Source organism: Sciurus vulgaris, assembly GCF_902686455.1.
Source record: "Sciurus vulgaris genome assembly, chromosome: 17".
Classification (NCBI taxonomy): domain Eukaryota; kingdom Metazoa; phylum Chordata; class Mammalia; order Rodentia; family Sciuridae; genus Sciurus; species Sciurus vulgaris.
This window is the reverse complement of record NC_136478.1, coordinates 34,556,738-34,700,916: the sequence shown is the minus strand read 5'-3', so window position 1 is coordinate 34,700,916 and position 144,179 is coordinate 34,556,738. Positions and strand designations below refer to the sequence as shown.

The 144,179-nt window shown below is 43.3% G+C and overlaps 1 protein-coding gene and 1 long non-coding RNA gene across 4 annotated transcripts; one reads left to right on the top strand and one right to left on the bottom strand.

Moving 5' to 3' along the window:
* Positions 1-73,709: 73,709 nt before the first annotated feature.
* Positions 73,710-76,940, bottom strand: CBLN1 (cerebellin 1 precursor). Its single transcript, XM_079119327.1, has 3 exons — positions 76,288-76,940; positions 76,006-76,125; positions 73,710-74,775 (listed from the first exon to the last, which is right to left on the bottom strand). The coding sequence occupies exons 1-3, from the start codon at positions 76,549-76,551 to the stop codon at positions 74,578-74,580; spliced, it is 582 nt and encodes a 193-aa protein (XP_078975453.1). The 5' UTR covers positions 76,552-76,940; the 3' UTR covers positions 73,710-74,577.
* Positions 76,941-77,012: 72 nt separating this feature from the next.
* Positions 77,013-128,722, top strand: LOC306648607. Of its 3 annotated transcripts, none has more exons than XR_013760394.1 (3): positions 77,013-77,313; positions 123,621-123,886; positions 126,880-128,722. It is a non-coding gene; the product is annotated as an uncharacterized lncRNA (long non-coding RNA). The 3 variants fall into 3 exon arrangements; XR_013760395.1 differs by lacking the exon at positions 77,013-77,313 and adding an exon at positions 118,071-118,275; XR_013760396.1 differs by lacking the exon at positions 77,013-77,313 and adding an exon at positions 118,368-119,571.
* Positions 128,723-144,179: the final 15,457 nt, after the last annotated feature.

The window sequence follows — 144,179 nt, the reverse complement described above, 5'->3', positions numbered from 1 at the left end:
TCTTCTTCAAGAAAAAGGAAAGAAAGATTTATTGCTTTGCTAGCAAAGGAGAAACACAGGGGGACTCCTGCCCCAGAGGCTGAGTCTATTCTGCCCATCAGCAGGAACAGGGGGCTTTTAAAGAGGTGGCTCAAAGCCTGCATCCCTCGTATTCTTCGTCACTTGTTAATTTGGGAGACAGTCCTTTCTGAACTCTTCTGGTACCATCCCCAAAGTCTGGATTACTTGGTTCCTATGGTGGGTGTGTGCTCAGGGACAGATAACTCTGTCTAGGATGGGGAAGAAAGGTAATCCTGTTTCCCCTGAGATTAGGGAGGGGGAGAGATTAAGAAGGAGTAGGGAGAGAGGACTAGAAAGAAACATGCCCATTTTAAAAATAAGATGCAGTGGCAGAGCAGCAAGGGTTATATTCAAATCATGAAGTGGACCACTGTTACATTCTAACTGTCAATTTCTACATTCCATTTCTATGGAAAAATGGGCAATGACATCTCCAAACTACTTCCTGTTGAAAGAGGGCAAAGTTGGGGAAAATAACCCAAAGTCTTAGTCATGGGACTCACTTGAACTTCAGACCTCTGGCCTGGTGAAATAGCTTGACTCTCAAGTGGTGAGTGGATTTTGTGCCAAGCTAAGGCATTTAGATTCTATCCTACAGGCATCAAGTATCCACTGACAGTTTTAAAATAAGTGAATGTCATGACTAGTTCTTATCCATCTTTATATTTTCTCCAGCAATTAGCACAATGGCTTGCACAAAGCAGGTGTTAAGTCATTATTGGATGAATTAATTAAAGAAGGAATAAATCTTAAAAATTAATGAGTAGCAACCATTTTGGAAAACTTTTTGGCAATCTGCATCAAAGCTGAATAAACACTGATCCAAGACCCAGTAATTCCACTCCTAGGAATATATACAGCAGAAATGTATATGTCTGCTTGCTAGAATACATGGACTAGAATGTTCATGGCTGCCAAAAATAAGGGGAGAAAAACCCAAATGTTCATCAAAAGCAGAATGGATAGACAAATGGTCTAGTCCAATGGGGGAATACAAGTAGGCAGCAATGAGAACAGATGATGTATAACCACATTGGAAAACGTGAATGAATCTTGTGTGCATAGCACTGAATGGAAGAAGTTAAAGAAGGCCTACTCTTTGATTCCCTCTGTAGAAGGCACAAAAACGTGGAAAACTCTTGCGTCCCATTACAAGTTCCAGTAATGGTGACTCTTAGGGAGGTCTTCGTGGCCAGAAGGGAGCCTCCGGGAGATTCTGGAATGCTGTCCTGCTCCGATTCTTGATCTGCGTGCTGATGAACAGACATGTTCAGTTTGTGACACTTTATTGGGTCACACCCTCAGACACACGCACTCTGCCCCATGCAAAACAAACATACGGGCCCCTTGCTGAAGCCTTACCACCTCCAGAAGAGTCAGGCTTGATTCCAGCCAAATCTGTTTTCTTCTCATAAACAAGTCTAATAGCCTGGTAAACATATCTTTTATTAAACTGATTAATCTGCAAAGGCAGAAGACACCTGGGTGGCGTGGGGACCTGGGGAACAGCCAATCTGGAAGTGAGCAGCAACGTTAGACCCAGAAATGAGTGGGAGACCTTAAGGCTCCTATGGTTAGTGGGCCCTGGACAGGACCACCAGACCTAATTAAAACACTTGGTGAGAATTAATGCTCTTCCAGAATATTAGCAAAGTCTGGGAACTCAATTAGACATCACACACTGTGTGAGGAAAAAGAAATTAGTCTGCTGCCAGTGCAGACTGAGCTCTACTCGATAGAACTCCACTGAGTACTTGTTAAGAGCAAAGAGGGCTGGCTTCCGGGGAGAGGGCAGGAAGGGGAGGCCTGGCCTGGATGCTGACGGTACAGTGGGAGAGAAGGACAGCAGGTTGCTCCAGAGAGCCATTCTGAAGTGCGTGGAACACTGTAAGAGACAAAGGACAAGCAAAAAGGGCTGTGAATGGTACTTGGTCTTTAACCTACAGATGCTTCTTGAAGGTGGAGATGGGGGTGGGGATGAGGGAATGACTGTAAGGATTTTGAAGAAATGAGGAGCACACAATCCAATCTGTAGTTTGAGAAACCTCAGTTGGGTCATCCTAGGGTAAAGGATAACCCTGAATAGGGATTACAAATTCAAATGCCCACAGAGTTGGGCATTCAACAAGAGAAGAAGGTCAGGGGATATTGTCAGCACCAAAATAAGTGGAGCTGCTAATCTACCAATACAGTAGGGATTGTACTCTACCAATACAGTAGGAGACAATAGGGAGTGGTGGAGACTGAGGTAAACTGGTGGTGTTTCTAATGGGGCAATCAATATTCAACATCAACTGATTGGTGTCATCTGGAGACATGGACCCAGCAGCCTAGCTTTGCTCTGTAGTCCACTTCTTCTAGAGAGGCTAGAAATTTGGGTGTTTATATGCACAAAGACAATCTAGTCTGAATTTTTTATTGTGGTTTTGTTTTGTTTGGGGTTTTTTGGTTTTGTTTTGTTTTGTTTGTTAGCATTACCCTAATTATATCTGAAGGTAGAAGATTAGGCCAGCAGTTTGTGACCTCTGAAAAATAAAAATCCACATAACTTAGTCTATTCCACTGTCACGTCTTAGGGAGTTTGGTAAAACACTGGAGGGAAAAAATATGTCAAGACACACAAATACTTTTTTGCAACAGTGGAAAAGACCTGGAGCAGCTGTGATGGTCCTGTTTGGGAGGTGTCTGGGGTATATGTGGAACAACATTGATCATCACCACGGTGCTTTGTGTTTCTAAGTCTCATTCATTTGTTATCTGCACTGCTGGGGTTTTTTTGCCATCAATATTTTGGGTGAAGAGAGACATCTCCCTCTAATGACACCCTAATCGTTACTAATTTCCTCTGCATGGATTGTGAGCCATCAGGTATAATGAGCACATTTGCTTTTAATGTTCCTGCTACAGAGAGTTCCTGGGAAATGGTTTAAAGGCACGTGCACAAGACGACGGGAAGGGGGGCTCTGGAGCAGAGCCACCTGGGAGTGACAAGGAGGTCAGCAGGTGGCAGGAGGGCCCTCCAGCCAGGGGTGGGACTCCAGCCAGCTGGGCCTAAGCCCCTCCTGGCCCCCGCGGCTTTCACTCACATTAATAATCTCAGCTCCCTGATTTGCAATTAACCCAAAAGCTCCGTAATGATAATGGGATACGTGCATAATTTGGCGCCAGAAGACAATAGGTCGGCAGGGCTGGGATCTTTATTAATCTTTCTGTCTTGTCGCTCTGAGTGAGGTGTCATCTTCTCCCAGTCGCACTGCACAGGGGACTGCTGGCCTCCAGGTATCCCAGCCTGGGATGACCCAGTGCAAGCAGCAGCTGAATTCTCCACGGCCGTGCCAAAGAGGGGTCATGACCCGCCTCTCCCTCAGAGCTGAGGGCTGCCACGGTCATGTTTAGTGTGGCCTCGGTGATGTTCTGGGGAAAATGTGAACTCTTCATGAACAGGTACAAAGTAGGGGAGTTCTTACAAACATCTGGATTTCTGGTTTCATTAGGAAAATGGGAGTATCTGGTGATCCTGGGCTTCCATCCATAAGGCACGATTGCAATAATGCATGTGCCCAACCCAGCATGTCACCTGCAACCAGAGAGGTGCAGGCAGTCCCCTTGTTGATCTCTTAGAAACATCGAGTGCAAATAGCCCCCAGGGAGGCCTCTCCCACGTTGCCCAGGTCTTCCCTGTCTCCCAGTCCCTGCCCACAGCCCCACTGGAGCACCAACCACACCCTAACAGATGCCCCACGCCTGGCTCTCAGGAAGCAGCCCCCACACAGCCCCAGCACAGCCCAGGAGATTGCAAAATATTCCCAAGTGCCCAGGAGATAGTCATCGCAGCAACGCTCCCTCGGGTACCGCAGCTCTGCCTCGTCAGCACCCACGGCTCTCCGGCCTCCACTCCCGCCTCATTCTTCGCACAGTGCAGCCCACGGGACATGCTAAAGCTCTAGCAGTCAGAGTCCTCTCGCTGCCCTCCAGTGGCCCCTGTGCACTGACCTGCCCACCTCTCCACCCTGGTCTCCCACCATCGCTCACTCGGCCTGGAACATTCTAGAACGGTCCTCTCAGGGCAGATTCTTGCAGATTCCTCTCAGAAGGCATCTCCGATGCGCCTAGGCAGCTCCCGGATCCAGCCACTCATCACTGCTGTCTGCCCTGTTCCTTCAAACACTTTCTACCAATCTGATTCAGCTTTTTTTCTGTAAGATCCCTGTTTCCTTCCTGACTTCTGTACTCCTCCGCAAGCCCCACGGAGCAGGGACCTTGTCTACCTTAGAAACAACACAGAACAGCACCTGGGCAGAGAAGATGCCAATAAATGGGAAAAGCGTGAATATACCACCCACTAAAACCTCTTTGCCGCATGCCCTCCCTCCAAGACCTGGCTCCAGCTCTGGGGATCATTACCTATGAGAATTCTCCAGGATCTGCCTGCAGTTCCGGGGTGAAGCCTCTCAATGGAAATTAGGGTTGTGATGGCACCTGCTTCACCCCCCATGAAAGCTCTCCCCATTTCCCTTCCTGGAGCTGTGCCCGAGAGTGAGGCCAAGGTGCAGGCAGGGCAGGGCACAGTGGGGAGTGGACCCGGCTCTGGGCTGCTGGGGGCCTGCTCTATGCCAAGAGCGGAAAGCCTTCAACTCATCTGGGTCATGAAGCAGGACGAAGAGCCGGGTTTCAGCTTTTGACTGCTGATGCCCAGGGAGCCCTGCTTCCACCCAAGCAAGGGAACAATGCATCATTTGCAGCAAGGGGCCATAATGTGTCACAGCTCAGCAGACAAGATTAGTTCTTTGCTGACTCTGAAGCAGCAGGAGACAGAACAATGTGTTGCCTAGACTTCTTTTTACCTATAAGAGCTTCCAGGTTAGACTCATCCTTAACCTCAGTGAAAGGTAAAAAATTCCATCATAGCTAAAGAGAACCTGGAGCTAGACTTTGTGGGTTCAAACCACAGCCCTACTACCTATTAGCTGTGCATTCTTGGGCAAGTAACTTAACCTCTCTGTGCCTCAGGTTCATCACAAGTAAAATGTGTACAATCAGAATAACAATAACTACATTCACAAGATTTCCACAAGGATTTAGTTAATTAATATGTACAATACATATAGAATAACATCTGTCCACAGTAAATCTACATGTTTAGAGGATACGAGTGGCAGAGGAAACTGCTCACCTGATGGCAGCCAACAGGCAAAGACAGAGTGAGAAAAAAGGGACCAAGGTCCCAAATCCCCTATAAGGGTATTTGCCCAGAAACCTAACTAGTCCCCTTAAAGATTCCACCACCTCCCAAAAGCACCAAGCTTGGACCAACACTTTAACACATGGGCCTTCAGGGGACATTGTGAATCCAGCCTCTTTCCCACTCTTCCTCTGGTCCACTTTTGCTCATGATCCAACTCTCCGCCCATACCTCCCCTCCTGGAGGTCCTTGTCCCAGCTCAGTTGCTGGTTTACATGCTCATTGACTGAATTCTGTCCTCACAAAGTTCATCTGTGGAAGCCCCAAGCCCCAGTACTTCAGAACGTGACTGTACTGGGGGACAGAGCCTTAAAGAGGTGATTGAGTTAAAAGGCAGGTATCAGGGGGACCCTAATCCAATATGGCTGGTGTCCTCGTGAGAAGGGGAAATTTGGACATGCAGAGACATCAGGGATGTGCTCCCCCATTTGAGGACACAGAAAGAAAATGCCCATCTGCAAGCCAAGGAGAGAGAGAGCTCACCAGCAAACAAACCTGCTACAGCCTTGACCTTGAACTCCCAACCTCCAGAACTATGAGAAAATGCACATCTGTTGTTTAAGCACCCAGTCTATGGTATTTTGTTATGGCAGACCTAGAAAACTGACACTCTGTCAAAGACGTCAGTTCTTTTTCTTTATACACATCCTGATTCGTGAAATCACCTTTGTGGTGGATACGACTGCTGCTCTGTCTCAGGACCTGGAAGGACTGGACTTCCCAGCTTCTAGTGGTCAGCAGAGTCTGTGTGACTTGCTTTCGCTAAGGAAACATGAATGGAGGGGACGCACATCACTTTCAAGAGACAGTATTTAAGAGACAGCTCTCTATCCCCTCTGGGTCAGTCTTGGGGTACCTGTTGATATGGAGATGTCACAATAGCAGAGTGAGTGCTAGCAAAGCTAGACAACACATAAAGGACAGGGGCCTCCAAAGCCACCTGGACCTGCAGTAAACTTTGAGCAAAAAAGTAGTAGTGCTAAGTCACTGAGATTTTCGGTTGTTATTGAGACACAACTAGCCCATCTCGCCTGGTGTAATATTTATTTGTATTTTCTTTACTTCTCTCTGTCTTTACCTATAGACTGTAAGTTCTGTGAAGATAAAGAGCTGGCTTTTGTGTCCCCCTCTGAATCATCAACGTGTTATACACCAACTGGCACAGAGTGAGTGCTTGGCAGCATTTCGTACGCTGGGTGAAGCTGGGATCCTCCAACCTCCAGAGGCTTGATGCCGCACTTGCTGGGTGCTCTTGAACTCAGCACGACGGGTGGAGCGGACTCTCTACCCAGGAATGCCCGTTCCCTCCTGCTCCAGACCCCAGCCCTCCCTCCTCCCCAGAGTGAGTTGTCACCTGCCTCAGAGCTGCCACTACAGCTCTGGGCGTCACACCCCTCCATTTGTTATCTCAGGATTAACCGTCTAGCAGGTTCTGCTGAAGCAGCGCTTGCACTGCGCTGGGTGAGGACAATGTCCCCACAAACAAGATCGACAAGGCTCTTCCCTGAATGCGAACGTGATCACTCCCAGGCAGCGGCGTTTCTGAGCGCCCACCCAGTAATGGAATGGGGCAGCAGCCAGGAACCTGCCAGGCCGACTTGTGTCTCTGCTGCCTCTTATCCTGGCCTGAAGTTGGCCCCGGAGACACAGTGTCCATGTGAGCAAGCGGGGACACTGTTCTGGACACTTTAACAAGATCAGAACACGTGCTGCGGGGGCCACTCCCTTGGCCCAGCTGTGGGAGTTCAGAGATGGCCGAAAGGCTGCCTCTCACATGTCGACTCTACTAATTAACACTGGCTTTCGGGAGGGTCTGAGGCCGATTCCTGTCAGAAAAATTGTTATCAGGGTGTGATAGCCACCCCCGACCCAGGGCTATGGGGTGGTGATGGAGGGATAGGAGAAGCATGTGTGCCACCTTTCCATCGTTTCCATGACAAATAACCAAGAAATGTTGACGGAAGTCGATAGGACATGATCATTCACCTTTCCCCCTAAAGAACCAAATACTTGAAAACAAGAAGCCCTAGACAGGTCAGGAAGCAGAGATTGAGCAGGAACTCTCTACCCAGCTCTCTGCCAGGAAAGATAAGGGGCCTGGTCCCTGCCCTCCACCGGTATGCATGTTGCTCAGGACACACACACACACACACACACAAGATCCAGAGTAGTTGGGGGCTCACTCTTCTTTTGCAACCATGAAAGGTTGGAAGGCTGTGTTTGGAAGGAGGATGAACAGACCAACCCTGAGAGGAGGCACTGAGGTCCATACATATGTCTGAGGTCCACTGCCTCCTGCAGAAGGCACTGCTGAGTCCAGGGGAGATGGCATGAAGAGGGAGAGTCGCTGAACCCCTGGTGCTTAGCCCTGGAAAAGCCACTTGTACAGTTTTGGCCATAATGCTGTACCATTTCTTTTATTAGGTACTCAATAATTTTTGTCAGTCAACTAACTTAGCCTTAAATATATCCATCCATAAAAACAGACTGTATATTATTCCTATCAAGAAAAAGTCATATCATTTGCCATGGAGTTTGTCAAATAATTATATAACTGTTGATATCTATCTCAGTGCCTCCTGAAATCACCTGCATGACATTTTGGGGACTGCTGCTCCAGCTACATTTAAATGCAGAAGAGCTGGTGTGAGTCCTAGTGTGGCCTCTAGAAGTCATGGCCGTTTATTGAGAGCTGGCTGCAGGTCAGCCACTTACATGGATGGGTCTCACCTCATCCTTATCATACACCAGGCCAGGTGTTAGAATATCCATTTCTTGAATAAGAAAACTGAGCCTCAAAGAGTTGAAGTAACTTGCCCCAAATCACACAGTTAAAAAACATCAGAAATAGAATTTATACTCAGGTCTGGCTGACCCAGGCTCTGCGTGTTCTAGAACACCACTCTGACCTTGCCAACCTGATGGGCTTCTGTGTGGGCATCTGTAGACGGAGGGATGGGTACCCGACCAGATGTCTTCTAAGATTCTTGGAGGACAGAGGCAACAGAGACCACCCCTAGGATGCATTCCCATTGCCGGTCCCAAGGGGTCTGAACTAAATGAAGCACTTCGTGCAGAGAGACCCAAGAAGGTCTGAGCAGATGAGAAAGTTTCTAGAATGTCCTGATTAATACAGGGCATTGGAATGATCGACTATATGCCTAAAAGAAAATGCAGACCTCTACCTGATGCTATTTACAAGAAACTCCAGGTAGACTGACAATTCAATTATAAAAAGGACAAAAACTGGAGCACTAAGTTACAGTTATTTCTATTGTCCACAATGTATTAAATGGGGGTGGGGCAAGCTTCAAAGAAACTTGTATAGTAAAATCCCATTTGGGGGCTGGGGAGACAAAGTAACAGGCCACAGAAAAACACAAATATAGTTATCTCCTACTAGACAAAAGTGCCAAAAACATATATTGGAGAAAAAATAACCTCTTCAACAAATGGTGCTGGGAAAATTGGAAATCCACATGTAACAAAATGAAATTAGACCCTGCACCAAAACTCAACTCAAAGAGGACCAAAGACCTATGAATTAGACCAGAGACCCTGCACCTAATAGAAGAAAAAGTAGGCCCAAATCTTCATCATGTCAGCTTAGGACCTGACTTCCTTAACACAACTCTTAAAGCACTAGAAGTAAAATCAAGAATCAATAAATGGGATGAATTCAAAATAAAAATTTCTTCTCAGTAAAGGAAACAATAATATGAAGACAGAGCCTACAGAATGGGAGAAAATCTTTACCACATGCACATCAGATAGAGTACTATTCTCCAGGGGATATAGAGAACTCAAAAAACTTCAAGAAAAAACCCAATCAACAAATGGGTTAAGGAACTAAACACTTAAGAGAAGAAATACAATCAATCTATATATATATATATATATAAATAAATGTGTTTAACATCTTTAGCAATTAGAGAAATGCAAGTTAAAACTAAGATTTCATTCCAGTCAAAATGGCAATTATCAAGAATACAAGCAATAAGTGGTGTTGACAAGGATGTGGGGAAAAGGTACACTCATACATTGGTGGTAGGAATGTCAATTGGTGCAACCACTCTGGAAAGCAGTGTGGAGATTCCTCAGAAAGCCTGGAATGGAACCACCATTTGACCCACTCCTCAGTTTATATAACCAAAGACTTAAAATCAGCATATTACAATGATGCATCCCCATCAATGTTTATAGCAGCTCAATCCACAATAGCTAAACTATGGAACCAACCTAGATGCTCTTCAACAGATGAATGGATAAAGAAAATGTGATATAGATAGATAGATAGATAAATAGATAGATAGATAGATAATGGAATAAAACTCAACCTTTAAAAAAGAATGAAATTATGACTTTTGCAGGTAAATGGATGAAGCTAGAGAAGATCATGCTGAGTGAAATAAGCCAATTCCCAAAAACCAAAGGCCAAATGTTTCCTCTGATATGCAGATACTGATTCATATCAGGGGCTCTAAGGAAGAATGAAGGATCTTTAGATTGTGCAGGGGCCGGGGAGGAGGAGTGGGAAGGATGGTGGAATGAGATGAGCATTATTACCCTATGTACATGTATGATTGCAGGAACAGTGTGATTTGGCATGGGGCACAGTCAGAGAAGAGAGAAGTTGAGCTCCATTTGTGTACAATGAGTTGGAAAAGCATTCTGCTGTCATGTATAACTAATTAGAACAAATTTTAAAAAAATTTTTAAATGCATATGTATGTAAATGTCTGTCCAGGTTTGGAGAAAGACTTGGAAATATCATCACCAACACTGAGCGTCTCGCTCTGAGCAGGAAGTCTGGGGTGGGGGAAGGGAGAGGAATTGGGGAGACAAAAGAAAAAAAAAATTTTAAAAAGGTTCATTGCAAAACAGAAGAAAAAATAACATAAGTAAAAATACAAGATCTATAAATACTATCTACAACATGGCAGCAAATATTTGCAAAGTAAGTAACCGTGGAGGTGAAGGTTATAATTGAATAAACTCAAATAAAAACAATCTGATTAGATAATAGAACTGTACCCAGTTTTTAATCTTCCTTTTTCTTTGTAATATTGTAACATACACAAAAAAAATGTGTTGCAGTATGCTTCACATCCTTAAAGGTATATTTTCCTCAATTTTCTGGATATGTTCAGAAAAAAAAAAATTATTTCAAGTCCAGCACACAGAGTATTGACAGTACCAGGCAAGGCAAGCAGAGGCTGCTCCGAAAGATTAGGCTGACTCTTTGCTTCTGCCTAAATTTCTATGGGATTCTCCAAATTAAAGAAAAGGCCCCTCGTGAGCTAGGGTTTCATTTGTAAAGCTTTTCATGTTAGCCATCTAATTTGGATTCAAATGAGCTTGGAGGAGCTGATGTCAAAAATTCCTGAGTAACAAAGCCCAGGTTCACCAGGTTGGAAACATCATCATTGATTGACTTTCTGATCGTGTCTTCTCCGTGGCACCCCCAAGTCTGTGCCAATCACATGAGATTGATCTCAGACCTCCTCAGCCACAGAAATGAAGGTTTTCATCTTTTATTGAACACTGGAAATGGACAAAAGTGCTTCCTCTGAGAGGCAAGGTTTAAAGAAACAAACTCATATATTTTACTAATTAAACCATTAAAAACCTCATTTAGGTGTAATGTACAGCATGGGGTGTGAGCTTGGCTCCAGGGCTAAGCGCCCAGGTTCTGACCCCAGGAAAGGGATTAAAAATAGAACTCTCACCAAAGCATTTTCTAGCCCTTACTGAAATAGGAGCTGGTCCCCCAAAGGAGGCATCTAACATGCACTTCTGCACCTAACACGGAACACAGACCACAGTGAAGAAAGGGAAATCCTTCCACCCTCCTGGCTGCTCAGGATCCTAAGGAAAGGCTGGTTTAGGACCCAGCTGGGGCTGGAAGTATCCCTAGACAATCTTAGGAACAGCTTGGGAAACCTAAAAGCTTAGCAAGTCTGAAATTGTCAGAGGTGGGGGTAGATTCTGAGGCAACCCCTTGCTATGTGTAAGGGTTTAGATGACTCTTTGGTTCACTCCATTGACCAACTAGGACTGGAAAGAATCAAACCCTCTTTGCAGATCTAATGAGAATTCAATGGGATCAGGTATAGGAAATCCCTAAGGCAGGGCTTAGCTTAGTATATGTGCCCAATAAATATTTTTGTTTTTCAAAAATTAAAAATACAGTAAAAAAACTCTTGGAAATGATGCACTAAAAATTTCAGCATTCTCCAGGGGCTTTTGGTTTTTCAATTATTATTTATTTATATTTTCAATTGTGTATAGTAAGTTTATGTTGTAAAACTTTCATAAATACTCAAAAGACTTTAACAGGTATCTACTTTGAGACAAAGATTTACTTCTTACTCTGTACCCTTTCATGTCTATTCTTAAACCATGTACATGTATTCATTTTTGCAAAAATCAATGAAGGGATAAATGAATTAATTAATCAAAAAATGATGATGCTATTATTTATAAATGAGGATCCAGGAGACAAAATGGACTGTGAGGCTGGTCAGTGAGGTCTCCGTCTTCCAGCCTGTGTTCTTTCTCCTCGGCATGACTTCACTGCATGTGGTTCTCTTCAGAACTATTTATTAGAAAAAGAAATTGTTCTTGCTTTTTGAAAGATGTGACTCTTAAGCAATAAGGTATGAATGGTAAAGCAGAATAAAAGGCAGGCTTTAGGTACACCCACAGGTGAGTGTGTAAATAGTTGGGTTAACTGCCAACACACCCGGACTGTAAAGAACAGGACCAGAGGTTAGGGAGTGCAGGACACCCAAAATCAGGACTCCTGTTAGTTGTCAAATTCATTCATTCAAAAATTTGTACTGTGTGCTTTACATGTGCTGAGGACACAGAGATGAATGGAACAGTCTTTTAGTGAGCTAGAAATCTAGTTGGGGAAGCAGCAAGTAAACAATTAATGTATCTTTCCCTATGTAGCGGTAGATACCTGTAATTCCAGCTACCCAGGAGACTGAGGCAGGAGGATTGCAAATTTGAGGCCAGCCTGGGCAACTTAGCCAGACCCTGTCTCCAAATTAAAAAAAAAAGAAAGAAAGAAAGACTTGGAATGTATCTCAGGGGTACCGCACCCGTGGGTTCAATTCCCAGTACTAAAAAAATAATAATAATAAATTTTAAAACACATCTTACATATGGTGGTTCAACTTGCCAGGTGACCTGGTTGGTGGATCAGAGAAGTTTCTCTCTAAAGAAATGACAAACTGAGATCTAATGGATGCGTAAGGATCAGCCAGGTTACAAGTGGAGAAAAGACCATGCCAGGAGGAAACTGTAAATGTGAAAACCCTGAGACAAGACAGAGCTTCAAGTGGCCAAGGTAGCTGAAGCATAGTGAACTTGGAGGCTGGTTGTGGGGAGTCAGACATAGGGCAGCGTAAGACAGGGGCAGGGATTTGAAGAGTCTTCTAAATGTCATGGGAAGCTATCAAAGTTTTAAACAGAGAATGACATTAAGTTTTAAGCATGGGAGAGATAATCACATAGATTATCTGAGTGCATCTGTCTCCTCTACCCATCAGTATGTCCCTTAAAAGCATAAAGAAAGTTTAATTTTTGCTCATCTTTAGTGCCTACTGCAGAGGCAGCCCCATGTCAGGCCCTTGAAGAATGGGGGGAAAAAAAGAAGGAAAAAGAATAAATAAGTGATTAAATGAGTAAACAGGTAAACGAATGACTGAGTTCCTTCGTGGCAGCAAGTGTCTCGGATATGATTAGTGGTCCTGGCACCCGGGCCATGCTCCCTCGAGGCCTCCCCGGTCAATCAGGCAGAACCAACTCTGGCCAGAGCAATATTAGACAGGCTTTCCCAGAGTCGCTGACTTTGCCTCTCTAGCAAAGTCAGGACCTTTTATTCTTCCGTTCATTGAGGACAGCAATGAGCCAGCCACAGTGCCAGAGGATGATTGCTCTGGTCAGCGCCCTCTGAATCCATGATATTGAACAATTCCATCATTTCTGGCTGTTAAGTGATTCTAGTCCAGTGACTCATGATGGAGAAATGAAGGAAAGTGCTGGATGAAACCTCCCATTAGCTTCCCTGCTCCTAACCAGACATGAACCAAAGCAGGATTGAGGACATCAAAGCAGGTAGGCTCCTCAGAGTGATCTCATCCAGGACCAAGAACCCTCCAGTGGGGGATGCTACTGGTAACAAGTTGTGCATTCTTGCCCTTAAACACAAAATCCCGACAGCTTTGCCCACTTACCTACTGTTCTTTGTAGCACTGGAGAGGGGGACACGCACCAGGAACATGGCAAATGAAGCCCAATCAGCGTGAGAAGACTGATGGAGTCAGAAACCAAACCTAAGGCCAGCACATTGGGAACCTTTCTGAGGAGGTAGGATTTGGATGGTATGTGACAGAAGAAAGTGGAAGGAAGAAGAAGAAGGGAGACGGGAGGGGAGTTTCAGGCTTGGCCTGGTGCTATATGATCCGTCTAGTTTTGCTGAAATGATCAGAGAGATTATTGTGACCACTCTCTGCTTTGCTGTTAGAACCACGAGGAAGCCAGCCAGCGCCCAGGGGAGAAGGGAAATGTTCCAGAAGTCCAGCAGGTTGGGCAGTGTATAACACCTTCGGAGCATGCGATTGTGTCTGCCTTTAGGACCGAGAAAGAATGGCTCTGGCTGGCTCCCTTTCGGAGGCTGTTTTGATGTCTGACTGACACAGAATGCTCCACCAAGCTCTGCATCTCGCTAGCCCAAGCTGAGCTGCAGTCTTTCAAGAGCCAGTCCCTCATCACATAATAATCAAACCAAGGTGGATGGAGGAAGAATACAAACAGCACCCCACTGACGTGGCTTAGAATCAGGGGGTCTTCCCTAGTGAGAGAGACAGAGGAAGGAAGAGGCTTCCGCAATCCCCCCCTTTCCCCGGAGGAGTGAAACGAGTGTTTGTGTTTCTATTGGATGTTTTCAGGGAGAGAAGGCTGGGAGGCAGGGAGTTACAACCTTAGGCCTTCTCATCTTGAATTTCACTTATGCTCTCTGGTTTCAGGGCCTCAAACAAATTGTTAACCTTTCTAGATCTTTATTTTCCCATCAGCAAAATAAGATGAACAATACCTAGTGATCTGGGAGGTCTTCTCTGAGGAGATGATATTCGAACTGATAACTAATTTTGAAGAGAAAAAAAAGTAAATTTTGGGAGACAAGACCTGCCAGGGAGAAGAAACAGAAAATGCAAGCTTTCTCCTCAGGCAGGAGAAAGCTTGCCTTGTTTGAAGAATAATCATGACCACAACAAAAGCGGGTGTGGCCGGAGCAGGTGAATGCTGCACAGGAAGACAGTAGGTAATGTCAAAGACGTAGAGAGGAGTCTGGTGTGAATGATCTTGGAGAGGTGGTTTATACAGGTATGATGAGATGACATCAAAGTATTTTAGGCAGAAATGTGATATATGATTTACCTTAGTAAGAAAGATTATTTTGGCTACTATGTACAGAATGGATTAGGGTGGGTGGGAGACAAGGTGCTAAGTATGGAAAAGATTTATGAGGCCGCTAAAGTCACCCTAGCAAGAGATGATGGTAGCTTGGGGAATTGATAGTAATTTGAACTAGAGAGATACCATGGAGATGGGGAGGTGGACAGATTGGGGACTTTAGAGTCAGCAAGATGTGTTTGTGCCTGGCTTGCCACAGCCTCCTTCACCTCATCCCATCTCTGTCCCCTTTGGGCCAAGGAGGCAGCATTTCTGCTGAGATGGTTGGTAAAGTCTCACATCTAATCAATGGGCAAATGGCCATCCAGCCACGCCCTTGGGTGTTCTCTCTAGAACATTCTTCCTTTTTTCTTTCTTTCTTTCTTTTTTTTTTTTTTTTATTTCATTTAGGCTGAGAATTTTCCAAATCTTCAAGTTCTAGTTCCTTTTTATTTGACAATTTGTTTTTCAAATTATTTCTTTCTTCTCAAATTTTACTACAAGCAACAGGGAGAAATGACCACACTTTCACTGCTTCGCTTACAAGACTCAAGACTCCTCAGTTAAATATCTAAGATCATCACATGAGAGTTCTGCTTTTCACAAAACAATAAAACACAGTTCGAGTTATCTCCCACTTTGTAACAAAGATCATCCTTTCTCCAGTTTCCAACAACATGCTTCTCATTTCAGTCTGACACCTCACCAGAAGCAACTTCAGAATTCACCTTACCAGTGACAGTGTCTTCAAACTATTTAAACATTTTCTGTCACGCACCTCAAAACTCTCCCTGCCTCTGTTCATTACCCAATTCCAAAGCCATGTCCACATTTTTAGGTATTTCTTATACCAAGTTAGTGCATGAAGTTGGCAAGAAGATGGGAAATAAAGAGATCTTGGATGATGTCCAGATTTATCTGGCTGGATTAACTCAGTGGATAATAGCACCACTTACTAGTGTGAGAAGACAGGAGAAGTTAAGTTCAGGGAGTGGCTTGTAGACATTCACATGGAAATGTCAATCACATGTTCAGAAATACAAACTTGAATTCATGGGAGAACCCTAGGTTTGAGAAAGATGTTTTGGAGTCATAAGCACATAGAGCAACTAGGAAGATACACTTAGGTAAAGCACATAGCCAAAGACTGAGCCCTGGTAGCTTCCAAACTTTATGCGTTACAAGGAGCAGAAAGTACCAGCCAAGGACATAGGAGCCAGCAAGTGAGGCTGGTGAAAGACAAGGAGTCCAGGTCTTAAGGAGGCTGAGGGGTCAGTTGTATCAAGTCAGTCCAAGAAGTTGGGTTAAATGAGAATGAAGAGGAGGCCACTGGCTTTGGAAACATGAACTTACTTGGTGACCTTGACAATAGTGGTTTCAGAGGAATAGTGAGGGGTAGAATCTTGAACTTCTGTGGGTTGAAGAGAAAATAGGAGGTGAGAAAGTGACAGCAGCAGTCACGGATAACTGATCTGAAAAAACCTTGTGCAATGGGACGAGAACATTCGCAGAGTATCTGGAAGGAAGTGTGGAGGAAGAAAAGGTTTTCAAAATTGAGATCAGAAAGTAAATCCAAGAGACTTGGATAGAAATGGAAACACCAGAACAGATAACTGGGATCCTCACAGAGAGGGGTCGAGGCAGGAAATGGCTCTAGGTACTGGCACAATGAATTGCCATGGAGGTCCTGGACTTCCCCATGGGGAGGGGGGAGCCCTGCAGGGCACCAGGTGAGGGCAGACACCTGCCTTAGTAGTCTCTGTCCTGTCCTTACCCAGGAACCTGAAGAGAGGAGGGGGAAAGGCTGAGGGAAGTAGAGATGAAAGAGCCAGGAAGACAGCGATTTAAAAGGAGGAAGAAGAAAGGCAAGGACAGCATGAGCTCTGATCCCGTCAGAAGCCAACCTGGGAGGGGAAATCATATAGATATTGGTTGTCTAGAATCAGGTAGGTTTACCTAGTCAGTAAGTTTAGTTTTCCTTGGAGAATTTTAGCTTATTAAAAGTTTTTGACAATTTTTATTTTAAGCAAATTTCTACAATTGAATAGCCCTTCTCTCTCTCTCTCCTCTCTCTCCCTTTCTCTCTCTCTCTCTCTCTTCTCTCTCTCTTCTCTCTCTCTCTCTCTCTCTCTCTCCCCCCCCTCTCTCCCTCTCTCCCTCTATCACATATACATACACTACGCACCACATGTGGTATAAGAACTGACAAATGGAAATAAAGCCAGCACCACCCTTGAATTCCTAAGATTCATGAATAAGTGAATGTTCCTTCCCCATCCCTTCAAGTCAATGAGTTGGTTTTCTGTCACTTGCAACCAAAGACTCCTCACTAATGGAACCACCCGATGTATGTAACATAGACATGAACACTAAGACAGCAAAGTCAAGCAAGGCAACCTCAGCGTCACAGAAGCAGTCAAGGACAAAGGAGCCTAACCTGAATTAGGCTTAAATGAATGTGAATAAAGTTCAGAGAAAAAGGAGACTCCAAGACTAGTTAGACAGCCTCAGCATTTCACAATGTACTAGGTAATTTTTATATCCACTATCTCATTTGATTCCACAGCAACCTTGTGAGCAGTGAGGGATCCATACACTGTTTTATGAATTAAAAAACAGACAAAAAACATTTTCTCAAAAAGACAGTAGGACTCACCCTGGTGGAGCCAAGAGCCTAGATCCCAACCCGAGTTTTCTGACTCTAAAAGGTCCTCTGAGAGGACCACTAGTTACTCACATAGAGGCTGTGTGCCAATTAACAAACCATGCTCTGTCCAGGCATTCAAAGCCTCCTGGGACATGGGCTGACTGTTCTTTCTCTAATTCACAGAGATGTACTGCCCTCCCCCATCCCAGTGCCTCTGTGCAAAGCCAACCTGCACAATGTGCCCTGAGGCTGGACCTTGTTCCAAACATCACATTTCCACTCTGCTGTCTTCTTTATTTACCTTCTGTGTCCCTGCATTAGTCCCTTTTTTTTTTTTTTTTTTTTTTTTTTTGTCTTTTGCTATAACAAAATACCTATTATTTCACTCACTAATTTGGAGGTTCAAGGTCATCAGCTGAGATCTGGTGAGGACAGTATAGTGATGATATCACAATGACAGAAATGTGAGAGGGAGAGATGACAAGGCAAGTTAGGAAAATGGAGAACAGGGAGGGGCCAGGTTTGCTCTTTTGTAACTCTCTTACCAAGGTCCTAAGGGAACTGCATTAATCTCTTCTGAGGGCCGCACCCCCAATGACCTAAACACCTCCCACTTGACCCCGCCTCTTAAAGGGTCCATACAGACTCTCAACACTGAGGACCAAGCTTCCAACACATGGACCCCTGGGGGAGGTACTCAAACCATATCTAGGCCATAGCAGTCCCCTTCCTATCTCTAAGTCTCAATGAGTCCGTACCCAAAGCACAGTTGTGCTATAGAATGAATCTCCAAGAATCTTTCATATTGTAAAATTCTGTTTCTAAGCCTCAGCTGAGGAGGGAGCCACCCACAGTATATGATGGTAGCATCCCAACAGTATCCCCAAAATTGCCTTTACTGTGGTCACAATTTCATCTTCCATTCCATCCCTTTGGATTAAATCACTGAAGATAATTATTACAATATGGAACTAGGGGTATAAAATGGCTGACTACTGTGTATTTAATATATATCATTCTATTTCCTTTGCAGTACACCTTATTATTTCCATTTCAGTCATGAAACTGCCAAGGTTAGAGAAGTAGAACATCTTACCTAAGGCCAGAAGACAAACCTAGTTCTCTCTGATCCTAAAACCAGAATCTATGCACCAGATCTCCCAATCATTACCTCTTAGTGCTTGATCCCACTTTATCAGGTTTCAGCTAGGACTCTCTAGAGACTCAGGACAGCTGATCTTTTGTAGGAAAAGAGTGGAAATAATACCCTAGGCAAAGCTACCATCTCTTGGCAAAAAATGAAAGGAAGTGCGGAAGCTCTGGTAGCATACCACTGGCTTTAATTCAGTTACTGCCAAACCTCCCCCTCCCCACAACATGCTGAGAGACTGCAAGCACGTCCCATCGCCTCTGTGGATCCCAGGTTCCTCATCTGCAGGAGGGGCTCTCAAGCCATTTTTCTTCTTACCAAACAGTGCTGTCACAAAGGCACGGAGAGGTGATATTGAGACCCAATGCCATGCGGGTGAAGCGTCCTTAGCCTTCCTAGGTCAACATTGTCTGTGGCTACTGACAGCTTCTCTGCATACATGGCCTCAAGTCCACTTTTTAAATTGAGGGCCTGCATCATGAAGCTACACAAATCAACCAAGGAATGCAGTCATCCTTTAAGAAAAAAAGTCTCCTAAAAACCCCTCACAAGGGTAAAACCATATTTGCCCTTGTCTTTGTTTGGAACTGAAGTCACATACTCAATTATTCTGGCCTCCCCATATCCCTTTGTAGGTGCTGAGTGAGGTTAGACTGGGGTTATTGATGCACTGTTCTTATTTTAAATGCAAAACGAAAGAGACACGGTTTGTCTTGAATGCAAAATAAAGTCCCAGTGCATTTTTCAAGCTGGTGAGGCACAATTGGTCTAATATTCATTTCTGTAGCAAACACAGAACAAGCAAAACCTAGAAGGTTTGAGGTGTTTGTTTCCCTGTGAATATAATCAAACTCTAAGGAGGCATTTTCTAATTTGCTTTTGCATGTAATCTTTAAATTTATATAAATAGTGCTGGAAATGAAACCCTTGTGTTTTCATAATATTCCATCTGATTTCGAGAAATGAAACTTCCCCAGAATCTGAAATTTTACCAGTAACTTAACATCAAATGCATAATATCTAAAATGTGGCTCATTGTTTTTGTAGCTGCTGAGATAGCAGTGATCTTTCAAATAGTCTGTCCACTGAAGCTGTGCATTTGCAGGGATCAAATCATAAATCCATACTAGAGAGCTGAAGACTTAAAGGACCTGTACTAGCCTTCCAATATCTGCAGCTGATTTCCTTTTCATAATAGGGTTGCCTTTCTTTCATTTAGAAAAAAATAGAAAGTGACATTACTGACTCGTTAGAATAATTGGTACCCCATAAGTAGATGATTAGATTAATTCTATAGGAAAAAAGACGATTTTCCAGGAAGCTCTGTTATCTTATTTCTTACTCAAAGAAATGATCACCTTCTTTGCCTCCCCACTCTCCTTACTGCACACAAACACTTCCTTTTAAAGAGCAGGTGTTCTACCTCTGTATTGGGGAGTTGTGATTCTTACAGCTTCTTTTCAATAGATAGCTGCTCATTGGTGATGCTGGTGAGAAAGGGGAGGTGCATGTCCCTCAGTAGAATTCCAATCATTGTCCTCATGGCCCATAGGCCAGGTACCCAGATGGGTGGCAAACAAATGTACTGCTTTCATTCAGTTTCATAAATATTTACTAAGAAAGACACCAGATAGTCAATGTTAGACCCAGAATTGCAGGTAAGACAAATATGAGTGTGGACTCACATATGCCGAACTGTTATGGGTCGGGCTCAATACAAACTCAAGGTGCCACCTGGGTATTGACCTAAGAGGTGGTAGAAGAGAAAAGGGGCCAAAAACCAGGTAGAACTGGGTTTCAGTTTTGACTCCACTTTTTAATTGCTCTGGGATCTCAGCAAGTGCATCAACATCTCTAAACTTCCTTTTCTGAAAAAAAAAATGTGAAAAGTATTAGTTCTTCCATCAAAGATGAGGTAATGTTAAAGAAATGACTATTTAGCATATAGTACATGGCATCCATGAGTTGTTCAGTTAATAGCATCAAGTCCAGCTGGATCAGAGACTAAGGAAACACTGTATCTCATTGAGATGAGCCCTTCCTTCTTAGAACAGGTAGGAATGACTGGGTTTTGACCCCTTTTAGTGTACAAGTAACTAGACCAAAAGCACAAACTATCCAGGGAATGACCCATAGAAAACACAGTGAAAAGAGTGGTCAGGTAACCATCCTGAGTCTTCCTATCACCAAGAACCCCAATTTCATCAATTTGGTCACTCAAGGAGTACTGTATTGGTTCTTACCATTTATCTATTTGAGTTGATGAGAAAGGCAAGATTGCAACAAACAAAAGATCCAGAGCTTTCCAATTTGGGGGTCTACAAGCTGATTCAAATTAGCATGTAGCCTATAATAATAGCTGCTCAAGAAGTCCTTGTTTGTAAATGGCACAGCTTTCTCCATTATAGACCACACTGCAAAAGGAGACTGGTTCTCAAAAGATGGTCATAATTGGAGTACTTTACAAATAAAGTATAGCATCCGTTCACCACATTATCCAAGATGCTAGTATTTTTGTTCCCTGCATTCATTTTTGACAGAAAGATGCAGATGATGCAGATGATGCAAAAAAGAACAGAGCATTGGCATTTAGTCTTTTGAGAATCAGTCTCCTTCTGCAGATTACCAATCTTCTTTCTCACTGATGGAAAAACTGAGACCTGGAAAGAAAGAAAAACTATTCAAAGTCAAACAGCTAGCAAAAGAAGTTAGGACTCAAATCCAGTATGCCTGACCCCTTCAGGCCTCATCTGAGCTAGAAGGATCATTAGTAGTAAAAATTGAAGCCAACCCAATAAATCAAAGCTAAATAGATTAGATTTGATTGATTGATTGATTGATATGGAGACATGTAGACAAAGTAGAATTTCCATTCCTTATGCATTTGGATAAAGTCTAACCACATAGAAACTACCCACTGATTGAAGTGGGGGATTTTATCTTTGCTGTGTCCCCACGTAAGTACCTCAAGTCTTCTTTCTCTTCATAACAATCTATTCCTAATTTTGAATCAGTTTATATATGTGTCACAGTTTACAAAACACAATTTCATTATCTCAGCCATAAGCAAGCTCTTTCATCCTAAACCAGAGATGGATGCTGTTACTAGATGATGCACCTTGGTAAATCCTGAGACCCTGTGAGACTGTTAGTGCTCTTTGAGCAAGAAGCTTGCCTCTCTTCCTTTTATATTCTCTATAGCAGATGTTCCAGAACAGTTTATGGACTAGCTACCTTAGAATTGCCTGGGGAGCTTTTTCACAATGTCTATTCCTAGCCTCCATTCCTGGAAACCCTGGCTTAAAAGGTTTGATGTGTCACCAATAATCTGCATTTCTACAAAGCTCCCCATGTGACTCTAAGAATTAACCAAGTTTTGCAGCACCACGCACAGGGCTAATATCCCATGAGGCCCCGATTGAACATCTGCTAAATGACCTATGAAAGAGAGATTCAAGCCCTTTCCATAAAGCCAACAATTTTCCAGATATATGAGAGGTTTGGGTACAACCGTTAGATTCTAAATACTGCAGGGCATTCTCTTGTCATCTTCTTATTCAAAATCATAAAGGAATTAATCTCTTTTGGGGGATAATTTGTTACAGACTGTGCAGGCAGATGACTAGAAGATATTTAATCATTTATAATCCAGGAGAACTTAGCTTCACTGTGATGTAAAGGTATTAAAAATTACCTTTGGATCGTTTGACAAATAATGTCAGAGAAAGAGGGAGGAAGAAGATGAAAGCCTAGGGAAGGGGGACATTCCTTTGCCAAGACCAAAATAAATTGCACCTACTCTATTATGACAACTGCTTTGCCTGAGAGAGGTTGAAAGGAAGATCATAAATAAAGATGCCCATGGCCAGAGGCCCAGGATCTGCCTGGAAGCCAATGGCCAATACCTAGCTACACCTTTCTTGGTAAAGCCAAAGCTTCAAACACATTACCAATAACTTGAGCCATCAAGGTGACCCAGAGCAAAGGTTGATCTGTACAGATGTTGGGTGCTGTCATTGATTTTAATAATTTTTACTAGGAATAAACAGATGGCTTGAAGTACAGATGACAGTTAAAGAATTCTCGCCACTGTGAACTTGGAATGAGGGGAAGCTCTGAAGAAGGACCCCCAATTCTAAGTTCTCAACCTTAAACATGTGCAGATATTTGAGATAGGGTGATAAAAGGGTTGTTGGTCTACATCTGTGAAAGAACCCATTTATTGTGACCAAAGGAGACCATGGAGGTCGAACCAAGAAACAGGTTGATACTACATCATGCATATGGATAAGAACTGTCACAGCCTGACTGATAACAGAGATGACTTCTGAGATACATGTTTTTAAAAACCTGCTGGCCTTTTCTTGTCTCTAAAATAATAATATCACAAGAAGAGATGAGCCAACTGGCAAACATCCATTTGCAAGTGGTCCCAGTGAGAACGGCTCATGCTCTGCCCCCCCGGACAATGTGACACTGCTCCCCAAACTGCCTGTTCAGCAAAACTTGTGCAACAGCTGCATGTCAGCACCTTGATACAGCAAAGTCATCCTCAGAGCAGAGAAAAGCTCAAGGAGTTTGGACGAAATGGATCTGAGAACCTAAAGATGGGGAACTCAGAGGAGTCACATCATTTTGTTTGTGTGCCCTTTCATGCACAATCAGGAATAAATGAAGTAAGCAAAGAGCAATTTTTGCCATATTTATCCAGTTTAAGACGCATGTTAGATAACTCAGAGAAGGAGTCTCAATTTTTCTTAGATCCTTAAAATCAGATATATAAGAGGAGGGACATAATTTTAGGCATCTCACAGAGCCGTTCTATCAGTTAACTAATAGGAAAACTGAGACTAAGGAAGTCAAAGGCCTAGGTAAGTAACTAGAGACAAAGTTTATTTGGGAATCTCATTTCCTAAAATGTTCAGTGCTGTTTCACATATACCATGAAAGAGAAAGACATAATGGGTGGATGGATGGATGGATGGATGGATGGATGGATGGATGGATGGATGGATGGGAGAAATGAGACACCTACAGAAATGTAAAATCAACACGAGAGCTTAGATCAGGAGTCTCTTCTTTCATTCACACCCTTGTCTCCTTCAACTGTCTAATTCCCTGCAATTAAGGCAATGGAATTCCAAAGTCAGAGGATGCTGGGCCTAGTTTTCAAGTTATTCTTTTTAATATGCATATGCATCCTCATTCTTCACTGAGTTCCTCTAGTCTCATGATCATGCATTGTTATCTAGATGTTGACATCTCCCAAATTTGCATCTCCAGCCTGGACTTCTAAACATCAGGCATGTATCTCATTTCCTATCTTCCCTTGATTATATAACAGGTATCTTAAATAGAACATGCCTTAGAATCTCTGGTCCCCCACTCCTGGTCCCACTACTATCTCCCTCATATCAGCTAACAGCAACTCTGTTCTGGTGATGTTAAACTTGGAATCATCAATTAATTCCATTATTTCTGTTACAATCTATATCCACCCCTCAGCATATCTTGTTGGTTCTATTTCAACAAAGAAACCAGTTCTTAAAACTTCTCGCTTCTTACACTGATTCAGATCCTGGTCCAAGCTGCCACGATCCATCAGTTGGAGTCCGACCATACCTAACTCTTCTCCCTGATTCTCTCTTGCTTCCTTTCAGGATATTTTCAACACAGATCAGAAGGATCTTGTGACTATGTTAGGTAGCTCATGTCACTCTTCTCAACCCTCTGAGAGCTTCCCATCTCATACAGAGTAGAAAGCTAAATTCCTTATAAAGAGCCACAAAGTCCAAGATCCAAATGCCCTTGTCTCTGACCTCAACCTCGACTCATTCCCGATGTGCCAGCCACACTGAGCTCCACACTCCCTGATGTGTCAAGTCCCCTCCAACCTCTGTGGCCTCATCCTTTACACTCCTGAAATCCCCGTCCCCACATTTCCACCTGGCTCCCTTCATCTCCTGCCTGTCTTTGCTCCAATGTCACCTTCTCAGGGAAGGCTTTTTAGGCCATAATAGTTGCAATGAGACTCCCCACATTCAAAAATTTCTTATCTCCTTCTCTTTATTTTTCTTCCACACCCCATGGTTTTACAAGCAGTTCATATTCTACCAAGAAGTACAAGAAAGTTAAATTGTCTCTAAAAGTAGCCTTTTTGTCGTCCTTGGTCTTTTGCTTCCTTTTCACGGAAACTGTGCAAAGTTATGAAGCTTGACTCTTCCTGCGTTCCCCTGGAAATCGGGCACTAAATCCAGAGCAACAGGCCAAAATTAAAGATATTGATTTGCTTAAATGAAGCCCATTTTCCGACACCTAGCTTAAAGGAGAAAAATCTCTCTGGATGCTGTCAAGACACTCTCTATTTTGCTGCCTTGAAATAAATGCCAGGAGAATGTCATTCTTCTTTTGACTTTTTTTTCCCTCTATAATATTTTATTGTATTTTAATTTATCCTTTTTTATTTAAAAGCAGCAGAGAATTTTCAAATAAAAATACTACAATGGCTTGAGTTAAGGAGAGAGAACTTTCTCTCTCTCTTGCATGCACACGTGTGCGCACGCACACACACACACACACACACACACACACACACACACTTCTTACATAACCTTCTCCACAGGTTTATTTATCTCCTCTTTCTGACTCAGAAACAACAACAACGGAGTTTGGGAAGTGTGTTGGTGCAGGCTGAGATGATGCAGGGTAGTGCCCAATCTAAGGACAAGATTCTGACCACAGTGCTGCTTTCCAGCCTCATCCAGTCAAGGCCCCTGTGGTCACTGGTCACACTGCCACAGTTGACGGGCCACCTCCTTTTGTGCTCATCATCCAGGCTCCTCCCTTTTCCGTTCCCACACTCACTACGTTTCCATTCATGAAGGAACTTTGCAAGGATCAAGGAATACTTGACTCTCAAAATTCTCACCTCCCATTTCACATAACTGGCCAGAACAGTTTCCCCCTGCTACCTATAAATTTAACTGTGTATCTCCTCAGGCACTAACTCCTTTCGAGGATGGCAATAATTATTATAATCCACTGTGTTTGCTGAGACATCCCTCTGTCCTATGGTGGGAGCCTCCCTGTTTCTAAACTCACCTCCTTTAATCAACCAAAAAACTGACCTTTTTAATTTATCTTTTTAAAGAACAATCTTATTTTATCTTTGCATTTTTTTATTACCCTTTAAAAATTTTTTTTAAATTTTTTATTTTTTCTAATTAGTTATTCCTGACAGAAGAATACATTTTGGTAGATCACACATAAATGGAGTACAATCTCTCATTTTTCTGATTATACGTATTGTAGGATCACATCAGTCATGCAGTCATACATGTACCTGAGGTAATAATGTCTGTTTCACTCTACTATCCTTCTTACCCCCAGGCCCCTTCCCCTCCCTTTCCTCCCCTCTACCTAACATAAAGTGACTCTATTCTTCCCTAGCAGCCCCCCCCCCCCCACGCAAACCTTTACCCTTTGAAAAAGTAAAATGGAGGTTGTCATTTTCCTCTTGGGAATCCTGGAGTGGATTCCTATTGAGATTAGGACAGGGTCCTCATTCTGTAGGGTCCTGCGTGACATTGTTTGTTGCCCTCCCCCCTGTGTCTCACTGTCTTTGCCCCTCAGGCTGCTGTAACAGAATACTATAGATGGGTAGCCTTTAAATGACAGAACTTTACTTCTTACAGTTGTAGAGGCTGGGAAATCCTAGGGCATCAGCAGGTTTGGTGTCTGATGAGGTCCATTCCTCATAAATGGTACCTTCTATGTGTCCTCTCATGGTGGAAGGGGGCTGGCAGGCTCCCTTGGGCCTCTTTAATAAGGACACTAATCCCACTTATGGGGACTCCATTCTTAAGACCTAAGCACCTTCTAGAATTCCCATCACCTAACACCATCTCATTGGGATGGGGTTCAGCATAAGAATCATGTAGACACATGCTTTTAGACCCTAGAACCTCTTCTTTCCTCTCATTTATTATGCATGTCATGCTGACTGTCTTGTTCTTTGGGACAAGCTTACTCCTTCCTTAAGATCTTTGCATTATTTGTTTGTATTTTTTTCCTAAAATCTCTTCTCCCAGATGCCTGCCTTGTTGACTCCTGAAAATAATCCAGGCCTTAGACCTTCTACTTCAGGCCTTGCCTGACCACCCACACTGCCATCACACCCAGGAGTTGTACCCTGTGCTATATAGTGTTTATCACAAGCAAGGATTCTCTTATTTAGTGATTTGTTCACTTGTTTTCTTTATTTGTAATAGGGGGAAATAATAGCACATGATTTGTTGGATTTTATGAGGCATAAGAAAACCTATTTAAAGTACTTAGTCCAAGTATCTATCTGCATAATAAGTGAGCAAAACCAGGAAGTTATGGCTATCACCACCACCACACCACCATCACCATCATCATCCCCATCAAGAAATATAAAAATTGTGTAGGGATGAGAAAGAATAAGGAAGGAATCTCTCTGTCAACCAAGTCTTAGCTCTGAGATTCTAGAATCTTCCATGCCAGCCTCCTCTTGGGGTTGATACAACATCCATTCAAGTCTTCTCTGTCTGCCATCCACAAGCCCACCTTTCTGAGATCAGAGCCAGCCACCTGCCCCCAAAACCTGACACTTTACCTCAGAAACACAGACATGGACACACACTGTCACAGGCTCACACCTGCACTTGGAATCCTGCTTAGCTTTCAAAGGAAGGAAAGAAAAATTTTGTGGTGCTGATATTGATGTTGCTCTTTATCAAATTGTGGTGGTTTATGGCATAGTTCCCGCACACTCCCCCAGGTGCCTGCAGAAAAGACACTCAGTTTTATTTTTTCTTCCTCGCGACCAATTGGACAGACTTTGAGGACCCCTTTAAGACATTCGGGGGTATTGTTTCCTAGCCTACGTGGGCAGCGTTACTACTTCCGCCCCCTCAGGACTACTTAACAACATCAGCAAAGCAATTAAGCCCAGTTTTCAGGAAGATGCCAGCGGCTCAGCAGTGTCTGGATGGGAGTCTCAGCCCAATTATTTCCAGCTAGTTGTGAACTGCGGAAAAGTGGACTTTACTTCATTAGAACTTCAGCTCCCACTGATTAAAAGTCGGCTGTGTTGGAGACAGTAAGGAAAAATGAAACAATTAAACTTGTCATCAATAAAATTGCTGCATATTCCTCAACACAGGGTTTTACTTCTCTCCAGAGGAGTGATTAAAATGAACTGATTGAACTATAATTTGATTGACTGGAAAGCCTCCATCCATTGCATTGAAACTGAACTTCCACTTATTGCTCCTCATAGCTTGGGACATAAAACTCTCCTGCAGGTCTGCCAGAGCCCAGTGACAGATGCTCTGAATTCATCAGGTGCTGGTCTTGACCAGAGAGGAACTGAGATGGGCAGGATAATGCTTCCATGCAAGGATGCCCGGGCCCTGGTCCTGGAATGTGCACTTATGGTACCTCACATGAAAAAGGGAACTTTGCAGATGTGGTTCATGTGAAAGACTTTGAAAAGGGTATGGTCCCTGTACCATCCAGGTGGACCCAATTTAGTCACATGCATCCTTAGAAGCAGAGAAACTTTCCTGGTTGGATCAGAAGGTGATGTGGACTGCAGAAGAACCAGAGATGCAAGCTTGCTAGTTTTGGAGAATGGAGGATAGGGCCAGGAGGTAAGGAAAGGGAGTGGCCTTCAGAAGCTGGAAAAGACCAGGAAATGGATTTTTTAACAGTCTTCAGAAAGGAACACAGTCCTCATGACACCTTCATTTGCCCAGTGAGACCAGGGCCAGACTTTCACTAACCAGTGAAACCGAGAGGTGATAACACTGGGTGAGTTAGGCTCCTAAGTTTTTGGTAAGTTGTTACAGCAGCAAGAGGGAAAAACGCAGGGATCCAGGCAAGCCTGGGCACGAGAGCAGGTGCTGGAACAGCCACACTGCAGAGCTGGGCGTCAGAACCAGAGACTGGGGAGGGAGTGACCTGGTGCATATCTGGTATTAGGACTTGGAGGAGACAGAAGGGCAGGACATACCTCAGGCCCTGAACACACTACAGACAAACCCCAGTCATCAGACCTGCAGTTTATGAAACAGATTGCTTTTCACTGGTTTAGCTTAGATCCTACACAGAAGGCATTCAATAAAAGCTGAGTGATTTGAGGATGAATTAAATAATACGTGAAAACAATGAATGAAAAAATGTGAGCTGAATGAGTGTTGAATGAGTAAATTTGCCATACCCAAGTTTACTGTGGTCAATGTGACATTAGGTCAGGAAACTACATGTGTTTTACAATGTAGAAACACATGGAAACCAAGGAAAAGAACAGGCCCACTTCCTAATTTCCTTCATGCCTCTGGGTGCTTTGTGTCCATCTCTAGGGTTTCTCTGAGATTTGTACTTACATTCCTAAATTTCAACAGGGTAAAATGAATACAAGTTGCAACTTCCATGTCTTAGCTTGGGCTTCCATAACAAAATACCATAGACCAGGTGGCTTTAACTACAGAGATTATTTCTCACAGTTCTGAATGCTGAGTCCAGGATCAAGGTACTGGCCAGTTCAGTTCCTGGTCAAGGCTCTCTTCCTGGCATGCAGATCTCCAGCTTCCTGCCATGTCTGCACATGGCCTTTCCTAAGTACATAGGCACCCATCTCTCTATCTAGCCATCTGTCTATCACTATCTGTCTCTTCCTCTTCTTAAAGGCCACTGATCCCATCAAGAGGCCCACATCCCTATGACCTAATCTAACCCTGATTACCTCTGAAGGTCCCATCTCCAAATATCATTACACTGGGGGTTAAGTGTTCAACATAGGAATCTGGGGAGGGTGCAAGCATTTAGTGCTAACACCACAGAATTAAGTCACATAGCCTTAGAACCACCATCAACTCATCTGAAAGGCGGGGTTGGCACACAAGTAACAGACAGCATTTACTACTAAGTGTCTGTCACATCCTAGGCTCTGTGCTAAACGCTCCCTGGGCATTATCCATCTGACCATTTTCAATAACTCTGCACAGACTGATAGTAAGTTAGCATCTCCATTTCATATATAAGGAAATGGCTTAGAAAAATAAAGTGATTTGTCCAAGTTTACAGTGGCAGAGCCAAAATTTGGACTCGAGTCTATTAGTGTCCAGAGCAGGAGTCCTTAATCCAGTATAAGGCAGTATTCTTGTTGAGGCTGATGTCATGATTGCTTGAAAATGCTTTGGTGGTAGGAACATTTTAGGGAGCTAGGCAAAAGCAGTTGAAGCCATGTGAATCTTCTCTTAATAAGAATGCAAAGGAAGCTCTAAAATATCTACCAATGAATAACCAGAGCATGTGTGTCCCCATGTACATTTGCAGACATTGTACAGGAACTGTCACTGTGCGATGGAAATGTTACACACGGAACAAAGCACCACACAAGGCCTGCCACTCACACGGTGTCCCCTAACAATTGATGCCTGCTGCCATTTTCCACTGGATGAGAAATGTGATTTCTGTATGTCAGGCGACAGTCTTTAAAAGGCCTCCGATGATTCATATTTCAATGTGCATTTGATCCGCCCTGGCAAGCTGCTGTGTGGGGCCTCTCCACTGCCTTCTTCCTAGCAACCAAGGCCTTTTGTGCTCACAGCATCAAATGGGTTTGTAGTCGCTTTGCAAGTGGGACTTGGCTTCCTGACCTCAGTGTCCACCTCTCCTCTCCAGCTCACTGCATTGAAGGAAGATGAATCCACCTGGCCTCTATCTTGAGAATGAGTTCAATGTCAGAGGGTCATTTCCATCCTGTTTGTGACAGTCGTCCAGCACAACCTGGTCCATCACGTTTCTCAGAAATAAGGACCTTGGAAGAGACTGACCTGGTGCCAGGGTTGAGCATAAATGGCTGCTCTTCTGTTTTGGGACTGGGTCCTTCGTTCCAGCCTTTGCACAAACCTCCCAGGGGCCCATTGCCTAGTTCCCGTGAAGGAAGGAAAAGGAGGCAAAGAGAAGGGGGAGGGGAACAGGTACTTGCCGATCTCCACCTCACTCTGCAGATAGATGTCTCCTCTTTGCAGATCACTTCCGTTCCCAGGCTTTCAAACACCATGTCTATGCCAGTGACCTTCAAGTTCAGTCTCCAGCCAACATGGCTTCCCTGAACTGTAGACTCAAATAGCTAATCTCTAATTGCCATTTCCACCTGCAACAATTCAACATGTCCACCTGTTCAATCTCCCACATGCATACGAAGATGTCCTTATCTTAATCTCACCCATCTCAGAAAACGGCACCTCTCTTCCCAGGGAGTCATCCCTGCCTACCATTCCCACTAAAGGTTTCAGTGCAAAAGGGGAACCAGAGGTAGAATTTGAGTCATCCAACAGGAAGAGATGCAGAAAGATTCAGTGTACCCTCCAGAGCAGCTTTCCAGTCTTCCTATGTTTTAAATTGTTCCACCTAGGACACATACTCTGCCTCTGTGGTTGGCATTGGGAAAGATAACCTTTCCAACCATCTGTGTCCCCAGAGACTAAACCCTGAGTGGGTGAGACCATAAAGACTTCCAGACACTCTTTGGTCTGTTGCAAATCCTTTATGGGTCCCCTGCCATATGCCTTAGGACCAACTAATTTCCATACAGCTGTGGGGGCAGGTCTGAGCACCAAACAATATCCCACCTAGAGTGTGTTTCATTATCTCTTTGCTTCTTTCTATCCCAAGATGTTATCCAGAGCCATCGGTCTTTCAGCCACCAGCAGGTATAACCTGATGCTAGACAATACTTCCAAAGAGCAGCCTCAAAGTATAAGGGACAGGAGTCGCAGATAAATGCTCTAGCTTCTACAGTTTCTCAGAGGAACTCTAGCTGTCCACTGTGGTAGCCCACTCAATGACACATTTTTTACTGGCTTTTTTTCTTTCTCACTCCTTCTGTCCCTCACTCTGCTTACTCGGATCATCCACAATTAAACTACTTACACCCAACTCTGTGTCTCAGGCTCTTCTTTAAAGAGAAGCTAAATTAAGAAAGGCTCAACCTCGCTATGCTTAGTCACCACGCGGGAAACCAGTGCTTGTTGACAACTCAAGCTGAAGAGGGGGTGGGGAAAGCCAAGTATTGGCTCTCAATAGAGCCCCAAAATGAAGAAAATTGGACTTGCAGATCACTGCAGTGGAAGAAACCCTCCCAACCAAGTTGGTCCTTGGCCCTGGACCTTCTGAGTTCTCACACTCTATTCTAAGCTTCCTTGTCCTCTTAGCCTTGCACTTAGACCTTTGGAACTCAGCTCCAACTTAACCCATAGCCTTACTGTTCTGTCCCACCACACCTGCCATCTTCAGATTGAACATCAGCGCCTCCCCGCCTCAGGGCCTTCCCTGCTCAGAGTCACATGGACAGGGCCAGTTTCATGGTCCTTCAACCTGCACGGTCACACTGGACTCCACACTTAGAAGGGTGCTGTGCTTGGTTTAATGTTCCACTGTGGCCATTTCTTAAAAGTACTTACTCATTTTTTGAACAAGGGGTGCTGCATTTCGTTTTAAGCTGGACCTTGCAAATGATGTAGCCAGTCCTGCTCTCACAGGTTTGAAGATGAGCTTTGACTTTAAATAATAATAATAACAACTTGGCATGTAGAATTGTCAAGGAATTATCCTTTCTCATATCAGGACAGAATCTCACTTTTTCAACACATTTTTTTAAGTAAAAATTGGATTATTTGAGAGGAGAACAGTGACTTTCTGCCTATTTCCTTAGGAAATTTGGAACCAAGGGCAGAGTTCATCCCTGGGAGAGTCACATATTCCCAGATACCCAGGAAATAGTGTCTAAAAGCAGAGGTATTCCTGTGAGTTACAGAGAGGGGAATGGAAAGAGTGTTTTTCCATACCTCTTTTGTTGAGTCTCAACATCTTATTTTAGTATTTTGCAGGTCTTTAAATACCCATGGTTTATTTATGAACTGAGGGTTATTAACTGTTTGAAACTTCATTAAGTCCTTCCCTGGGGATAGTCTCGGCTGAGGTCCTTTTAGATGATCCCTCCCCAAATATCTGTCTAATTTAGATTTAATAGAACAGTTTATTGTATGTTGATAAAATAATAATGAATTAATAAAGCCTTCACTGAGACTTAGGTAACAGATACATAATCTATCGTTGTTAAAGAGCCATGCAAATGTTTTTAATAATCAGCATTTAATATGCAGCAACCCAGACGTAAATCCAGCCTAAACACACATTTGGAAACTCATTTTAAGCAGCTGGTGAGTTTCTTGAAGATGGGAAAACCTTGAGACCAATGGTACAGTGGGCCATCTGGTGTTCTAGAGTCCCTTAAAACCTGGAAGGGATTCTGAGACCTTAACTTCGGTGATGCCCCTAACTTTCTCTCCCACAAGACTGGGGTCTGTGGATTCTTCTTCTGCCATGAGTTTAAGGTGTTCCACCCATAAAAGGAATTAAATCCATGTTAATTTAAAACACGACAAGGTCTGCTACTGAGAGGCCCACAGGTGGCTAGCAGAATGTGCCAGGGCTTGGTGTGTAGATGATAGCAGACTCTTACCTGCTATTTACTTTCTCCCTACCTCAGACTTGCCCTCCAGCTGGACAACTACAATAAAATACCATGAAAAAAGTTATCTTTAATGTCCTTTCCCTGTATCTTACCCCTAAAAGAATGTTGGTGCTTAGGTGCCTGACGCTTTGTTTGGGATTTGGATTTGTACAAGAGGTCACATCTCAGGTTGTAGTTTTTTGATCTTTAACAGGTTCCCAGAAGAGGTGCAGGCAAGTCGTCATGTTGAACCCATTCAGGAGAAGTCCTATGTCAACACTTCAAGAATATCATCTCAACTCAGAGATACACATATAACCAAACCATATCCATCAACTAGTCTCCCTATGCCTCAGATTCCCGCCTCCTCACATTTTTTTTTACATTAAATGTAAAACCAGAAGTTGGTGAAATGAGAGGTGTAGTGAGTTTGAAACCACAAGATCGTCCTATTCACTGCGTATCATGTCCCTTCCCTCTGTGAGTCTAGAGAGAGAAGGCTAGATTTCATGAACCTGAAGTGCCCCTTCAGCTCCTGCTTTCTGTCCTGGGGAACTGAGAAGTTTGATTTTATCAGGAAGTCATACACACCTTAGCACTGATTAGTTTGGTCAATATGGAACCACCCTGGGAAGCAGAGTGCAGGTCAATGACAGAGTAGACACCACCACAGGCAGTTTTGATGCTAAGTCAGCTGAGAGCTGAGGCGATGCTGAGATACAAGTGTTAACCACAATGGTGCCCCAGTGGGAAGCTCTAGGTGTTGATGGACATGTTGTGGACACCTTCAGAGCAAAGAAAAGTAAGAATGGAAGGTGAGACTGGCAAAGGATGTAACCTCTTGGTTTAGTCTTTTGGCAGGAATGACCTCTGGTGACTGGGAACAAGAAATTTGGGGGCATTGTGGCTCCATCCAGAAGATATTAGGGCATGAGGACATAGCATATGGAGTTACACTGCCCAATGGCCAACCCCAGAAAGTTGCTTGGACCCACTGTGTCTTCATATCTTCACCAGGAAATTGGGACTAATAATCCTCCTCAAGCTATTATGAGAATCGGACAAGTTCGTACATATGTAAAACTTAGCCCTGTGAGCGCGTGCTCTCACCAGAGTCTCCCCTTCACCCGCCAGTCTCCTGTTTCAGAGTTGGCAGGGAGAAGGAAGGGCAGGGTGAGAAAGTCTAGTTCTTCTGTCCTTTGGCTACAGTGCCTTTAGCACTTTTCAAACTTTCCTGAAGAGCCTGTCATCTCCCATACCAGCAGCCAAGGGGCAGTGCCTGGGACAATGGCCTTGGGCAACATAAAAGGGATTTAGAGCCCAGCTGGTAACTCAGGCAGCTGTCTCCTGTGGGGAATTTTATCCTTAGAGGCTCTGAATTTCCAAGGAAGAAATTATAGCATCTGCTCTCAGCCTGGCAACAAGTTCCTGCCTAACTCCTTAACATTTCCAGATGTGTGTGTACACAGATGCACCTGCACACACGGGTATGTATAGATGTACCTGTACACATGGGAACATATGTTCAGACAGAAGTACCTGCACATGCATGTGCAGGTCTTCACATATGCCTCCATGTACATATGCACACGTGTGTGCAAACACAGAGAGAAATGTACCTAAAGACTGATGTACACACACCTACAAAGAGGTGAATATGCACAGTATACACTAAGAAAATGTCACTTGGCACAATTATCCTGCCACAAACTCTACATCCATGAACTATAGCTCCTGTATCTCCTTCAAGAAGCAGAGAACTGGGCTGGGGATATAGCTCAGTTGGTAGAGTTCTTGTCTCTCATGCACAAGGCCCTGAGTTTAATCCCCAGCACCACACCCCCCAAAGAGAGAGAGAGAGAGAGAGAGAGAGAGAGAGAGAGAGAGAGAGAGAGACCCTAGGAAGCCATTCATTCCTCCAGACTTAGTTTTACCTCAAAGTCAACACTCAGTGGACCCAGCTTTGTGGCTGTGCTAATGGCCTAGGGAGAAGAGAGGCGCAGTACCCTGATACTGTTGCTAGGAAGGTTCCTCTGTCAGAGAAGTGGCAGCCCTGTGATCCCAGGAGGTAGACTCTGGGATCCAGTGGCTCTGTTGTCCACAGAAGGCTAGGCAGGAGCTCTTTGTCCTCACTTTCATACCAGCTATGAAAAGGAATTTCTGAGCAGTTCCTGGCTGACCAAGGACAGAAGCAGGCAAGACCATGGTAAACTTCATCCTAACTGAACTTACCAGAGGAAGAAAATGGAAACCAGATGGACTCCAGCCATAGTTCACCAGGAATGAGGACAGGGAGGACACAGCTGAGGAGGAGCACCCTGACCCTGGCATTCCCCAGTATAGCTTCTGATTTTTCTACAAGAAAGTTCTACCTGGAGAATTTCTGCCACATTTTCCCCTGATGATTTGTTGATTCTGAAACATCCATGGTTTCTTAGTCTTATACGCCTTCCTTCTGCCCCTCATGTAAAGATTACAGTTGAAGCATGAGCATCTTCACGTGGCACTCCTTGCCACTATCTCAAGATGACAACTTCTGCCTGCTCAGCGCAGAGCCACCAGCAAGAGAAAGAAGGCTCTCGGCAGTGAAGAAGACCACCAGGATTACTGGACCCACTGAAGATTCACCTGAAATCCCTATTGAATGCTGTCTGAAGGCTCCAATGAGATTCAAAGCCAACTTGCAAAGGGAACTCCGTGCACCTTGATTCACTAGGGTGACTAGGAGAGAATGTGAGCTCTTGGAAATTCTCCAAGTTATCTGCCATATTGTCTGCCACCATTAAAAAATATTTAGTAGGAGGTGTGCATTCTAGTGTACCTGGAGCAAGTAGTATATACACTATTAGGATCTGTTACCAAAATAAGAGCTTGTGGGACCAACAAACTCTGAAATATTGAGTACTTTTTGGGTCTCTTATTCAACTGGGCTCCCAAGACTGAGATAGATTATATTCCCCTCTTGCCAAACTCCAGATGAAGAGTAGAACAAACCCACCAGTTAGTTATAAAGAGCTTGTGGCAGGAATCATGCATTATGAAAGGATCAGTGATATCCTGACCAACTCTGGAAGTTTATGAATCTATGAAATAATGGAAGAGGCACAACACTTGGGAGTAGGATTTTGTTCAGGAACTTGTACTAGAGAGTTGGTATTTAAGATGCAAATCCTAGTGTCTAATCCAGAAAGAGGTTTCTGTTTGGAGAGGCTATAGGACCAGATGACCAGTTGACCCCTTCAAGTCTTCCCACGCGCTCTGAGGTCCTCACATCCCGCTCCTACTTCTTCTCCTGATTTCCATCCATATGCACGTGTGCTCCAGCGTGGAAAGACCGTCTCTGAGAACACACCTAGTGCTCCCCACTCCCACCGCTCTGCCCTTGCTGTTCCTAAAACAAGGACTCTCATTCTGTCCCCTACCTATCCTTCAAGCCTCAGTTTAAGAGACTTCCTCTCTTGAGTAGCCTTCTTTGATCCACCTTTCCTGGCTGTTAAACATCCTTTTCTGAATTCCCTGAATACATTGTGGGAATTTTTGCTTTTTCTTTCTTTCTTTTTTTTTTTTTTTTTTTTTTTGGTACAGGGATTGAACTCAGGGGTGCTGAGTTCAACTCATTGAGTCACATCCCCAGACCTATTTTGTATTTATTTAGAGACAGGGTCTCACTGAGTTGCTTAGCACCTTGCTTTTGCTGAGGCTGGCTTTGAACTCACAAAACTCCGAGCCACTGGCATTACAGGCATGTGCCACCACGCCTGGCTGTTTTCTTCTTAATTTTTCTACCAGACTACCCGAGTTTTTTAGGAAGAAAGCATTATCTTAATTGTCTTCATATCCTTAACAGAAGCATGGAACCTGGTATGTAGTCGTTGCTTAGTAAGTGTTAGGTGTGTGCCGCATGAACTGAGGCAGTTCCTATGGGAGAGTATAGGTTTGGAAGCAGACTACCAGGGATCATCTCCTGATTCTACCACTCATTAATAGCTGGACTTTGATAAATTCCCCTGTCCTTTCTAGGTACCTTAGCTTCTTGTCTATAAAAGTGGGATAATAATAGGGCCACTGTAAGAAGGAAGTAAGCTAAAACATGTAAAATGTTTAAATAGTGGCTAATTTATAGTAAGCATTGGATGTGTGTTAACCATTACTATGACATCAAATGAGTCCAAATCCACTTCGTTCTGAATACTGTCAGTGATTCTGAAGATTTCTCTATTAAATCAATATCACCAGAGAAGAAATAAGAAATGACTCTACTCTCCCTTTGGGTCTTGTAACAATCCCTCCTGGGGGCTCAAATACCCCCTATTTAAGGCTGAGTGGACTTTATTTACAAGGACCTAGTTAATCAAGTCCATCTGTAATGTAAATGTGCTTCTCATTATGCTAATGTAAGCACTAGACATGCAAATCCATAAGCATTTGCATGCCTAATGCAACAGTTCTTGTCCATCCTGTTCTGTTGCTATTTACTATCTAGTTTTTATGACTTATGGATTTCCAACCCTTTAAATTTATATCAGCGCCGTGACATATCTGCAAGCAGCGACAGTTTTATGAGCACTAAAAAAGCTGCAACACACCACCACTAAATACTAATGACATAAATGGTAGCTGTAATGGCCCCTATTTTTATTACAATACCAAACCTCAATATATTGCAATTACCTCCGCACTCAAACCAGACCAAGCCACACTGTACAGGAGCCATCCCAGCGGGGGAGAAGAGATGAGCAGCGGAGTTTCCGGTTGGAGCCAGCCTGTAGCGCTAGGGAGCTGAGATCAGCAATTGCAGCAGGAATTTCCTCTGAACATCCACTGGGTCTGCAAATCAGAGACCTCCATCCCGTACAGATTGTGCCTGAATGCTAAGGTGAGTCTCACGTCTCAAGAATCGCTTAAAGAGGTTCGCAGGTTACAGCTATCCACTCTCAGCCATCCCATCTACCCAGCCCCAAACCAACCCCCTGACCTGCTGCCTGACCCTGAGCAAGTGCCTTTGCTCTCTGGACTTCAGACCCCCCCATCAGGAGATGTAGGAATACACATCTCTAAGGGGGCTTCCGACTCTGACATTCTGGGATTGAGTCAATGGAAAATTCAAGCCCAAGATGTAGTCATTAATTTTCTCCAGAATGAAAATACATTCCACCAGGACATTTTTATGCCTGGTTTTATAAGTTCTGATTTTGCACCTTAAAATAATAACACCTTGAATTTATTTTATGACATTTTCCATCTAAAACACTTTTCTGTTTGTTACCAGCATTCATTCTCAGGGTCCCTGGAGGAGCCTCCTTTCTGTTGTGCAGGTGGAAAAACTGAGGCTGAAAGGGACGTGGGGGTTGCCCAAGGTTGCATCAGGGCCAACATGGACAATAAAGCCCAGGTCTTTATTGGTCCATCCAGCTGCCTCTACTTCTCCAGTGGCCATCCCTTCCTTCCAGGACCTGAGGGTAAGGATGACCTAGAAGGTTACAAGAGAAGAACAACAGAACACAGATCGGAACCAGCCCCTCCCCAAGGCCTCAAATGCTCCCTGTGGAGTTTTATCCATTTGGCCCCTGCACTATAGCCCTGGAAGGTACAGTTGCCCATCTCAGGGTGGACTAGTTACTGGATCACTTTTCCCAGGGATGGGTAGTGAAGGGCAAGTTTGGCTGGGCAGTTGTAGACCACATCGGTTAATTTTCCAGGTGGCAGGAGGCCTGGATGGGGAATAGTAGCTGGTCAGAGCACAAAAGAAGTAGAACAGACTTGAGAGGGAAGGAGAGGGTCAGTGAGAGCAGACTGCCCAAAGGCCACATCTGTTTTCATTTCCTATTCTCCTCCAGACTATGGGCTCTTCTAGGGACTGACGGAGCCCCATTGATGCGCCCAGCGGCTAGAGCAGCAGGGCCTACTCCATGTCTGCAGAGCAGCCTGGCGACACTAGACTTCTGATCATCCTGAGGTAGGATGGAGAAATAAAAAACTAGGTAGAAGGGAGACATAAAGAAAAGACAAGGAAATAAAAAAAAAAAAAAAAATCAGTACTGGGTGCTTTACCACTGAACTATATATTCCCAGTCCTTTTTATTTTTTATTTTGAGACTGGGTCTCGTTAAGTTACCTAGGCTGACCTTGAATTTGCCATCTTCCTGCTCAGCTTCCCAATTCACTGGGATTACAGACATGGGTCATCATGCCCAGCCAGGGAAATAAATTTTCAATTCAGAAGTTCTGCACAGTTTTCCAGGTCTGTCCCTCCCATACCAGTCTCCTTCCCAGATCTGTTACTCCTAAATTCCTGGGAAATCTGGAAATCCACTTGTATGCTTAATTAAATCCCCAATAAAAAGATTCAGCAAAGAAAGCTGTGACATTTTGAGAAACCTGCAATTTAGGGGACTTTCCAGTGCTGTCTATTGAGGACGTAATAAAGACCATGTCGGCCTGAGGACCTGAGATTTACCAGACCATCATAAATCATCTTAATATCATTCTTACATAGCTTCCCATATGCCCTTCACCAGTTTTCCTTTGGAAGAAGAGCTGGGAGACCCCAAAATGCTTCTCTCACTCTCAAGATGGCCTACATTCTCCCTTGAATGTCTATCTGCTTTTCTAAATAAACCTCTGTCTGTGCTCTGACTAGCATGTGCTGAAATACTTTTTGTCCTGTAAGCCAAGGATCCTGCTGATCCTGAGTGAAGGTCCTCCTTCTCTCCAGGACTTTCTCAGACCCTTCTACAGAGTTGTTTCTTGCAAACCCTACCGTGACCCTGATCACCATGATAATTCCATGGAGGCAATTAAAATCCATCCACAAAAGCAATATGGAGATTCCTCAGAAAACTTGAAATGGAACCACCATTTGACCCAATCATCCTAGTCCTTGGCATATACCCAAAATAGTTAACAACAGCATGCTATAGTGACATAGTGGCCACATCAATGTCTACAGATTCTCAATTCACAATAGCTAAACTTTGGAACCAACCTAGGTGCCCTTCAATAGATGAATGGATAAAGAAAATGTGGTACATATACACAATGGAATATTACTCAGCCATAAAGAAGAATGAAATTATGGCATTTACCGGGAAATGGACGGAACTAAAAACTATCATACAAAGTGAAATAAGCCAATCCCAAAAAACCAAAGGCTGAATGTTCTCTCTGATATGTGGATGCTAACATACAATAGGTAATGGTGGTGGGGAATGGAGGTTCACCATATTGGGTAAGGAGAAGTGGGGGAAGGGAAGAAGGATGGGGATGGGAACGACAGTGGAATGAATCAGACATAACCTTCCTGTGTTCATCTATGAATAGACGACCAGTGAAACTCCACATCCTGTACAACCACACGAATGGGGAGTCATACCCCATGTATGCATGATACATAGAATTACACGTTCTACTGTCATGTGAAACTAAAAAGAACAAATAAAGAACCGATGAAATAAAAATCCATCCACACTTCAGAGGAATTGCCAGGACTGGCTGAAAGATGGTGCTATGGACTGAATTGTATCCCCACTTCCCAAATTCGTGTTGAAGTCCTAAGTCCCAGTGTGACTGTATTTGGAGATCAGGACTTTGGGGAGCTAATCAATATTAAATGAGCTCAGAAGGATGGAAACCTTAAGCCAACGGATGTATGTCCTTATGAAGAGACACCAGGCATATGGTACCCAGAGGAAAGGACACATGGACACAATAAGAAGTTGACCATCTACAAGCCAAGGAGAGAGGCCTCAGAAGAAACCAAATCTGCAAGCCTGGTGTGGTGGTTCATGTCTGCAGTCCCAGCAGCTCCGGAGGCTGAGGAAGGAGGATCGCAGGATCAAAGTCAGACTCAGCAACTTAGCATGGCTGTAAGCAACCTAGTGAGAACCTGTCTCAAAATAAAAATTAAATAAATAAAATGGGCTGGGGATGTGACTCAGTGGTAAAATGCCCCTGGGTTCAATACCTGATACCAAAAAAAAAAAAAAAGAAAAAAGAAAAAAGAAACAATATCTGCAGACACTTTGATCTTGACCTTTATCTTCCAGAACTGTGAGAAATAAATTCCTGTTCTTTAAGGCACCTGGTCTGTTGTGTTTTTTTTTTTTTTTTTTTTAATGGCAGCCCAAGCAGACTAAGGCAGAGAGAAGAGACTTAAGGCCAGGTCCTGCTATGGGGCAGGGGAGCCAATGAATCTGCAGCCCAGAACACACTCAGGTAAGAATGGCAACAGTTGCCAAGCAGCAAGACCCCTCTGCAAGGGTGGCAGGTGTTGGGGTTAGCTCTGAGAGGCACTCAGATGTCCCTGTGCTCTGCACTGCAAGGACAGGTCAGATATTTATGGAGGAATTTCCTGGTGATGGCAGCGGAAGGCCTAGCAGGCATTTGTCCACAGCAGAGAAAAACCAGCAAGTCGGTGAACGTTGTCCCCGGACTACATTCCCAGTTCCACCACCGTCCATCTCTGTGCCCTCGTGCCAGGCTCCTTTTTTGTGCCTCCTTTTTCATCTCAAAAACAAATCACTGGGCTAAGTCAGTGTTCTCAAAAGTCAATCACTAACATACCTGGGTGCAGAATGGTTTCCGTATCCACATGCTGCTTGCACTGTTATGGATTGGATTCGCTTCCCAGGCCTGTTCTAGCAAACTACCACCGACTGGGTGGCTTAAATTAAAAAAGTAATGAGAACTTGTTCTCTCACAACTCTGGAGTCCAGAAGATTGAAGTCAAGGTGTCCACGGGGCCGCACCCCTGAAGGCGGTAGGGGAGGCGCCTCCAGTTCCTGGTAGCTCCAGCTATTCCTTCACTGGTGGCAGCAACCTGTGACTCTGCCTTCATCTCCGTGTGGTCTTCTGCCCCATGTCTCCTTCTCTTTTAAGGACACCTGTCAAGCTGGATAAAGAGCTCAACCTACTGTACATGGTGTACACTACGCATAGTTCAGAGTGTAGAATTTCCTCCCATTATCCACATAATTCCAATATCCAGAGAAGAGACTATATTCAAAACGTCTCAATCAGTAACTGGAACAAAATTTCCCCTGCTAGATATCTCTGTGCTCTTTTTTCTTCTTATAAGACTGTCAGGCACTGGATTAGAGCCCAGTGTGCTATCACCTCAAGATGTTTGGGACATCTTGACAAGTGATAAATAACTACTGCAAAGTCCACATTTCCAAATAAGGTCACATCATATCTCCTGGAAGGTAGGACTTTGACATATCTTTTTGGAGGACTCGTTTCCACCCGCTACATTTACTAAGTATTTTTATTAAATTGACCCTAAATCAATTCACTTTTTTGCTTGCCTTATAATATCCATAAAGTTATGGGTGTGATGAGTTCACTCGATTTCCCTTTAAATGTTTTTTTAATCATATTCCAAACATGCAGAAAAAATTGAAAGTAACATAATGAACACTTGTGTATCTACCTTTGGCTTTAACAAATCTTAGTCGTTTCAATATTTATTTTAAATCCTTTGTTCTTTCAAGATCTAAAATATCACAGGAATGAGTTAGGCCTCTTTTGTATGCTTTCAGATTTCATTCTTCTACCTAGAGGCAGCTACTACTTGAAACTGGTATGCATTCATGTTTTTATGCTTTTATGACATAAATTTGTCACATCTGTCACATGCAATCTCAGATTACATATTTTAATCATACATAAATGCTATCATTGTATTCTCTTTGTTTTTAAGTTCTACTATTTTTCATCTGCTTTCTCTAGGCTTAAATTGCACTTTTCTTTTTTAACTTGGTCTCCCAAGGTAGAAGCTTAGATTATTGATTTTAGACCTTACTTCTTTTCTAACATATGTGTTTCATATTATAAATTTCCCTCTATTGTTTTTGCTGTATGCCGCACGTTTTGTTGAGTTGTATTTTCCTTTTCATTTAGTTTTAAGTATTTTAAAATTTCTCTGGCAACTTCTTCTTTGACCCAAGTGTTATTTAGAAATGCACTTGTTTAATCTCCAAATATTTGGGGATTATTTTTTTTTTTTTTTGTTCTCTACTTTTATTGATTTCTAGATTTCTAGTTTAATGTCATGGTGGTCTAAGAATATATTTTATTTTATTCTGTTTTTTTAAATCTCGTTAAGGCCTATTCTATGGCTCAGAATAAATATAGTCTATCTTGAAGGGCGTTCCATGTGAATTCGAAAAGAATGTATATTCTGCTGTTGTTGTGTGGAGTAGTCTATAAAAGTCAATGGGGTCAACTTGCTTATTTGTTCTGTTCAGGTTGATTATACCCTTATTGAATTTCTAGATATTTGATCTATTAATTACTTAAAGAGCGCTGAAGTTTTCAACTCCGAGGGTGGGTTTGTCTATATCTTCCTGTAGCTCTATCGGTTTGTACCTGGTGTAATTCGATACTCTGTTATTGGGTATATACATGTTAAGGGCTATTGTGTTCTTTTATCTTTTTTTTTTTTTTTTGAAGAAATTTACCCCTTATGCTCCTTTTTATTATTCCCATAATTTTTCTTGTTCTGAAAGGTACATTGCCTGAAATCAATATGGATAATCCAACTTTCTTTCCAACACCTTTAAAATTATTTACATTTCCCCCAACTTTATTGAGATATAATTAACCATAAAAATCGTATATATTTAAGGTATCCCATGTGATATTCTGATAGGTATATACATTGTGAAATAATTACCACAACCAAAGAAACTAACATCCAATACCTCATATAATTATTATTTGTCTTTGTGTGTATGTGTGTGTGTCCGTGTGTGTGCGTATGTGTGTGTGTGTGTGTGTGTGTGTGTGTGTGTGTGTGTGTGTGTGTGTAATGAGGCACTTAGTACACTTTATCCCCATTTCCCCCACAAGCTGGTCCCTAGAGATCACCATTCTATTCTCTGCTCTGAGTTCAACGGTTTGGATTCCCACAATCAGGTGAGATCAACCAGCATTTGTTTGTTAGTGCCTGGCTTGTTTTGCTTAGCACAGTGTCCTCCAGGTGCAAACACGTTGCCACGAAAGATAGAATTACCTCCTTTTTAAAGACTGAACAGCATTTTTTATGTATAAATAACATATTTCAAAAGTTCACTCATCTTTCAATGGACACTTGGTTATTTCTCATATCTTGGCTATTGTGAATAATGCTACAATGAGCACGAAATTGTAGCGATCTCTTTAGTTAAGGATTTCATTTCCTTTGGGTATATACCCAGAAATGGGATAACTGGGTTATATGGTAGTTTTATTTTTAGATTTTTGAGGAAAATCCATACCATATTTCACAGTAGTTGTGCCAACTACTCTCTGCATCCTCTCCAACACCTGTTATCTTTCATATTTTTAATAAAATCCATTCTAACAGATGTGCAGTGTGGTTTTAATTTGCATTACTCTAATGATTAGTGATACTGAGAATTTTTTCATGTACTCTTGGATATTTATATGTCTTCTTTTGAGAGATGTCCAGTCAGGTGCTTTGCCCATTTTTTAATCTGATTACTTGTTTTCATCTTCTGGAGTTGAGTTCCTTATATATTTTTGATATTAATTGTTTATCAGGTACATGTATGATTACATGAATGGTGTGAATCTACATTGTGTACAACCATAGAAATGAAAGGTTGGACCCCATTTGTGTACAATGAATTAAAATGCAGTCTGTAAAAATAAAAATAAATAAAATTTAAAAAAATTTAAATTTAAATTTAAAAATATAGTTTTTTTTATCAGATGAACAATTGAATATACTTTCAAACTCACAATCTGTTGGTTGTCTTTTCACTTTTTTAATTGTTTCCTTTGCTGTGCAGAAGCTTTCCAGTTTGATATCATCCACGGGTCTATTTTTCCTTTTGCTGCTTGTGCTTTCAGGGTCATCTTAAAAATCATCAAATAAACCAATAGTGTAGAGCTTGCTCCCAATGTTTTCTTCTAGTAATTTTTCAGTGTCAGGTTTTATATAAATCTTTAATCTCTTGGTATTTGGTTTATTTTTGTAATGGTATGAAACATATCCAATTTCATTCTTTTGCATGTAGATATCCAGTTTTACAAGCATCATTTATTGAAAAGATTGCTCTTTGGCCACTGTGTTTTCTTGTCCCCAAAGTCAGTTGGCTATAAAAGCAAGGTGTTACTTCTATTCTGTTCCAACTTTGTTCTTTTTGCTGAAGATTGCTTTAGTTTTGGGGATCCTCTGTGGTTCAATATGAATTTTAGAACTGTTTTTTCTATTTCTGCAAAAATAACATTGGAAATTTTCAAAGATGTTTTTGGCACATAATTTTGTACATATTTTTGGGGTGTCAGTGGAATTTTGAATCTGCATATTGCTTTGGGTTGTATGGATATTTTAACAATGTTAATTCTTCTAATCCTTGAACAAGGGATATTATTCTAATTGTATCTTCCATTTCTTTCATCAACGTCTTATAGTTTTCACCTCTTTCACTTCTTGAGTTAAATTTATCTCTAAGTATTTTATTTTTGATGCTATGATAAATGAAATTTATTTATTTATTTTTCAAATATTTCACCATATATGAGGAAACACAACCAAGTTTTGTATATTGATTTTGTACCCTGAAATTTTTACTGAATTAATTTATTATGGTTTTTAGTGGTCTTTAGGGTATGTCTGTATAAAGGATTGTGTCATCTACAAACATGGACAAACTTTCTGATTTAGGTGCCTCTTATTTCTTTTTCTTGCCTAATTTCTCTGGCTAGCATTCCTAGTACTATGCTGAATACCAGCAATGAGAGTAAGCACCTTTGTCTTGTTCCTAATCTTAGTGGATAAGTTTTTGCTTCACCACTGAGTATGATATTAGTTGTGGGCTTGTCGTATATGGCCTTTACTATATTGAGGTACGTTCCTTCCTTTACCAATTTTTTTGCAAGATTTAATCATGAAAATATGTTGAATTTTGTCAAATGCTTTTTCAGTACAGGTTATTATATGATTTTTAACTTTCATTCTGTTAGTGTGGTATATCACATTTATTAATTTGCATGTTGAACCATTCTTACATGTCAGAGAGAAATCCCACCTAGTGGAATCATAGTGTATGACTATTTTAATGTGCTGCTGCATTAGATTTGCTAGTTTTGTGTTGAGAATTTTTGCATCTATATTCACCAGAAATATTGGCCTATAATTTTGTTTTCTTATGGTGTTTTTGTGTGGCTTTGGTATCAGTTAACTCATCAATTTTTTTTAAAATTTGACTTGGAAGCATTATTTTTGTTTTCAATTGGCAAAATTGCATATATTTATCATATACATGTACACATTGTGGAATGATCAAATCAGTCTAATTAGCATATCCACCACATCAAATACTTAGTATTTCTTTATTGTGAGACCATTTAAAATCCTTTTGTTTAGCTATTTTGAAATGTATAGTACATTATTGTTTTAAGTGGGCTATATATAAAGTGGATTTCTTTAGACAACATATAATTTGGTCTTTTTAAAAAATGTACTCTGACATTTATCTTTTAATTGGTATACATACACCATTCGTTTTAAAGTATTTATTGATATCTACCTTGTTAGCAACTATTTTTATTCATTACACTTTTTTGTTTTTTTTACAGACTACATTTTGATTCATTGTACACAAATGGGGTACATCATTTCATTTTTATGGTTGTACACTATGTAGATTCATACCATTCATGAAATCATACATGTACATAGGGTAATGATGTCACTCTCATTCCACCATTTTTCATACCCCCCTAATTTCCCTCTATGTAATCTAAAGTTCCTCCATTCTTCTCTCACCCTCCACACCTCCACCCCTATTATATATCATCATCCACTTATCAGGGATAACATTTTGCCTTTGATTTTTGGGATTGGTTTATTTCACTTAGCATGATATTCTCCAATTCCATCCATTTATCTGTAAATGCCATAATATTATTATTCTTTATGGCTGAATAATATTCCATTGTGTATATAGACCACAGTTTCTTTATCCATTCATCTGTTGAAGGGCATCTAGGTTGGTTCCACAATCCAACTATAACCATAATCTAGCTACTACAAACACTGATGTGACTGCGTTACTGCAGTACGCTGATTTCAAGTCCTTTGGGTATAAACTGAGGAGTGGGATTACTGGGTCAAAAGGTGAGTCCATCCCAAGTTTTCTAAGAATTCTCCACACTGCTTTCCAGAGTGTTTGCACCAATTTGCAGCTCCACCAGCAATTTTAAAGTGTGCCTTTTTCCTCACATCCTCGCCAACATCTATTATTGTTTGTGTTCTTGATAATAGCCATTCTAATTGGAGTAAGATGAAATCTTAGAGTTGTTTTAATTTGTATTTCTCTAATTACTATAGATGTTGAACACTTTTTCATATACTTATTAATCACCTTCTTCTATTAATCATCTTCTTCTATAAAGTGTCCAGTTCCTTGGCCCATTTATTGATTGGGTTCTTTGTATTTTTGTTGTAAAGTTTTGTAAGTTCTTTATAAATTTTGGAGATTAGTGCTCTATTTGCATGTGGAAAAGATTTTCTCCCACTCCGTAGGCTCCCTTTTCACATTCTCGATTGTATCCTTTGCTGAGAAAAAAGCTTTTTCATTTGAATCTATCCCATTTATTGATTCTTGCTTTGATTTCTTGTGCTTCAGGAGTCTTGTTACCTACCTCAACATTGTAAAGGCTATCTCTGCTAAGCCCATAGCCAACATCATTCTAAATGGAGAAAACTGAAAGCATTCCCTCTAAAAATTGGAATGAGACAGGGATGCCCTTTCACCACTTCTATTGAACATCATCCTTGAAACACTAGCCAGAGCAATTAGACAGACCAAAGAAATTAAAGGAATACAAATAGGAAAAGAACTCAAGCTGTCACTATTTGCCAGTGACATGATTCTATATTTAGAGGATTCAAAAAACTCCACTAGAAAACTTCTAGAACTAATAAATGAATTCAGCAAAGTAGCAGGATATAAAGTCAATACACATAAATCTAATGCATTTCTATTCATAAGTGATGAATTCTCTGAAAGAGAAATTAGGAAAACCACTCCATTCACAATAACCTCAAAAAATAAAATAAAATACTTGGGAATCAATCTAACAAAAGAGATGAAAGACCTCTACAATGAAAACTACAGAACACTAAGGAAGAAATTGAAGAAAACCTTAGAAGATGTAAATATCTCCTATCTTCTTGAACAAGCAGAATTAATATTGTCAAAATGACCATTCTACCAAAGGCACTATATGGATTCAATGCAATTCCAATTAAAATCCCAATGACATTCCTCATAGAAATATAGAAAGCAATCACAAACTTCATCTGGAGGAATAAGAGACCTTGAATAGCCAAAACAATCCTGAGCAGAAAGAGTGAAGCAGGAGGTATCACAATATCAGAGCTTAAACTCTACTACAGCGCAATAGTAATAAAAACAGCATGGTATTGGCACCAAAATAGACAGGCAGAACAAAGGTACAGAGTAGAAGACACAGAGATGAACTCACATAAATACAGTTACCTCACACTAGACAAAGGAGCCAAAAACATACAATGGAGAAAAGATAGCCTCTTCAACAAATGGTGCTGGGAAAACTGGAAATCCATATGCATTAAAACGAAATTAAACCTCTCTCTCTCACCCTGCACAAAACTCAACTCAAAATGGATCAAGGACTTAGGAATTAGATCAGAGACCCTGCACCAAATAGAAGACAAAGTAGGCCCGAATCTTCATCATTACACTGTTCTTCCCCCCACCCCTTTTTGATCCTTCTCTGGTTTTGATTGAGCATTATATGTTATTTCATTTTCTCTCCTCTTTTTGCATACCCATTATACATCTTTTAAAACAATTTTAGTAATTACCCTACAGTTTGAAATATACCTTTATAATAACTAATCCAAGTGTACTTTCAAATGACACTGTAATAAATCACAGGTAGCATAGGCACTGTATAACAGGATATTCTCAGTTCCTCCCACTCATCTGAACGAAAGGAAGGGAGGGAGATAGGAATAGGAAAGACAGCGGAATCAATCAGACACAACCTTTCTACGTAGCTATGTGAATACACCACAATGGTTCTCCACATCATGTCCAACCACAAGACAGGGATCCTAATTAGAATAAGATATACTCCATGTTTGTATCAATATATCAGAATATACTCTGCTGTCATGTATATCTAAAAAGAACAGATAAAATTTAAACAAAGTTGCTTTCATTAACTTCATGCATTATTAATCCAAAGTTACAACCACATGGTACCTTGTGACTATACAACTTTGAATAAACATTATTTATAAGATCAGTTAATAAGAAAAATAAAATATTTTATCTTTACCTTTTCTTTCTCTAATTCTTTGCCTTTTATCACATAAATCTGAGTTTTTGAACTATATAATTTCTCTTGTTCCTATAGAATTTTTTTTTTTAGCAGTGCTGGGGATTGAATCAGGGTATAAGGCAAGCACTCTACCAACTGAGCTATATCCCCAGCCCCTAGAATTTCTTTTTTATCAATTCTTACAGGGAAGATCTGCTGGCAATGAATTCCCTCACTTTTTGACTGAGAAAGTCTTCGTTTTCTCCTCACTCTTGGATAACAATTTTGCTAGGTACAGAATTTTGGTTTATTTGGTATTTTTTTTTTCTTTCAATACTTCGATCTTTTTCTTCACTTTCTTGTTGTTTGCATGGTTTCTAATGAGAAGCTTTCTCTAACTGTTATCCTTATTCCTCTCTAGGTACGTCATGCTTTTCTTTGACTTCTTTCACAATTTTGTCATTGTCTTTGGTTTTCTGAAGCTTGAGTGTGAATCCCAGGTGTAGAGTGTTGAATGTTTATCATGCTTGGTGCTCCTCTCAGCTTCCAAGATACACAGTTTGGTGCCTATCATTGACCTTGGAAAGTCCTTAGCTGTTATTACTTGAAGTATTTTTTCTGCCCCATTCGTTCTCTTTCTTTTTCTGATATTCAAATTAGGTGTGTATTAAACCTTTTGAAATAATCCCATGGCTCTTGAATATTTTATTCAGGATTTTTTTTTCCATTCTATTCTGGGAAATTTCTACTAAAATTTCTCCAAGCTTACTGACTCCTTCATCCACATCCAGTCTTCCAATAAGCCCATTAGAGGCAGTCTTCATTTCTGTTACAGTGCTTTTGGTTTCTAGTATCTCCTTTGAGTCTCTATTTACATTACTTGTCTGTCCTTGCTCGCCATCTACTTTTTCCATTGGAGCTAGTGACTTCAGATTCCTCTCATGTTCTTTTTGTCTCTCCCATTATCTATTAGTTTTCTTAAATTTTCCTTCCTAAATAGAATCTGAGTCTTACAGCTCTTCCAGTTATTACCCTCTGTTACAACACTGGAGCCCTCTTTTTGTGGGGAAGGGAAAGCTTTCCATAAGCCTATGATTCAATTTTAGTGTTTTAGTGCCTCTTCCTCCTGAGCTGTGCTCTTCACAAGGGTTTCTTACCTATCTTCATTCCACACTTAGGTGGGACAGTGAGGGTAAAGGGGGCTGACTCTGTAAGACTGATAAAGCCCTTTTCACTGGACTTTTATTATGGATAATGCATTGAGCATATTTTTGAAATGTTTTCTTCCTCTCTCTCTTTGCCAGAAACATGAGGGATTTTCTTGGCACTTTAAGAACTCAGTGGGTTTCCTGGAGGTAAAATACATGAAAGTGGGAGGATATCTCTAAAATTCTGCTGCCTACCCCCACCCTGATTTTTCTCTTTCTGAAGCTAGTTCACATTCAGTCTCCAACAACTCACCAAAAATTACCATTTAAGTGTGTTACTGTTATACTCCAGTGTTTTCTGCCCCAAGTTAATAGATAATGACTGTGTCTATGTATTCACCTGTCTCTTCAGATGTGGGGGTGGCAGTTTGCCCTTAAACCTCAATTCTCTCATGGATCCAAGAAAAGTTTGTTTGTTTTAAGCTTTTCCTTATTGTCAGGCTAGGAAAGACAGTTTACAAGCTCTTCACACGTCAGAACTGAAATCAGAAATCCAAGATGAAGCTTTTAAACTGGGTCCTGAAGGACTAGCATGACTTCTCCAATAGAAACAGCCACCTCCCCACACCTTGGTGCCTGTCATCGACATTGAAGCTGCTCAAGGTGATGGGGCTGAGAACCTATGGCAATTCCCTTTAGGTCTCTGGCTCTCAGACCTGCTTTCCAAACTTTTTAGGGTCTTCACCTCAGGGGGAGACCCAGAGCCCCCATCCAGACCAGTCTTCCTTGAGCAAGGACTCTTTCTCCCTGTACTCAGAACTTTACAGTCCTGAAAGTAACTGTTGAACACAGGTTGTGTTTGGACCACCCAGCCGTTCATTTGCTCTACCTTTTGTGGCAGCCCTTAGTTTTCCATTAGCGATGTACCTTTACCCTCACTGCCATCCATGTGCTTCAGGTGCAGTCAGGATCTTTGCATCCAAGCATGTGACTTGGGCCTGGCCATTCAGAACCTGCCTGGAACCTTTCTGGACACTGATTGGTTCCAGTATGTTCCCATGATTCCACTAGAGCCAATGGAATATAAAAGGAACTACGTTCTGGAGCTGCTACAGGAATTCCAACATCAGAAGGGAGGAGCTTGGTGGCACTCACATTAACCTGGGGGAAAATCATTTGAGCAGTATGGAGAAAAACCATGTCCTTGTGACAGTATTTCTGCTGCAGCTGCTTCTACTTTAAACTTGTAGAATCCTTTTGCTACCAGAGTGAGTTTACTTTAGCTGCCAGTTGAAAATGGTCCTAATTGAAACAAATCTGTGGTCAATAAACTCAATTATTCCAAAGAATAGTGCCCTTAACAAAGGAAATGGATTTTAATGGAAGAATTTCAGAACTCATTAGAGAAGATACAATTCACATCCTACCAAATTTATGCCCAAAGACTGTATGACTGCCCCAGTAGGGGTACTGCTTTGAACTTGTTCACTGGGGCTCTTTTTATTCTCTTATTGTCTTCTCTTTACCCAAAGTTTACTGGGCAGTTTTCCCAATACAAATGCTTAAGATGGGATCCATCTTGAGAAACCCAAAGTAAACTGAAAATATCACAAGTTGAAAATGTGGAAATACACCAAACCTACTGAACGACCTGGAGTGTGAATTGCTGCTTCTTCTGACTGTGTGGTGACTGGAAGCTGTGATTCCCTGCCACGGCCCAGCAGCTCAGGAGAATACTGGACAGTGTATTGCTAGCCCAAGAAAAGATCAACATTCGAAATTTGAAGTATGATTTCTATTGAACATGTATCATGCTTGTAGCATCGTAAAGTCAAAAAATTCTAAATCAAAACATCATGAATTGGGGGACTCTCTGTATCAGATTCTGGGTGGCTCATTCTTGTATGGGATTTTAAGATGTTTAGGATATTTTCTTTCAGGGTCTTTCCCTGAAATTTTACATCCATGGTGTCTTCAGATACACATACTCTCATTGGTGTGGAGTCAGCTAGAGCCATTATGCTCACAGACCTGCCAGGGCCCCTGAAGTAGGTGAGGCAGTGGAGTTGGGGGGCTCCTACCTCACCCATGAAGTCAGGGAGTGAGGGACTCAGCAAGGCACATAAACACTTCCAGAATTCCAACCAGAGACTTGGAGATCATTAAACCAAGGAGTTGGCAAACTTTGGACCAAATTGGTCTACCACCTGTATTTTGTAAGTGGTTTAAAAATATTAAAAGATGAATTTTATTTTCATAACAGTGAAAATTATATGAAAATCCAACATCAGTATTTATGAAGTTTTTTTGAAACATGGTCATACTCATTTGTTAACATATTGTCTATGGTTACTTTAGAAATAAATGAAATTGAAGACAAGAAAATGATGGAGCAAAATAAACCAAACAAAAACTAGTTCTTAGAAAATATCAATACAATTGATAAACCTCTAGTCAGGCTAACCAACAAAAAGGAGAACTAAGATACAAATTGCCAATATCAGAAATAAAAAGAATTTATCACTACTGATTCCATGGACGTTAAAAGTATAATAAAGGAATATGAAAAACCACAATTTCAAAACCTAGATGAAATGAACCATTTTTGAAAAACATAAGCTAACTCAAGGAAAAATTATCTGAATAGAACTATATCTACTAAAAAATAAATCAATAATTAATAACCTTCCAAAGAGAAAGTACCAGGTCCAGATGATTTTACTGTGAATTCTACCAAAAGCTTAAGGAACTTTCAGCAAACTGGGAGTAAGGGGAACTTTCCCAACTTGATAAAGAACATCTACAGAGATCCTACAGCTAACATCACAAGTAGTTTGAGAAACTAGATGCTTTTTTCCCCTAAGATTGGGAATAACACATTGATGTTCCCTCTCACCACCCCTATTCATCATCGTGCTGAAAATCCTAGCTAGTGCAATAAGAACAGAAACTAAAAGGTGCACAAGCTGAAAAGGAAAAAAAATTAAAGTCTTTTGTTTGCATATGACACAAGTTTCCATGTAGAAAAATCCAAAAATCAACACAAAAGCTCCTATAACTTATGATTATAGCAAGGTTGCAAGTTAGAAGGTTAATATTTATACTAACCTTTCCTTTATGCTGGTAATGAACAATTGAAATCTGGAAATAATAGAACATCATTTGCAATAGCACTAAAAATGCTAAATACTTAGATGTACATCTAGCAAATATGTGTATTATCCAAATGCAGAAAGACTACAAAACTGTGATGGAAGAACCATACATTATGCCAAAAAAAAAAAAAAAGTCTAGACATAGACCTTACACCCTTCCCCAAAATTAGCTCAAGTGGACTATAGTCCTAACTGTAAAGTGTAAACATAAAGCTTCCTAAAAGAAAGCAGGAGAAAATCTAAGTGACCATGAGTTTGATAATAAGTTTTTCAATTCAACACCCAAAGCACATGAAAGAAAATGTTAAATTGAACTTTATTAAAACTTAAAACTGCTGTACAAAAAATTAAAAAATTAAAAAACAGTAAACAAAATCAAAAGACAAATGACAGGATGAGAGAAAATATTTTTAAAAACACATATCTGGTGAAGGACTTGCATCCCCAATATACAAAGAACACTAACATTTAATGATAAGGCAGAATTAAATCAAGCTTTTTAAATGGGCACATGATCTGAACAGGTACCTCACTAAAGAAAATATGCCAACAAAAATTAAGCATATTAAAAGATATTAAACATCGTTTGCATTAGTGAATTGCAAATTAAAACAATGAAATACCACCATACAAAAATTAGAACAGCTAAAATCTAAAAAAATGAAAATATTAAATGCTGGTGAGGATGCGGAACAACAATATCTTTAATTCATTGTTGGTAGGGGTGCAAAATGTATTGATACATTGTAAGACAGTTTGGCAGTTTCTTAGAAGGTTAAAGATAATGTTTCATGACCCACCCATCAATTTTGGTTCCAGGTATTCATCAAACTAATCTGAAAACTTGCATCCACACAAAAGCCTGCATGTAAATGTGTATGCATCATTGTTCATAATGGCCCCAAACCATAAGAAACCAACACAACCTTCAATAGCTGGATGGGCTAATAAATTGGTACATTCATGCAATGGATATCAACAAAAATGAATGAGCTATACAGCAGCAAAAGATAGAGAACTTTGCATATTGCTAAGTAAAAGAAGCCTGTCCAAGAAAACTACATACTGTATGATTCCAACTATACATTCTAGAAAAAAACAAATATATAGAGACTGTTGAAAGATCAAGACAAGCATGCCTGTAATTCCAGCAATTGGAGAGGCTGAGGCAAGAGGATTGCATGTTTGAGGATGGCCTCAGCAACTTGGCAAGACTCTGTCTCTAAATAGAAAATAAAAAGTGCTGGAGATGTAGCTCAGTGGTAGAGTACCCCTGGGTTCAATTCCCAGCAATTTAAAAAAACAGAACAACAACAACAACAACAACAACAAAAAGCAGCTGTAGCCAGGAGTTGGGGGAAGTAATGAATAGATGAAGATTAGAAGATTTTAGAGCAATTAAATTATTTTGTATGATACTGTAATGGTAGATGCATGAGTGCATGCATTTTTGAGAAGTTTTCAACCCAGAGTAAACCTTAATATATGCAAATTTTCAACAATTAGAGGAGGAGGGGGTGATTCCCTGGAAGCAATATAGACTGTCACAATAGCATCTAAAGTGTGTGGCAAATGTCTGGGCCAACCTCAGTGAAGGGGTGGGGAGAAATCATGCTGACCTAAATAACTTTGGAATTGAGAGTCTGTAAGACTACAGGCAAAAGGAGTTTCACATAGGTACTGTACTCCCATTGATAAAGTTATTTCCTACATGGGTACAGGTTAACTATTCTTAATGTATACTAGACATGTAGATATTAAAATTAATTAAATGGCTAGTAGATAGTAGATGATGAGGTTTTTCTCATGGTTAGAGTGGGAATTTACAGATAAGTAAGAGATAGAAGCTAGAATGATTCATGTGATAATGGATTAGAGTTGGAGATATTGGTGTGAACTCATCTTTAGTTTAATACAGGTATAGGTGATCATGTATAGAAATATGTATTGCTATATGTATATTCACAGGTTAGTAGACACATATGTATATTGTTCTCTCAGCTAAGAGGTTTTCTAAAGCAACACAGATTTTGACTTTTCTATTAGTCAGCTTTTCATTACCATAACAAAAACAACTGACACAAGCTGCCTCACAAAGAGAAAAGGTTTATTTAGCTCAAAGTTTTGGCAGTTCAAGGGCAGAGCACCTTCAGTGGCTCAGATCTAGTAAGGACCCAGTTTGTGAATGGTAAGTAGATTGTGGACAGCAATAACTGGAGTACATGTTGAGATAAGTGGTCACATCTCAAGTTAGGAAGCAAAGAGAGAGGCTGGGGTCCCACAATCCCTTTTGAGGATATGCTGCCATTGACCTAAAGATCTCCCAGTAGGCCCCACCCCTTAAAGGCTCCACCTTCCAATACCATTACCCTGGTGACCAAGTCTCCACTCACAACGAACTCTGGAGGTCCACATCTAAGCCTTGGCAGTTTCTAATATCATTCTTCCATTTTAAAAAGCCAGGGCTCATTAGAGAACTGGCGGGTTCTAAGACTGGAGCAGGAACTGTTCAAGAATAGCCTGGAGCATCTTGATATGCCAAAGAGTGAGAAAGTTTCTAAAGGTATATACAGGGAAGGGAACATGTCAGCTGCCCACTCAAAGAGCACCTAAAGCCCAAAGCTAGAGCAATGGGAGCATCCAAATGATAATCCAGTCATAAAGCAAATATCCACGAGCCCATAGTGATGTAAATGAACGTCTGAGAGAATGAATAAGTAAATCAGACAGATCTCCCTTATACAGTAATTTGAAATAATTTATGCTCTCCGCACTCAAACAGGGAGGAATAACGCCTCACTTCTTAAACGTAGCGACTTCCGGCCAAACAAGGGAGTATGGAAAGGAGGGGAGTGGAGAGTCACATTACCAGGAGATTGGCTTTACCACGGAGAAACCTGCCAAACTCCATCCAGGTGACTGAGGTCAGTATCAACAGTGACAAACCATGTTGACAGGACGTGCCTTTGATAGAACATGAAAAAAAGAAAGAAAAAAAAAAAAGACATTTTACTTCTGTCCTCTTCTTCCCCCAAATTCGTGACTCTGGTCCACTTCCAAGAAAAACACCAGGCCAATCCCCATACAGGGGCAACCTACACAATGCTGGACGGTTCTCCTCAAAACTGTCAAGGTCATTAAAACCAAGGGAGCCTAAGGAGATAGGACATCTACATATAATGTGGTATGGGATCTTGGAAGAGAAAAAGACAGTAGGTAGACACGAAAGGAATAGAATAGAGCATGGACTTTGGTTAAGCATGAGGTGCTCACCTTGGCTTATTAATTGTGACCAATTCAGCATATGAAGGTGCTGATAATTGGAGAAGTCAGGCGAGGAGGGTATATGGGAACTCAGTGCTGTCTTTTCAATTTTTCTATAAATTAAAAACTTTTGAAACATAAAGGCTTTTCAGAACAAGTCACCTCGTCCCGGAAGCCCCCACCTCCACTCAGATCTCACGGGACCTTTGGACCCCCTCTCTACCATGGCACTGAGCACACTGGCCCATGTCTATCTCTACCCATTCCTCAGCCTCCCCAGAGCACCAACCCTGCTGTCATTTGAAAGAGAATTGTGTCTTCTGAGAATTGTTTTGGAGACAACAACCTGTGCTTGCAGGCAGATATTCTGGTCTATTCTGGAAACAGCCTGTCCTATTGCTCGGTACCATCTCTGCCTACCTAAGGGACACACCTGCCCCCTATGGATTGGCTCCCCCTTTTCAGGGAGAGCTTTGGCACATTTCAAGACAAAGTGCCAGCACCAGGATCCAGCTCAGCCCCCTTGCTCTGGCCCGGCTGCTGTTTATCTCTGGTCTGGGGCTCAGGGACCCTCTTGGCCTCACTGGGGATCAGTTGCTTAGAATCAGAAACGTCGGCTTTCGTCTGAATTGTTTTCCCCACCTGAAGCAGTTAAGCGGTTCTATTTTTAAAGCCCTTGGTTTCTCTCTGTCTGGCTCAGAAGGTGGCGGGTGCTCCAGGACTCTGTGCAGGATAAATGCTCCATCTTTTGCCCTTCCCTCTCTTCCTCAGCTTTTATGCCATCGCCAATACTGTCCTCCCCCTGGTGCTGTCAGGGGAAACTGAGCTCATAATTCTTCCAGGGAAGGCATTAGAAAGGAAGAAATTAAGTTCAATCAAAGTGTCAGGCTTGAATTGTTTGTGTGTTTGGGTGTAGGTGAGAGGAGCCTAATAAGACCCTGGGTCTCAGTATTCTCCTCTCCCCTCATCCCACCATGATGTAGCCCTTGGGGATCCTTACCCTCATTAGGTGACAGAGGAGCTGGTCAAATAAACAAGTCCCAATCTGAGACGAGGCCCACTCTCCCAGGGGCCAACACAGAAGCACCCTAAGCAGATAGATTTGGCTGTGGGAACATGTGTGTGCGCGTGCACACACACACACACACACACACACACACACACTCTCACACACACACACACTCACACACACAGCCATCATTCAAGTCTCTGTAACACATGGCGGCATTTACCAAGAGCTTCTCCCAAATGGTCATGGTGTTCCCCTTGGCTAGCTCATTTCTGCTCAGGGCTTCTTGACCCATCTTAACACTGACAAAGTTCCAGTTTATTCCTTCAGCTCAGACCTATCCCTCTGGCCACCAGACCCTGATATCTGGCTATTTGACCTCGACATGTGATATCTCAAAGGAACCTCAAATGCGATGTGTCCCCAGGGCACTGACCTCACAACCCTTACTCCCTGCAGATCTGGTTCTCCCCTACAGGGGTGGCAGCGCTGCTGTCCAAATTCATGGGGAAGTCAGAACTGCCCTCAAACACGTCTCCCCCTCAGCTCCATGTCACCATCCGTCACTAAATCCCAAGGAGTTAGCTGCCAGATCTCAGAGACTTGTTCTCCAACCTTGCTGTCACTCTGCTCGACCAGCTGCTTCTGTCCCTAAGTCTGATGGCGGTCACAGTCTCATCCTGGTCTGCATGCTCCCATTCCTGACCCCTTCCGGGCCTTTCTCTCCCTGGCAGTCAGTCTGGCAGCCAGCAAATGTGAAGACAGTTGTCTTTGGCTTTGAATCTTTCCATCTCTCATGGCTCTCAGCATGAAGACCGAAGCCCTCATCTGGGCCCCAGGCATGCAGAATCTGACTCTGCAACTCTCCAGCCTGCTTTTGACCTCCTTTCCTGCTCCTCTTGGGGACAACACTGTCCCTTCCTCAGTCCTTCCAGAGCTCCCACAGAAGATACTTTCCTCCCTGGGGGTTTTGCACACACCACTGCTTCTGCCTGGAATGCTCTCCCCACCCCAAGAGGCTAATTCCCAACTTCGTATCTCAGCTCCAAATCAGATCCCTCGTGGCTGAGTTCCTTACACAGGCATCTCCTTCGCAGCACCGAGACCTCCTGGTAACTGTGCGACTCTGTATGACCACGGGATTGGGTCTGTTAGCCTGAGGCGGGGACTGGACCTTGTCTGTCTAGTCCATGCTGCCATCTCAGAACCGGCAGCAGTGTCTGGCTCAGGGTAGGGCACAAGGCATAGTTTTGTAGATGAGTGAATGGCAGCTTCTAACAACCAAAAAGTGGATTTTTGTCCTGCTCCTTCCTATTAGCTAGAGGTCTTCTACCATGTATCCTGGCCACATGACTGTAGGCAGCACAATCAGAACTTGAAATAGGTCTAGTTGGTCCTGAAGCCCATGTTTTGCATCTCTCTATTCACAGGACCTACCAGCCAGGAAGGTCCTGAGGCTTTCTTCTTTCTGACCAGACACCACCCACATGGGGGGAGAGGACAAACCACAGGGACACCAGAGCTAGGGATTAGGGGAAGGCTACCCAAAAATCCGAGGGAAGAGTCCTTGCACTTTTGACACCCCACATCAACCCTCTCTCTCCCTAATAACTAATATGTATTGAGTACCTACTGTGTCATTGAATGAGCCTCACCACAATCCAGTGGGCATTATTATTATTCTCATTTTTCGGATGAGAAAACTGAGCCCCCCCCCACAAACACACACACACACACACACACACACACACACACACACACACACAAAGTAAATAACCTGCTGGAAATTACACAACTAACAAGAACAGAGCTAGGACACGGCCCCAGAGACCCTGGCCCCGCCACCACTTCCACCCGAGGAACCGGCTGGATTCCACGTCTCCCGCAGTCTGCAGCCCCAGCATGGCAGTCACCCTAGACGGAGGGTGAGCCTGTGATGCCGTCCTCTCTCCAAGGACGTGAAACACTGGGCCTACTGACTGGAGAACGAAAACTGCTGCCTCGCCTGCATCCGGAGGTGGGCTCCCTAAAGGCCTGTCACAATTTCCTGTTCCCTAGCCCTCCACCTCAGAGTCCCCTTCTTCATCCTCCACTCCAGCTTCTGCAGCTGCCCCAGGGCACATGAAGAAATTCCTTTGGTTATGTAAAATAGCCAATTTCTGTCCCTTGCAACCAAAGAGTCCTAAAAGAACTTGAGGACAAGACTCGAATCAGAAGGTCAGGGACAAGGACCCTTGATGTCCCGTGGCAGGTTTACTTACACTTGGAAATTAAGCTGACATTTTAACAAAAAGAGGGCAGCGGTGCCCGTCATGGTGACAACTCAAGGAGGTGGAGGTGGGCAACGGCTCCAAGACCATGCCCAGGGGGTCAGGGTCACACAGCCCAGGGAGGAGGGGTGAGGGGAAGGAGAAGCTCGGCGCTCACACTTAAGGGCAGAAGCAGGCCCACGAAGGGCAAAGGGCAGAAAGGGACCGCAGACAAGGTGGCTCTTGCAGCATGAAGTCGGGTGGGCAGGCTCCCCAGTGGGCACAGATGGTGCGAGGGCTCTTCCTGAGCCACCCTCATAATCCGTGCGGAAGCCGGACAGAAGCACTGTGCTGCGGTGTGCTGCCACCATGAAGGCGGAAAGAGAAGGATGCCGTCACCAACAGCCTCCCAGCATCCTATAGAGAGGTAAGCGTTAGCCACCATGGGCAGGGTCCCCCTTCCTCCTGCAAAGCCAGCAAGGCTAACGGCGCGGCTCAGGTGATCTCTTCAGCATGACACACGAGCATCACCCTTTGTACGATCAGATGTCATTATGGGGACTAGTTAGTCACCCTGCTGCTCTGCCACCTCCACCTCACCCCGAAAACCACACACAGACACAGACGGGCTGACTCAGCAGGGGTCACCACCACCTCCACGCTGCAGCCCAGGCCAGGCATCAGGAGCAACGACTGGCAAAACCGCCTGGACGTCAGAATCACGCGGAGGACTCGAGATGATGCAGAAGCTCCAGGCCCAGGGGCCAGAAGCAACCAGCGCACTTCACAGAGGCTCCCAGGGAGGGGCAGATGAGGGCAGAGGTGGAGCAGGGTGCAGGGCAGATCCCGAAGCGTCATGGTAAGCGGTTTATATTCAATTCTAAATGAGCAGAGAGCCCGTTTGGAGGTGTTAGCAAGGAACTCCCGGGATGGACTCACGTTTCATCAGGATGGCTCTGGAAGGTGAAGAGAGGCAGGGCAGCAAGAAGCCAAGCCAGGACCAGATAGCCGACCGCCTTGTCCAAGGGAGGGATGATGCTGGTCTGCATGGGTTGGCCTTTGGATTCATTTAGGAGGTGAGGTTCATAGGACTTTGCTGATGGATTGGGCAGTGACTACAAGAGAGAAAGAAGAGTCAGGCATGATGACCTCATGTCCTGTGGAGCTACTAGAAGAATGGGGTTGCCAATAACTGAAATGAAAAAGACTTTGACAGGAGCTGACTTGGGGAGAGAAGATCAGGGGCTCTGTGTTCAGCATGTCCACTAGATTACTCTAGAGACAACTGTTAGCCACGCAAGGCAACCTGTGGAGTGAAGAGTTAGGTATGAGTCTGGGGTTGGATGGAGGCTGGGTGGTCCTTGACTTACAGTGTTATCATTCAACTTTAGTTTGGAAATCCCCTCTTCCTCCTACACACACACACACACACACACCACGATTCTTCATGCTTAGATGAAGTGAACTACACTTTCTAACTTTTCCAGGAGAATATGACTTAGGCCAGATCAATCAGACACTTCTCTTAGTAATAGATTTAGAAAGTTGTATGAGATGACTTTGGAACCAACAAGATACCATGAGGATTTTGCAAAGACTTCTGAATTAGAACATTTGAAGCAGAAACAATGAAAGGGTTGGAGCTTCTGCAGCTACACTGTCACTGTGAGGAGTAAAGGTTGCTGAATGTGTATGCTCATGAAAGACAGAAATTGGATATTAGTGGTCAAGTGCTACCTGCAACGATTTTTGTCTCTCATGTTTTCTGTTATATGATCCCCATCAAGTTCTCTTCCAAAAAAGAAAAAGAAAAATTCCAGTTGATTCTGAAGCACCACTTCTGTGGATTGGTGTTTGGAACTTACTGTTCACACACACGTAGAGACATGTTTAAGTGACTCTAGGCCGGCGGCTGGCGTTGGGCCAAGAGGTGGCGCATAATTAGTGTTAACATGGCGTGAACTCTCAAGACCTTGTGCCTGATTGGTTGATGTTTCTTCAGCACTCATGGTCAATAGATGTTCCTCATTCTTGATTGGTACCATGGCGCGTGCTCCAATCGTGCTACTTAATCCTAAGCTGATTGGCTGCCTTAGTGTATATAAGACATTCTCTTCACCTGGGAGGAGGACTAAGAACGCACCTACAGGAAGCACCTCTGATAAGCAGCACCTCTGACGTAGGACGCACCTCTGGACGCACTTCTAAGAAGAAGCAGCAGACCTCTAAGAAGTAGCCTCTCTGAAAGTGTTAGGACCTCTAAAAGCAAGCAAGCTTCCCTTCTTCTATAAACTAGCAAACAAGCAAAAAAGCAACCCAGAAAAAGATAATAGAAGTAGTTCATTCCCAGTACGCCTCCAATAAATTCCCAGGGGATTGTTGCTGCGGGCACGCACGCACATATTCCTACGCTGTTACTACTTAAGCATGGTCTGCAAACTCAAAAGAGGCTTGTTAGAAATGGAAAATCTCAGCCCCAACCCATATTTAAGGAATGAGAATTGCCACCTTTAACAAAGTCTCCAAATGATCTTGTATCTACAAATAAGCATTCGGAGGTCAAAGGAGCTTACACTCCAGAGGAAAAAAAAAGACACTTTTGTGATATAATTAAATTACAATGTCAGGTTGTGTGGGTCTTGGCAAAAATTACCTGGGAGCAACATTAATAGCTACCATTTACTGTGCATATATTACATGAAGCCATCTGCCCAACTTGGGGCTAGCTGACGGCAGCAATGCATAGGCATACCATTGGGCCAAGAGTAGTGATTTGCTCCTATAACCCAGTGACTCAGGAGGCTGAGGCAGGAGGATTACAAGTCAAGGCCAGGTTTGTCAATTTAGTGAGACTTTGTTTCAAAATAAAAAATTAAAAGGCTGAGGATATAGCTCAGTGGTAGAGCATCCCTAGGTCCAGTGGGAGGGAGGGGAGGAGGGAAGAAAGGAGGGAAGGAAGGAAAAATCTGACTGAATGTGTTGGCTTTGCCACAGTTGGGATAAAGCTGTGAGCAGAAAAGAGCCTTCAGATAGTGATCCAAGAGGCACCTCCCAATTTTATAACAAAGATTAAGAGGATCTTTAAATTATTAGGTACACCATTCAGTAAAGTACAAAGTTTTGCTTTTGAACTTCTGTGGAAATTCTAGTTCCCATTTTAATGGGTATCACTAATCCTAATAGAATTAGATAGTGTTGCTTAATTCATCTTAAAAGATAAGGAAACTAATGCTCAGAGATGCTAAGCTCCTTGCCCAAAGTCACACAGCCAGAAAGTCACTAACCTCACATACTTTAGTAGCAGCTGTTCCCAGATAGGGCTACCTTTTCCTACTCCTGCCCCTCCCCCACACTGGCTCCATGCCTGGACAATTATCTCATCTTTTTTTTTCCCTCTAATGATAGAGATTTGTTCTGTAAATACGTAAGACTTAAAGCAGTTCAATAGTCAATATTCATTTTTGCTGGCACAGTGGGGAGAAAAAGTGCTCTTTTCCTCGTGGGAAAGCTAGGCAATAAGAGCATGAGCTCACGGTGGCTAGAGTCCAGTTCCTACACCTGAGGACCTAGAACTAAATCTGGATTTAAAAAGAGGCAGATTTCTGATGACCTGTTTAGGTTCCTGGATCTAGCTATACCTGAATTCAAAACCCTTTGGGCTTGGGGTTTCTAGGAGGCAGTAAATTGTTTTGGGAGGGTGGTGAACAGACAATGTGTTAACAAGGCTGCAGCCATTTATCCCTGATTCTGCCCCCCATCAACACACCATTTTAAAATCTAGATTGTTACCGACTGTGAACAATCAATTGAGATAACTCACTACCTTCCTAGATTGTTGGCCTGTGAACTTCCTCCTCAGTCATTGGTCAGATTGTTATTAACCCACGAACTTTCACCATTCTCCCCCCTCCCCCTCTCCCCCTCTCCCCCTCCCTCCCTGCCCCTCCCCCTCTCCCCCTCTCCCCCTCTCCCACTCTTCCCCTCTCCCCCTCCCTCCCTCTCCCCCTCCCTCCCTCTCTCCCTCTCTCTGTCTTTCGCCCTTAAGGGCAGACACTCTGCTCATCTGCTTAATAAAATCCCTTGTGTGGGTTCCCACGTCCGGAGTGGTTTTCTGGATGCTTTCAGGTGGTATTAAGGTCAGTTGGAGTCGAGTTTCTGTCAATTGAAACCACAAGAGTCCTGATGCGCACAGTGATAAAGCTAGCCTTCCAAACCAGCTTTACTTCAATGCCCAGTCTCTTCTTAATCAGGATCCTCTGATCTTCCACCCCAAAGAGTGAAATCCAAAAGTCGTAAAAATGGAGTTGGATCATGAGAGCTTAGAATGGGAGGGGAGGATTAATACAAGTAGCATAGACCCGTGCCCCAACCCTAGTTTCGAGTCCTTCTCTCTGTGCACCCTTCATCTGGACTGGAGAAGGCAGCCCCATGCCATGTTCTTCTGTAGGACCCAAGAAGCAAGGCCTGTGCTAAGCACGCATGTGGGGTTCATGAAATAAGAATTGTCAACTGAATATTTGACACCCCCAGGCCACCTGAATATTTCTGTGGTGGGTCATTGCTGGCTGAGGACACATCTTTTCAACAGCTCAAGGCTCACTTGGCTGCACTTACGGTCCCCATGGCTGCCTTATCCCATTTCAGGGCAAAACAAGAAGCTGCTGTTTTTCCTACGTGATTCTTCAGCCTTCATTCTCCTCCCTCAGCCCTCATCTCACCGCCCGCCTCTGTTCCAAGCTGAGTTCCAGTTCCAGCAACCACGTCCTGGCTGCTCACACCTCCGCCCCTGACCAAAGTCCCTTTTCTCCTTGTTCTCTTATGCACGCTCGTTTAGTGCAGGATAACTTCAGTAGGAAAAAATCTGTCATTCGCAGCTAACTTCAGTGTTCCTTAGCCCAACGGCATGGAGCATCAAGGTACTCAGAGGTAAAGACGGACATGATAGCAAGAAGGCCATTCCTTAGGCACGTGGCTGAAAGGCCAGCTCCCATCCTCATGGTTGCCAGCACACTTCCCCCGAGTGTGACTGTGGCTTCTGATGGGTGATATCTGATGGGTGATGTGGCTCCTTTAGGCCACAGCTCCTCCCAAGTTCCTGAGGAGACGATGGAGGAACACGATTGACTTGCTGTCTTGCCACTCAGTCACCCGTGCACTTATGATCAAGCCTCTATGACTTCAGGTTCTCTTCCAAACTCTGGGAATCAAGTGAGGCACTGTTGGGGGCTGTGCCATGTTGGCGGCACCGGGATGGCCCCTGATCACATCGGCAGCGAGGAGGTTAACGGACATAGGCACACTCAGGTGATTTTCTCGTCCACACACACAATGTATGCGCATGTGTTCTCGTCTTGCCTAATCTTTGCGTAAGAGGCGTGGCCCTGCTCTCCGCATCCTGGAGGTGATATAAGCGTAGGCAGAGCGAGACAGAGACACAGCAGCCATTAGAAGCAACCAGAGGGAAAAACACAGACAGCAGCCATTAGCAGAAAAGCAGGAGAAGGACACGTGTGCAGCAGTAGCCAGAGAAGACTCGCCACAGCAGCCATTAGCAAAAAAAGCCAGAAGAAAGAACACAGCAGCGAGTAGGGGCAGCGGCGGAAGGCTGGTCGCGGAACGGAGAAAAACCTGTCTTTCTTTCAAAGTTTCTCTCTTAAGCAAAGTTTCTTTCTCTCTGATAAGCGGGGTCTCTCTCTCTCCTCTCAAAGCAAGTAAACCTCATTTCCTCTATAAACAAGCAAGAAAGCAGTGCACCAAAGAGAAAGATAGAAGTGCCTCAGTTTCCACTCTGCCACCCATAAGACCCGTGCAAGTTGTTGCTGCAGGCGGTGACAAATATCCATGGATTTTGGAACCACAAAGAGCCAGCGACGAGGCACAGGATAGATCAGGTCCCTATCACTAAGGAGGATGCAAGTCAGTAAACAAGTCAGCAGATGAATGAGCGTGTTCCAAGGTCATGACCGGCATGCCCCAAGGTCATGACTGCTGGAGGAAAAATAAACCAGGGCAGTGTGATCGAGCTCAGCTGGGAATAGAGGAAGAGTCAATATTAAAGAGTCATCAGGTGGTCTTGCTGAAAAGGTGATTTCTCAGCTCATATTCAAAAGAAGAGAAGGGAAGAGTCACACAACAAATGGAAGATGGAAGAAAATTCCTTGCTCCCATAGGATCTACAGATACAAAGTTTCTGGCACAGAAGAAATCTTGGCGTTTTCTAGCAAATAACGGAAAGCTAGATTGAGCTACCCTGTGTGAGAAGAAGATGAGGTCACAGAGGTCAGCAGGCACCAGATCATGAAGGCCTTGTAGGACGCTGTAAGGGGTTTGGGTTCGCCCCGGGGTGGTTTTAAGTGAAGTAATCATGCAGTTTTATTCACGTTTTGAGAGGCTCACTCTGGCTACTGAAGAGAAAAATGGATCAGAAAGGCCAAGGGAAGACCTGTCACAACCCTGAGAGCTGGCCATCAGATGGCTATTTCTGGGGGCTGGGGTTATATGGCAAGATTCTGATAACAACTTTAAACTGAAAATCAGACATGAAGACCCTAACTGCTACTCAGGGAGTCTAGTATTTCATAGACTTCTAGTTGGCAAAGGACCCTATAGGTCACCTGGTGTCCCTCCCTGGGGAACAGGCTTGCTTCTGTCCTCAGCTTGGATCCCAAATTCTTACGAGAGAGAGAGGCAGGGACACATTTAGGCAATCAAAGAAAACAGCTGAAAACCTCACAGCCTCAGAGCACAACTGTCACTCATACTGATGCAGGAGATGATTTAGGCCCACGTGCTGGAGAACCTGCCAAGTAAGCTCCCACTTGGGATGTGTCAAGAGCCCAGAGGAGAAGGAAGGAAAAGCACCAGACAAGAGGCCACGTGAGGGTGAAGGGTGAGTCGGCACCCAGGGCTCAATTGGTATTGCATGCGTGCCCTCTCCCTCAGCATCTCCAGAATCAGTAAATAATCCATCTACCTGAAATGAACTTCTTCAAGAGGAGAGAGAGCATTCAGAACATTGCTGAGACCTAAATTGACCAACTTTGATCCAGATGAGTTAGTAAAATAGCAGACTTCTCATCAGCTGCATTTTAATACCATATTTGGAGCCACTCAGTCATTATAAAATCATCTGAACTTCTCAGCAAAGTATACATTGGGGAGTTTATTTTTGAGTCTCTCAGAATACAAAGGAGAGTCTTTCTAATACCAGATCTGGGCAGAGCACACAGCTTCCTTTTAAATGAGGAGGAAGAAATGCCCAGTTGCTTCTCCTTTGTTAGTAATTCCCTCTTTGAAAGTTTCCCTGAAAGTGCGCAGTAATTTCTGATGATGGAAGAAAAGGCTCTTGGTGCCTCACCTGAGTAAGCAGGTTGCTGCTGGCTAGCAGAGCATTCCTGAGAACTCTTTGTTAGGTGAACTCCCAGCTGGACACTGAGGCTAAGGAATGGAGGGGATTTGGGAAATTCTTGATTTCTTTAGAGGAAACCAGCTGAGCCCACTCCACCTCCAAGATCTGCAGCAGAACCCAAAGCTGTGAAGGATTTTCAGAGTTCAGTCTGCTTTCAGCTGGAACAAAACCCAGAGACCCTTTCTCTGCCACGAGCAAGGACTTAACAGCCTCTTTGTTGGTTAAGGACCTGTGTGGCTACAGTTTACACCTGACAACCTGCTGGCTTCACCAGCTCATTGCCACCATTGGATCTTTGTCACTTCCTACTATCATTAAGAGCTTTGATACCTACACAGAGCCACAGACTGAACAACTTGATCCTGGACTTAGTGAAAATACCAGTCACCCACTACTGAACCACATTAGAGAGTGGATGGGAGGGGAGGGTGTCCCTGTCCTTTAAGGAAAATAAAATATGGTCCCTGCCCTCTGAGGTGCTCACAGTATATTGGGCAGGGGGTGGGGCAAGTAGCTTGCAAAGACAACTTGTACTATAGGGTCAACTCCAGACAACAAATTCAAGCAATTCTGTACTAGAATCAATGTGGCTGTTTGGGGGCATAGTGAGGATTTAGAAAGGAGAACAATTCCAAGCCTACACTCCAGAATATCACAATCCAGTGAGTCCCATACATAAAATACCATTCATTCAAGAAGTACTCTTAATGCTGACTGTATTCTAGACACTGTGCCAGGCACCTAGAATATAATTGTAAGCAAGGGAGATAATGGTAGACTACTTCATGGAATTCGGTTTGGTGGGTCAAGCAGACGCACACACAGTGCAACGAGTAGTCCTCCATCTATCCACCCACTCACTCACATGTTCATTTGTATATTCCAGGAGCATTTAAAGGACATGGGACACTATCAGGCCCTGGGCACACCCAGCAGGGGATGCACAGTCCAGGGTCCAGTCCCCATGGAGTTTAGCATCCAGAAGAATTGTGGTCAGAGTGTGTCCTGATGGGAGAATGCAGGTGCAGCAGAGGGTGTGGCCCTGATGGGTGGGGGTCAGAGAGGGCTTTGCAGATGAAGTGGAGCTCAAGCAGAAGCAGGTTGGAGCCTGCCCAGATCAGGAGGGAGTCTATCCCTGCTCCCTTCCTCTGTATCCCTTTCCTATATTGCTTGAAGGTAATCAAAGAGGTTCTTAAGCTTAGGCTCTGGGCTGTGGCTGCTCAACTGGAGACCTTTCTCTATATCCTGAAGTACCCCTTGGTGGACCGCAGGTCCTCACTGCTGCAGAAGCACAGGCAGCCTCATCTGTGCACAGTGCAACATTTTCTCAGTGAGAAGATGGAAAACCAAATCTGAACACCATCCCATATGTCTAATTTTGCCCTCTTCCTTACTGTCTCTGCTTGCTGCCCTCTTAGGGTCACAGCTGGGACTTCCTGGGGATACACTGGGCTCAGAGCAAAATGAAGAAGAGATGAGAGTCAGTGCCAGTGTCCAGGAATGCTTCCCCATCTGCCCAAGGGTCAGGGAGTACTTCCATGTCAGTGCTCCTGTTAGCTATATGGGCGGCGTGGGGCGCGGGGTTTAGGACAGGAGAGACAGAGGTCTGGGAAATTCCCAACAGGACATTTTCAGTGACTGTGTTCATATCCTGCAGTTGTGCCAGGCACAATTTGGTTTAGCTCATGACACCATCACAGGACACTTACTCTGTGCCCAGCACCATGGCAGTCACTGAGCCAAGCGAGATGAGGAGGACACGGTTACTGCCTGGAGGGGAATACCCTATAAAGGGACACAGGCGTGCAAACAGTGCTCACACACCAGCCACGGAGAATATTTGTGGCCCAGTGGGCAACACAAATACAAGCACGGGGTGTCCTGGACAGATATTTAGGGGTGAAGCCTCCTGCTCTGATTGGTGGTAGGAGGAGCAGAGATGGGATAAGTCTTCCGTTAAAGAAAGAACACAGGATCCATTCACTGAAAGAACGCATTCACCATTCACCGAATTCACTCCTGTGTCCCTCTGCCTCCCTGGTTTCAGCTTTCCCATCTGATCAGTGTGGGGATCCACCCAGATGTTCACTTTATGTCCTGCTCCTGTGCCAGTTGTTATATGCCAGATGTCTATTGTGCTTTATTGTTGCTACCATTCATTCAGTGCCTACTATGTGCAAATACCTTTCAGCATAGTCTTCACAACAGTTCATAGCTATCCTGTCCTGAGGACCTTACTGTCCCCACTTGAAATCTGAGTAAACTGAGGTTCAGAGAGTGTGTTTGTATTTTCAAGGAAGGGCCCTACACGAAGAGATCAAGAAACCCTTGTAAACGCTCCCCTGGGGAACCTTTTTACCCTCCATCGAATTAGATTAAAGGGACATGTGCCTGGAAGTTCCTCTGGGCTTGACCTTCGGTTCCAGGAGCCCGCCTTCCCCAGAGTCGGTAAGCGGTTCCGCTGTTTCGTTTGCATACTTGGTGGGAGTGGCAAGAACTTGACTGAGTACCTTCTGGGAGGTGGGTGGCTGACTGCGCCAGCGAAGGCTTAGACTCCAAGCGCGTGGATCAGAGAAGACCCCCTAGAAGAGACCCTGGACGTCTTCTAGCCTACTCCTCGCATTTATGAGCTGAGAAAAACAAGGTACGGATTGGGGAAAAAAGTAGACACGTAAAGTCACCGACTGCGTGCAGCAGGCACAGCGGCATCTCGGGGTCTCTCGCCTACCACTCGGTCTGCCGGACCCTTAGACCTACCCTGACCCTCGCTGGAGAGTCGGGCCCGTTCCCTCCGCCCGACACTCTCCCCCATCGCCACCCCATTAAGGTAACAATTAGGAAACGAAGTGAGGCTCCCTCTCCATCTGGGTAATTATGTTCTCATTAGGAGCCCATCCGCGCGGGCTGTGAGCATTAGCGTTCCAGCGCAGCTTGGGAGGCGCGCTCCCAGCTCTGCTGATGCGGGAAGCAGCGGCGGGCGAGCGGGCGAGCCCGGCAGCCGCAGCAGGACCTTGCGCAACCCAGCGCTGCGTCTCAGAAAGCAGAGGCCGCATGGCACGGTGTGGAGAACCAGGTGAAGCCAGTTCGTTTGGTGCCTGAAGCCTGCCTGGATTCCCCTCACCATACCCCTAGGCCTAACCGGGTGCTGGACTCTGCACTGCGAGAGACACGGCCTCTGTCCTCAGAGAGGCGGGGATGGGAAGGCAGGCTTGCAGGAGAGGCCACACTCCAAAGGAGGTCAGAGAAGAGATGACAATTCTTGCCTACGCGGGAGGCAGAGAGCTCCCTGGAAGACGTGTCCTTTAGTATAAAAGGAGACAAGGAAGTAACCAATGTGACCTGGGCTGGGGGGAAACCTTTCAGACAAAGGGTGAGGCTGAATGGTGGCCGTGGTGGAGGGTCTGGAACCCCTACAGGCTCTGGTCTAAAGCATTTTATTTTAGATGAAAGTAGGAGGCAGAGCCCAGAGCTGCAAGGGCTTAGAGGATTCAAAGCATTAAAGGAAGCCACAGTGAGGTGTAGTTTTTAGAATTGCCCTACACACCCCTCCCCACTTCCCCTGGATGGTAGGGAGGAAGTCCCTACTGAGCCATGGGCACTTTCTTCTCCAACCCTCTCAATCCCCAACACACCAGTTGGGAGTCTCTGATGCCCTCTCATTGGGATCTCAATTTTCAGGCAAAAGTTGATGTACCTGCCGCTGACCAAAGGAACACTCACCCCCATCTTCACCCCAGAATTGAGGGAAGTGATTCAACTGCCATATGCTAGGCCATTGGGTGGGACTCTCCTGTTTGGAGGACCAGGAACCCCAGAGCCTTCTGGGGCAGGGGCTCCAGTTTAGTACTCCTAAGTGCTGGCTTGGTGTGGCCACCAGTGCCCCATGAAAGACAAAGCAGAGTTGGGAGATGAGGAGCCCAGCCCCGGGGGTCCCCTTCCTCACCACAGGCTAACAAGGCCTAGTTGTGGGGGGAGGTAGTGAACCTCAGGAAAGCAATGCATGCCTTGTCCTGTGTGGGCATGACAGCTTCCCAGAGGAAGCCACCATTTAGCTGAACTTCTTACATCCTGGGGTGGGGAGGGGGCAATAGGATTTTGAAAAGTGAAAGAGAAAGGGTACTTCGACTTCAAGGACAAGACAGCAAATGTGGAGGCATAAAGAGTAATGGGAGATGGATTCATTAAATGGCAGAGGGAAGGTCAGCACGTGCAAGAAGAGGCTGGAGCCAGATTGAGCAGGATCTCCAATGCCAAGTTAAGGCTTTAGGGGAAGCAGGGACTCTCCCAGGAAGGGGGGCAGGTAAAGCCAGAACATAATCACAGGAGAACTTCTCCCTCTTCCTTCTCCTGGGAGCCCATGTACTCTGGTTATTTTTACTTTTGAGGCCCCAGAGCTGCTTGTAAGGTGTGAGCCCCAGATGGGTAGGCCTGGCCCAGTCAGCACAGGCTCCAGCCAGGACTCACTAACCAAAGCAAAAGAACCTGCCTTGCCCTGGTCCAATAATAAAGGATGGCTGGATCCACATAGCAGGAGAAACTCTTGGATGTTTTGATTCCTCAGTCTGTATACAGATGGGCAAACTGAGGCCCAGACAGGAGACTTATCAGTCACCTAGCTGGAACACACCCTGGTGGTCCTGTAGTGCAGCAACCACAGGAGACAAAGCCCTGGTGTTCCTGCCCTCAGGAAAGGGAGTGAGTCGCGCCCGCCAAACTTCAAGGTGTTCTGGACATAGCTTCCTTGGGTGTGGCTACCCAACCAACAGGGCCTGCGATCTTCAAATCTAGGGGGAAGCATCAGTCACAGCGTCCCCACACACCTGGAGAGCAAACGCAGCTGTTGAGGCAGTTCCGCAAAGACTCCTTTTGTCCCCGACTTCTTCCCAAAAGGAAAACCGCAGTGAATGTCTCTTTACAAAAGGAATAGTTTGTCTTTTAAATTCCTTTAAGAATCTCCTTATTAGTCCTCCTCCCCACTTCGCTAGGCACTAGCTGGGGAGAAGGGGAACTGTTGGGCCTGAGAAAAGCACTCCTCACTCCCCAAGTCCCTACCTATCCCCGCGAGACTTGGGGCCTCTAGGGTTGGGCGAAAGGCGCCCGCTAGAGATGACACGCCGTCCCTGGATGGCGCGTGAAGGAGAAACAGGGCCCAGATTTCAAATGAACGCGGGTGCTTGGTGAATCTCTAACTCAGAAAAGCCGTAGGAATAAATTTCTCCAAAGGAAAATGTTATCTGTTTTGCTATTATTAACCAACCCCTCTATTTCATCCTTCTCCCCCATGTCAATTAAATTCAACCCTGAATCTCTGACCGCGAAAAAGCCTCTAAATAGGAACCACAACTAGAGGGGCCCACCGCAGCCGCGGTCCTGCTCCTTTGACCTTGCCTCCCACCCTCTTCCCATTGCCCACGCTCCCTGCCGCCGAAGCTATTGGGCCAGCCTTCCAGACTTAAAATGAAGTCGTTTATTTCAATTTTGCTTTCACATTGTGTTCCGATACAATCAAAACTCCTGGACAAGGTTCCTCTTGAACAAAAGTCTTGCGAATGAGCGCGATCACCGGTCCTGGACACCCGGGTAATCCAGCGGGTGGACTCGGAATTCAGAGGCCGTGTTATAAAACGTACACTGCTTCGGGAACTGCGGAGCGGATGAGGGTTGGGGACATCCAGGGACAGAAGGCGTGGGGAAGCTGACAGGCTGGTTCGGGTCTTCGAATTGAGACGATTCCTGATGCGTTTGGAATTCAAAAGGCCCAAACTTCACTCCCAGGCCGATGACGGAAGCCTGGTCCTACCACGATTTCCGCCACATTTCTTACGTTTGTGCCAAAGCCAGCACAGGCGAAGGCAGGGCTGGTCTTAGGCCTGCTGCAAGAAGCGCGGGACTAGCTTTTCCAGAAGCCGCTGCGCCTGGTCTTTTTCTGGTGGCATTCTCCCAAGTCTCCTGTCTCTGAACCTTGCTAGCCCTTCGGCACCCCAGGCCCCCAACTTCACAACCAGGGACGTTGCGAAGTTTAGAAAGCTGTTTCAGAAAAATAAAAGTCCCACTTCGACTTTATTGGATCAAAGCAAAATTAAATCTTGGCTATTCACACGTATGTTACAGAGGACGAGGAAGTGTCCGGAAGAATCTCCTTGTGGAGCCACAGAGCACGAGGGCATTGACAAGCATCAGAACATCGAGCAGCCTTAGATTTCACGATCACTCCGAATAGGACATAGAAATACAGAAATACGGCCAGTTTCCACTGGGAAGAGTTCTTCGTTACAAATGATATATATTTATGTATATTTTAAACCAATCACCACTAAGGTGAGTCCTTTCTCAGCTAGCAAGCAGCCGAGAATACAGAGTATCTTCAGCTAATTAACTCTTGAGCAGTGTTTTAAGAAGAGCAATACTTGTCAATTTAAAACTACCTCCCCATTCCAAAGCAAAAACAGAAAACAAAAATCTTACCCCCTCTCCAAACTAAAAGGAAAGGGAGAGAAGCATTTTAGGGTTCAGTAAGTGGAAGGATTTAGAGGAGGGGTAGGGAGAAAGATTTCACATTATAAGTTAAGTACAAAGTTTCTTTTAAATAAATGATTGGGAACAGAACATGGGGGTAAGAATGACGAGGCAGTCACTTTCTTGATTACTGAAACTGGAATGGGGGAGGCGAGTTTATTTTTGGAAATGTGAGTGCGCAGACCTAAGCGGAATTTACTTCTCCTAATAAGGAAATGGACAAAGTTGTCCAACCGCAGATGCGCACATTTTTGCCCAGATACAGCCAGTGAACATGTAGGAAGTTTCAAGTGGTGCTACTTTCTCGCCCTCTTAATTTCAGACTTTTTCTCCCCCTCCTGCCTTTCTCCTGCCTTGCCCCCTCTCCCGGCCTCCATCCAGGCTCTGGGCCAGTCAGAGGGGAAACACGAGGAATCCCGAGAAGGTCGAGTACTTCCAGCCCCCCATCAAGTTCCCCCGCTCCAGCTTGAGGTATGCTCGGTCGCCTTTCTCCATTTGAATTAGGACTCCGTTGCTGGCAGCCTCCCGGGTCACGTCCTGGTCGCCAGCGAATGCTGAAATCACCGGCCACCCATTTAACATGAGGCTCACCTAGAAAGAGAAAAGCCCGCTTCAGAGGCGCAACCTAGGCTGGTCCCTAAGCCGCGATAGAGAAGCGGTCCTCCGCGCTTGGGTAACAGCCGCCAAGGTCTGGCGGACAGGGGGTGGCGAGAGTAAGGGGGCTTTGCAGCTTACTGCTGAGGGTCCAATGGGGACGGAAAGACCACATATCTGTGGGAAAGGAAGGGTCTGCCTGCTAATTGGATTCATCCTTATTCCAGTTTCTCAAATGAGCGCCCCAAGTAAATCCCGCTGTGCATTAACCCGTTTAATGAACCCGCGGTGGCTTCAGAATGTCCTGAGACCTTTCGCCAGCCTCAAAAAGAAACTCAGACAACTCTGCTCCTGGCACCCAGAAAACAAAAATCTTGGTCCCTCCCAGTCCCAGTTGCCGGGACACTGTGGAGAGGTGACGGAGAAGCAGGACAAGGCTTCTGGCTGGGCAGACATCGCAGGCCGAGCTGCTCTCTGCTTTATCTCTAAACCACCAGTTCAGTGCCCGCGCCAGCTCTGGCCGTGCTCGCCACTGACTGGTTTTGCCCTTGCTGCGGCAGCGGCAGCCAAGGGCCAAGCGTCCTCTCCCCAGCAGCGCTTTAAACCTCGGTCTGCGCTCAAAAGAAAATCTGAATCTTTGGAGACCTGGAGAGCCTGCAAGTGCTGAATGGAACGTGGCTGGAGCCAGGAGGGAGTGGCACTACGACCCCTCCCATCTCTCTCCAGCCTTCATCCGACAGGGTTCGGAGTTCCTAGTTCAAAAACCCACTATCCGTCAGGAAAGGGATGCCCGCACCGGGCGTCAGATTAGGGGAAAGATCCTGTCCGTAGTGTTAAAAGCAAGCATACGAGCCGCCCCGCAGGCTTCGGGGCTGCGGCGAGAGTACAGTCGGTGGTGGAGAAGGCGGGAGTCTCGGGAAGCTGATGAAAACGGGAGCTGTCTGCGGTGCCATCAACAATCATTACAGAAAGTCCCCATTAGGAAGGGCTGAGAAGGCGGAAGCAGAAAACTGTCTCTGGGATGGGACTGGGTTCCAAGAGCCAGCGAAAGGGAAAGCAGGGGACAGTCCAAGTCACAGAACTGTGAGGCCCCGCTATCTTTCCCTCGGAGCAGCCTGGGGTACATGCAGCTGTCACTTCCGTCTCCCACCTCTATAAAGCCTGAGCACCCCTGAGGCTAGCAGTCCCCTACGGGGGCCGGGGCCTGGCCCCAAGGCGGCAGCTGACCTGGATGGTCTGTCTGTTGTAGACTTTTACCACGTGGAAGTTAAAACTGTAGATCCCTTTGCGCGGGGCGATGAAAGTGCTGCGTTCTGAATCAAAGTTGTTCCCGATGTTCACTAGTACCTATAACGAGACGGGAACCAAGGGTAGTGGACAGGATTCAGTTCTAGACTGTCATCCCCGCGCCTCCGCAGAGCCCTTGAACAGGATCGGACATCCGTCCTCCACCGCTCCCCCCAACCCCCACCAATCAATCTGCATGCCGCGGGAGGAAGAAGCACTCACCTGGTCGAAGTAGATGATCATGGTGCGATTACTCATCTCGGACGGTTCGTGGTTGGTGCTCCTGATGGCAGAGAAAGCCACCTTGGCGCTTCCGGAGCGCACAGAGATGCCCAGAGCTGTGCCCGTGGGATCCGACGTGGGATTGGAGTCGCACACCACCAGACACTTGCCCTCGAGCACGATGGGCTCCGTCTCATTCTGCCCTCGGGCCGGGCCTGCCAGCCACGCAGCCCCCAGGAGCAGCAGCTCCACGACGCCCAGCATCGCGCCGCCCGCGCCCACCCCGCCCCCACCCCGGGGGCTGCCTGCGCCAGCCGCCCCCCCCTCCCCAGCCCTGCTCCGAAGCCCCCTCCTCAGCTCCGTGCGCAGCTTCGCCGACGCCGCCCCGAACACAACTGCTGTTCCTCGCACTCCGGGACAAGCGTCCCTCCGCGCGATGTTCCGGGAGCCCCACCCGGGTCTCAGGGGTGCCGCGGCTGCCCAGCCGCACTTGGATGCATAGCCGCTGCTGCTTGGTCCCCGCTGTTGCCGCCGCCTCCTGCCCGCATCCGCCGCTGCTGCCGCCGCCGCCGCTCTGAATTATTGATGCAGCGGGCGCTGCAGCCGGAGCTGGCGGTGAGCGCGCGCCGGGCACAAAGGCGCGGACCGCGGCCTTGGCCCCGCCCCCGCCCCCTCCTGGCCCGCCTCCCTCCGTAGCCCCGCCTCCTCCCGGATAAGGCTCCACCCTCTATCCAATCATGACGCGCCGCGCTCCCCGCCGGGCCAATGGCAGTCCTGTCCGCGCGCGGCCACCTGACCCTGGGCGCCGTTGTTATTAGGCGCGGCGAGGCGGGCGGCGCGCGGCAGCAGGGTTGGGCTCTGGCCGGGAGTCGACTGAGGGAGCGAGGGCGGGGAGCGCGCGCGCGCGTTGCGCGCCCTCGTCCGGACCGTCTGCCGCGGCCGCTCGCTCTCTCGCCTCCCGCCTCACACCACGATTCCGTTCAGCCCCCTCGGCCCTTCCCTCGCGCCTCCCTCGCCGGCCCTCAGGTAGGAGGCGGCGCGCGCCAGGGTCGCTAGTAGAATCGCGGAGGACCAAGAGGCGCCCGCGTGTGGGTGCGCGGGGTGGAAGGGGAGCGCCCCCCAGTGGGCATAGGAGCGCGGGGCAGCCGGCGTGCAGGGCTGTCCTGTCTGGGGGCTGACCGGGCGGCCGGGCTGCAGAGCGCGTGCGTGCGCGGCAGGGGCGGGGCCTGCGCCGTGGTCTCCGGGGGAGGCGCACGTGGCGCAGTGGGGTGCTGGCTCTCTCCCGACTCCAGGCGGTAGGCTTCGTGTTCAGACTGGGCCCTGGGGTTTCAGTGTCTTGGTGGTACCTTCCCCAGCTCGCGGCCACCAGAGTGATGTTCGGCCTCCCGCTCTTTCCCACCCATCAAAGCACTTGCTCTACGGGCTCCAGAGGGCAGGTGGAGCGTTAATTCGTTCACTTATTCATTCGTCACTTATTCAGGATAAATTATTGAACCTGTATGAAGTACCCGGCCCTGGGCCAGGAGCTGAGGATGCGATGGTGGGCAGAAGCAAATGAGGCCTGCTTCTGAGGCTAGCCTTCGTGCCCCTTACAATCCCGTGTGCGAGGTAGTAGCAAGTACCGGGCATCGCGCGCACAGGCTGTTTACTTAATAGTTTTTTCTCTTTTGCATTTAAAATTTAGATTTTGCATCCGTACTTCTGTGTACCTTTTCTGCATGCTTTATCCACATGTACTAAGTGCTCTTCGTTGCTTTGAGCGTTGACACCAAATCATTTATGGGCAATTTTTTCGAGGGTCATTTTGACCCAAAGGAATTATTTCCCCACTCGTAGACTTAAAACCAAACACACACGTATTCACAAAGGTGAAAGTAAAAATACAGGTTTATTAACTGGGAGAAAGGAACTGTGGAGGAGATTGGAAAAGGAAGGGAGCGCCCCAGCTTGGGTGTGGGATGGCAGATAATCTGAAGGATGGATGCGCGCATTTAAATGGAGGCTGGAGAGCCAGCGGATCTGTCAATTCCAAAGCAAAGGTGCCGGCCTCAGATCCCAAGCAAAGGCGGGTGGGGGATGCTTATGCGGCTCTTGGCGCTCTGGTCTCTGCTGGGTGGCCTTGAAGCTACTATGTTCAGCTGAGCCATAGACGTTGGGCCACTGGTGGGCTGGCGCCAACCTTGGAATCTGGAGAAACGCGGAGTCCCTGCTGACGGCATTTCCTCCACATCGCGGCTTATGGTTGACAGGTCTGCTGCCCCCTAGGATAGTCTCTACCCGCGGGAACACTGCCCTTGTAATACCCAGCAGCCACATCTGTCCTCTTCATCTCCTTCGTTTCTTTGCAACTTACCTGATAGTTTAAAGATTTACTGGGAGAAACCCCATCTCCACCCGGCATCTGAGGCTTGCAGGGTCACCAGGTGGGCCAGGAGAAAGGGAAGGGGTGGATAAAGAGGCAGCAGTTTGCCTTTAAATTAAAACAAGAATATATTTTTTCAGCTTCTGTCTTTTTGAGACATCCCAAGAAAGCATTGCCAGCTGTGATTACACCTAATGTGAGAGCTCGAACTAATTTAAGAGGTGAGAGCTGAATAATGAAACTGCATCCAGTGCAGTGGCCAGGACTGGCAGCTCGAACAGTGGCAGGTACCAGGAAAAACACCTATGTAGAACCAGTCTCATACTCTCAGTGCCCTGGCGCTGTCAACATTGTCAGTCATTCCACAGATGTTTACTGAGTGCCTCCGGAGTGCCGGCCTTGTCAGCTTGCATCCAAGAGCAAGAGACTTGGGGTGCGGGGGTGGAGGCGGGGAGTGGAGCCTGTTTTCATGGAGCACCCAAATAGGACTAGTATTACCTACAGGCAGGTGTTTGCCGGCCTCTTGGTTTTCTCTTTATTGAGGCTCTAGCAGGCAATGCGGGACGCTGAAATGCCATTATCTGCCAGTAATCCTCCATCTTGTATTTCCATCTCAGCCTCTCTGTGGTCCAGACCTGTCATGTTAAGGGCCTGCTGGACCTCTGCATTTATGTATCCTGCAGGCATGATTAACTGACTCCCACTTTTGTCTCCCTCCCTGTCGCCCAAACTCAGCTTCTTTTCCTACCTCAGTGACAATGGCTGCACCCACTTAGATATGAAAAGTCTAAGGACCCTCACAGCTAGCCTGACTGTGTTCTATTGTTTGAGCCACTCTTATAAGACTGCCCATTTGGGGTACACCACCTCTAGACTGGGCTACTTACAAGAGCCTCCTAATGCACCATTCTGGAATTAGTGTTTGTTCTTTGCTTCCGTTAAGCCCTGATATATGTAACCTTCACTTTTCTCCCATGTGAGATTTCAAATCCATCACTCTTCTAGCTTTCCCCATCCCTTTCCATGTAGTATGTGTTCAAAATCCAATGAATATTATTTACCATTAATAGATAGATGTCTTACTGAATTGTGAGGATTAAAGGAAGTCATATATGAAGCAAAAGCCCATTAGAAACCTCAAAATTAGTCCTGTTTATTTTTAGACTTGTCCTGTTTTATGGAGTCAGAATTCTTTTAGCTGCAAGTGACAATACCAATTTACACTAGTTTAAGAATTTCATGTATATTATGCAGAAATTTAGGGTAGGTCTTGCCATTTAAGTGAGGCATGGTTGGGCCTGTCAGTCAAGGTTACCACAACCTCTTTTCCAGTTTCGGATTCACTATTAGATTGTTTCCATATGATATCCCCTGAGAAGGTACTACCAACTTAGACCTAGCAAGAAAAAGAGAGCCCTTTTTTGGTCAATATTTGCAGCTAAATTCCCATGTTTCTTGCAAGGGTTGTTTGAGTCACGTCACCCCCTCTCCATTTGGTTGACTAAGATTGGATCCAGTTGCTGTCTCCTAGGAAGGACTTTTTGGTGTTTGCTCCCCATAGTCTATAAGAGAGGGACATTAGAAAAGGGATGCTGGGCAGGCAGCAACCTCAGACATCTACCCTAGTTCCTCTCAAAGGATCAGCAGCAGTACATTCCACACAAGAACAATAGTGATAAAGAATAATGGGACAGCTAAAACAGTAAATCAGTGTTTGTCACAGTCCTTTCCAGTCTTCAAGTCCTCAGGTTAACATGAAGTTAGATACTATCAACCATGATACTATTTGATTTGACTTTGAAGTCAGTGACCCTTAAACAGTAGAGCCATGTAAGTATAAATAAATAATTGTAACATTCTATTCTAAAAGATTTTTAAAGCAATGTCCTGTAGGAATTGGTTTTGTCTTTTCATTATTAGTTTCCTAGAAAGGTGAAAAACTCATTTCTTTATGAAGAGCTACCTAAAATTCCTCATTATTCATCAATTAAGGAAAACAAACGAAAATCTCAGTCTAAAAAGGAAAACTTTTGAATCTCATTGTGTCTGAAACGTGTGACCATAGGGTGAACTTTCTAAAAATTTTCAAGTGTTGGAATATTGGTAACATTTTAAAAGCCATTTCTCTGAAGCTTTTAAAGTAATGTGTTATAAAGATGTAGGGAACTGCAAAATAACAATTTATACCATTGCTATTATATTATTTACCTTTGGCTTTAAATGGGGCTTTACATTTTGAAGAAGTCAAAGGTTTATTTCCTCAGCGTGCTCTGAATTTTTCACCACAGTGAATTTTGAGAAGTGAATCTTGATCAATATTTTATATTCATGGCAACCCTACTTGCTCCCTACCCTACCCTGGAAGAGGGGAACCCTCTATTGGAATGAGAGAATTTTCAGGAAAAGGGGAACACTTTCTCACAGGATATGAAACAAAGTCCTCCTTTTATTAAATCAAAATGGATTCTCTAATGTTTATACACATCAAAAAGGATTTCATCTCTTTTAGTCTTGGTTCAAAGGCCCAGACAGTATCATTTCTAGGACTTGGTTCATTTGCTCTTAAAGCAGACGAGAAAGACTACTTTGTTCTAAAGAGTGTTAAATTTAGGTAGCAGGGTCAAGGTCATCTAAAGTTAATGCCTAGAGCCACACTATAAAATATAGGAACGTTCTGAGCTGTATGAATTATGAAATAATATTTTAACTTTCCCTAACACCTCCATCTTCATGGGCTTGCATTTCTTGCCTATTTTTGTTTATATTAAATGCAACATTTTTGCTGTTTAAAACTTATATTTCAAAATTAACTTTGTAATTGGACACCTTTTACATGCAGGAAAGGCAGTGATATTTTTTAACAAAGGCCAGGTTTTGAATCTTTAAAAGATTTTTTTGATCTTAAAAAATTGAAGAATACAATTAAAATATCTTTAACTCTTATGTTAATACCAAACTATGCATTTTCTTAGCCTGTGTTCAGAAGGAGAGACTGTATATCTTAATTAAAAGATGCTGACACCATTTTCAAAATGATGCCTAGAATCTGCTGTGGTGTATGCTGGCAGGAGTTTTGTATGAAGCTGTTATTCAAGCAGATGACACTAAGGTCAAGGGAAAAAACATAATCCTATAGAACTGCTTTTGAGAGGAAAAAACACATAGGTAACATCAAACACAAGTTGGAATTTTTCCAAGAAGTAATTATCTGTGTGCTGTTTGGGAGGGTTGATTATAGGAACAAACCAAGGTTTAGCCAATTCAGCAAACATTCATGGAGGGCTGGCGGTGTGCACCACCAGGATGTCATGTTAGCCAGCGATGCAAAGCTGAAGAACTCACATTTATGACTTTCTTCCGGTTTTACTAAGAAGTCTTCTGTTTGTCTACCTTTATCCTATAATCAAAAGATAGACAAAACTTATTTTACTTAATATAAAATTAACAGATTTGAGAGCATTTATACAAATATTTCAGGGATGTACTTCAAATGCATTCAACATTTATCAAAGCAATGGTAAGTGTTATTTGTAGGTGACTGGATTAACATTTGGGAAAAGTTATTACCAATTTTAATAGGAATCTCAGGGAAATTTCCTGCATCTTATATTCATTGATGAGTATATAAAAACTTCCCCCAGTTCAGAAAGCTCTTAGGATGGGGTCTTAGAGAAAAGTCCCCTAATAACTAGAGGATTTATTGAATCATGAATTCCCATGTTACAAGGAGGAAAATGAACAAAAAAATATTTTGAAGAGAAAAAATGCAGAAAATCGGGGTGAAGGGTTGTATTTTTTAAAAAATATTCTGTTCAGGGGGGAAAATACTCAAATGATATTTTCTATTAGAAATTAGATCAGAGAAGCATGCTGGGTCTCCCCTGACACACGCATCAGGCTTCAGTGACAGATTATGCATAAACAATTAAGCTGGCTGAGGAATGTGCTCCCCAGCACCGAGCCATTCTGTCTTCTTCCCTGCTCTGGCCCCCTGAAGCTGGGCCCCTCTCAATGGGCTTTCAGTTGAGTCTGCCAGTGGAGCATACCAGCAAGAGATCACAGATGAGGACAGAGAAATTAGGGTATTTCTTCCTGCCCCCTGCCTATTTCAGCCAGGTAGTGTGAAGAAATGACGACAAGTCCCTGGCTGTGGCTTTCCCCTCAGTATCATAACTCCTGCTCAGTGGCCCTGCCTCCGGGAGCTTCAGCTCACTGCGGTAACACGCCTCCCTGTCCATCTTCCGCCTGAGGGTGGAGCTTTGCCAGTCCATGGGTTCTCCGCATCTCATGTTGGTCTCCTCACCCTGCCAACACCTTTTCATTAAAGTCTGCTCATTTGAAGGGAATTTAATTTTATTTCCTCCTGAGAGCTCATGGATATACTGTATCAGTATAAAACCTTGCTTCACCTTCAGAACCAATAAATTTGATACATTTTATCCTTTTTGGGAACCATGATGTTTGGTCATTAGTGGTATCATAGAAAAAATTGTGGTGCATTAAACCTGATTGATCACAAATTTAAATTAACTGTCTGACATTACCAAAGTTACATACTCCAAAAAATGTATTCTTCATAAATTTTAAGAATTTATTACTGATAAATGTAAGTTTATATGTAGTCTTGAGACTATTAAGGTGAAGATATTAAAAGAAATATTTCTTAAAGTAGCAAATACTAAATTTCCAAGTAGCTTTCATCCTATAGTCTTGCAGCACAAGAATGTTAGTATCTTGAGAAGTATCATATTATTTTGTGAACTCATAAAGCTATTTTATTTAAAATATGAAAGGTGTACCAAAATGTGTTTTATTGTTGGGAAAGTATGACAATTCCTACTATTCAGTTTTTAAGCTTGTAAACTTTTATCTGCGCATGCTCTAAACAAATAAGAATTTTATTGTTATATAAAATAGGCAATGTTTTAGATTTTAAAATAACAGATTGGAAGGAAGTCACAAAATATATTTCAATATTTAGATACTTATGAGGGACTTTGTCAGATGTTTAATTTAACTATCCATTTTACACCTGTATCCTAGTATTGGTTTTACCAAAATGATACTAAAGGCTAGTTAGGAAATACAAAGCAATTAGAAAGTAATCTTTGACCAGTAAGCTATCCATACATTGTATTAAATGCTAAAATAAATTCAATCAAAATACCTATTCGGTCCTATGGCTTACTGGTCTAGAAGAACAAGCTGGTGAATTCCTATTTCCTCTGGTTGTTTTGGCAACACTGCACACTTTTAACAGTTTTAAGTAATTACAGATGCGTCAGAATTTATTTATGGCTTTGACGCCATATTATATCATGAAAACTTCTTAAGCTTCTATTACTATGAAATTGGTGCCAATATTTAATGCAGCAACAACATTAAGATACTAGGGTATTATTGAGGTGAGATTTCTATTGAATTTTTAGGTAAAGACCAGAATTTTGGAGTACCTTGAACCTCAATTGCCAAACCATAATTCTTATTGAGTCCGTTGCCTGTGTTTTACAGACTGAGGCCCAAGAGGTTAAATTCCCCTGAGAGTGTGCACAACACAGTGGTTCTTGCTTAGTGATTCTGAAACCAGAATGTGAGGAAGGGCTAAAGTCCCATTCCAGTGCTCTTTAGGTGTGAGCCCTGTGATGAGCTATATGACCTCACTTAGTATCCTCACCATCACGTAACAGGTGTCTACCTTAAAGACTGACTGTAAGGATGGAGTGAAACCATCTATGGGATTAGCCTTTGCCTAGCACATGGGCACATGCTGACCAGGTACCCAGGTAGCAAGAGTTTCAGAATTAGAACTCAGGTATATTCTCTACTGCCAGGTGAGTTTGCTCTTGGCCAGTGGCTTTTCTTGCTGTATAAAAGTCCAGACAACAATATATTTCTTTAATATGGATTGATATAGTCCACTAAAAGTTCTCATCCCCAAATTTAAGACTTTTTGTACTGCAATAACAATATATGCATAATTGACCCAGTTTCACAAATACATCGTGTGTGTGTGTGTGTGTGTGTGTGTGTACACATGTACATGTACTGGGAATTGAACTACCACTGAACTACATCCTCATCCTTTTTATATGGAGACAAGTTCTCCCTAAGTTGCCTATGCTGCTGTACCTGGTTTCCACCCCCCCCCCCGTATTCATTCAACAAATGTGTATTGAACACCTATCACGTGATATGGTTTGTAGGGACTGGACATTGGACATTTGTCAGTGAACAAAACCAGCAAAACCTCCTGCTCTCTGTGGAAGGTATCTGAGGAAGAGTTTAGATTTTTTAGCAGTCGTGTTATTCTCCTTATAAATCTATCACTCTAATTCAGAAATATTCCCCACCTTATTGATCAGGGTGACCACCTAATCCAGGCAGCTACACAATTATGAGAGCCAGTTTTTTTTCTGTTGAAAATTCTTTAAAATATACTCAGGATTTGGCTGTTTTCTATATGACATTTACATTTTTTTTCCATTTTTATCTAGGGATTTAATTGGAAAATCAACATTATAAATTTTATGTTGTCATTTGTTTTTAAATTTAAGCAACTTCAAAGATTGAGTCTGGCTGCCTGAAAATTAAAGGTGAAGGTGGTTATGATGTTGCATTAGCACATTTTGTCATTTGAGAGTGGTTTCCTGGTTTTTAGTCTTCAAAATTTTTTTAAAATAAATTTTGATGTGCCCTTTAAATATTCCTTATTTTTAAAATATTCCATTTTAAAATGTACTCTCTGAGAGAAAAAATTGATATCTGTGTTTGAAGTCAAAACTAAGATGTACAGAGACTGTTTCTGGATCAGACTTCCTTCCTTCCCTTCCTCTTTTGCATCAGAGAACCAGCATCTTGCCTGTCTTGACCTTACACTTTTGGGCTCAAGAAGCCATATGTGTGTGCACAGCCCCTCTGGGGGATCTTCCATTTTGCCTGTATCCCTCTTTTGACAAATGAGAACTCTCCCCCACCCCACTGGGGAGTGGGGAAGGGAGGCTCTAACATTGTGCTTGTGTAAACATAAACAGAGGTTTCCGTGTCTCTTGCATCTTCATAAATGATTTTTTTGTATTATGCTGGGACAGTAGTTCTTTAAATAGAATATTCTCCCGTGGAAATTGCCCACAGTGCTGAGTACACCTTGCCAAAGGTGAGTCTAGAATATAGGATGCATCCTCAGCATTGCACAGAGGCTGAAGTTAGGGCTCACTGGAATATAAAAAAATAAATAAATGAAATTAAAAAAAAAAAACAAATTTATAGCAGTTCATTAGTGTAAGTAATCACAAAAACGGTGTGCCGCCATTACCCGTGGATGAAACAAAGAGCTACCACGCAAGCGCAGACGAAGCTCTGAAGATGAAGCTGTTTCCGAGGGCTCTCGTTTGCTCTGTAGAAACCCACTTGCCTGTTTTGAACCACTCTTTAGAGCATATGTCTCATTCTGCAACCAAAAGGGTGTTTACATCCTAGTCACTTGGCAAAAATTCTGTCATTGCTTCAGGAAGATTCATTCTTAGGCCTGAGGGTTGGAACTGATAAATAGATGGCGTTTGGTATGAAGGAATGACCGTATTGCAAATTAAGAGTTACCTTTTCTTTTGTTCCCTATAACATTGTTGCTAGATAGAACTACAGGGTTGGTTTTTGTTTTGGTTTTGGTTTGGTTTGGTTTTAACAAGAGGATAAATATGGAGACCTAAATCAGTTTGGTTATGCCCATTTATTTAAATGAGAATTTATTTGCTTCATTCCAGTGACATGAGAAATATTTGGGGCCCTTCATGATCTCTCCATTCCCACTGAATTATTTCAATTAAAATATATTTTCCCTGTGTTTTTGAGACAATCTCCAAATTAATTCCCACAAAAAAAATATTTGATACTAAATAGGAAAAAACAAGAGGTAAAATTATAGGAAGTATTTTTGAAATTATAATATTTCTGTAAATTGCATTTTTATAGAAGACTGGTAGGATGTGTATCAACACATTAATTTATTATTTTGGTTTAGGATTATGACTTCTTTTGATCTTTTTTTGTGTTCTGGTGTTCTACTTCTAAACCTCAGGAAATGCATTTTAATACAGTTTTCTTAGATGTCTAAAAGAGTTTCCTTTTAATAGCATTGAAATTCACATATCCATTGGTACTATCAAGGCACTTTTTTCTTCAACCTCAGAAACCACACGTGAGGATGCTCATAGAAGTGTCTCTCAGACAGGTCCTTGTTTGCTTTCACCCGTAAATCATTCATAATTAAAAGTAGGAATCCTTTCTTCCCAGCACAAACACATCTTTTTCAAAAAGTAGTTCTCTTTTGTGAATGATATTTAACGTCTAAAAAACAAGGATAACCTTTATTATGTGCATTGCTTCAATCAAAGCATTTTTTTGTGGAGCAGACTCAAGGTTACATGTTTAAGAAAAGCATCATGTTAATCCCATTAGGGAAATTATCTTTAACCATTCAGAAAACACCATTAGGAACCTACACAGGTATATATATATCTGGATGGAATTAAGTAGTATATTTGACAATTGGCAAAACAAAGCAACAGATTACATTTGCAGAGTGCTTTATATTGAAAAACTAACATAACTTCCACAGACACAGGCATATTCACCTCAACATGTGGCTTTCAGGTGCTTATTAATATCAGTTTTGGGGACATTTAAATATAGTACAGCAGAGGTAAATTGACTTGCCAAGATCATTCAACTGGCAGAGGTGAGATTATTTTCTGTATCCTGCCTCTAAAAACCTATTCCCTTCCTCCTGTAACGCTGTCCCTCAAAAAGGCACTTCTGCTGACTCAGATGATGGATATGTGGTGTTTTAACTAGTAGTTAGCTCTAATTTGACCTTACATACGAATATTTTTTTGCTTTTAAGCAATGAGGTTTAGTTTGAAAATTCTTAAAGATGATAAACCTTTCTCTTTCTCTGTTCCTAAATGGTGTTCCATATATATATATTACTGCCATAAAGAGATTATTGGCTTTTCCATACCTTGTAATTATTTCTACAGCTGTTAACATAACAATTATGTTCTACTTTTAAAAAAATTGTTACAAGGATGCATAGAGAAAAGACGAAAACAAAGGTATAAACCACAAGCAATTATGTTAGTGATGCTTTTGCCATCTGACATTTTGGGAATGCATCGAGGAGAATGCATTGCTGATACTGCACTACTTTTTAACATCTAGGATTTCATCACATACTGTATGAAGATAAAATTCATATGCCTTAAACCTGGCCACAACATAATAGGACATTCATTTTTCTAATTTTGATTCCATTCAAATTTTTTTAACTGTAAGAAGAATGCTTACTTTGTGCCAGGTTATATGATAATGGCTAGTAGTAGATGTGAACAATTCTCCAATATGTCTTTTTGGAAAAATATATTGGTAACATGTGAAGAAGTAAATGACACTGCAAAGTGAACCGATGGGTTTGAATGTGTAGTTGATACACACTGCACTTCCCCATTGGGGATTTTACAGGACCTAATGAGTTTGTGAATCATGTATCTTTTCTGGTCATTTTGAAGATTTAATATTTCAAATATGTTAAAATCTTATTTTATTGAAACGTGCTACTGCTGTTTCTTTCCCATCACTTACAGAAGCTCTTTGTTCTGTTGCCCCTCTCCTGCCCCACTTTTGTACCTATCACTATCCTTTTTGCATTGACAAGGTGATTGACCTGACCTTATAATACCACCAAAAAGAGCTTCATTTTATAAAGACCAACCTCATTTTCCTAATTGTGTTGTAAAAAATATGAATTTTCCTTATGTGGTATGATCAGATTAGTAACTTGCAAAGTGTTGTCTAACCATTGTATATTAGACAGGGAAGTCCCATAGGAAACACCAAGCAATCCAAAGTTTAACCTGATGAACTTATTACATTCTCAAACTTAATTAAGCATGACTTTGAGGTGTGTAAGATTGTTTCAGATGTGGTTGTTTCTGGTTGTTTTCCAGAATGCATCTGCCTGGTAGTCATGTTCTGTTGGCCCCTTGGCATGAAAGAATATGCCTGAAACTGTAGTAAGGGTCCATGAACCAGGTGATGCCATCAGATTTGTGCATATGTGTGCTTCTAGTTTATAATGCCTAGTGTTGATTTGGCTATCAAATTATTTTTTGTTAAAAAAATTATGAAATAGAAAGGTATTGAGTCATTCGTTCAGCAAACTGGAGGTAGGAGGAAAGGAAAATGGCCAGTGTCCTAACATACATAAGCCACAATGACTTGCAGATGAAAGAATAGCTAAAATAATGTCCCAGATCTTCCATTCAGTGTTTCTTCACCAAATAAAGTTCAGGTTACTCTGGATTCAATGCCAGCAGGCACAAAGTTATAGTGAATCACGGTTTTAATATACCTTAGAAAATGACACATCCGTTCTTGTAGTCAGTACAACAATCTTAGCCTTTTTACAAAATTACAAAGGAGACTTTGTCAACCAGAAAAATCTAGAGTCTGGCAATTCAAATACCATTCAAAGCAAATATTTAAACTAATCTCTAGAGCTAAATGTTGGGCCTCAGGGCAGCTCAATATCCACTAAGCAATGTTAGTAATAAGATTAGTCCTCTTTTGCAGAGTAAAGAGAAGCTTCCACATTTACATATCAAAATCTGACTTTAGCTATCTGAAAGATTATTACAACAAGCAGAGTTATATTCAATGTGCTAAAAATCCATATTATACTCTATAACATTTTTATATTGCTTTTAATAGTATAAAAAGTACTAAGTACTATGCTTAATTCTATAATGCATTATTTCAATTAGTCATTGAAATAATCTTAATGGACTAGGTACTTTTATCTCATTTTGCTGAAGAGAAACCAAAGGTTAAATAGATTGCACTATGCCCTGTGAGAATGTGCTGTGCAGCTTTCAGCCTGCTTATTCAGACTCCAGGGACTGTTTTTAGCTAATAGCAACACGTAATTCTAGTTGTGCCCCACACAGCCTCATTGCCACCTTTATGAGAGGGGAAGTGTTGGTAGTATTTCCCCTGTTTGCATATGGCAAAACTGAGGTCCAGAGACTTTAAGTGATCTGCCAGAAATTGCAGGGTACGGGAGAATGACATGGGGACTACCAGTAGGTCTCCATACTCGAGATGGAGTGGTCTTTCCTGTGCTGTTACCACTACTCAATTTTCCTCTGGTTTATAGAGGCTATTACATTTTGGTTTCTGTCTTGGACTAAATCATTGAGTCTCTTTCTTGATTGGTGTCCCCTCTAAGTTGTACCTACTTCAGCAGGATGGTATAAGATACCTCTGTGCATGTCATTTTTGTTCCCACCATGCCCCTAAAGCTGTACTAGGTAGAGCTGGCCATATAAAAAGAGATGGTTTGTTTTGGTTGTCACCAACTTTCCCCTTCTCTGCCTTTTGTCTAACAGGAACATTCCTTCCTTCCCCTTTAGTTCATTAGTGCCCTTATGTTCTAAAGCATCTCCCCACCATAAAAATAGAAAAGCCTGTGAGTCATTTACACTTTAGCACAAATGTGCTTTCATGACTTCCCAAGGCTGTTGGTGCTTAACTCCTTTTCTCTAACTGTAGAATGAAGGTTGGTCTCTGGACTCTCCTTGCTCTTCAGCTGAGAAGATGAGCTGGGAACCCTTTATCTAAACATCAGAACTACTAGAGATCTGTTGCCTGGAGATGCTTGAACTCTATAATTGCTGTGGATCTGGATCTAGAGCAGCCTTTTCCAAGTAATGGAACTGTCAACCCAGACTCTCATGTGTGCCTCCCCCCACCCCCACCTCTCTGCTTGCCAGGTGAACGCCTGCCCTCCACCCTCTTCCAGCTTGTCAAAGAGCCAGAGAACATTTTCCATCTTCCCAGTGATCACATGTTCTTTTATCTTCCTGTGGGCCACAACATGGTAACTGAGCTGCCCTCAGGAGCAGCCACAAGCTTAGAATACAGCTCTTCTGCTACCTGCTACTGGCCAGTATCCAGAGAGCCCAGCTGCATACACACATGCACGCACACAGACACAGATGCATGCATGTAGACTAGATGCTTGGGGAATACTTGAGGAAGCCTAGAGCTCTCCAGCCCTGTAACTGGAGTGCTGTCTTACTTTGGTCCCCCAGAAGTCAACCTGGAGACAAGAATTCAAGTGCAGGTGGTTTATTTTGGATATGATCCCAGAAACACTGGTAGGAGAAAGCAGAAGTGAGACAAGGAAAGGAAGAGCATATTGGTAAGTTACTAACCACTGTGGGCAGTCCATCAGGAACTCAGGGAGTTCATGTGGGATGTAAGCCTACTCTGGATGAAGGTTTTTATCCACAAGCTTCCTTCAGTTAGTGTGAGAGCTTGAGTGGGGACTGTCAATTTTCTCAATTTCAATATACTTTGGGTCACAGAGCCTTTTTTTTTTTCTTTTTTCAGACTTACTTTAGTTTCAGAAAAACCATTAGGGCAAAGATCCAGGTACCAGAGGTGGGTGTTTCTGGGCCCCATGAAAGTGGCAAGGTCTAGGGCTGTGGGCAGAGCCCCTGGGTGCTCTCCCTAGGATGTGTTAGGTGGTGGAGGGACTGCAGAGAGCCTTACCTGACTGAGACGGTCTTCAGACAGGGTTTCTGTATCAGTGCTTTAAAGAGGATTCAGTTACTCACATCATCCGAGTAGCCCATCATCACTGAGGGCAGCTGTAGGTATGGAGAACTCATGACTAAGGAGGAAGAGAGAATACCAAGCAGTTAGACTGAACCCAAGGAAAGACTCTTTAACAGTCATTGGTGTGAACCGCTTATTAATGTCTGATTACAATGTTGCATGATAATGATTATGCATGTCATTAAATATGTCAGATTAACTTTGTCATAAAATTTATGGCAATGTTAAATTTTATTCACATGCTCAGCCTTCTTAATTTTTTGCTTATGTAGCATAGTTATGACTTTACAAAGAAATCTCCCAGACAGTATTGTTTTGATGACCACTTTGCTTATCCATGGATGCAGTTTCTTCATTCATTGGATATGTTCTCATTTTATGGCAGTGGTCACAAACTCCATCTCCCATGCTACCAGTGCCAAGACAATTTTACATTCCCAATCATTGTGGTTACAATGATTCTCTTTGCAAATTCTCATGGCACAGATCATTGATTAATTCAACCAAATTTATTTGACCCCAGCCATGTAATATGGATTGTACCAAGTGGTGTGGATTTAGATATGGATTTGTACCTAATTCTATCCTCAAAGAGTTCATGATCTAGTATAGAATCACACTATTTTGTGGTTGGTTGTTCACAAAGGAAGTGAAAGTGAATTAAGGACTACATATCTTCTGTTTCTCTAGGAGTGGAATAACAAAGCTGTTGCTGTATTTGGTTTCCAGAAAACATCTCTAAAGCTACCAGTCATCGTTTTAAGCTTTCAGAAATGAGTAGCATTATAGGATAGTACTTACTGCATGCCCTTAGCTTTTTGTGCCAACTGAGAACTTGATAAATGAAAGTCATTCAGTGGTAAAATCTAAGTGTTTCCTTTTGCCAAGTGCACAGTGGTAGTGCCTTTTGAGAATCCAAATCTAAAGATGTCATCAGACCCTAGGTCCAGACACTTTAACAAAAAACCAACTAGAAGAACTGTACTATTTACAGCAAAGGCAAATGCTGTCCAGAATGAGGCTCAGTACTTCCAGAGGCAGAGCCAGATGCATTCTTGAAGTTCACATAAAAAAGGATGTATTGGGAAGCCATGACTTGTCTTTATCGGCTCTCAGAATTGAGCTTGGCAGAAGTCAAGGTCAAGAATGGAATGGAGGGGCTGGGGAGATAGCTCAGTCGGTAGAGTGCTTGCCTTGTAAGCACAAGGCCCTGGGTTCGATCCCCAGCACCCAAAAAAAAAAAAGAATGGAGACGGTCAGCAGAAGATGGACTGGGGAGAGGGCTAGTGCTGGTCCTGGGCCCAGGGATCTCCCCAGGGTTCTAGTGTAGGTCTGGCAGTAGACAGGTAAGTCCAGTCAATTCCCATTTACACTAACAGAGAAACTTGGTGTGGAGAGAGTCCACTTTAGTCCTTTTAAAGAATTTAATGTTTCTAACTGCCAACCTATCCCAGATGTCCATACAGTTTAAGGCTGTGGTATACCCAAAGGAAATAACATAGCCCCATAGGGAGCAGAGAAATCAAATGACATAGCCAGGTTTGAAATGACATCATCGTTGCTTCTGAATGGAGCAGCAGTTCGAGGCAAAGTACCAGCATAGACAAATGCATGTGTGAGGCAGCTCGAAGGTCCGGCATTCCTACAGCCAATGTCATTTTTTTCCTTCCACCCCAAACCTGTGCTACTGATACTTTCCCTTTGATAGAAATGTTTCTCCCCACCCTGCTTCAAGCTGGAACTTGAGACCATCTTGGACTCCTCCTCAGTTCTCCACAGCAGTGCCCCTCCCTTACATCTCTTAAATGTTTCTCGGGTCTCTGCCTTCCTTTTCAGTCCCCTGGCTCTGCTGTGGTCATGGCCTTTCATGGGACCTGATGGATTTCATGGTTCTGTTCTTCCTCCTTAGTGTCACCTCCTTGGAGATGAAGTTTAGACACTTTGCAGTTGGACCTTGGCTCTCTTTCTCAGCCTGGCCCCTGGGACCTTCTGTGCTCCTGTCACTCTGAGCTCCCCTTCGTTCCCTGCACATGCCAGTTTCACACCCCCATTGCTTACCTGTGCTGTTCACTCTGCCCAGCTCACTACGTCTCTGCATGTTCCAAACATTCCCAGCAGAATTTATCTCCTCCATATCTGTATTCCTGAAGCCAGGGCTCCACGAGAGTATTTATTGTGTTGATTATAGTTATTTACTTGTCAGCTTAATTAACTCTAACACCTAGCACAGTAACTGAAACAGAGTAGATGCTCAAACATGGACTTATTTTTAACTTAAAATGATATAAGAGTATTTTGTGTTGCCAGACTTTTGGGGTCAAAGAGAATAGGCTTAGTTTTTACATTAGGCAGTGCTCTCAAGTGTCAAGCTGTGCAGCAACCCTTACTTATTTGATCAGGAAAGAATTCAAGGCTGTTGAGTTGCTCTGGGAGGTGGACCCAGAGGAAGAAGCAATACAGAAAAATCTCTACAGAGAACCAACTCTGCCCCACTGCTGGGTACAGACTCTGCCAAATGCACCACCCACACTTCAAGCCTAATGCTCGACTCCGCAGCTACCTCTAGAAATAGATATGGGCCCCAGGACTGTGCAACCTCAGCCAAAATGGGTTCCCTGCATTCCCTGATTGACCCGTGTCGTGCCAAGAGTCAAAGGCCATCTGATTAACCGAGCGTGTCTCCTGTTTGGGTCTGAGCTACAAGGGGAGGCTGGTGAGCATCTGACATTGTCAGTCTCTGCCTCCCACCAAGGCTCATGAGAAAGGGAGGTCCAGAGTCAAAAGGGTCAGTTCAGATGCTGAGCAGTGGCAAGGGCAAGAGGTAACAGAATAGTGAAAAGTGCCCATTGGAACCTTTTTTGAGGACACCTAAGCCTTTATTAAGAGCTTCCTTTGACATATGTTTGGAATTTAGTAGGAAAAAGTGCCATACCCAAATTGAGTGATTTAAGGAGAATTGAGTGATGGGAATGTGTACAAAGGATACCACAAGGGACAGTGTAGCACTCCAGGATGAACAGCAGTGGGAAGCGCTTACCACTCCAGGCCTGAAGAAGCCAGGGGAGGAAATAGTTCTCAAACCAAAGACAAAGGGCTTCGTGTGTGCATAGAAAGGACCATTGTAAAAAGACACGGCCAGCTCTGGGCACCCTCTCGAGTGAAAAAGAGGAGTGAATGCCCCAACTCTCTCCTTCCTTTCCTGTGATCTACTAAGCTGCCACCTACCCCATCCAGAGACCAGAGGGCCAGGAAACCCATGCAGTCCACTCAGTCATGTCAAAACTGGAGCCAAGCACGCTGAAGAAGGGCAGAGTGGAAGATAGGCCACACGTGAGGCTTCATAAATGTCACCAACATCTTTCTTTCTGTTTTAATTCAATATCTCCTTTAAGGACGTCACTTTACATTTTCAGTACCCCAACCCACATGATCGATGCTCTGAGTGTATTTCTCATACTGAATTTAATGAGATGCAGTTTCCCCTTTATTTGCTATTTAGAATGCTCTATTGTATGGTTCAACAATCTGCACCATTAAAGGTTAGCAAATGCCAACAAGGCCATTTTTTTCCTTCCCAGGCTGAGGAAAAAAAGGATAAGACATGAGATCTGCACAAACACACTTATGAGGAATCTCCTTTCCCAAATCTTCATACTGAAATCCTCTCTGCATATTGTCTCAGCACATGAGATTTCCTGCTGCTCGTCCATGCCTGCTCCTCATTAATATCTAGCCTTTTGAAAACAGCAGATATAAGAATAGTCATTAAAATAAGTCCCATGCCATTAGCAGCAGTTACAGGCCGTGAATCCCCCCAAGAGTAGATGCAATGTAACCCCTAATCCCTTTGAAGCACGTGGTAACTTGTGCTAAATAAGCAGTTATGTACCTGGCAAAAGAGTACTATGGGGAAAGCCTCATTATTATCTTTGAGTGTAAGATGCATTCCTTCCTAGAATGTGGAAAGCAAATTGTTTTCCCATAAACCTTGACTAGGGGAATTGCGGTAGAGCATGAAGAATCTAGATAAGAGAAAAATATTCATTTGTCCTGATTTTTTTTAAAAAATGACATACAATTTTCATTTTAAAATGCAAATCAAAGAGATAGCAAAGCAAAAGAACCAGTGTGTTCCATTCCTTTCCCTCTGTCCCCGCTGTACAACATTAACAGTATGGCAGAAAAAGATTTGTGTAACCATGTTATTACATGCTGTGTCCTCAGGGTTGCTGAGGATGGGGTCTCAGCAGTATGTACTCTGCTGTGCTTGCAAGATGCAGACGGCCCTTGGGTCTCCAAGCCTGAGACAGAGTGCATGGTGCATTTCACTTTATGAGAACAAACACCATTTGCAAAGCTGCAAACCTGGAATGTGTCACACAGCAGCCACCTGCAATGGATTCCTGAGTGACTTCTATGTATCTATTTATTTTGAGTGCTTAATTGTACATTTCTGATTTACCACTCTCCTACCAAAATAGAAATTTTATTTTTTTTTTAAAATGATGAATATTTGAAATTCCTAGGTATGATTCCTGGCATTTGTAGATATCAGTTGCTTGCCAAGAGCACAATATGTACAGTTTTGTTAGAAGGAGGTGCGCATGAAATGAATATAGTTGATATTTAATGTAAACATAAGAAATACTGGTTTCCAATGTCATAGGAAACACATGGAGTTCTCCACCTGGATTTTTGGATGTATTACAAGGATTTTGAAAGCTACTCATGCACTCTGAACTGCAGGAGGAGCTCCATGGCCTGGCCCACCCTGGCCCTTCTGTTCTCTTGACTCCCTAGATCGAGTGCTGCTAGCATCCTTCACTATAACCCATACTCATCTGATCCAAGCACAGTAAATGAACTGGCTCTCGGGCACCAGGCTCATCATAGCAGATTCTGAGTCCTGGAGGGCAAGGAAGTTGTTCTGGGATAACACAAGTAGCCAATGCACTAAGTTCTTTGATCTTTTGCCTCCATAACTCTCCTACGAGATCCTAAACCTCAGTCTTTTGTTCAAATGTGGAGAAATATCAATGTTATATGATTACAAATGTCCACCCTGGCAGCTTTCTCCTACATGGCCCACAGCCTGTTCACCACCATGACTAGAGACGTTCCCTTGTAAAGAAATTTCAGGATTCCATCCTCTTTATATTCTCATTGCCCAACTTTATCCAACTACCATCATCTCTCCCCTAGGTTACTGCAGTTGTTGGTTGGGTTCCCCTCATCCATTCTGAAGCCCTTTCCTCACTTCTTCACACAGCAAAAAGAATTGTTTTTAATATGCATATATGATCATATCACCCTCTACTTAAAAAAAAAAATCCCCAGCGCCCCAGCTCCCTGCCTTCCTTCTGAATGTACTACCCTTATGGCGTACATCCCACCAGGAGCCTAGATTCCTTGTTCACTGTCTGCACGTCCAGTCAACCACCAAATCATTCCCACTGATTTGTCCTCCTACAAGAACTTTGCCACCTCTTCATTCCAGGGCCATCTTCCTAGTGCAGCCACTGTTGTCCGTTACCTGGAAAGTTAAGATAACCCCCTGACTGGACTCTCAGTTTTAAATCCAGGCACTTCCAACTCATGCCCCTCTGCATGTCCACAGAGTTTTCCCTGAGCATGAAAATCTTGTCATGCCACGGCCCGTGTACAGCATTCCTAAATGGTGCTCTCCCTCTGGTTAATGTAAAGTGTGCCCGTGGCCTTTTGTCCTCTTCTCTTGCTCACCAGCCTCATGTCCATTACTTCTTGAACTCTAGTCACACTGAGTTGCTGGATATTCCTGCACTTTTCACATGGTACCTTCCAGTACACTCCTTCCTGGTTTGCACATACTTTTCCTTGGCCTGGCAAACTTCTCCTCACCCTTCAAGTCCAGATGTAGTTACTCACTTCATAAATGCTATGTTTCTTGTTACAGAATGGGGTGGGGGGTCTGATTGGAGGCTACCGACATGGTCCAGCTGAGAGGTGGTGGTGGCCGATGACTAGGGGATTGGAGTGAAGAAGGCTCACCCTGTACTCTAACTGTAGAGTTTTCAGGACCTGTGGATGGGTCGGATGTGGGAGCAAAATCCAAAGTACTAAATACAGACAGCAACAAGAGGAGGGAAGGATTACAAAAGGCTAAAGCCTTCAGTCGGAGGAGGCAGCCACATCAGCAGGACCATTATAAGGAAAATATAATTACACGCCCATCACCCAACTTCAATAACTATCAACTCCTGGGTCATTCATTCTTCCTCTAGACCCTTACTTCCTTCCTCCCCTGCCCACACTCACCTACACAATGGATTATTTTTGAGCAAATCACAGACATTTTATAACTTTCTTTTTAAATATCCATGCCTGTATCTCTAAAATAAGTCAAAAAAATAACTATCATAGGGCTAGGGATGTGACTCAGTGGTAGAGCACTTGTAGGGCATGTGTGAGGCCCTGGGCTTGATCCCTAGCACTGCAAAAATAAAGTAAAACCATACTATCATCACTCCTAAAAAGCATTTAAGAAAGAATGCAAAAAAAGTTGATAATATCTCCATATCACTGGTATGCAGTCAGTGCTTCCATTTCCCTGATTATCCTTTTTTCCCAATTGTTTGTTGTTCTTGTTCCTTTGTTTGAATTGGAATCTAAATCAGCCTGTATTTTGATTCACTGCTGTCTTTTCTAAGACTCTTTTAATATCTCTCCCTCTTCCATATTGGATGTTCTTATTGGCATAACTTTTGACGTAACCCTAATTCTCTTTGCAAGTTTCCTTGCTTTCTGGTACATTCCAGGTTTATCTTGTACAAATCCTTAAACCTAGAATCGGCCATTTCTCTAGAACCCCTGGTTCCTTACAGTGGGGGGAAATATTATATAGACCACTAGCTGGACAGTAAATGTGCTCATTGCTTATGGACTATTACTTACAGTAGACAAAGGTAGAAAATGTGTTTTTTAAAATAAAATTATTAGTTCATTATGATATATTTAAAAATCCAAATTCAGGATAACCATGTTTCTACTTCTATGCTGAAAATTCCAATTCTGAATATTCCCAGTGTAATTACTAATTTGCTATATTCCACACTACCTAAAATCAGCCTCTGAATAATTATATAAAAATCCAGTCAACATTATGACTAATGAAAAAGTTCAATTTTTTTTCTCCTAGTCTTTTGGATGTATCCCACCAGGGGCGTGTCAAGGGATGTGACATTCTATTATTGAGTTATAGAATGAAGGCTTCTTCCTTGAGCGTAGTTCCTCTGTATGTGACTACACCACCAACCATTTATATGGTTACACTCACTTGTTTTATTTTTGACTTTACATTTTAAAAAATTCCCTTTAAACTTAGTTTAGTTGTATAACTATAAAAATATTTACATGGTTGCAAAGTGAAATCTACAAAACAAGATATATTCGAAGTCTATCTTCTTTCATCCTCCCCCATAAATACCTGTTTAAATATTTGATTTATCCTTTCCCTTTTTTTATACAACACTATGTCAATTATCAAGAATACAAATAGCAATAAATGTTGGCAAAGATGTGAGGGAAATGCAAGGATTGCTGGTGGAACTGTAAATTGGTGCAGCCACTCTGGAAAGCAGTATGGAGAGTCCTCAGAAAGCTTGAAATGGAACCACCGTTTGACCCAATCATCCCACTCCCCCATTTATACCCAAAGGACTGAAAATCAGCATACTACAGTGATGCAGCCATATCAATGTTTATAGCAGCTCAATTCACAATAGCTAAGCTATGAAACCAACCTAAGTGCCCTTCAACAGATGAATGGATAAAGAAAATGTGGTATATATGCACAATGGAATGTTACTTAGCCTTAAAGAAGAATGAAATTATGGCATTTGCCAATAAATGGATGGACCTAGAGACTATCATGCTAAGTAAAATAAGCTAATCCCAGAAAAACCAAAGGCCGAATGTTCTCTCTGATGTGCAGATGCTAACACATAATAAGGGGTGGGAGGAAAGAACAGAAGTTAATTTGATTAGACAAAAGGGGATGAAAGGAAGGGAGTGGGGATAGGGGTAGAATGGAAAGTGGAATAAATCAGACATAACTTTCCTACGTTCATATATGAATATATGACCGGTGTAACTCTACATCAAGTACAACCACAAGAATGTGATCCTAATTAGAATAAGTTATTCTCCATGCAGGTATAATATGTCAAAATACACTCTACTATCATATATAACTAAAAAGAGCAAATGCAAAAATTATTTTTAAAAAAGTATAAGCTGAGCACGATGGTGCACACCTGTAATCTCAGCAGCTCAGGAGCCTGAGGCCGGAGGATCTGGAGTTCAGAGCCAGTCTCAGCAACAGCGAGGCACCAAGCAATTCAGTGTGACCCTGTCTCTAAATAGACTACAAAATAGGGCTGGGGATGTGGCTCAGTGGTCAAGTGCCCCTGAGTCCAATCCCCAATAGCAAAAAAAAAAAAGTATGTCTGTATGTTTGTATTCCTCATCTCTTTCTTAGATAAACAAAAGCATACTGTAAACACTTTTCTCCTTATTGTTTTCACTTAATTTAATCTGGTGATTAAATTAGTGGCAAATACAAGTCTTTGTATTTAGTACTTTGAACCAGAAGTCCAAATCAGACAGCAAACAAGTTCTAAACAGATATCTGCAGATACATACTCTTTTCATATGTGCTCTATCTAATCTGTCATGATAAAACTTCGAAATTCAAGGTCTTACCATGCCAGGGACATTGCCTGTTGCTGGGATTATTGTAGGATTCCCCTTTTTAATGTTTTTATTAGTTCATCTTAGTCATACATAATAGCTATATTCATTTTGTCATAATCACACATGCATGGGATTTAATTTGCTCCATTTCAGTTCCCAGTGCCTCCTCTTTCCCACTCCTTCTTCCCTCCCCCTATTCCCTCCTCCTCCTTCCCACTATTCCCCATCCTCTACTCTCCTGGTCTGTCTTCTATTTATTTTTTTAATTGGTGCTTTATAGATACACATAAAGGTGGAATTCACTGTGGTGTATTTATATATGTACATAGTGTAATTTTGTCAAATTCATTCTGCGTATCCTCTTTTCTGTTGCTCCTTCCTCTACTCCACTGATCTTCCCTCTGTCCTCATGAGATCTGACCCCCACCCCACGCACACACTTTTTTTCCTCCATTATTTTGCTCTAGCTTCTGCATCTGAGAGGAAACATTCAACCCGTAATTTTCTGGGTCTGACTTACTTCACTCAGGCATGATGTTCTCCAGTTTCATCTCTTTACTGGCAAATGCATAGTTTCATTCTTCTTTATGACTGAGTAAAACTCTTTTGTGCGTTTGTGTGTGTGTGTGTGTGTATCATATTTTCTTCATCCATTTGTCTATTGACAGGCATCTGGGCTGATTCCATAACTTGGTTGTTGTGAATTGTGCTGCTGTAAACATTGATGAGGCTGTATCACTATAGTGTACTGATTTTAGTTCTTTTGGATAAACACCGAGAAGTGGGTTAGCTGGGTTATATGGTGGTTCTATCTTTTGAGGAATCTCCATATTGCTTTCCAAAGTAGTTTACTAATTTGCAGTCCCACCAACAATGAATGAGTGTACCTTTTCACCCTCATCCTCACCAGCATTTATTATTGTTTGCATTTTTGATGATCACCATTCTAGTTGGAGTGAGATGAAAGCTCAATGTAGTTTTGATTTGCATTTCCCTGATTGCCAGGAATATTACACAGTATTCCATACATTTGGGGGCCATTTGTATTTCTTCTTTTGGGAAATAACTTTAGTTCTTTTTTCCATTTATTAATTGGGTTATTTGGTCTTTTTGGTGTTAAGTTTTTTGAGTTCTTTTTTGTATTCTGGATATTAATCCCCCATCAGGAGTAGTGGGCAAAGATTTTCTCCCATTCTGTAGATGATCTCTTCATGTTCTTAATCATTTCATTTGCTGTGCAAAAGCTTTTAATTTGATGCTATCACACTTTTGGATTCTTGGTTTTGTTTCTTGAACTTTAGGGATCTTATTAAGGAAGTGGTTCCTGTACCAAATGTGCTAGAGTATTGAACCTGTATGTTTTCTTCTAGCTGTTGTAAACTCTCTGGTCTAATTCCTGAGTCTGATCCACTTTGATTTGACTTTGTGCATGGTGAGAGATAGGAATATAGTTTCATTCTTCTACATATGGATATCCAGTTCTCCCAACACCATTTGTTAAAAAGGCTATTTTTTTCCCAAACATATGTTTTTAGCACCTTTGTCAAGTATCAGATGACTGTAACTATGTGGGTTTGTCTCTCTGTCTTCTATTCTATTCCAGTGGTCTTCCTGTCTATTTTGATGCCAATACCATGCTGTTTTTGTTACTATAGCTCTGTATGCAGCATCCTCTTTGTCACTGTTGTCCCTACTTCTACCCTCGGTTTTCTGGTCTGTTCTCATTATGGTAGCCCCCTTGACCCTTGAAGTCTTCCAACAGCGTCATTCATAACCCATGAAACATATGCCTGTCTATTTTAAAGCATTCTCAGACAAAAAAAAAGTACATTGTTTCTTTTTGTCGAGAAAAATAAAGGATCAAAGTGTTCTGACTCCAATTTGTCCTTATTTAAGAGCATAATTGTGGAAGATAAAAATAAAGTTAATCACAAGAGGTAGAGCATGACATTACAGGTTCAGCTCAAAATTACACATTTTATTTCTATTTCTATTGATTTCTTTCTTTTTTTCCCCAGGGCTAGGGATTGAACCTGAGACCTTGTGCATGCTAGGCACAAGGTCTGAATTATATCTTCAACCCCTCCATTAGTTTTTAAGTTATATATTTTTTTGAAAATTGAAAAGCATATAAACCATTTTTTTAAAAAACAGAAAAGACCAATCAAATTTTCACTGCCTGAGATAATGATTAGCATATTTTTTCCTTATGTATATAGAAAATGTATGTTTATCTATGTACATACAATTTTTTAAATTATACAAATGATATGTGAATGAATCTTTGTCTTTCAAAAAAAACCATGTTATTGATATCACCCTTCATTGTCTGTCCCTCCAAACACAGTTCCTTCCCTTACTCCTCAGAAATAAATAGTATTCTGAATTTGGCATTTGTCCTTCCAGCCTATTGTGTATATTTTCACATGTATATATGCATATCTTTAGAATCATATAATTGTGTGGAGTATTTTTTAACATTTATATACATGATATCCCACTGTATTTTGTTCTGTAACTTTTTACTCATCCTTGTTTTTGAGTTTAATGCATTTTGCTATATTATATTTTGATTTCTTTAACTACTATATCCTATAAGCCTAGTACAATTTAGGTCTCCATTCCTTTGCTGATTTATATTTAGGTTGTGTCCAGTCTTTCATTATTTAAAATTATGTTGTAGGGAATGAATGTCCTTGTACATATCCCCCAAGTGCATCTGTGCAACTCTTTCTCTAAGCAGATAATTATAAGATCATAGAATCTGATGGTTTTACATATCACTAGGTACTTTCAAAATGCTTCCAATTAGCTGTGCCATTTATACTCCCACCAGCAGTGTATGAAAGCATTCATTTCTCCACACTTATATCAAGAGCTGATATTGGCCAACTTAAAATTTTCATCCACTGAAATAGATACCAAATTGTGATTTCAATTTATCTTCCCCTAATTGTTAATGAGGCTCAACATCCTTCCTTGCTTATTGGCCACTTGAATTTCCTTTTTTTGTGAAACTCTTGAATATATCACTTATGCTTTTTGCTGTTTTTTTTTTTAACTGATTTGTAGGAATTTTATGTAATGTCTGGTGAGCAATCTTATTGACTAGGTATGTTGTAAATATTCACTCCTTATTCACAAGTTGTCTTTTAATTTAATCTTCTTATGACTTATTTTGTTATGGAGAAATTTTAGATATTTAGACTTTAATGGTGGCTTCTAACAGAATTCTTTCATTCTTGTTGAACCAATTACAAGTTGTACTGAATCTTCATGTATTAGATTCTAGAAGAGATAAAACTAATGTATGACTTTTTTGATTTATTGACTGATTGCCATTTCTAAAAAAAAATTCTCTTGTGCATACTTAAGGAACGAAGTTCATTTTTATGTCATTGTGAAATATTTTGCTGTGGTAGTTATGATTTTTTTGACATCTAATATAAAATGTTGACCATGGTAAAAACCTTGCAGTAGATTTTAAAACAAGAATTGATTTGCTTTTCATTCCATGTTCTTTGAAAGTGTTTATTCGTGGCTCCTTTTCCTGGATATTTTTTTAGTTATTGGGATCTGCTATCTATAATTATGCTCAAAGTGAATTTCATATGTTTAAAAATTATTTTAAATAACATCTCTCTTCAGACTGCAATTACAGCAGACTAGAGCCTGTTTACCAGCTTTGAATCCCAGCTCTACCACCTGCTAAGTGGAAGCATTAGGCAAACCACTTTAACTCTTTGTTTCTTAGTTTTCTCATCTGCAAAATGGGGTAATAATAATGCCAGCCCCATGAGATTACTGGGACTGTTCAATGAGTCATAACTCATCAGAATGTCCTAGAATAGTCCTCAGCATGGGAAAAGCACTGTGCAGAGACTAGTAGTCAAGTCCCTTGGATATCTTACGAATGATACAAATGAGGGGAAACATTGTAGATTTAATGCTCTCTGAAGAGAGCACAGCTGACTTCTCAAATTGTCATTTCATATGCTATTAGTCAGAAAAAATAGACAAATACAAACCCTGCTGAACACAACTGATCAATACAAAACTGTCTTTTGTAGACTGTACATTACACACTTTTAACCACCACGCTCAGTACTTGCTTACTCCAAGTGCTTAAAATACAATATTGAAAATAAACCCCCAAAAAAACCCACAAAAGATATATGTCTCCAAAAGTCTGGCCCTTCACAAAAGTGATTGAAGAGTTATCTGCATAAGAATATATTTGGCTTCACCTCTTCCACTAGTCTGTAAGCTCCATGATGCATATTCATAGAATTCTCTGTGACTCCACGTTTGGCATTAGATTGGTGGCCCCTTCATTCTTTATTTAATTAACAACAAACAATCATATATATTATGTAATTTGGAGTACAATGTATGTTTTGGTGTATGTTTACTTTGTGGAATGATTAAATCACATGAATTAACCAACACATCACCTTAAATGTTTTTTATGATGAAAAAAACATTTAAAACTTTTTTCTCAACTTTTAAATATACAATGCATTATTTTTGTCGCCATTCTGTGCAATTGACCACTGAAGCTCTTCCTCCTATCTGAAATCGCATACTTTCGGTCGGCATTTCCTTTTTCTCCTTCCACTCCATGCCCCCAGCTTCTGGTAACCACCATTCCACTCTCTACTGCTGAGTTCAACATTTTTAGATTCCACTATGAGTGAGATCATGTGGCATTTGTCCTCCCTCTCGTGCCTGGTTTATTTGGCTTAACATAATACCCTTCCGGTTCAACCATCTTGTCCCAAATCACAGGATTTCCATTTTAGAGGCTAAATAATATTCTGTTGTGCACATACTACATTTTCTTTACTCTGTTAATCTGTTAATGCACCAGGTTTGCTTTCAGATCGAGGATCTTGGGAATAATGCTGCAATGGAGATGGGAGTGCAGATGTCTCCTCAACAAACCGCTTTCAGTTCCTTTAGATATTTACCCAGAAGTGAGGTTGCTGGATCCTACAATGATTCTATTTTTAGTTTCTGTGGAACTTCCCTATGTTTCCCATAATGGCTCTGCTAATTTCCATTCCACTCAACAGTGCACGAGGGCTCCCTTTTCTCCACACGCTCACCACCACTTGTTACCTTTCATCTTTTTATAATAGCCATTCAAACTGTGAGAAAGGGGCCCCCTTCACTCTTACCAAATTCTTGTAAGGTGTCCTGCTGCAATCCCTGGCTGACTGGATCCATGCTTGGACCTGCCCACCACCATGCCTGGACTCCAGTGGGAAGAGCTGAGTTTCAGGCCTGGCCCCGCTACTACCTGAACCTCTTTTTGGCTTCAGTTTCTTCAACACTAAGGAAGATGTGATCGCTAAAGATTGAGTGAAGTTAACATAAGAATGTAAGACTTTTAAATAGCAAAGGTGGAATTTCATCAGAAATTACTTTGACTATCACAACTTTATTAAAATGAAGATTGATACATGCACATGACAGGACCTAAACCAAATTCTTTTATTTTTGCAGTTCCACTCTCATTACCTTGGTAAATCATTTTGGAACAAGTAAAACCCCACCCCCAGCCTCTCCATTCAAGAAGGATGCAGGCCTGCACTGTGATGTTTTCAGAAGTGTGTGCTGAGCAGTGGCAGCTGAACTGAAGCATCCTTTCTATTTTGCTCTTGCCGTTGCATATGAGATAACTACTCTCACCTGTTAACCCCTAGCAGATAATCCTCTTGCGAACAATAGCTTGCAAACCCAGCTTGGCGCTGGGGTGTCAGCATAGAGGAGTCCGTGAGCAGGGCATGGGGTCAGCCTGCTGTTGTGGGCAGGCTGCTATTGTTGGCAGGTCCCTTTGTGAAGGATGTAGTCCTTGTTCTACTGCCTGTACCAGGCTGCACACCATCTATTTACTTGCTATCCTTGAACTAACAGGGGCTCTTTTCCCCCAGCCATAAATGTATTGGTGTGAGAGAAGCTTCTCCTGCTGAGGGACTCACTTCTGCACGGACTCTTTGTTAATCTTCTGCAAAATAAGGCCGTTTTCTGTTGAAGAGAAAGCAATCATTAATTTTTCATAAGAGCAGCAAAGTTGTGAATAGCAGAGGACCTCTTGAATAAAGAGCTTAGAGGTTCCAAAGAGAAGAATAACAAAGCCCCAGGGGTGGGGGGAGCATATTCTTTCTTATACTATTTATCATCCCCACCCGCCCTGCCCTCATCTCCTGTTAAGAAGAAGCCCTTTACTCAAGCTAACAGTTCCTCAAATCTCCTGAACCTTAATTTTAATCCTTATCAGTGCCTTTTTAAATGAATAATACAGTGACCTTCAGCTTTGTCCTGTGTTATGTGAGGTTGATTTGTAAAGACTGCTTTCATTTTTTAAATTAAGGTGGATGCTATATGTATTCTACTCAGTTCTAGCATTAGTGTTGTCCCAAGTGTGACATTTATGTTCTTTCACTTCTTTGGTATAAATAAATATCCATGTAGGAAGACCAGTGTGAACTCTACAAGGAATAATAAACTAAAATAATATGGCATTGATTTTGCTCAGGATGTCTAAGTGTGTTTTTATGATTGCATATCTTTATATTTTTTTATGCAAGTGACATGAATTCTGGGCAATTATAAAGGACATGAATTTCCAGGCATTTAGAGAGAGAATGTGCTTTCTAATCACTGTACATTTTACCAAATTGTGGTTCTTGACAAAAGCACTGTGGATTTCAGAACTCTACCTCCAGAAATGGGAGAGTTACTGCCATTTTGTATTGTTTTACAATATGATTACCACAAGACCACATTAGGGAATTTTATTTTAGCTGCTAAAGTGCAATGTGTGGATGTAACCATTTAATAAGAAGCAGAGAAAGAGTCCTTTTTACTGCGTGCATATTCACCTTTTGAATTCCCTGTCCCCAAGGATTCCTGGGCTGCAGCTTTGACTCTTATTGGTGAGGCTCCAACCTTTTTTTATATCTAGTGAGGGGGGTCTGGGAGCCTGTGGGCCCTGCAGTCACAGGGGATGCAACTACAGAGGTGTCCCTCCCTCCCCCGCCCAGGGGACCCCTGACAGTTGCTATCCTCGGGACTTCAGTGATAGGCACTCTAGACACTGCTCCGGACACTGGTCTAACTTTCCTGTCCACAGTATTTTTAGTGTTATTCCTTTCAACTATTTGTTGTAGTACTTAAATTACTCAAGTAGTACTTAAATACCAGCTCCTTGAAAAAAATTAAAACATTACAGAGAAGGTGAGTCACCTTGGTCCCTCCCTCCAGTACCAGGTGCCATTTCTCCACTCCTCCAGCGGCTGTTATAGTTTAGCCTGCATCCTCCAAAACATTATTTATACATTTAGGCACAGTACATGCAAATTGATAGCACTGTGACTAGATAGTATTGTTTTCAAAAGGTTTCTCCCCCACATTGGTGAAATATTCTATGTATCTTTTTGCAACTGGCATTTTCGGTAATTAATGTTTCTTGAGGCTCTTTCCATGTTAATCCATCTAGATCTACTTTGTTTTGTGATACTTCATGGTGTGCCTATATTGTAGTTTATTTAGCTTTTCTCCTACTCGGGGGCATTTGTTTTTCTAGTCTTCCACTATTGGAAATGTCACTGTAGTATGTGACTTCTTGTGCTTATGAGTGCTTCTCTAGGGATGTGCCTACAAGTGGAATTGCTGGGTCACAGAATTTGCATGTTTTACAGTTTAATAGACAGGGTCAAATTGCTTCCAAAGTAGAGCTTTCAATTTATATTTCCACCTGCATCCACACTAACTCTTGATATTGTCTGACATTAAAATGTCTAGTGCTTTAATAGGTGTAAAATTGGATCTCTTTATTTTAATGTACATCTCTTATCGCTAAGGAGATTGAACCACTTGTCATGTTTATTGGCTATTGGTATTTCCTGCCTATGATTTGCTTTTTCAAACACTTCAACCATTTTTCTATTGGGTTGTTTGTCTTACTAATTTGGGGTGTGTGTGTGTGTGTGCGTGTGCACGCGCGCACGCATGCACTGCATAGTGATCCTGGTGTCTGTTGGATATGACACACTCCCAGACCAGGGTCTGTCTTTTAAATTCATTAGTAGTATCTTTGTTCCCATTGTCTTTGACCTAGCTTTATTTTTCTCAATTTTCTTTTCCCCAAATTTCCTTGTAAACATGCCACAACTGTCATTGGAAGCTTCTCATACACGGGTTATTTTTCCAAATAATCATATTCATTTAAGGTTTGGAGCTGAGGTGGCTGTAGTGACCTCACTGCTGTCTGCCATTCACAGCTGTGGGAGTCTCATGTGGTGAGGGAACAGTGACTACTGCTAAAATCACTTCCCCAGGCTGCGAGGGTCAAGCAGCTTTGGTGTGAAACTTCTCTCCCACCTAAGTGTCTGGTGGCTCCAAGTTTGGAGGAACACATATGTGGAGATGTTGAGTACATTTGTTAAATGTGGAAGGGTCTTTTGCTTTATGGGTTTGCTTGGTGTGTGTGTGTGTGTGTGTGTGTTTCTCTTTTAGGTATAATTGGAAAGGAAAAAACAGCTCAGCAGTTTATCTGCCATCTACTTTTCAGAAACTATGGACCCACAACTCCCAAGGCTGTATTCTAGGTTTTATTGTACGCTTTAAATTGGGATATATCGTGCAACACTTGCATTTAATTGGGAGATTATTAAAAACCATGAGCAAAGTTTCTCACCCTGAAAATGCTGCCAGTGTCCAGCCTAAATGAGGCCACTCTTCCTTTACTGTTTCACTGTCCTGCCAGGAGCTGTTTGAAGGTAAGCCAGGACAGAGCTGTGATTACATCAATGTTCCCCAACTTCAGGGATTTGGAAACCACTTCACAATTGTTGCCTTAATGACTTTCCTCCTGTGCTGTTGCTCCTTTACTAGTCTTCTTAAATCACCCATTTTTTAAAATCTTAAATAAATTTACTTAAGAGGGTCAATTTAACCTTTATCGATACCATAAGTGGAAAGCTAGTTGCCCTTGTTTATATAAAATAGCATCCATGAAAGTAAACACAACAAACACAACAGTAGATACTAGTGAAATACTCCGGAGCCTGAGGTTTGAGAAAGGGACCTAGTTTAAAAGGGAGATTCAGTAACTATCACAAAGAAAAAAGTGTTAAATACATAATGGTAACAAACTGAGGTTTTGCCCTTGATTTAAATAAAAATCAAAAGAGATTTGAAAAAGGAACACTTCCTTCCTGCTCACTGCTATACTGCCTAAAACCATGTGGGTTGGGGACTAACCCTCTACTCATGCTCTCAGAGGTAGCCGATTTTAACCCATTCTATTTATAAGCCTCCTGGTACTTAGCTCTACATTTCTAAATATATATTTTTATTTGGTAGTTTACCACCTTTAAACAGTGTCTAGCAACTTCTTTCTGTGGTTGATGAGAATTCAGTTAGCATCACCCACCCGGGGTTCCCCTTCCTCATGTTTGGGCTATTGAGAAGTCTAATGCCAGTCTGTCCTGTGCAGGTGCTCTGCTTATTCTTCATGGAGATTTTCAGGATCCTCTATTTTCATGGCACTGAAATTTCATAAAGTATAAGACTTTATGCCTACGTATTTGGAATGTTTTAAAATATGCTAACAGTTATTTTCAATAATTTCTTAGTATTTCATGTCTTTTGATGGTATTATAAATGGTTTTGGGTTTTTGTTTTTTGGTTGTGTTTTTTGTGTGTGTGTGTGTGTGTTTTTTTGTTTTTTTGTTTTTGTTTTTTTGTTTTGTTTTGTTTTTTTTTTTGGTATTGAACCCAGAGGTGCTTTACCACTGAGCCACCTCCTCAGTCTTTTTTTACTTTTTGAGTCAGGGTCTCACTAAGTTGCTGAGGCTGGTGTTGAACTGTGATCCTCTTGCCTCAACTTCCCAAATCACTGGAATTACAGGTGCAGGCCACCACACTAGGTTTGTAAGTGGTATCTTTTTTAAAACTTCAATTTCTGATTATTCATTGTTAGCATGTAAACATAAAATTAATGTTTTATAACTCATATATTAGTTAGACATTTTTGTGTATCCCTTTGGATTTTCTATATGGGCAATCAATGTAAATAAAAGACAGTTTGACTTCTTCCTTTCCAATCTGATCTCTTACTTCTTTTACTTAATTTATTCCACTGGCCAGAAACTCCAATACATTATCAGTAGAAATGGAGAGATTGGACATTCTTGTCTTGTTTCTGATCTTAGGGGGAAACTCAGTCTTTTACCATTAAGTATGATGTCAGCTATATGCTTTTTGTAGATGCCCTTTATCATATTGAGTATGTTCCCTTCAATTCTGTTTTCATATTTGAAAGCTTGTATCAGGAGTTCATGTTAGATTTTCTCAAATGCCTTTTCTACATCCATTAAGATCACCATATGATTTTTCTTTAGAAATATATAGTTTAGTAATATAATGTATTGCATTGATAATTGATTGATCAAGTGTTAAACCAACTTTGCATTGCTGAAATAAACTGCTTCTTTGTCATGATATATCATCCATTTATATATTATTAGATTCAGTTTACTAAAATTTTGTTTAGAATTTTCCTGGGTTATGGATATTGGCCTATTTTCTTTGCTTATAATGTCTTTTATTTTGTTTTAGTATTAGAGCAATGCTGACCTCATAGAATAAATCAGGACATATTCTCTGCTTTTCAGTTGCATGAAGGGGTTGTACAGAATTGGTATTTCTTCCTTAAAATTTGATAAATTCCATAGCAAAGTCATCTTGCCTAAACTTTTAAAGTTACCAATTCAACTTCTTTAAGAGAAAAAGGGCTGTTAGATTATCATTTCTTCTTGAGTGAGCTTTGGCAATGTTTGTCTTTCAAGAAATTTAAAAATCTAAGTTTTTAAATGTACTGGCATAAATTCTTCACAATATCCCTGTTTCTTTCTTTCTCCCTTTCTTTTTCTCTTTCTCTTTTTTTGAAGTACTGAGGATTGAATCCAGGGGCACTCTACCAACATCCTACATTTCCAGCCGCCCCCTTGCTTTTTTAGACAGGGTCTTGCTAAGTCGCTGAGGCTGACCTCAAACTTGTGATCCTCCTGCTTCAGCCTCCAAAGTCAAGGATTACAGACACGGATGACTACTGCACCCAGTTCTGCTTTTATCTTTTTAACACATAAAGAACATAGAATAACATTACTTCTCTCAATTCTGTTTATGGCAATTTGTTTCCTCATTAATCTGACCAGGGGCTTATCAATTTTGAGTCTTCCCCCATGAACAATCTTTTAGTGTCATTAATTTTTTTCTATTACTTTTCTTTTTTCCCATGTCATTGTTTTTCTGTTCCTATTTTGTTCCTCTTCTCTTCTGCTTCTTCCTTCTACTTAAATTTGTTCTCTCTCCCCCCCCCACCCCCTCTCCCTCTCTCTCTCTTTTGGTTTTCTGAAGAGGAAGCTAAGAGATTTCTTGAATCCTAATATATGCAGCTAGTAGTATAAAATGTCCTCTAAATACTAGTTTAGTAGCATTTTCCAACTTCTAAAATATTATTTTAATTCTCATTTAGTTCAAAATGCTAACTAAATTTCTCTTGAACTTATCTTTGACCTGTGTATTAGTTTTAACAATGTTATTTTATTTCCAAATATTGAAGATTTCCCATTGCTGATTTTTAATTTAATTTCATTGATCAGAGAAAATACTTTATGTGACTTGAGTCTTTTCTTAGCTACTGAAACTTCTCTCCTGGTCCACTGTTGTAAATATCTATGTGTTGTAAATATCTATGTGTTATTGGAAAGAATATGTATTCTTATGTTTAGGGGTGAAATGTTCACTAAAGGTCAACTTAAAAAGTTGTTTGAAAAAATAAACAGTTGTCTGTGTTTAGATCTTCTATTTCCTTTTTGATTTTTTTTTTTTTTTGTCTACTTGTCTGTATATCAGATACAGGAAAATTAAAATAGCTAAATATTTTTGCGGACTTGCTCTTTCTTCTTGCAAATATCAGTTCTGTTTCCTGTATTGTGAAACTGTTTTCAGGCACATAGACATTCATGATTGTTACATCTTCTTGATCCCAGGCAGTACTCTTTGCTCTGAAATCTCCATTGTTTGATGTTAATGTGGCTTTCTTTTGATTGGTGTTAACATGGTGGACCTTTCCATCCTTTTACTTTTAACCACCTTGTGCCATCCTAGTTGAAATGTTTCTTATAAGCAACATAGAAACAACTCGCATTTATATCCAGTCTGACAATCTCTTCCTTTTAATTGTATTTAGACAATTTGTATTTAATGTGACATGATTAAGTTTAAATGCTATTTGTTTGCTTTTTGTGCCATTCATTCTTTGTTCTTTTTTATTTTTTCCTAATTTTAGATTCATTATTTTTAACCATTCTATCTTATCTCCTTTATTGGTTTATCAGCAACAACACTTTCTTTTGTTATCTTAGTTGTTAGCTTAGGAGTCATAGTATATATATTTAGTTTCTCACAATCTACGTTCTAGTGATTTTATGCCACTTCACATAGTGAAATAATTTCACAATAGCATTTTTGTTTCTTTCCTCCCAATCTTTTTTGTGATTATTGCCATACATTTAACTTCAATAGACCTTACAAATTCCACATTGTTATTATTTTTGTTTAGTCAATTGTATTTTAAAGATATTTTAAATTGTGTGTAAAACTTCTATATGTATCCATTTCCAGTCCTCTTCATTCTTTAATATAGATTTTCATTTTCACTCAATGTTATTTTACTTCTGCTTAAAGGTTTTTTATCTGTCTTGCAGTGAAGTTTTCTGATGATGAATTCTTTTATCCTTTCGATGTCTGGAAAAGTCTCCATGTCCCCTTCATTTTTTAAAGATATTTTCACTAACTGTAGAATTCTAGGTTGACACTTTTTTTCCTTTCAGTACTTTAAAAATGTTATTCCATGACTGGGGATGTAATTCAGGTGACAGAGTACATGTTTAGTGTGTGTGAGGCCCAGGGTTCTGTCCTTAACACCAAAAAAAGAACATTTAAAAAACCGTGCTCCACCATCCTCTCATGTACATGAGTTCCGCCTAAAAATCTGCAGTCCTTCTTACCTTTGACCCTCTCTATATAACGTGCCTTTTTATCTGAAGCTGCTTTTGAAATTTACTTGTGTCACTGGTTTTTAGCAAATTGGTTATGGCATTCCTTGCTGTAATTTTCTTCATATTTACTATGCTTCAGCTCATCAAGTCTCATGGATCTGTACTTTTATTATTTTATCAGAACTAGACATTTTTTAGCCATCATTTTTATTTTTTTGTTTGTGTGTGTGTTTTCTGTCCTGCCCTCTGTTTCAGAGCATTAGGTCCCCATGCACAGGCCACATAAAGTCATCTCACAGCTCACAGTTCCCTGTTCATTTATTCCATTCTCTTGCCTTTCATTTTGATTATTTTCTATGTTGTGTCTTCAAGTTCACTCATCTTTTTTTCCACAGTCTCTGATTTTCCATCATGCTTATCCAATGTAATTTTTATCTTAAACATTGTAGTTTTCATCTCTGGTAATTTGATTTTGGCCTTTTGGAAATATGTTCTATGTCTCTACTTGTTGAGCATGTGTAATGCAGTTATAATAACTTTTTAAGTTATCTTTACTAATTCTGTGTTAATTTGAGGTCTATTTTGATTGATTTTTATCTCCTCATATGGGACTTATTTTCCTGCTTTTTTGTATGCTAAGTAATTTTTGACCAGGTGCCAGATATTGTTAAATTAACTTTGTTGATGTTGGATATTTTCATATTCCTGTAAATATCCTCAAGCTTTTATCTGACATACAATTTAGAAACAGTTTTATCCTTTGCACTTACTTTGAAGACTTGTTAAATGGTGGCAAAGCCCTGTTTGGTTGAGGACTAATCATTCCCCACAATGGAGGCATGGTTTTCTGTATAACCCAGTGATCTGGAGGTTTTCCAGTCTGACTGGTGGAAATAGCTCCATTCCTGAGTCTGTATGAGCAAAATGCACTGTGTGTAATCCTTTCACCTGGTTTTCAGCCTGACCTTGGGAGTTTCCTCACATGCATGCACTTTTCAATAGTCAAGTGAATATTTGAGGGGGAGCATCTTCAGGTTTCTAGAGCACTCTTTTCTGGGTAGCTCTGTCCTCTTCAGTGCTCTTCTCTATAAACTCTATCAGCTTAAGTTCCCTCAGACCCGAAAGTTCTCCTCCACTCCAGGAGTCCACTGGCTCTCCCTGGCTTCACCTTCTTTTTGCTGTGGCCTGGGGACTTCCCTCCAGGAGTACACTCAGCAATTGCAGGGCTCATCTCATTTGCTTCCCTTCCCATGAGGAGCACTGCTTTTTTTTTTTGACTGATGTTATGATTTGACATGCTGCTGTTTCATGTACTTTGTCCATTTTTTCACTGTCTTAGGTAAGAGGGGTGTCTGTTACTCAGTTTGGGCTAGAAGTAGAAATTTCACATTTACTCTTTGCACTGGGGTTTCAGTTGAGAGAGGAAATAATATGTGTGTTCATTCCAACTTTTTTTAAAAAATCCGTATTCTCTGAGTGACTTCCTGAGGAGTGGAAGCTGTCTCATTCATTTTGGGATCATCGCAATGCTAAATTGGAGCTCTACGAATGTTGAATGAATATGTGAGTGAATGGTGTTGTCTTATTGGTAAGGTCACAACTGTAAGAATTAAAGCCTGAGGGTAAGGGTGATTGATTGACACCTTTGTAGAGAAATGCAGTTGACCCTTCAGGACATCATTCTATTAAGCTGTGGCTTTTGGGGAGCTGTTACCATTAGCACCTGCCTGGCCTTTGTGGCAGGAAACACTTAAGAATGCTGCTATACACCATTCTGCTAGAATGAGTCAGTAACACTTGGGGGAATTTTATTCTTGGCCATTTGTCCTGGTTGTTTTCTAAGCTGATCCCAGTGTGAAAATCATTGTGGAATAACAGAAAAAATATATATCATTCTAATCCATCTATTCTCTTGTTTTATTTTTTGTGTAATACCAATGTAATCCTCTAAAGGATCCTTAAGTTCCCATGTTAATTATAAAGACAATGGATATATTTTAAGGTCAAGTTTCCTCATTACTGTTCCTTTCCTAAAGCATATAGAATTCTGTCATACATTCACTTCATCTTTCAGAGGTTCAGAAGCTGAGAAATTAGAGTGAGAAAATCAAAATGTCACATGTTAATTCCTTTGCTTACAGAGGCAGACAGCACAGTGAGTCAGTCCTTAAGCCTAATTGCCTGTGTACAGACAGCCCCAGCTTCTGCTAACTGTGACTTTGTGCAACTTATTCAACTTCTCCATGCCTCGGTTTTCTCATCTGTAAAATGGTGTAATAATAGCACTTTCTAGAGTGGTTAAGAAGATTAAACTGGTTATTGCTTATGAAGTGCTATAAATGGTGCCAGAAACATGGTAAGTATAACTTGAGCATTAACTTAAAAATAAAATGAAGTGAAATAGAGCAAAATAAAAATAAGTCTTTACTGTATATTTCAGCATTTTATCCAGTTTGCCTTTTCCAAAAAGAAAAATCCCATTCTTTATGAAAATATGTCATATGTGAATCGACTGCATTTTGGGAGAACAATTGAATAGTGAGGAGAAAAGCATTTTTCCTAATTTACTTTTCTAGATCCTCTACATATCAGTACTTCTCTCCCTACTTATCTCATTGGGTCATGTTTAGCCAATTTATCCCCCTGTTGATTGCTTTCTCTCTCCATTAGTGAGCACCTTCAGTTTTCCTCAATTCTGCTTCCTCTGAACTGACCCCTCCCCACTGCCAAGTTGGTGCTCAAGATTTTCCATCACATATTCAAGATCAACTCTCATCTTGGTTATGCAGCTATTACCTGTGACATTTCAACACCATGGATGTGTTTTCCAGCCTTACTGAGTTCCTTTCTAGTGTAACATCCCTATTTTCTACAATGTTCCAATTTCACAGATCTGGGGCTTCCAAAATTTTCAGAAGTTGTTAGAGACAGGCTTTTGATTCATCATTCTTTTTCCATTTTTGACTCTATTTACCTGTGTAAATTGTGTTTGCACAGTTCTCAATTTAGCATTATCTGGCATGTCATGGTCCCAATTATTAAGAAGTTCCTAAGAAAGTGTAATCATCAGTACACCGTTGACCATATTTTGTAAATATGTGACTCAGTTAATGACTTTTTGAAATGTGTATTGACTTTTTTTAATTTAGTGGTTTCAGTCTGGACAATGCCATCTTTGGGGACTTGGTGTGCATATCCCGTGATGTCATATCCTGTCTTTACACTTGTTTCTGAGTATTTGAGGCAAGGTAGACTTGCAAGGAGTTTGTAGAAACAAAGATGAGTCTAAAATCTAAATGTCCTCACTAGTGTTATTGTCAACACAGCCCAGTGCTGTGCCACATCAGGATATGTGACAGCCATCAAAAAGGTCTCTCCGCACACTCTGCACGCACCTGTCTGCCCCCATCCTCCCCAGGCTAGTCACTGTATGCCTGTGTCCATGGTGTGGGCTCTGTGGGTGTCTGATGAGAGAGCCTCAGCCATGCAGGCCACACTTAAGCACACGGCAGTGCTGCATAATAGACGTCACTTATTATGAGACTTGGATGGCAGTGGAGATTAAATAAAGGCACCTTGTGACCAGTCACAATTTCTAAACAAATCCTCCTGACTGATTTGAGCCTGACACTTCCAAAGCTGATAGTATTACTGAACATGAACATGTGGAAAGCACAAGTCAAGACAAAATGATGAAATTTTTAAATGCTTTGGATTAAAATATTGTCTGTTCTCTCGAGTGTGTGTGGACAGGTGCACATGCCCCTTGCCCACTCCTGCATACAGAACCTGTCCCCAATGCATACTTTGATCATTTTACCCAGTCTAACTTTGGTAGTTCCTAGTTTTGTCCTTCTCTAGGTCAATTCTCTAAATATTTAACAAAATAAGAGGGTCTTTTTTTCTGCATGTAGTAGTGGATTTTGCTGGCTCTTACGGCATTATCTTTTATAAGTCCCTAAGTGTTAGAAGTGGGAAAACCATCTTTCTTTTAAATTTAGCAAATAGCATTTATGTACATATGTGCTTATGCCACATACACACTTACACTGTAATAGAAATACCGTGGAAAAGCAAAGCATAAGCTTTTTACACTGTCAGGCCTGAGCTTTCCCCTCTGATCCCCTCCTGAAGAGATGTTTAGAAGAATGAGAGGCCTCTCTGGGTTTGCGTTTATAAGCCTGACTGGAAAAAAATGTCAATTCTTTTTTAGGCTCAGGATCACACTGTAATAAATGTGAATCTAAGCAATTGCTCAAGTGCTTTCTAAGCAATGCTTCCATCTCTAACCACACACATCCCTCTTTTATTTAGTAAATGCCAATAGAAGCTAGTCAGAATGCAGTGCCATTTGCATTTTTCACCTTACTCAATATAAAGTCCAGTGGTTGGACCGGCTCATGGTGGCCAAGAGAGGCAATCAAAATTGATTTTCTGTGTTCCACAGTGAGTTTCCCTAGATTTAAAGAGCAGATGTCTTAAAGATGGGTGTGAGGTAAAACTCACAAGTCTTTGCTAGTAGATGACCTGGGCATGCTGGTGGAGAAACCAAACGCTGTCTTTGGGAAGTTGAACTCTCTCTGCTTCTTGAATGGGCCCTGTTTTACAATGAGGTTCACGTGCGGGTATTACATTTACCATAGTAGAAAGATCAGACCCTCACATCCTTGCAATAGAAATGATTAAGATAGGATTTATGTTTGTAAAAACATAAGGAAGTAACAAGAACACATGGGACAAAGATAATGCAAACATGGGAGTCTGGAGTCAGCTCACTTGGGTTCAGATCCCAGCTCTTCTGCTCAGCCCTGGGCCTCAGCTTCTTCCTCTATAAGACAGGGATCTCAGAGTTAACCACAGGTTGTTGTGAGTAGTCAATGAGTTAACCAACATATGCAAAACAATTCAGCATAGTAAGCACTAAATTAATGCTAATTGGTGTGATTTTTATTTTTAGACATTAAGAAAATATTTTAACAACTAAGACATCAAAAGAAGTGGAGATGCTGAGGAATTCTTTGGCTTTAAAGGATGAATTCAGGTACATAATGAGGACCTGTGTGACAACCAGATTCCATATAACAGTTAGAATGTTCCAGCACAGATATACATACTTTAGACTTCATCTGGGAAAAATGCTTAAAGGTACCAAGAATATTTTGTCCCTCCCTTTTTTTCCAATTATAATAAATGAAATCCTTCCTTCTGCCCTCTGTTAGTTCTGTTGCTTTCTCTTACTCTATGGTCTGTGAATGTATCTCTTCCTAGTTTGGCTCTTTTTTTAGAACTAGTTGTGAATTCTTTATTCTCTCACATAGACATATGACAGTGGGGGAGGAGGGCATGTGTATTTCCTAAATTTTTGCAAGAAATCTGTCTTGCCTATCTGTAAACTGGAAAATTCAGCAAGGAAAGTCTGTTAGTTTCCTTTCCTTCCAAGCCACATTCAACAGTGTGCTGAGTGCAGGAGGTGCACTAATCAGACATTTTGATGATGATGAATGGTGAAGCCTTCAGAAGTTTGGGGTGGGTTTCGTATATGCAGGAGAGAATGCTGAGCCCTTGAGTGACTTATGCAGCAGATTCTGTCAACACTTCACTCATGTTCGCTGCATCTTTGTCAGACAGGCTGCCCTTAGGCTCCTGAAACCCACTTTGTCCATAGGCCTGGGAAGTTGAAAGTACCTGGGAAATAGTCTCTCTGTGGGCACGTTAATAAATCACTGTTACGTCTAGTAGTACAAGTAGCCCAGCTCCCTCTCCCCTTAGCGAGGTCATGCTGAGGTGTGTGCTTTGCACCACTTCCCAGCTTCCCTGGGAGATGTAACTGAGGCCTCCTGGTGTGGCTCACTTCATCATGAACCCTCCATGGTCTGGCCATCTTCCCTTCCCTGTTCCACTTCTCCCTTACCTCCCCAAGTACCCTCCTCCTCCCAGTCAACCTCTCACTCTCAAATCCTTGGCTCTGGGTTTTCCAACTTAAGATGGTTTATACACTTTCAAATATAGAGGGGGAATTAACTGGATTAGGTTTTGCCAAAATCACTGTGGGTCCCAGGGCACATGTTGGCAGACTCCTGCTTCCCCTGGCTTTGGAATTCCACCCGTTCAGAGCCCACTTCATCATGGATGCAGACCTGTCAGGGTATAGTCTGTTGAGAAGTGGACCAATTCCCTCATTCAGCCTTCCTTCTACAAGACAGCCTTGTACTAGAGGGGGAGATGGTCACAGCTGCTGTCAGCACACTGTGAAGGTATTGGTTTCAGAGCTGGGTGGGCCTCAACAAATGTCCACGTCATCCATCCCCTGGCTTTACAGATCTAGCAGACAAGTGCTTTGCTGTTTCCCAGTACCAACCTACGTAAGCCAGCTACCATACCTACCAGTGTGTCAGAGAAAACACCTGCGTCCCAGAAGATTTCCTGTTAATGGAAAATAAGGTGGGTCCACATGCCCACCTGTCCTTGGTAGACTGAGACCAAGACTTATACTGTACTCCCAGCAAAGCTGATCTCTTAAAAGTGCCTCCTTTACCTCATTATCCATTTCAGACTCTTATCCATATCTTCTTTCTTATTTTGCTTTATCACCTTTGTGATGTTTTAATGCTCAGTACACCTGCAGAAGCTATGTGGAATCTGTATCACAGTATATTAGCATTCCAAAAACCATGCAATCCCTGTAGTAGACAATAAATTTGATTTTACACAAGTGGCATCCTTTATCCTTTGCTCATAAGGCAATCTCTCAAGTGTATCTTTTTTTTTTTTTTTTTTTCTTTTAAACACACACAAATAGTCTGTGGGTTGCATGATGGTTTTTGTGCTCAGCAAAAAGAACTTGGACAAAGAAGCCGTGCCGATGTTCTTATATACAAAGGTTGCCGTCTGGGAAATTAATGTCTGCTGTTGCTCAGTAATTAGGAAAATTTAGGACCCCTAGTGCTCCAACATTTCACATTAAAGTTGTATGTCATCGGTGTTTTCATGAGAATTTGCTGGATTTCTGTCATTAATAACAGGCATAAACCCAGCAAGCAGTAGAATATGCATTACATTTAATCAATTTGCTATTTGTATTCATTATGCATGTCCTCCATTTTGAGTCATGAAAAATTGAAAGACCATTGCAAATAGAAAGAGCATCATGGATTACAAATGATGTAACAAGAGCATAAGCACTATTAATTGGTCAATTGTGCTTGTCAGTACATTTAAAGTGATTAAGGCAGAAAGATTAGAAAGGACAGGAATGCGCTTGGGAAATAGCAGCCCAGGAACACTGGGGCTCTCTTAAGTCCTTTGCGCCCAGAGAAATGCAACAAAACCCAGTGGCATTTAATCAAAGTTCACCTACTGTGTACCAGGGGTTGTGCTGAGTACGGCAGGAAACAGAGCTAACGAAGTCCTTGACCTAGGGAGCTTGCATTCCAGTGGGGAGTGGGAGATGAGATGAGCAGACAGACATGTGATATCAGGTAGTGGTAAGACCCAGGGTCACCAGCAGCAGGGGAGAAGGACATTCAGAGTGACGGTGATAGGAGTAGGGCCTCTTTGGGGAAGTGACATTTGGAAGAGGTTTAAATTAAAAAAAGATGAGCCACATGGATATCTAGGGGCAGCGGGTACTCGTGACTTAGCCGAACACTCGGGCTCCCATTCCAGCACTCAAGAAGGAGAGACTTCCTATGCAGATGCTCCTGCTCAGGTGGTTCAACTTAGGACTTTTCAACTTCACAACGGTGCAAAAGTGAAGCGCAGTCAGTAGACACTGTGCCTTGAATTTTGAATTTTGATCTTCTCCTGAACTGGCAGTTTGCAGTCACTCCTACCTCATGATGCTGGGGTGGCAGCAGGGAGCCAGGTTCCCTGGCAGCCCCACCATCCAGAGGGGCAGTTGCTGATGCTCTGGTGTGTCTGTTACCAGAGCATTTTGGATACAGATATTCAATAAATTACATGAGCTATTCAACACCTTATTATAAACTAGATGTTGTGTTAGATGATTTTGCCCAACTTAAGGTTAATGAAAATGTTCTGAGCACATTTAAGGTAAGCTAGGCTAAGCCATGATGTTCAGAAGGTTAAGTGTATTAAAGTATTTTTTGTTTATAATAGCTTCAACTTAACTGTGGCTTTATTGAGACATAGCCCTAACATAAGTCAAAGAGCACCTTAATTATTCTTTTTTACTTCAGGGGTTGAGTGATGCTTGGCCCAATGGAATGGCTTTCCCGGGACAAGGAAACTCACAGCCCGCTTCTGTAGGAGCAGTTCTGTCCAAGTGGGAACTGATGGGACCATTTGCCATTTCAGCTGCCTCCCCCAGACTCCTCACACTGCACAGTCCCCACGTGATCAGGCAGGTGCTCCATATCCACACTGCTGTCCATGCAGAGTCACCAGCCTCTCTGTTGCTCACCTTCCAGCTCAACCCTGCCTCTGGACTTGTGTGTCCATGGTCTCCCGTCCTTAGAAATTTGGGTCTCAGCTTCTGGGTCACCTCCTCAAAGGCTCTTGCTGACCACCAGGGCTGCATTCACTCCCTGGGTCTCAGATCCACCTGCTTCATTTGGCTCATGGCACTTATTTCCTGAGTTGTATGCTGTCTGCTATTGCGTGAGATCAGGCATGTGTCACTTGAGTTCACTTCTGTGTCCAAGTGCCTAGAACAGTGCCCAATGCAAAAAAGAAAGACTCAGTAAGCCCTAGGTGGTTGAATGGATGAATGAATGAATGAGTGATCAACCAACCAGCGAGCCAACTGAATATGGACAGTTGGATTTCTGCTTTTATATTCAGGTAGCTATTTTTAATTTTTTCCTGAAAATCACATGGAAGAAATGGTTGTTTACTCTGAGCAGTGATCTCTGCAGTGATCAGGTAACGTTGCTATCTGTGCTGTTCTGCTTCACATGGCAGCAGTCTATTGCCATGCATTTCTAAATACCATAATAATATTTCTTTTTAATATATCAACTTCCACTGACTTCAGTGCTCTGGCATTGTCTATGAGTATTAACAAGCAATGCAATGGGAACCTTAGGTAAACCATATAAATTAGTATTACAGCAATCCTGCTTCTTTAGAATTAGCAGTGTGAGATTCCTTGCTTAATACATAGTGGAGAAATCCATCAGAAGAGGGTGATGCTGTGGTGTGATGGTACCAGGATTCCAAGACCGTTCCAGGTACATTCAGTATATAATTCATAGCAGACCTGTGTCCGTCTTATGCCAGACTCCATTGCCAGATGCTAGATAGAGGAGACACTATTGCTTTGCTCCTAGGAAGCAGTGGTTCTAGAACCCACCTGCATGTTAACATCACCTAGGATCCACCTTTGCCTAGACCCTATCCCAGGCCATTGGAATCAGAATCTCGGAGCCTGATGCTTACACATCTGTATATGTTGTCATAAGCCCAAGTGCTGTGCATGAACAGCCAGGATTCTGACCCACTGGTCTAGTGAAAGGGTGGCAAACCCACAAAGCAATGGACAGTGGTCATAGCACAGCTGGCAGGTGTGAACTGGGAAATGGTGATATTTCAGTACTTAGTGATAACTCAGAAAGAAAGGATTTTAAGGATTGGGATGCTAAATGACTGGATACTGAACAGTAGACAAGGGTTGCACCTACTTATCACCCCCAAACTGATAAAAAGTGGCAGAGATCATTCATTAGATCATTATTTTCCCTACATGGGGCCAAATGAATGATCTTATTTTTCTATATAAGCCAGAAACTAGATGTTGTATACTTGCTCAGATAACGAGTTTTTATTAGTTTTTTTTCTTAATTAGCAGACATTGGAGAAAAGAAAATGAGAATTCACACAAAGGAAAGGAATTAGCAAGCGCCCTAAAATCATTTTAAAAGTCAGAATTTCTCGAAGTGCCATCGCGAGGGTGACCCAAAATTCTTTCTTACACTCTGCCTTTGACAGTGGGCCAGCAAGGTGTGTAGACTAGGCAGAAGCACATTTTTCTGAGTAATTATTGAAGTTTATGTTGTTCCGTTGAAGATTAAGCTCTGCTTCCCCACTGCACCCCTTGAATAGAACAGGAAAATGAGAATGACTTTATAAAGGCTACATTATTATTCAGAGTCGTACCTCTGAGTGTGCGTTGGAAAATTATTCCTGCCTTTTGTCTAGTGATTAACTATGGTGTTTTAAAAAGCAGTGTTTGCAATCTAGTAAGCACTTCACTGAAGTAAGTTACCATGCTCTAAGAAAGCGGAGGGTGTGGCCCTGGCACTCCAGCCCTCCCCACACCCCCCACCCCTCAGCAAGGAACCTGATGTGCCGGGGGTAAACCCACAGGGGGAGCTCGTGGGAAGCCCTGACCCCAGGAGGAGCAGTGCCTTGTCCCCAGGTATCTGGCTTACTGACCTTATCCTTGGATGCTCCCAGCGGTTGATCATGAACATGTTCACCGTTTCAGAGAAGTCACATACTTGAATTTTTAACGAAAGTATTGTTACCAGAACAGGATGACTGAGCGAGCTGCAGGAGGGAGGCCTGAGGATCCAGCAGCCCCTCCTCCAGGATGGAGGCAGCCAACTATCAGGCCAGAGGAGGCTTGCCTGGCACAGGTGCTGCCTGCTGTGCAGCCCGAGGACTCAGCCCGGCCACGCTGGAGTCACCTGTTGTGCTTGAAGAAACCCACGCCTGAGCCCTGGACCAGAGATTCCTGGCAGAAGTGGGGAAAGGCAAGGACCCGGCACCTGTGTACTTTTGGAAGAGTTCCCAGGTGAGTCTAACGTAAAGTAGGTTTGGGAGGCACTGATGTGGCTCCAAATTAGTGAGTGGCATGCGCAACGAGGGAAGTGATGTTGGCAGCAGGCTCCAGCAAGCTGAGGCCAGCGGAGGGCAAGGACTGCAGGGGAGGGGCTTTAGTGAGGAAAGGTAGGTAGGTCTAGTCCACACAAATGTCTCTGTCCTTCTGTGGACTTCCCGTTTCTTGCCCTCTAGAGAAGGCACCCAGCAGGACAGAGTGACCAGAAGATTCAGACATCACCTACATGTAAACGCCTTGCTTGTATGTTGGTCCTTACGTGAATGACGCTATGGGAAAAAAGCCACTTGCAAGTGAAGTCAGTCCCTGAGAGAGCCAGAAGCTAAGCATAGGTGGGCCTTGTCAGCTCGGTCTGCAAGGGAGCTCTGGTGGCAGTGTGGGTGGTCTGCGCAGGGTAACTTGCTGTGGCCAGGTTCTCAGTGCAAAGCCCGGTGGACACTGCACCCAGGCCTCCCTGTGTGGTTTCACACCTCCATGTCCTTACAGAGCGCCTGGCACAGCAATCGAGGGTGTAGGGAGCTGCAATATTGAAGGTGAGGAAGCCCAGTCGGGGGGTGCTGGGGAGGAGCATTCCCAGGTCGGCCTGCCTGGAGGGCTCTGGTGCCCTCACTGCACCACAATGTTTGCGCAGCCTGAGACGAAGGCGCTGCGAGGGTTTGTGCTCCACATGGGTTAGTGGGATGGTGGATGGGTTGGCAGCTCTGGGCTTTCAGTAAGAGTGACACGATGGCCCAAGGAGCAGTCCTCAAAGGGAGAGGTGGTGTGGCAGGCGGCAGCTGGGATGTGGGGTGAAGCTGAGCAAAGGCAGCTAGAGGGGACTGGGTAGAACAAGGACTGTTGGGTCCAAAGCACTGTCTCCTGCAACCATCAGCTGGCACCTGTGACCATGAAGCACATCCCTCCACGTCCCTCCTCTGACAGGAGAGGCCTCAACACTGCACTCTTCTTCAGGTCCATTTCCTTGTCTGCCTTGTGTTGCTTCATGTTACCATCAGAAGGAAAGGAGGGGGCATGGCTAAGGGAAATGAGACAAGGAGGCTACTCTGACCTTGACCTGTGCTTCAGTTAGGATGCTGGTGGCCCCAGAGACAAATAGCCACCTCAAGGGGCCTTTGAATGGAGACCTTCCTCACCTGCAAGAAGCATGGCAGCAGGTGGTCAGCTGTGACTGTCACTGACCTGCATGTGCCAGGCCCCTTCAGAGGCTACTCCCTGGTGCGTGGCCTGCCCTCCAGTGTGGCAACAGCAGCCTCTGGCATCCTTGTTCTCACATGTTCCTGTCTAAAATCAGAGAGAGGCTGGCTTCTCCTCACGCATTATTTTCCAATCAAGAAGAAAAATATTTCCAGGATCCAGTCACAGATGTCACTCACAAGAGAAGGTTTGACCATCGTCCCTTCTCTTCCCTGTTTTTTAGCCTTAAGCCTGGCTGGGAGAGAGGAATGTGTTTGGCTCCTGCTGGTCCTTCTCCAGTGCCCCCGAGGACATCCTCCGCCTTCTCCCCCCAGCGCCCCTGGACTTGCCTCCAGGCACCAGGAGGAGAGGGGTGGAGCTGGGACAGAAGGCACCTCCTCCCCAAGGTCACGGAGGTGTTGCCCTTTGTTACCTCTGGGTATCACTTCACATAGATTCCCCGTGGGATTGACCTTCCCCTTCTTTTCATTATGAAACCTTTAAAATCTCTTGAAAAATCAAAGCTAGTTTTGCTGCATCTTCTCAAGATACAGATAAAGATGTAAGTAGGTAAATATATAGTTGGATAACTCATTGAACCACACAATTTTGTTTTCTGACCACTTTAACATTTTAAGCATCTTGACATTTCACTCCTAAATACTTCAGCATGCATCTCCTAAGGATAAAGACATTCTCCTACCTAATACCCCCAAACTAATATTGATTCAATATCACCCAATTTTTTGTCTTAAAAAGGATTTTTTGATAATCCCTAGAATTCATAATGTTTTGCAACTGATAAAGTACTTTCACTATCTTATTTCACTTAATACCCACAGTAGCCTTTTGAAGCAACGATTACCATCTCCCATGTATGGAAAAGGAAATTAAGAATCAGTGACCCACCAAGGTCACATAGCTAATGAGGAACATGAATGGGATTCAAAGGCAGCCCTTCCTACTCCAAATTCCACAGACTTTCCACATGACAGCCCATTCCAACCAGAATGTTGGTTTTTCTAGAATGTAGGCCTACAAACAATTTCTTTGTTTTCCCCTAGCCTTTCAATTCACCAAAAATCATGCCTCCTCCTGTTTCCAGCTTCAAATAGTGATAGTCCAGATATGCTAGTGCTCCGCCATGGCCTCTACTTGGTGTGGAGGGTGTTAGGGAGCAGGCTTGGACGTTGCATCTAATTTAAGCTCTTGCGATTGGTGACATGGTATTTCTTAACTGCACTATGCTTGATTCCCTGGGTCCAGAGTGAAGAAAGCTTCCTCTGCAAACCCTTGGACTTATCCTCCTGATGGGAATCTGGATTATTCTACTCAACAGGCAGGTGAGAACAAGTGTTCCTGAAGCCCAGCAAGGACAGAATCTGATTCTCCTCAGCTGCAAGATTTGCCTCCCCAGGTCTCTTGGAGCAGTCCATTTCTCTCCTTTGCCTTGTTGCCTGGGGAAGTGCGGCGGCTGCCTGGGCCCACGCGGCTTAGCACCTCTCCATTCAACAGCCACATCCCTTCGGCAGGGTCTGCTGCCTTGGATTCAAGGACTGGGCACTGGGCCTTGTGCTGTGGAGCGCAGGTGTGCCACGGCCTTCGCCACTCCTCGAGCAGCCCCTCTGACCCGCTCCTCCTCTCACGCCTCTCTCCCTCCACCACCCCAAGTTCAGGCCTTACCCCCTGGCTTTCCTCAGACAAGCCTACACCCACCTCAGCACCTCTGAGCTGCTTTCTCCCCCTGCCATGCTCCACTCCCTCTTCCCACCCAGGGGCCTGATCTGGCCGACGCACCCCTCAAACTCAGCTGGAGGACCAGGCTGAGTGGATCCCCACGAATGCTTTCATAACACCCCGTACTTCTACAGGCATCCCCAGCCTCTGCACAGAGTAAGTGCTCAGCAAATCATTCAGTGACTGGATCCTCAGTCTCTCTCAAGAAAACAGCAAGACTCTGAGCAGAGGACTACCTCTGAAGTCACGTGGTGTCAGGGTCCAGGTGGAGCCTAGCCTGGTCTTCCTGACCTGAGCTGCTGCTCTTACTGCTTTGGGCTCCTTGGGCATGGAGGGGCCCTCGCCCCTGCCATCCTCAGACTCTGCCCACAGAGGTGATGGCAAGCACCACCCTACCCCCTTCACGTCTGCTCTGCCGACTGCACAAGGTCAGCACCCACGTGTTCACTGCCGTCATCTGTACCATGCATTCGCGTATCGGATGTTTATCGAGCATAATCATCCACAGGTCACTGCATAATCAAAGGTACAGCAGCTTACAAAACAGACAGGCTACCCTCAGGGAGCAACCACGTAAGGAAGCTAGACCAAGTCCAATCACACAGATGAACTGTTGTGTGACTGTGTCCGGAAGAGAGCACCACGGAGGAAGTCAAGAAGGCAGAGTGATGGGAAGCAAGGAGCAGAGCCCCCAACCAGCAGCAGCCTCCCCCTTCCTTCCTAGCAGAGTCCAGTGCATTCGTGTGTCACCCCCTCGGGCTCTCCCAGAGCCTCAGGAGAAACCACCCTGATGCTTAGATTCAGGAGTTGGCTCACGGGTAAATCTGTCCCTCACCAGGATGACTTAGGAGGGAGCACAGGGCCCATTTCAGACCCATCAGGCAAAGGTAATGCCACTAGGGAGGCAGTGACTTCTAGGGAAGGTGCCCTTGCTTTAAAGAGAAAGCCACAGAAGCAATGGTCTCTCTGCTCCCTCTGGACACCCTTCTGTCTGGGTGTGATGGAGTTGCTGTGGCAGTCACTCCCAGCCTGAGGATGAAGCTAACGCCTGATTTGCCTAAGCAGAGACAGGGACAGAACTGGGACCTAGTGATGCCCCTGGGCAGCTGGAAAGACCAGACCTGGAGCTCTCTGACTTGTGTCAATGAGACTTCAGTGATTATTTAATTTGTCTGCTTTTATAACCAAAAGCACCAAAATTGACACAGGGACATGAGCCTTTCCTACTTCTCTCACTGCCCCATCCCTCGCTTCTGCCACAGTGCCTGGCACTTAATACATCATCAGCGTGATCCATCGTGGACCTCTGATTGTATCCAGAGCTGAGCAGCATGGAGAGGTCAAGAGGCAGAGTGACAGGAAAGGAGCAGAGTCCCCACCCAGCACCAGCCTCCCCTCTTCCTTCCTAGCAGAGTCCCCGTTGCCCTGGAGTGAGTGGAGTCAGTCAGACCTCCTGTGATCGGGCTGGAGACATGGTTGTGAGTTCAGTAAAGGGAAGGATCCCCGGGGGTGGGGGACAACCCGAGGGGAGCAAAGTGGTAAGGGAGAGCGGGACATCCTGACCCAGCTGCCACAGGCACCCAGGCCCTTACCCAAGAGTTGCACCTGCTGGTCCAGTGGAGCTGGCAGAAGCAGGCACAGAAATGATGAATCAAAGGGCCTGGGTGGGGTACCAGTGACAGGGACAAGTGATAGTCAAGCGAAGCCTAGGCAGCGCTCCACCATACCCCTCTGCAGCTAGAGGGGTGGTCTTCTGTGGCCTAACAGAATGACCAAGGGTAGGCTCCCCGTCTTACTGAAATGAAAAAAAAAAAAAAACACTTTGCAACATCAAAATTATTGTTGTACTTCATTACTCATCTCCAGGTTCTTTCTGCAAAACATTGAAAGCGAGATCATAATTTGATGATGAAGTATTGATTGTGCATCTCCATCTGTACGCACAGGTCCCTACTACATAGATGGAATGCCCACCCTGTAATATCTCCTATTTTAGGTCAATAGGAAGATGAATGTTCCTCCCCAGGCGAATTTTGATAAAACACTTGTGTCAATAAAAAAAAAGACGTTAATGCCAATATGAGTTAATACCTGCTTATTGGTCTGAGTTGCTGCTCCTCCACGCAGCAGCTGGCTCGGAGAGGGGTTTCCAAACACCAGTAGCTCCCAGCCAATCTGCATATTTCTTCGTTTAAATCATGTGAGTGGGAAATGTCGAGGGAATGATAGATTGGCAGGAGCTGCCCACTCCCACACCCAAATTGAGAAGGAAATGAAAATAAAAGCAAACACAACTTGTAAACAAATTTGGAGAAGCTTTACTGCCATCATTAGTAGCATTCTTGTCCTCTCCTGCTTCCAAAAACAATAAAATTAAAACAACAGGAGAGTCATCTCCTTGTTCTCAGCACATAGCAGGGACTGAATCTCATCTCGACCTGGGCATCTGCTATGCTTGCCTGCCCAGCACTTACTGCCACCTGAAATTCCAGATATTTAGTACTCCTTTAAAATCTCATTTGCTGTCTGTCATCCCCACCAGAAGGTAAGGCACAAAAGCTCAGAGGATTTTAGGTTTGTCTGCTGCTGTATTTTCAATGCCTGGTTTCTCTTTTTCATTTAGTCATCCAACAAATTGAGCTACTACTATGTGACAGGACTGTATGAGGTTCTTGAGATACATTAGTGAACAAAATAGACACTCTAGTGGGCCACAGGGAAAGAGAGGTAACAAACAGATAATGTGTAGAGGGAGCTCTAAGGCAGTAACTGCAGTGGGGAAGGATTCCATTCAAATAGGTGGGCAAGGTTGGCAATGTGAACAGAGCCTTGCAGGAGGTCAGGGAGTGACATATGTAACTAAAGGGACAGAGAGGGGTCTCTCAGCACAGAATAGCAGCACAAATATCCTAAAGTAAAAATATGCCTGGTTTATTTAAGAAACAAAAAGAAGAGTGAATGAAATGATATGTATAAAATGTTTGCACAATTAATGCCTCTGGGGCTTCCAGGAGCCTCCTTCCCCACAAAACCACCATATGGAAAGAGCTAATAAATAAAAGACTGTCAGAGCCCCCTGAGCCCAGCCACGCCTGAAGCAACCTCTTCCCAACATCTCTTGAGTGCTTGAGGTGACATAGTGCCATTTTCAAATCACTTGTAACTCAAAGTCCTGATTAAACACAGAAATGCCATGCGTAGGACACTTGAGGTGCTGTGCGTGCTGTGGGGTCAAAACAGGGTCTCAATGATCCCTGTTAACTGGTCCTGGGACAGTGGATAACCCAACCTCGGAGGGCGAGGCCTGGAATCAGTCCATGCAGGGGAGGCCTGTCTGGCTGACAAGTGAGAAGGAACCTTTCAATATTGCAATTTTCAAGTGTCAGAAGGATATTGTGCCGCTCCTCTGACACCCGGCATCTTGGGCAGATTGTCCCGTTTTCCATCAACACATCTGCCGTGTGAGGTGTGGCCTTTGCACTCCCATAATCCGGAACCCACAACTGAGAATGAGAACTCCCGGTGTTAGCTTGTCCCACGAGTTCCATTTGAAGGACCATGCAGACCAAAGTTGTCGGCAATGGTTTCAAAAGATTCCGCTCAATTCAACAAGTGCTGCAAGTGGCTGCACTTCAAGATTTGGGGAAGTTGGAGAAGCACAAAGGCCACCCTCTGAAAAGGCAGATGATGTAGGAGGCCCTTTAATTCATGTCCCGCACCACGCATTCCATGCTGAAGGCAAGAACTCCCCAAGATAGACGCTCACACAAGCCTGTTTGTGACCACTCACCCATTGCTATTCATTCAGCCAGTGAAGTAAGAACTTCCTGTGTGCCTGGACCTTCTGAGGCTCTACAGCAACCAGCAAGATGGGCAAGATCCAGTTCATGTAGAGCTTTGTCCCTACCAGAAGATAAAGATAATAGAGTGAAACTAATTTTACAAAGGTTGCTTTTCAAAATCGATGAGGCAACTAGGAAAATACATTCAGGCATTACAACAGACAGGCACCAAGGTGTATGGAGGGAGACCAAGACGTCAGGGAAGGCTGAGCTGAGACCCCAAAGACAGGGAGGAAACCCCTGCAGCAGAGGGAGCAGTAGGTGCAAAGTCCCTGAGCAGGCACCAGTGTGGCACATCTGAGGACCAGAATCCAGCTGCATGACTGGACCTTCATGAGTGATGGATGGGGAGTGGGTAGGCCAGGGTCAGATCACTCCGTGCCTGTCCACCACGGCAAGGAGTTGGGCCTTTATCCTCAGACTGCGGGCACCTGTGTGTCAGAGTAAGGTTGCCATCCTTGCCCTCAGACACGTTGACACTCCCATTAGCAGACGGGGAGGCAAGAGATGCACCAGCAATGCAAAGGGAAGATGAGGGGAGGTTCTAGAACATCTTGAGATGTAGCAATGCACTCGTATCTTTTTTAACAAAAAAGAGCCTGCAAATAGGTATAGCCCCAGACCGAAAGCCAAGGAGGGTCAGGAGAGGAGCAGAGCACAAGCCCCAGTGTGCAACATGGAGCGAGCAACACCAAAGATGGAGCAATTCGTCCCCAGTGGGAGGACCTGCAGTGAGCGTGCACTGGAAGGACACAGGCAACATTGACCGCCTAGAAGTGGGGGACAGGTGCCTCTCCTGGAAGAAGCACGGGGAGGGTGCAGCAAGTTTCCTGGGAGAATGGGTGGGGGTGGGCTGGGAGTGAGGGAGGAGGCTGCCGCATTGAGGGAGACTGAAAATTAAATGACCTACATGGACCCCATGTGACCTACCGTGGTTTGAATCTTGAATGGCCCTAAGGGTCCATGTGTTAAAGGCTAGGTCCCCAAGGTGGTGCTATTGGGAGGTGATGGGACCCTTCAGAGATGGGGTCTGTTGGGAGGTCCTCGAGTGCTGGAGGTGAGCCTGAAGGCGACTGTAGGAAGCTGGCCTCCTTCCCTTCCTTGCTCCATGCCGTGGTGAGTGGTTTTCTTTCACCACACGTGCCATGATGTGCTGCATCCCCCAGGACAAAACTAACAGCCAACTGACTGGAACCTCCAAAATTATAAGCCAAAATCGACTTTTTCCTCTGTGTAAGTCAATCCTCTCAGGTGTTTGTTATAGTGATGCAAAGCTGACAGATTTGGGGTCTTCCCAGGCATCTGCTTAGCATTTGAGCTGTGGCAGCCACCAAGCTGCAAGAAGGGTGGGGTCCAAGGCTTGCAGCAAGCCACACGCCCAGACCTCCCCAGTAGCTGCTAGGAAGCTTGCAAGCTCAGGGGATGGCCTGCTCCAGCTCCCCGGGCCTCTGCCTTAGCGTTCTGAACAGAGGCTAGAAGCAGCCGTGCCTCCTGAGCTGAAGGGAAAGGCGCCTGGAGAGGCACCATGGGGCTACAGTGGGGAGAACGGCTCCAGACTCTTGAAGACCTCCATTCAAATCGACTCCACCATGAATTTGTTGTGTGACCTTGGACCATCCCCATGACTTCTAAGAACCTGTGTCCTCATCTGCATTGTGGAGCTGAGGGCAGTGCCCCAGCTCTGTAAGTTGAAGATTCATCGAGAGTCATGTGAATAAAGTTAGCTCAATGCCTTGGCTTCCAAAGTGTACTCGCTGTAGTTGTGATTTTTATCATCTAATTTCAGTGATTTTTTATTATTTTTGTACCCTCCTCCCAGATGATTCTGAATGATCTTTCCCCCCTCGTGTTCACACCCTCCCATGTTGAATAGCATTAATCGTGTCGTTACAGGAGGTTGAAGAAACAACAAAGTATAACTTCCATACTAGGTCACAAAGACATTGTGACTTCACATTACTCTGTCTTGGATGACTCACTCTGGGGGACCCCTGCTGTCAAATCGTGAGGATGTACAAGCCATGCTACCTTGAAGTCCACACCGTGAGGGCCAGGGCCTCCTGCTCACAGCCAGCACTCACTTGTCAGCTCTGAGCGAACCTCCTTGTAGGTGGGTGCTGCACCCAGTCTAACCCTAAATGCAGGCAGCCCCAGGCAGCTTCTTGTCTGCAAGCTCAAGAGACAGCCTGAGCCAGAACCACTCCACTCAGTAGCTTCCCCGTTCCTGACTCATAAGAATGCTAGAAGGTCGTACATGTTTACTTTTCATTCAAGCCACTAAATTTGGGGCTGATTTGTTATGCATCAGTAGATAATTGATATAATTTCTGAAAGCTCCCTTTGAAATGGCTGTGCCTTAGACAGTCTGCACCCAGCTTTCTTTCCAAGCCTAGAGAGGCCAGTTATTTGTGCCAACAAATCCTGGAAGAAACAGGCTTCTTCCCAAGTCTCTGGGTTCCATCTCCTCCAAGAAGCCAGGGCAGGCCCATTCTTCCGTGTGCCCACAGGACTGCTCCATGTAACCCTTTCAGAATCCTCGCCACACTGCCTGGTAATTGTGGAACCAATCATGTGTCCAACTATTCTTTGGCCACTGAGAATATGGCCCAGACCCATATTCTCAGCGATTGCAGATGACTATTGGGGCTTTCTGGCAGGTAGGTATCAAGGCTAATCTTATCCCTTAATCTTATTTTCAGATTATCCCACAATAATCTTGCCTTATTTTGTCTTCCTGCTCTCAATTTCCTTTTGCCGTGATCTCATCTCTTGACCCCCATTTTGTGTATTTTTTGTATAAATCATCATAAATCCGTTGTGAAATGAGACGACATTCGGCAAGTCCTCTCTGAAGGTCTGGGGCATGGCAAGTGAATCTGAAATTCAGATGCAAATGTCATCAACTGACAATAAGCCAAAACTTCCAGGTAGCCCTCAACGTCCCTTCTCCTGCCTCACTTCTCTCTTGTTGATGTTTTCTCCTACAGGTGGAGGTAGGTGAACAGCTCTTTCAGCCCTTCAACATAAATGGCTGGCCTCCCTCACCACACCAGGATGGATCAGGTTACATGCCACCAGTCATCACAGTAGGACAGTCATTGAGACCATCTAACCAACTCCCTCCTCAAGGATGCTTTAAGCATGCTTTAGTTTCAAATTGGCTGCCCATGTCATGTGCAACAGGGAAAGAGTGCGTCAAGAGGAGGAGGCCAAAGGGCTGTTTGCTCTGCCAGCCATCTTTTTTTTAATAAGTCAACCTTCCAGTCACACATACACACACAAACACACACTCAGAATGCTTCTTGCACTCCCAATTCCCCATAAGGGGAATAGTGGGAATTATAAATTCCAGCTCTGGGTATGGATTGAGCCAAACACCAGAGGATGCCTCTATGATTCCAGTCTATCCCTTTCAGCACTTCAGTGCTTAATACAATCAGGTCAGAGCTGGAAGGACCCTGAGAGCCCACTGAAAGCAATGACTCCTGCCCCAAGGTTCAAGAATTAACATCAGGGTCTGAATTCTTGGCAAAAATTCAAAAAACCTAAGGGTATCCACACATGAGCCAATAATGAGACCACATAGACTAAAGCATCAACCACCTAATTAAACTGGGAAGCTTAATACTATTTTATTACACAATCACTTTTAAATGTCTTTTATTAATAATATCAGGGAAGTGAATTCATTATTCTTGAATAAGTGCAGTGTGTTTAGTTGACAAAATCTTCACAAAGATGGGCACCAATGAATGAGTAGTAAGATACTGAAATATGTCCTTGTTCTACAGGGTTGGAATCCCCTGGGCTGAACCCACTACCTACATGTTCCAAAAGAAGAAAACAGGGACCTAAAAACCCAGTCATACTTTTTCTCAAGCTTCAGATTTCTCTAAAACTCTAGAATATTCTGTAATTTTCTGTAGTCTACAACAGCAGAATATGAAGGATAATCTCTCTAGAGTCTGCTTGCTTTTTCTCTTAATTCACACAAACCTCCCGAATAAGAGGTCTGGCCCTTAAAGTCAATATTACATATGATTATGAAATTGTCATCAGTACACCTGCTAATCTTGGAGGGAGGAGGAGTAGGTTCAATATAGAAAGGGGAGGAGAGGAGATGGGAAAAACACGCATTTCATCAATAGTTTCTCCACAGTATTTGATCTTCACAACAATCCCGTGAGGAAGGTATAATTTTCTCTTTTACACATAAGAAAATTAACATTTGGAGAGGTTACAAGATAAGCCAAGGGAACATGTGCTTAGAATCAAAGCCCCCGCTCTGTCTCTTGTTTGCATCCTGGCTCATTTCATTACACTGCTCTGTCACCAGAACTGGGTTCAGCACCATGGACAGAGGCAGAGTCCTGGAGCCCCCAGGGAAGCCATATGCCACAGAAAGTGGTAAAGTGTGTGCTGAGACTCTGGGGAGAGATGCCTGAATGCAGAGGAAGGAGGCTAAGGGCACATCACAGTAATCTCTCTGCATCCATATCAAATTTTGCTCTTTTTTAGAATTATTTTTATCTTCCCTCCAACTACATAAGGACAAGTCTTGCACAATGCCATTCTCAGACTGCCACCCAGAGTTTGCGTAGGGCACAGATGAATCCATAGATTGAAGTTATCTCTAATTCATAAAAATGCACTCTTAGGGAAACAACTATAACAGAAAAAATAACCCAGGTATGATTGATTTCACATAATAGATATTCTTCCCTCACTGGTTTCTTCTCACAGAATTGGTGTTTGTTATGAAACTTGTCTCCAAGAATGATGCTCTACCAGGCTCCTTTCTTCTTGTGGTTCTGCCACCTCCTGGCATGGCTTCTATAGTCACTGTGTTTATACACATTAATCCAGAAGAGGAAAAGGCATGAACAAATACACAGGGAGATTTTAATGAGCTGAGCCCAGAATGGCACGCATCACTTCTGTTCACATTCTGTTGGTGAGAACCCAGCCCAGCCACATATTCATATACATATAAGGCCTGAGTGCCCTCTCCTCCCCACTCCCCACCTCTCTGTCAGCATTCTTGGATTCTCCGTGTGGGCTTCCTGCATAGTACAAAATCAGGAAATCATCATAAGTAGATTCCTCAGGAATATATAGAGATACAAGCGATATGGATATAGACAGAGACCAAGATAAAGACAGAGGTAGCTAGATAATACGTAGATGGTTAATTGATAGATGATAGATTTGTCTCCATGTTACTGGGTTCCTATTCAGCTTCCTGGCTCAGACCTAGGAATGTGATTTTGACACACGGGAATTAGGACTTTTTTTCTATTCCAAGTAATAGAAATCCAGCTCACACAGTCTTAAGCCAGAAAGGAAACGTATTGGCTCATGGAAGTGTGGAGGGAAGTCTACTTTCAGACATAGCTTGATATAACCTGTTTCATCAGGACGTCTCTCACCTCTGACCTCTTCCATGGAGGGTCCATTCTCAGGCAGGCTTCCCTCATGGGTCAAAGTGGCCACCAGCCTCCCCAGACATGCCTTTTAATCTATAGCCCAGTAAAAATCAAAGGTTTTACTAAGAACTTCTCTTTCTCAGTAAAAAAAAAAATCATGATGTGATCCTTTGGCACTCATTGTCCTGGCTTGGGTCTCTTACCTACCCCAGTCAGTGTGATCGAAGAATGGCGCCCTCTGGTTGTCCAGGTCTGAGTCATGAGCTCACACCTGAATCCTGGGGTAAGGTCCGTTCCATATAGTAAGCTAAATTCCCTAAGGACCACTGTGTGCTCTCCCTAAAAGGAGGGCAGGGATGGTGTTGGGCAGGCATAGCAACAGCAACATGGTGCTGGGAGGAGACAGAGAGAAGAGGGCTTGAGCCTGAGGCCCTCCACAGGGCTAAGGGAAGCACAGTCCTCAGACCCATGGAGAAGTCTGCTCTCAGAGCTGCCTGACGTCCTCCAGTCCCCACCCCCACTCATTCCCTGAACACATGAGTTTGGTCCAACACTCCAGGCTCCCTTGGTCAGAAGGCCAGGAGTATACCTGGCCCTTTGACACAGACTCCATCAGGGGCTCTCCCCTCAACAGCTTTGTCCCAACAACCAAGGCCTAGTGCATGACTACGGTATCACCAAGGACTTTGGCTGAGTGTGACTTAAAGCACAGGCTCATGACCCAACCTCAGGCTAACAGGGATCCATGAACCCCTATATCTAATTTCAACATTCTGTGTATATGAACATAAAATATGAGAGTGAGTATGTCTCTTCTCCACAACAGAAAATACCCACAACTTTTATCACATTACCAAGTAGATGCATTCTAAAAAGGATTGAGAATCACCAATGTCAGTTGCAACTTGCATAGGCATCTATACAATAGTATCAAGTATTTAATGGTGAAATTACACACTCCAAAATTTGCACTCTGGAGAAGCAGGAAGCTGAGCCAACCTGAAATGATTGACTTAGATCATTGTTTCCCAGTGGGTTCCTTGGAACATGGATTGTATTAGTCAGTTTTCTGTTACTATAAGGAAATACCTGAGGTGGAGAAACTTTATAAAGAGGTTTATTTAGCTCATGGTTTTGAAGGCTGAAAATCCAAACACTGCAGGTCCATCTCTGGCAAGGGCTCCTATGGCTTTGTCACATCATAGCAGATGGCATCATGCAGAAGCTTGTGCAAGAGGGAGAGATCCCATGCCAAAACAGTAAGCCAGAGCTAGGGCAGGAGCCAAGCTCATTCTTTTAAAAACAACTTGCTGTCACAAGAACCAACAAAGGTCCCACAAAGTCTACCTCAAGACCTCTAAGGGCAACTTCTCAATGACCCCAGCTAGACTCTCCTTCTTAAAGGTCCCCCTTACTTCTTAATATTATCACACTGGAGACCAAGCTTCCAACACACAAGCCCTTGGGAGACCATCCAAAACATAGCACAGGTCTATGACATCTTGTCACCTATCTCATGTCCAGTGAGGGTAAAAAAACATTTTACATTCAAATGAGTTAAATGCTGGGCTAAACAAGGCAAGACAGAATTCTTTTCTGCAGGATTTCTCAAAGACTTTAGTATTCTAACGTACTTTGTGACTCTCTAGAAGGGTTAGAGTAGGCAATATTCCGCAACATATTTAATAATAATGCTATTTTGCATGGGGGTTTTGTTTTGGTTGCAATATCCTATTAAACGTTTCCCTGAACATGGATCATGAATTATCCATTTTGGAGCCCTTATTCTCAAGGGATGTAAGTTAACCAGGGGTGACTCTTAGTTTGTGCTGCTGTGAACAGGTCAGGTAACAGCATCTAACAGCTTCCAAAAAGAATGGTATTTAGGAGAAATTATTCTCTTTGCCTGAATTAGAACAAACAAGGTGTCAGTATTTTTCACAAGGTCCCTGGCATCTCTGGGTGACTGTGAGCCAGAGTGTCAGACGAAGGAGCTTGGGCACTGGAGTCAGCATGCCTTGGGCTGAATCTCAACTCTGCCACTCATGAACTGTGCGACCTTGGCCATGGCACTTGCTCCTGCTGAGCCAAAACCTGCCTTCTGTACAAAGGTTTGCTGCCAGGGTGAAGTGTGACCAGGCAGGGCATGTATAGCATCTGGCACCTGGAAGTGCCCACCCAGCAGTGAGTCGGACCAAGAGGTCAGTGTTGGTTGGTTTCACCTGGTGTTATGGCTTTGATGTGAAGTGTGTCCCTTCAAAAGCTCCCGTGTTGGTACAGGCATGTTCAGAGGTGAAATGACTGGATTGTGAGAGCTGTAACCAATCAGTCCATACCACTTTGGATGGACCGGGTGGTAACTGTAGGCAGGTAGGCCATGGCTGGAGGAGGTGGGTCACTGGGGCATGCCCTGGAAGGGTGCATCTTCCCAGTGACCCCTTCCTTTCCCTCTGCTTCCTGACCCTGCCGTGAGCTGAGCAGCTTCCCTCCCCCATGATGTGCTACCTTACCACAGGTCCAGAGCAATGGAGTTGGCCATCTGTGGACTGAGACCTCTGAAACCATAAGCCCCAAATAAACTTTTCCTCCTCTAAGTTGTTCTTGCCTGTGTTTTGGCAACAGCAATGCAAAAGCTGACTACAACACCCAGTGCCCAGCAGCTCCAGCAAAGCTGCCCCTTTGTTCCTCCCCTGGACACCACTGCTCCTCACTTTCTCCCCTTGTGGCTTTGCTGATACCATGAAACCTCCAAACCATGATGACCCCTTCCCCAACTCTTGTGGCAGCTGAGATGGCTGGTGGTAGTGAGACCAGAACCTCCCAGGCAGACTCCTTCCCCCTGCATTAGCATCTTCCCACTCCTCCCCTGGGACACCTTCACATCCCAGCACCACCTGGAACCAAGAAGTTGCATGGAAATGGAAGCAAAGGTCCCACTGTCTGGTGACACTCAGACTGAGCTTAAGGTCACCCTCTGTGATGTGTCACTAACAGCAAACCAATCGGTGCCGTGTCCATTCTATCAGAGCTTGTTTCTATCTGCATCTGTCATCGCTGATTGCATTTGAATGGGCTTAGACTCTATTTTAAATAAAAGATTTATGCCTTAGCTGTCAGAGCTCGCCTTTATTTGAAAATTTAATCTTGTTTCTTGGAGTCTAGATTAACTTATTAGATTTAGGTGTCCCTTGTGTGTCTCAGAGGAGCGGATTCTCCTCTGCATAGGGCCCTGCACTCGTTGAGTAGAAGACGAGAGCTGGCTGGGCCTCTCCTCAGCCAACTGAGCTGGAAGAGCACCAGAGATGACTGCGTTTGGTCACCGGGTGTCCAGGAAGAACTTTTCTGGGCCCCCAGTTTTCTGGACCAGTTTGCAGGGGCTTGTGCTCACTGCAAGGCCATTTATCACCCTGCCCTTTCTCCAGAGTTGTGTGGAGGCTTCAGAAAAGACCAGCTTGTCAACATGGGAGTTTGGGGTTCCTTTTACTTAGGCATCACATCTTCTGTTACTCTCAAGACCACAGCATGAGAATCTGAGTCCTTCTGGGTGACCCTGCACAGGCCACTTAGCTTCTCTGACCTCATCTGAAATTTTCTCATCTACAAGATGGAGATAATATTAGTGCCCATCTCATAGGGTCGCTCTGTCTGTCACTCAGTGAGGACTCGAGAGGGGACAGTTTTGCCTGTGTTTTGCTCCTACAGCAGAATACTAGGCTGGAGAATTTATAAATGATGGAAATTTATTTGGCTCACAAATCTAGAGGCTAGAAAGTCCAGGAACATGGTGCTGGCATCTGCTGTCACCCGTGGAGGAAGGCAGAAGGGTCCCCTCTGCAATATCCAACCCACTCCTGAGATAATGGCCTTACTCCAGTCACCTGGGTAGAACCCTCATGACCTAACCTCCTCTCAAAGGTGCCACCTCTCCACACTGTCATGATGGCCGTTAAATTTCAACATGAGTTTGGGTAGCAGGGTGAACACTTGAGAATTTGCTCTCTACAAATCAGTCACTGTGTCGGCCAGTGTATGTTCTCTGCCCCTTGGGATGGAGCAGCTCAAGGGGGGAAGTGGCATCTCAAGATCACAATGAAGTTAACAGCGAAACTGGTTCTGGACCAGGAAATCTGATCCAACCAGTACCACAGGCTCTTCCCTCTCCAGCCTCTTCTGCCACCCCTGCCTTCTCCCTCCTCTCTCTCCTCCCCGCCACCCCCTCCCCTGTGTCTATACCATAGGGATTGAATAAATTCTTGTACTGAAGTTAACCCACAAGGTGAGAAGGCAGTGTGTGTATTTGAAGTAAGGGTCTTTAGCAGGTAATTAGTGTTTTAAGAGTGGGGCCCTAATCCAATAGGACTGACATCCTTGAAAGAAGAGAAAGAGAGATCTCTCCACCCAGGAAAGGCCCTGTGAGTACACAGTGAGACAGCACCTTGACCTTGACTTCCAGGCTCCAGAACGGTGCTCTATGAAGTTCTGTGGTCTAAGCTACCTGGGGTGTGGGTTTGTCATGGGAACTCAAACAGACTAATGTTCATTCTCATTCTCTCTCTCTCCAGGCCCCTCTGCCCCGCTGCTCCTCTTCCTCCTCCTCTCCCTTTTCTGGGCTCCCCCGCCTTCTCTCCCTCTCCCGCCCTCTCCCCCAACCTCTGCACCTGCAGTCCCTGTCTTTCCCATCGCACTATCGCCATCTGCCGGTCAGTTTCAGGATAGCAGGCAAGGTCCACACCTCTAAGGCAGCTGGAGCCAGGGCGTGCCACACACACACACACAACTGATGAAGCTGAGGTGTCTTCTTCCCACCCCTTTATTTGCTCTCCCACATACCAAATACCCTGACATAGCCCAACATAAGAACACTTTTTTTCAGGCATCAGCTTCAAGTCAGCCCTTCTCCCTCCTGCTCACTTGCACCTGGAACGCAAATGCTCACCAGGTGCTCCAGGAATGACTAAGACCACACTCCCCTTTCAGACATGTAACTGGTTCTAACTGGTCCTCATCCCCAGGGAACTATGAGCTCAGAAGTGTGAGCACATCCTCCTGCGAGAAGCCCACGCTCACACACTCCACAGGTGTGCCGAGCCCGAGTGAGACTAGCACCCTTGCACACGGCGTTAAGCCACCAGGTCTGGCTGGGCTGACAGGTAACTGGTTAAGAGTATCATCTCCCATCTCCTAGAGTGGCCTCAAACCAAGCTCCGCAGATACCACCTCTGAGCAGGGACATACATCTCTTGCTTTGTCACTTGGCAAAGTAACTGAAAGGGAAGGAAGACACAGTGACGGTCTCCGTAATCCAGTTGCCTGGACCTCAGGAGGGACTCTTATCTGATGGGACTCATTAAGATGACTGTCCATGGGAGAGGAAACACTGACCAGCTTCCCAAGTCTGTGCAGCGAAGGCTCCAGGCTCTGTATGCTCAGCGCAGGCGCATTTCAACCTCACCACCACCAGGCCACCAGGAGAGGAGAGCAAGGCCACCTCGGAGGAACCTTTAAGAGGATGCCAGAAACATGATCGTGCAGGGTGTCATCCACCCTTCCTTTGCTCCATGTTCTGGTGGCTCAGCGGTGCCCTTACTGATCTTGTTTTTACCTGAGATGCCAATGTTTTATTGGTCATGAAGTTTGATGCATGAATTTTGATTTTAAAAATATTGCCTTAACGTTGAAAGCTAAAGACAGGCACATACCTGTAATCCCAAGGATTTGGAAGGCTGAGGCAGGAGAATTGCAAGTTTGAAGCTGGACTGAGCAACTTGGACCTGTCTCAAAATAAAATAAGAAAAAAATGGACTGAGGTTACAGCCCAGCAGTAGAGCATCTAGGTTCAACCCCCAGTGATACAATAAATATTAAAGAAATAATAAGACATGGAAGAAAGCAGGGACCCAAACAGATTATTTAAATCTCCATGTTTATAACAGTATTAATCACAATAGCCAGAAGGTGGAAGGAGAGCATCCATCAGTGGGTGGATAGAGAAAATGCAGCTTAGCGCACTGTTATGGTTTAGATGTGAGGTGCCCCCAAGAGCTCATGTGTGAGACAAGACAAGAAAGTTCAGAGGTGAGATGATCGGGTTATGAAAGCCTTAATCAGTTCACTAATCCCCTGGTAGGGATTAACTGGGTGGTAGCTGTAGGCAGGTAGGGGGTGGTTGAGGAGTGGGTCCCTGCGGGTGTACCTTTGAGGTATATACTGTCCCTGTTGAGTGGAGCGCTCTCTCCTTCTTGATGGCCGTGTCCTGACCTACCTTCCTCTGCCACCCTCTTCTGTGGTGAGGTCCTGCCTCACCTGGAGCCCTGAGGAATGGAGCCAGTTATTTATGGACTGAGACCTCTGAAACCAGGAGACCCCAAATAAACTTTCCCTCCTCTAGAGTTGTTCTTGTCAGGTCTTTTGGTCACAGCAACACAAAAGCTGACTAAAACTTATACAACTGGGCTGGGGTTGTGGCTCAGTGGTAGCGTGCTCACCTAGCATGAGCAAGGCCCTGGTTCAATCCTCAGCACCACATAAAAATAAAGGTATTGTGTTCACTTACAACTAAAAAAAAAATTTTAAAAACATACAATAGAACATTATTCAGTTTTTAAAAAGAAGGAAACTAAGGTTACACCATTGCTGGCCCTTGAAGGCATCAGGCCAAGTAAAGTCATCCAGGACAAAAAGACAAATGCGGTAGGATTCCACTTGTCCAGGTTCCTAGGGTGGAAAGGAAGTAGGTGGCGGGGGGTCCGGGGGAGCAGGGGACAGGGAGCGCATGTTTAATGAGAATGTTTAGTTGGAAAAGATGAGCGGCTTTGGCAGGTGGATGGTGGTGACAGGTGCCACTCAGTTGTCCACTTAAAATGGTAAAAAGCACCTTTTTGTTATATTTTTAAATTTTATTTGTTCTAGTTGTACATGACAATAGAATGCATTTATACATTTTGACAGATCATATGTAAATGGAGCGTAATCTCTCATTTTTCTGATTATACATATTGCAGGATCACATGGGTTATGCAGTCATATATGTACATGAGGTAATAATGTCTGTCTCTCTACTGTCCTTCCTGCCCCCATGCCCCTTCTCCTCCCTTCAATCCCCTCTACCTAAAGTAACTCTATTATTCCCTATTGCCCCCCACCTTATTGTGAATTAGCATCCACATATCAGAGAAACATTCGGCCTTTGGTTTTTTGGTTTGGCTTATTTCACTTAGCATGATATTCTCCAGTTCTATCCATTTACTTGTAAATGCCATAATTTCATTCTTCTTTAAGGCTGAGTAATATTCTATCATGTGTGTAATTTCATTCTTCTTTAAGGCTGAGTAATATTCTATCATGTGTGTGTATATATATATGTATATATATATTATGTGTATTTTGCTGTGATGAAAATACTCCAATAAAATTCTCTTTGCCTTTTTTTTTTTTTTTTTTTTTTTTTTTTTTTTTTTTTTTTTGCAGTGCTTTGGATTGAACCCAGAGTCTTGTGCTTGCAAGGCAAGCACTCTACCAACTGAGCTATCTCCCCAGCCCCTTCTTTGTCTTGATCACTGTGATTTTTCCTGTTCCCTTGCAGGCATGTTTGGAATGCTTCTTGCCTCACCCAGCCCTGACCACAGAGCTGAGTCTGAGGGATGTCAGAAGTGAACAGGCCTGCTCAAGGTCACCAAGAAAATTAAAGGTGAATCAGATGCTCAAAGTCAACCCTCAGGCTCCCAGCTAAGGGCTTAGTCCCAAGTTCTCCCTGCCTGCTTCCCTATAGCCCCCAAGATACTTCCAGGGGCTCTATCCCATGGGAAAGGGCCTAATAGACCCAGAAATCCTAGTTTCCAGCCCCACTCACCCCTGTCAGGATGGACCACATGTCTGATCCTACAGAAAAGGCTCTAGGCAGAGGGCAGTGCTGTCCTGCAAGCGCGGTAGGCAAATGGGTCAAGTTCATGTTTGTGTACCCTCCATCTACAACAATGGGTGCTTCTGTCCCCCATCACCTATCTCTCCTCCTTCCTCAGTAACAGAACCCAATTATTTACCTGGGCATGGGCCACCTGGAATAAAACTTTG

Excerpts from the sequence above, each read along its gene's own strand:
- CBLN1 (XM_079119327.1), bottom strand. The coding sequence starts at position 76,551 with ATGCTGGGCGTCGTGGAGCTGCTGCTCCTGGGGGCTGCGTGGCTGGCA. Across the intron at positions 76,126-76,287 it reads TGATCATCTACTTCGACCAG|GTACTAGTGAACATCGGGAA; the intron begins GTGAGTGCTTCT and ends GTCTCGTTATAG. Across the intron at positions 74,776-76,005 it reads ACAACAGACAGACCATCCAG|GTGAGCCTCATGTTAAATGG; the intron begins GTCAGCTGCCGC and ends TTCTCTTTCTAG.